We start from the raw sequence: 144,179 nt of genomic DNA on the forward strand, positions 1-144,179 counted from the left end.
GACATTCTGACAAGACAGGCCCTGTTCTCTAGGTTTCTGGGAAAGGCTGACAATGCCTATCCTTTCCCCAGATGTGTACAAATCACAGAAGGTCACATACGCTTATTCTTCAATAAAAACATGTCCATGTGGCAGCGCGACTCATTCCTCCATTTCTGATGTCAATCAGAAACCGCGGCCGTGGTTGTTAACATACACAAGGAAATGTGTTCTCAATTATATGATATATTTGTATTGTCATATGCAGGCTATATAGGGTTAATTCAGTTACTGTTTGATGGACAAATAGAACAGCCAATTAGAGGTGCTGAAGTTGACAAGTTGACATGTGACAATAAAGTTTTACTTTTGGATAACAGAGTTCCACTGAAACTAAAGTGATGCCCCACGTTGTCTTATTCCTCCATTATTATATTCGGGTTAACACTGTATACACGCTATACAATCCACTTCTGCTAACATGTTATGGGCCCAGAGTTACCCAAGGTCAGCCGGAGAAAATTATCCAGCAAATTACCACAGAGGAAAAAGTCGCAACATACCGCGTGTCCGGTGAGAGTTAGCTTACTATGCTAGCACCATGAGTCGGCAAAACAACGAACCGAGTAGCCGTTGGTTCCGGCTAGTTTTTGATGGAGATGAAAAGAATTCTGAACTGTGGGAGACGAAATTTGTGGGCCATCTTTGGTTGCAAAGGCTTAAGGATACGAGACACTGCATGGAGTTGGCTGATGGCACAAGGTGCAACAGAATCGCGGAGCACAGAGGAGATGCGGAGGTGTGCTTGATTGTTTGCTTGATTGACAGCAGAGGTCAATGCCACAACACAATGCTGAGACGGGCGTTGTATGTCCCCTCATACCCGCAGGACATCTTTTGTGTAAAAGCAGCTACAGCCGCAGGAGCGACTGCAATCTTCAAACAAGGGAAAGATGTTCTACAAGACAAAGACGGTACAAAATTCCACATTCATGAGCATGACAGACTATATTACCTACAAACAGTAGATGATAATTGTGATGACCAATGTAAGGTGTGTTTTAATATGCAGACATGGCATGAGATTTTAGGGCACTGTAATTATGATGATATTCAGAAGTTACAGAGTGTTGTTGATGGTATGACATTCAAGGGTAAAACAGAGAGACCTGCCCTTCATTGCGAAGTTTGCACTTAGGGAAAGTTTGTCCAAACTAGGAACAGGGAACCTGATGCAAGAGCAACAGAAGCTCTAGAGTTGGTACACACAGATGTAGCAGGACCAATAGACCCAGAGTCGGGTATAGGTTTGCCTCATCATTCACTGATGATTATTTTAGTGCAGTGTTTGTGTACTTTCTAAAAAATAAGAGTGACACAGTAACAGCAACAGAGAAGTTCCTTGCCGATACAGCCCTGTATGGGAAGATTAAATGCATCAGGTCTGACAATGGTACAGAATTCACGGGAAAGAATTACCAGGCACTACTCAACAGAAATGGGATTAGACAGTGGTTGTCCTTCCTTCTTCTGTCCGCTCTGTTCATAATTAGCTGTCATTCTTTCCCACATGACTGTGCCATCGGCGGTCCTCTGTGTTTCTCCCACACACAACAGGACATCCGATCGAAATATTGCTCATATTCAGTTTATTTCAATTCAGTTTATTTTGTATAGCCCAATATTAACCTTTGCTTTTTGAAAATGGTGCGGCCAGGACAGATCTGATGGGGTGGGGGGTGTCTCTTAACACACCTCACACCGCGGGACTATCTGGCTAGAAATCTTTAGAAACGCCCTGAATATGCGGGCTCTGCTGACCCTTGTCGGTAAGAGTAGGGGAACCCTGAACGTACGCCATTAGGCCAGGATCACGCTGCAAAACTGCCTCTGCAAAGCATGTTGGGCTAAACAGTGCGGCCGGGGGCTGAGTATGCAACGCAACCGTGCGATCAAATTTGATTAATGATGAGAAAAATGCATTTAAGCCGACAATAAGATCTATCCGGAGCTGTGCTGTGGAATAGTTTATCAGAATGAAACCCGCCGCCAATATCAACCTGTCCAACTGTTCCCACCACATCCGGCATCAAAACAGGAGTGGTGTATTTTACATTTGACCTAAGCGTGTCTCGGTGTGATTGAGGGCGCATGGGATATGTTGAGTTGTAGTGGATTTTATATACACTTGCACATGTAGATAAGAGAGGTTATGTTTTAAATGAATACATAAAGAAAGTTATGATAATTAATTTGGGATATTGAGGAATATTCTGAGGAATGTATTATAAAGCATAAGAGAGGATCACTGTTTTATTATTCTGTTTGTTGATGACAAATGTAATGATTAATTGTATGATGCATGAGAATGAATGATGTTTTATTGTTTAGACAATAGTTAAAAGGGATGTCGATTGAAACCTGAGATGTTGCTTTTATTCTGAAGGCAGGATAATAGGTTTTATTCTGAAGGGGAACTTCCTGTCCTTGACCGGAAGTGTGAACTTTGACCCCGCTAACTTATCGATTGGAGGCATTCTTTGAAGTGGCCAATGGAACTAACCCTCAGGTGTGAACCTTATGTCTTATTCGCTGGTCAGTGTAGCATGCTGTGTCTCTGAAAGGTATTTGCATGAATACCTCCACTAACCAATGGGAGCTTAGCTCAGCGAATGTACTGCGAATAAAACTAATTGTAAGACGCGAATTCGGTCTCCTACGGGATGACGCCAGACAGAAACTGCTGGCTAAGTCAGGAGACTGTGGAAGTGAAATCACTTGAGCGCGTCCGGGCCGGGACTGTATGTATACAGATGACCAGGCCCGTAGAGATCACCCCCGCAGCCCCCGCACTGCGGGGGGGCCTCGCAGTGACAGGGGGCCTCACATGGCAATTTTTTTTTTAATCCAACACTAGCCAGCGCACTCGGCCGTATTGCGGCTAAGTGTCGGCTGACTCGGCTGTGTTCCGGCTCGATGCGGCCAAATGTGAGACACCTTTGACACATTTCACTGTTGCCATGTCTGGCCCAGATGTAGCTGTTACGGACATGGGCAGATTCTGTCTGAGACATGGCAATCGGTTTATCGGCTGCCGAATCTGGGCCGAATAATGTAATAAATAAATAATATTACATTACGTAATAACATTAAGATATCCCTCAAAGTTGTCTCTCTCATATAAAGCTACACAATAAAAAAAAGTATTTTAAACTGGCTTTATAAGTTTTAAATAATAGTTGTAAAGGCAATCGTAACAGGCAACCACTAGGGCCTCCTGCTACACGGACTGGTGTTATTGTTGGGCCGCGGTGTATTCTGGGAGAACTACGAGGACATTTCTCTTGAGGAAAAATGAAACGCACATTTAAAAGTGGTGCCCAAAAGCGGCAATCAAAACAGAACATTTCTGAATTAAATGCCAAACTTCGCAAAATTACAAGTCTTTTTCGACCAGCTGGTGAAGGATGCACTCATCTGCCAGAAGAGACAGGTATTGTACTGTTTGCTATAGCTAACATTACCACGTAGCTAACGTTATACTTTGACAGCTGTACTGCTCTGTCTATGTGTTGTGCTTGAAAATACATTAACCTTATTAAACCTATGCTCTCACTATACCCCCTGCGCCCATTATCGGACACGTTTCCTTAATTATCTCCACAACCACATTGTTGTTTAACTTCATTTCACGTTGTCCAACACTGCAACCCTTTTGAGAAGACAACGGCTCTGTACAAAATAATAAAAGTAACCGTTAAGTAAGAAAGGTCATTTTCCAAGCTAAAACTCAGAAGCTCCATGTCACAAGAGAGGCTGTCAGGTCTGGCCATCCTTAGCATAGAGAATAAACGTGCGCGCAGTTTAGATGTAAAGAGCGTGGTTAAAGACTTTGCACAGATTTGCTAAAAGACGCGCACATGTATATTCAAATGCAAACCTGTAGAAAGTAGCCTACCGGTGTATCGACTATGTGTAGGCATATTTGTTATGTTGTTATAACACATGTTCTATTTGAGCTGTTTGATAGGCCCTAGCATATGTTTTGTTTCTGTTGGAATACATTTGTTCTCTCTTTGAGCTGTTTTTTCTGATTGAATAAATTTCCCTCAAAAGAAAAGCTTGGGTCCTGTTCGTTTATCTTTGGATAATGACCGCCGGACAATACATTATCCCTTACATATGGGGGGGGGGGGGGGGGGGGGGGGCTCTCAGGTATTCTGCAGGGGGGCCTCATGTGTTTCCGTTACGGCACTGCAGATGACTCTTGTTTTTTATGATTAAATAATGATTATTATATATCTCTGGCTTCGGAGCTTCTTCTTCCAAGCACCAGGCAGCTCGAGATTCTCTGAACTTTTACAGATATGACGTCTGAATCAAAGTGGCATGACAACTTTTCATTGTGGAACCTCTCGATTCCTAAGTCTGCTGGTGGAGAGCCACCAAACGGACAGACGTGACGGAAGCCCGAAGATGAGCTGCACAGTGCATTAAAAAGTGTTTCTGAACATATTTGAGGTGAGAAATAACCTCAATAGCATGCACTAACAGAATATTGATCTATTTTCCTACCCACACTAAATCTCCAGGCCTCCACTCTGTGCGAGACTCCATCACTACAGGCTAGAGGCTCTCATACAGAAAGCCCCTGACATGACAGAGGAAGAAACACTCACAGCAGGCAGCAAGGGGAGGAGGAGGAGGACAAGACTGACTCACCCGAGAGGTCTCAGATGACCGCACCGCGCTGCACGCGCCGCCTCTGCGCCAGAGAACGGGGAATACCCGGTTTTAGTGAGCGAGAAGTTGACCCACAAGCCGGGGGGGGGGGGTTCCACAGACTTCTGCTGAAATTCCATAGCAACTTCAGGTCCGAGAGGAAGAGCTCCTGGGAGGCTGCGGGCCCTTTGTGTGAACCCGCGCCGCTGTTAGCTCGTGAGGCTCGGTCCAGGTCTTTGAAACCAGGTGAGTCCGCTTCATGTGTCACAGCCTGCAGCAGGAAACGTGCCTCACTGAACGCACACGTTTACACTTCGGAATTCAGACGCCTGAATATCCCACTGCAGCGCGTGACTTCCGTAGCAATAAATCTAGACTTATCCAACATTCAACCAACCAAAACTGTTCTTTTTTTACTGAGCAGAATATTAAAAGCAATGTGCTAATGAAAAGGGGATTGCAGCAATGGCATCTCAACATGGGGTATTATTTTCACAAATAATGGATCATACTTAAATCAATAATAGTAAACCAATGAAGAAAGAAAATAAAATAATGTTTTTTCATTTGGTAGAGAAAAAACAACGAATATAAAAAATACATATTTGTCATTTCATCTGTTTTTTATGAATCTAGATTGTTTTGGTGTGAGTTGCCAAGTGTTAAAGGGATCTACTTCTAGCATAACAAAATAAAATCATTGAACACGTTTTTTCTTATCAGTAACAATGACGTTGTTGTTGAAGATCATTGTTGTGAGCAGTTTTATGTGGGAAGTGTGGTTGAAAGAAAATAGTTCCCACGTGAAACTGTACTCCGGATCCAGTTCCATTATATCGGAGCGAAGGCCGACACCTCTACGGCTGATATCACCAAAACAATGTGGATTGATAAATGCCACTAGGTTAAAGGATCAAGATGATTTTTTTATTTGGTATTTTGGGGTGTACTGTCCCTTTAAGGGCCCCGCTCTTAATTCCCGGCTGCTGCCCTGACATACGGGCGATTTACGAGCAGTCTGGAGATTAATTGATTGTCTTTCAAAAAAACTAATAAAAAAACGCTGATGACTTCGCTGCACTGCTGGTCTCACGCGAGCGGTACATCGTCTCAAGTACACAGAGCACTTGTCGGCTTATGGTCAGCATTTGGGCCAACAGTTTAGGGGTAATCTCGTTTGACTGATCCTGGAGCATTAACCCGGCCTGACTGGGACAGGTTAAACCTGGTGCACCAGGTTAGTGAACGAGAGAACCAAGGTGGGGGGATAGGATGGGTTTTATCCTCATTGTGGTGCACATACACAATCCGTTTTATAGAAGCAAGGGTTAATCTGCTGTTTGTAGAACCGTGACTCCTGTGAAGCATCTGTTTTACATTCATGAAGCACATTTATTTTGAGAGATGTTTTTGTGTTTGAAGTCAGAAACATTGAGAGGCTGTATTTTCTAGAATATACAGAAATATTACAAACATGATCAGACTTTTCAGCAATTTAGAGTACTTTAAGACATTTGAAAGTATTTCTTTAAGAACATTTCAAATAATGTTTCAATTTATATTCCCTTTTGACAAAAGAATTGAGGGTCACACGCGATTTGTACAAAGTATGCAGTACATTGTGTCTTTTTAGATGATTGACATTTTTTGGCCCATTAGATACACACTTTGTTTAAAACTTTTATATATATATAGTATAACAATAACAGCACATCAGGTCTATTGTTGTGTAAGGCACCCGTGGCTGCAGGTATCAGGCCTTACCTGGTGGTCAAAAATGGAAGCAAGTAATTCATTGTTTCGTGGGAATTTTCTTGGGCCTTTTGTGTACCTTCAGTACACAAGTACACTCTTGCTGCAAGAAAATGTTGTAGTAATGGGTTGTGCCACTAAGCGGTGTTGTGTCAGCTGTTTGAGGACAAGGACATAAAACTGCTGTCCTGCTTTGCTCACTTTGGCAGGCACCAGACAGAATTCCCTTGAGAACCAACAACATTTGTTCTACTAAAACGTGAACAAAAGACAAGATACCATTGCAATAAGTACGGTAGAATAAAACAACACAGGTCTCACTGTTTTTTTAAACTATCCTGGCACTAACGTATTATCTCCAGCTCCCTACACCACCTCAGCTTGTCAGACAGACTGGATTTAAGCGGGCAAAGTGGATGAACTGAGTGTGGAAACAAACATGTACTTACAAAGGCAATCAGTATAAAAAGTACATTTGAGGCCATAATAAAGTTTAAAGTGTCTAGTTTGGGATTCTGGATTTAAATGCCTTTATCCCTAATGTCCTGGGATTGTGACTGTTTTATACTGAACTGCAGCTATTCTCGACCTCAGAGGGCCTCAGGGTGTCATCTAGTGGGCTGCAGAGGTACTGCCAAATGGTTAGATTGAATTAAAACCTTTTTCTTTGATAATTTACAAAGTGCATAATAATAAAATGCATAATTCCACCACGCCAATCACAACACATTGTTAGGTAAAGACTTCTTTTTTCAGCTTTAGCCTGTTTGCTAGCTAACGTTCCCTTCCCAACCCAATTTTTTTATTGAAAAAGTGACGTGAAAGACAACAATAACTAGTAAAAGTTACAGAGTGTGTGTTGAGTACATTCAATTTGGATTTGTAATGGCTGGAAGTGATGGCTGAGGGTAAGCAGCATATGATATATACTGATCTAAAATCAGTTTGTAGATATAAACAGCTCACTCTAAAAAAAACGTCGACAATTCTTACGTGATATTATTTTATTATAAAAGAAGAAAACATTCATTAATAATATATTATATTTCTGCAATTAGGGGCCCCCTAAATGCTACACACTGGTTCTTTGAATAATACAAATGTTGCATATTACATTTGTGGGAAGTTTCAAAACAGTTAGAAAGGGAGTCAAAGGTGTTTAAAATCTAGCTAGGGTAGGGGTTATAAACTGTGGCCTTTATTGAATGAAGCGTAAGTGTGTGAGAGGCAAGAGAGTGACGGGGGTGGAAGAGAAACCACTGCATGGTCAATGCAGGGGCTCAGCAAGCTTGCGTATAGCAAACCTCTGCAATTCATTAGGGCCCGCTGCACACATGTAGACATCTGAAACTGTGTGGTCAGCCTGCAGCTCTTTGCTGAAGACTTGCTAGTCTGCGGTAGATAATCACTTCCTCTTCTGCCTCCCTCCACAGCACACCAGCAATCGCTAAGCTCTTGTATTATTATGATAAGAATGAGAAAGGAACGTAAAAAATGAGTGCGCGTGCAATGCGGTCTTGTTGTGAGCTGCTGCAGTCCGCTACAGTTTCAGAGAGTAACTTCACTCTCAACTCAACCAATACTGGTTAATGGTTTGTGCCCCTCTGCACTATCAACTGTCTCCAAGGTAAACCCACCTGGAGTTCATAGCAACTGATGTAGAATGAGGAGCGAGAATCCACACACACTTGAGGTGAATGGGTCAAACAAACACAGGACTTGCTTTTGACACTTGCCGCTTGACACTCACTATTCACGTTAGTAGTTAGTCACTCGCTAATCACGTGAGTAGTTAGTCACTCACTATTCACGTTAGTAGTTAGACATTCGCTGTTAGTCGTTAGTCACTCACTAGTCATGTGAGTAGTTAGTCACTCGCTAATCACGTTGGTAGTTAGACACTCACTATTCACGTTAGTAGTTAGTCACTCGCTAGTCATGTTAGTAGTTAGTCACTCACTATGTGAGTAGTTAGTCACTCGCTATTCACGTTAGTCACTCACTATTCATGTGAGTAGTTAGTCACTCGCTATATACGTTAGTAGTTAGTCACTCACTATTCATGTGAGTAGTTAGTCACTCGCTATTCACGTCAGTCGTTGGACACTTGCGAGTCTTGTGAGTTTTATGAATAATGGGATGGCAGCCCAGTCCAACATCATCAGGCAACATGTTGCGTTAGCTAGCCTCAGGGTGCTATCTTCTGGATAATATGAGTAAGGTGGAGAGAGGAAGGGAGGACGAGGGAGGTTGGTCAGGAACAGCTGTTGCTGCGCTCCTTAACAAAGGCTGCAGTTAACAGATTAGAGGCTTTACGTCTACATTTAGAATCAGAGCTGTGTGCTGCTGAACGCACAGAATCAATACTGATCAGGATTGTGTCTTAAATTGTAAGATTTTGGTTCTCTTTCCATTGATTGATTCTTTTTATTTTTAACTCTGAAGTTACAATTTAACCTTCAGACACTGAGAAATCACCCTTCTTGTTTGGTCACTTCAGCCAGATTGTAAGAGGCATCGCATGAAAAAAAGAACAAGAAAATTTTGCCAGAATCCTTTGTCTACAGTACTTTTTTCCATCTGTAAATAAAAGACTTAAAAAAATGGACAACCAGAAGAGTTTTCACCTGCACTTACGTCTCAGGGCTTCTGTAGAGCCATGGACCTGCCAAATGAAGCCGATGCGGAAGTGTCTTAAAACTGGCATTCTCTAAACTGACCACCTCTTCCAGTTCCAAAAAAATGTCTGGTTGTATAGAAGTCTATGAGAAAATGACTCTACTTCTCTTGATTTAATCCCTCAGTAAACATTGTCAGCATGTGTTTATGGTCTCAATAAAGCATGATTTTCATTTAGTAAATGATGGTCTATTTAGAGTCAAATAAACTATAAAGCAGGGTATGCTTTAGGGCGGGGCTACTGTGATTGACTGGTTGCTGCCACTACAGCAGCTATTTACAGTGTCTCTACGTCACTCCTCTGCATTCCAAATATGGTAACTTCTATACATTGGTTGCAAAAAACTAATTTGACAACGGCCTTATGCCAAAATGGCAATGGCGAAATCTCCGAACTCAAGGCTTCAAAGCGGCAGTCCACAAACCAATGGGTGATGTCACGATGACTACGTCCACTTCTAATATACAGTCTGTGCTCGGAACTAGGGTTGTATACAAGGTATAGAGTTTTGGGAAATTCTCACCAAAGTCTAGTCCGGTTTCTAGGAAACATTCGGGCCAAATGAAATGATTGGACGAGTTTATTACAGTCACAGCCACAGATACCAGATTATTTTTTGTTTCATTTAAAAAAAAAAAAAAGAAGGCATACCAAGTTCCAGTTGGAACAAGTCGCTTTGTTACTTCAAGTGACGCCGGAGAGGGATCTCCAAAGAGCTCAGAACTGCTCAGATTATTCTCATGTCTATTGATGCCTTGTGGTCACTAAAACAACCGTCAGCTTTAAATGAAGCCAAAGCTTTGATGTTTAATCTCCCACACTGCTCTCAGGATATCTGAGCCTTCAAATCCTTGAGTTGAAGTTGGTGAGGAAATTACAAAAAAAGGAAGGACCTCATCACTGTTACAAGTTTTGTTGTTCTGTCGACTTCAAGTGATTGAACACTTTAATGTTAATTCATAATGTTGAAAACCCTCACATGAAAAATACATATATGGATACTTTTAGAACCACGCTTGGCATCAAGTCCAGGCAATGGACGCTCAACTGTCAGAGACAGAAGGGATACGTTTGTACTTCATGCCCCGTCCATTTCATTATTCTCCGAAACGCTAGAGGCCGTACAAACAAAATGAACTGAAGAATCCAAAAGGCAACGGGTGTAACCCAGAGATATGCCCATAGACTGTAGGTGTAACCTTGGCCCGGTTGATGCGGCACGGCCATGGACCCTGCTGATGCACCCCGCCCCCCCTCCTCTCTCCCTCCTTCTGTTTCATGGATTGTGAAGGTCCATTCATACATTGTCATATTCATTTAAATGTGTTTATGTAACTCTGTAATGCTGTTCATTCTGTACACATTATATATATTGCATCTGTCCATCCAGGGAGAGGGATCCTCCTCTGTTGCTCTCCTGAAGGTTTCTTCCCTTTTTTCCCTGTGAAAGGTTATTTTTGGGGAGTTTTTCCTGATCCGATGTGAGGTCCTGGGACAGGGATGTCGTATGTGTACAGATTGTAAAGCCCTCTGAGGCAAATTTGTAATTTGTAATATTGGGCTATACAAAATAAACTGAATTGAATTGAATAACCAGCAAAAAGCCATTAACCCACCTCCACAATGCTGAGGAGGGATTGTAATACAGATAAGATAGTTACTGTTCTGTGGATTGTAATTATCTGGAATCCAGATAATTACAATCCCCTTTTCTGCACTATTGAGGTTAGTTTATCTCGTATTCATGGACTACTTTATTGTCTTTAAATAGTAATAATAATACATTGGTTTGATAAGGCGCCTTTCAAGGCACTCAAGGTCGCCGTACAACATATTTAAAAATGGGACACAATTTAAAAAGCAGCAGAGTTAAAAGCAGAACAGTCTGCAGCAGAGCAACCCAGAGGGGAACACGTCAGGCATAGGCCTGCCTGAAAAGGTGGGTTTTGAGGTGGGTTTTGAATAAAATGATAGAGTCAATATTTCTGATGTCAGGGGGGAGGGAGTTCCAGAGGCGAGGGGCAGAGCGGCTGAAGGCTCTTGACCCCATGGTGGACAGACGAGCTGGGGGGACAGTCAGGTTGATGGAGGAGGCAGACCTGAGAGACCGGGTGGGGATGTTGATTTGGAGGAGGTGAGACAGATATGGAGGGGCGAGGTTGTGGATGGCCTTGAATGCATGGAGGAGGATCTTAAAGTCAATGCGGTGTTTGATGGGGAGCCAGTGGAGTTGTCGTAGAACAGGGATGATGTGAGAGATGGAAGGGGTCTTGGTGATGATGCGGGCAGCAGCGTTCTGGACCAGTTGGAGTTTATGGAGGAGTTTGTGGGGGAGACCAAAGAGGAGGGAATTACAATAATCCAAGCGGGAGGTGACAAGAGAGTGGACCAGGATTGCTGCGCTGTTGGGTGTGAGTGAAGGGCGGAGGCAGTCTTTGTACAAGCCCTGTGAAGAAACAAGTTAAATATTAAATTAATTATAAGGAAACGAAGGTTGACTATCCAGCAATTTGATTTGACCGCAAAATAATTAGTCAAATGATTTTTAAGACCTCCTGTTTCTAAAGCATCTAAAAGCACATTGGCCTGCTCTGAATGATCGTGAGGCATGTAAATAGTGCTTTTATCAGTGAGCTATTTGCCACAGTCTTGGCAAGTTACACAAATTCTGAAAAACATGAAGCCAATGTTTAAGTGTCTCAAATCTGCATTCTATCTCCTGGCCATCAGGGACCGACTCCCCTGCTTGAAAGAATAAGTCAGATTGTATAGAATTCTATGAGAAAAGGACCCTAGAACTTGATTTATTAACTCGGTAAATGTTGTAAACATGAGTTAATGAAAGTTAATAGTAGGATTTTGGTCGCCATAAAGTGTCTTCATTCAAGGTTCGGTTGTAGCTCCACCCTCTTGTGGGAAGAGCTCCTAATATACTGATAACAAAAACATGATTTTAAACCAAAAAAAGTTAGAATCTTATAGGAAGAAAGTTATTTAGAAGCCATTTAATTATATAGTAAAATGCATTACCCGGGATCGTGCGTGAATACATCCTGCCTATGCAGACCCCCTATATAGCATAAACAGAGCTGAATTGACATAGTTCAACATGGTGTTGAATGAATAGCACTCGCAGGCTCCCGGTCTGTGAGCAGCAGTGACATGTTTTGACAGCTGCAGCAGTGTGAGGATACTGAGCAGCAGCAGCAGCAGCAGCGACCTGCAGAGCTCCACTGCACTCGCCGACTCTGCAGGGAGCAAAACACTCGACTCAGGGGGACAAATCATGGCGCACACAGATTTGTATTTGTATCACAGCGGAGAGCCTTACAGCTTTCTTTAAACCCACAGTGTTGAGGCTCACATGTGACTTTTTGGCTTGTTAGCGTGCCCCGCCGGTTCGCTCTGTGCGGCCCTAATACGCCGTCAACAGCTGATAACGCTGTGCCCAATTGATGCTGTTTGCTCTGGCTTCTAGCCGTCGCCATGTTGAGAGCCGTGTAGAGTCAATGAGATATGCGGTGGACTTCATAATGAGCATGCACCTTCAACAATGTGTTGCATTTTAAAAACTTATATATGTTGTTTAGCATATCAAATCTATATCTGTAGAGTAACAAGTAACTATGCTATGAATTACAATGATTGTGCAATTATTTCTTAATTTGTTTTACAGAAATATACTCACAGACGGATGCCCAACACCTCCCCTTTAATACAATGCAAATTAATTTTGAGAACATGTTGTGTGCATTGTATACACAAATCAGGTTATTGGCTATATATGAAAGGAATTTTTTTTTTTTTGCATCACTCTCAAGGTGCTTACACATATTACTCTGACATGATAGACATACTACATCCACTTGTTATCTTCCCAACATCTACAGCTTTTGTCTAATTTAATGACTATGAATTTGGGGTTTAACCCCACACCAATATGCACACTTACATGCATAGAGTTACATTACTGTGTAAAACAAATAAAATGGAAGCTTGTGTTGTACATATTTATTAAAACGCAATTACTCGTCAGGCCTCTACGTCCCAGCAGACATTTTGATTACATTATAGCTGTTTATTGGGCCACGTGAGCCAGAACTGAATGTAACATTCAGACCGCCAGAGGTGATGATCAAGAACCAGATGCCATGGCCACATCAGGTATAGCGGGTTTCTTTTTTTATAAATGGGAAACATTTCATTCACTGGCAGTTTTACAGGTTGACATCAGATTGAGCAAATTCAGCTCATTTGTCAAGAGTAGGCAAACCATACAGGAAATACGATGGCTGTACCTTCAAAATAAAAGTACAATCTTGTGCTGCGATGACATTTAAGCTTTCCTCCAACTCAGTGCCGCTAGGTATTTAGCGTCCTCCACCAGAATTGTTAAAACAACAGGAGCATCTACCATTGAATTGAATACATTAAAATGTGCTAGTTTGTGATTTTTTTTTCGGGATTGTTGTTTTGTTGGAGGTAAAATTACATACACAACCATACAATTGACCATACAAAACCTCTACGTTCTATGGCACGTAGAGGTTTTGTATGGTTCTTTTGTACCACTGTATACAGTTGTTTGTGGCTCATTGGGAGACACACATTGAAGTCCTTGAGTATAATTGAGACGAATATTGTCTTTGTGCGTTTTAATGGATGTTTCTTGTGGATTGTTTATGCTGAGTGTCCGAAAATTGTATTTTATTCTGAAAGGCGGCCGGAACCGCCACACACACACACACATACACACACACGTATACACGCACTCTTTCTCCCTGTCCACAGTGCGCGCGTGTGTGTGCGTGCGTGTATGTGTGTCGGCCGTCAGCCGAATAACAGAGTTTGCTCCTCGCCTCGGCCGGGACCAAAGCAGCGCTCAGCATCCTAAAGACTGACCCGGGATCCGCTCCGAAGGGATCCATGGCCTGACCTGTACCCGGCGGCGGAGCAGCTGCAGCCGAAAGCCAGCTTCGAGATGCTCCGAGCTCTCTTCTGCAGCCGCACAATAACACCGACAGCGGGCCGGGGACACGATGCTTTTCAGACGGAGAGCCAGGTAACGTGAAGCTAAAGCTAGCAGGAGCCGTCGGGTGGGGTGGGGGGAGAGAAGGAGTCGGGTAATGTTCCGGCGGGCTGGGACGCAGAGAATGTGGGGGATAAAAAAAAGGTGGCGCTACGCTGCGATCCTGCAGAGTAAGGGGGGGCGGTGTGGGTGAATGAGGGATGGGGGGGGGGAGGTCCGCTTCAAAGGCCTTTCTCTTCACGTTGGGTTTTTTCTCAAATCTTCTGCGAGATTTATTCGTGTCTATTACAGCGCGCGCCTTTACGCATTGTGTGTGTGTGTGCGCGCGCACAGACAGATGCGGTGGGAATGGAGGCTGGGATGCCCACTGAAGGCTTCTTTGTGCTATGCTGGAGACTTTGTGGCCACTGCTGATTCTGTGTGCAGCACCGCTCTGGTTGTTTCTTCTGCTGAGACTGTGGAAGAATTTTCTTTTATTATTTCTATACCTCTGCCCTCCATATGTGTATAGCATATGTTTAATATTGTCTGGTGTCTGTTTGTGATCACAACCATCCGGCCACAGCGAAGACACGTGATAGTCCAAGTGGTTTCTGTTATGAGACGTCTCCATCGCACACACCACCTTGTGTCTCAAGTTACCACAGAAAAGTTATTCCCTATTTTGTGCACAAACATTACCCTTTGCAACACATTTGCTTTATTATTAAGTAACATGTCTCCATGACCAGTTTAATTATGAAAGCGATAAACAATTTGAATTGTGGATTCATCTGTTGAAAAATTGTTCAGAATAAAGTGGAAAAAAGTCAATAAATAATTTATCGATGTAACGATTAATCACCTAATTGTTTGAGGGATATTAATACAAACTTGTATAGTTTGTGACTAAAACTAATGATTAATTACCATTATTATTGTTGTAATTTTTTTGCTATTTCAATGAAATGTGACTCAATCAATCAATTATGACATACCAACATTTAAATAAAAATAGTATCACCTAAAGATAAAACTGAGCAAGGACAAAGAAGAACCAGAAAGTGATTTTTTGTATTCATTATAAATTGTGAGTTTCACCTGCTGTTCTCTCAAATTACATATTTTTAATAGAAAAATTCAAATGGGGGGTGGGTGGTACTTTTGATGCACAAACCATGTCACAGTTTTAGACTTCCTTGGCAGATACAAGCTGAGACCTTTAGTTTAGGTTTAGCTATAATGTCGTACCTAAAGGTCAGTGAAGTTCATTTACAAGCTTGGAAGCCTCAAAATGTCATACATTGAAGCTGGGGTAGGCAGGTTTTCTTCTGGTGTCCTTGGGCAACAACTCCAAGATAACCTTTCAGTGTATTGTTATTCAAGTGGTCAGAAAACCAGATGCCTGCACCTCCTCTTTCAGGCTTCCGGAAATCTAACCCGTGAGACTCCCATGTCATTTCAGCAAATGCAGATGCGCGTGCACGTACCTTTGTCGGAAACAATATTCTGCAGGAATAGTTGCTATTCCAGCCTCGGCAACAACTGAGACTGTGTCTGTCCCACAGCCACTTAAATTAATTAAATCAAAAGTAACCAGAAGAGGAGTCATACAAAATAACCTCATACAGATTAACATCACTACTGCAACAGTGCAACAAAACAGGATAATTAAATGTGGACTCCTAAATATTAGATCTCTGTCATCTAAAGCTGTATTAGTAAATGATTTAATATCAGACAATCACATTGATTTATTGTGTCTTACTGAAACCTGGCTGAGCAATGAAGAATATGTCAGCCTAAATGAATCAACTCCTCCAAGTCATATTAATACTCACATTCCTCGAGGCACCGGCCGAGGAGGTGGAGTAGCAGCCATCTTTGACTCAAGCCTATTAATGAATCCTAAACCTAAATTAAACTACAACTCATTTGAAAGCCTTGTTCTTAGTCTTTCACATCCAACCTGGAAAACATTACAGCCAATCCTATTTGTTATACTGTACCGGCCACTAGGTCCATATTCAGAATTTATATATGAATTTTCAGAGTTTTTATCAAGTTTAGTCCTTAAAACTGATAAGGTTATTATTGTAGGATATTTTAATATTCATGTGGATATTGATAATGATTGCCTTAGTACTGCATTTATCTCATTGTTGGACTCGATTGGCTTCTGTCAGAGAGTACAGAAACCCACTCACTGCTTTGGCCACACCCTCGACCTTGTTCTTGCATATGGCATTGACATTGAGCATTTGGAGGTCTTCCCACAGAACCCTCTTCTGTCAGACCATTACTTCATAACTTTTGAGTTTATACTCCCGGAGTATACACCGTTAGTCAAAAGTTTCTACACCAGATGTCTAACTGACAGTGCTGTAGCTAAATTTAAACAAGCGATTCCTTCTGCATTTGATTCAATACCACGTCTCAATGTGACGGAGGACTCCTGTGCTAACTTTAGTCCGTCCCAGATTGATCATATTGTCGATAGTGCTACAGGCTCACTGAGAATGACACTAGACTCGATAGCCCCACTGAAGAAAAAGACAGTGAGGCAAAGGAGGTTTGCTCCCTGGTATAACCCTCAGACCCGCGACCTAAAGCAAACTTCACGAAAGCTCGAAAGCATATGGCGTTCCACCAATCTGGAAGAATCACGCTTAGTTTGGCGAGACAGCCTTAAAACATATAAAAAGGCTCTCCGTAATGCCAGAGCAGCCTATTACTCATCAGTAATAGAGATAAATAAGAACAACCCCAGGGTTCTCTTTAGCACTGTAGCCAGGCTGACAGAGAGTCACAGCTCTGTGGAGCCGTGTATTCCTATAGACCTCAGTAGTAATGACTTCATGAACTTCTTCAATGAAAAGATTTTAACTATTAGCGGCAAGATTGATGATCTCTTGCCCTCAACTACTGCCGATCTGTCATCAAGAGGAGTGGCCTTGGAAACGGCTGTATGCCCTGGTGTATATTTGGATAGCTTTTCTCCAATTAACCTAGACCAATTGTCCTCAACGGTTTCTACTTCTAAACCGTCTACCTGTCTCTTAGACCCCATCCCAACGAGGCTGCTTAAAGACGTGTTGCCTTTAATTGGCACCTCTCTGTTGGATATTGTTAATGTATCTTTGCTAACAGGCCATGTACCACATTCCTTCAAAGTAGCTGTAATTAAACCTCTCCTGAAAAAGCCCACTCTTAATCCAGAGGTGTTGGCTAACTACAGACCGATCTCTAACCTTCCCTTCCTCTCTAAGATCCTTGAGAAAGTAGTCGCAAATCAGTTGTGTGACTTTCTACATCAGAATAGTTTATTTGAGGAGTTTCAGTCAGGATTTAGAAAACACCACAGCACAGAGACAGCACTAGTGAAAATTACAAATGACCTCCTAATTGCATCAGATAAAGGACTCATCTCCGTACTGGCATTATTAGTGCTGCGTTCGACACCATTGATCATGACATCCTATTACAGAGACTGGATCAGTCGATTGGCATTTCAGGTACCGCACTAAGTTGGTTTAAATCCTATTTATCAGATCGATCTCAATTTGTATTTGTAAACAATGAATCCTCAATGACCACCAACGTTAATCACGGAGTTCCACAAGGTTCTGTGCTTGGACCAATTTTATTTACCTTTTATATATGCTTCCTTTGGGCAATATTACCAGGAAACACTGCATAAACTTTCATTGCTATGCAGACGATACTCAAGTATATCTATCGATCAAACCAGAGGAGACCAACCAGCTCGCTAAAATTCAAGAATGTCTTGAAGACATAAAAACATGGATGACCTGCAACTTCCTGATGTTAAACTCAGACAAAACTGAAGTTATTTTACTAGGCCCTGAACACCTCAGAGATCAATTATCTGGTGATGTGGTTTCTGTAGATGGCATTGACCTGGCATCCAACACCACTGTAAAGAATCTCGGCGTTATCTTTGACCAAGGATTGCATTTTTTCATCTAGGTAACATTTCAAAAATCAGGCACATCTTGTCTCAAAAAGATGCAGAAAAGCTGGTTCACGCGTTTGTTACTTCCAGACTAGATTACTGCAACTCCTTATTATCAGGCTACTCTAATAAGTCTCTTAAATCCCTCCAGTTGATCCAGAATGCTGCAGCTCGTGTACTCACAAAAACTAAGAAAAGAGATCACATTACTCCTGTATTAGCTGCTCTGCACTGGCTCCCTGTAAAATCAAGAATCACATTTAAAATTCTTCTCCTCACCTACAAAGCCTTGATTGGTGATGCGCCATCATATCTTAAGGAGCTTGTAGTACCATATTGCCCCCACTAGAGAGCTGCGCTCACTAAATGCGGGGCTACTTGTGGTTCCTAGAGTCCTAAAAAGTAGGATGGGAGCAAGAGCCTTCAGTTATCAAGCTCCTCTTTTATGGAACCAGCTTCAGTCCGGGAGGCAGACACAGTCACCTCATTCAAGAATAGACTTAAGACTTTCCTGTTTGATAGTGCTTATGGTTAGGGCTGAATCAGGTTTGCCCTGGTCGAGCCCCTTGATATGCTGCTATAGGCTTATAGGCTGCTGGGGGATGTTTTAGGATACACTGAGCACCTATATCCTCTTCTCTCTCTCCTTATGGATGAATTTACATCTCTCCATTGCACCTTATTAACTCTGCTTCCTCCCCGGAGTCGTTGTGACTTCACGTCTCATAGGGTCCATTGGACCTGGAGGTGTCTGATGCCTGGTGAACCGGCCTCCCACGTTGGCCCTGCTGATGCGCCCCGCCCCCCCTTTTCTCTACCTCCTTCTGTTTCATGGATTGGAGTTCCATTCATACATTGTCATATTCATGTAATGTGTTTATGTAACTTTGTAAATGCTGTTCATTCTGTACACATGACATCTATTGCATCTGTCCATCTGGGGAGAGGGATCCTCCTCTGTTGCTCTCCTGAAGGTTTCTTCCCTTTTTTCCCTGTGAAAGGATATTTTTGGGGAGTTTTTCCTGATCAGATGTGAGGTCCTGGCACAAGGATGTCGTATGTGTACAGCTTGTAAAGCCCTCTGACGCAAATTTGTAATATTGGGCTATACAAAATAAACTGAATTGAACTGCCTGCACTGCGAAGCAACCCAAGAAAGGAAGAGGGACTGATCAAAAAGAGAGTCTGACAATATCAGGGAAGTGTTTCAGAGATGGAGAGAAATCATTACTAGTAGTTCACCCTTTTGCTCACAGCTAAGGCGAGCTCACGGCTAACGTTTGCAGAAAGATAACCTAACATTTTCTCATCATCTTTCTGAAAGTTGAGCCTCCTGCTAACTAGCCGCAGCTGACTAAGACCCCATCCACACCTATTTTTAGTAACTTTGTTGACCCGTTTGACTTCTCAACAATGGAGTTTTAGGTCACTAAAACAGATTTTGAGCTTTTTTACATTGGAACTTAACCATGCGGCACCCCTTCCCTGACAAACGGAGGCGTCTCAAGACCCTCATGTTATTTGGTCAACCTCAAGACTACCGTTTCAAAATCAAATACTGTAGTACATTTATTTCACAGCATTGGTGAAGTCTTGCACAGTTTTAGGGAATCGAAGCACTTGAAACGTAGGTCCACGAGACGTAAAAAATATTCAAATTTGTCAGAAATATCTAGGTTATTTATTTGTTTTTCTACGGCGTAAATAAAGCTTAATGGTCGATATTGACTTATTCATCAGGTGTTTTGCATGAGGAAACTCTTTCATAACCTTTTCAACAATGTCTTGCAAGATGCTGTTGCTGAAGGGCCACTGAGTGTCACGGGGTGTGGTGAGGCAAGAGCTCAGGTGCAGAGGAATTAGGCAGGAGTCCAGGTACGGGGAAACAAAAAACTCTTTTTACTAAGAAAAAGGAAAAACATGGAAAACTCAGGCTGGAAAGTGAAGTCACACAGAAGACTAACAGACAACTGGGAATCTACAACACGACGAAACACATGACAATCTGTCAGAGGACAAGGGAAAGCATGGGAATATATATAAGGGGGATAACCACAGGTCAACGTGGCGCTAAGCAGCAACGCCGTCCGTACATCCACGCATGAGTTGCGTGAGTCAAGCCACGCATTGCACCAACTATATAATGTGAACAAATAAAGTAATAGTTATTGCTATTGTTCACTATTTGTTTACACCGAGAAAGGACAATAAGTTCAGAATCTCCTTCTCTGGTCACTGAGTTTCTACGTTCTAGTGCGGATGGTGATATTTTGTTACAAGAAGGCTGTGTGGACACAATTTTAGACGGATAGGAAAAAAAACGCACAGGCTAAACTTTTAGCAACTGTTCTTTTGATCTCGGTAATAGCTTAGCCACAGCTGACAGTTAAGTCTTCTGCGCTCAACTTTTCCTCTCCATCTCTCTAGAAGATAAGCCTTCTGCGTTACAGTTAGCAGAGGTCTAAACTATTAGCAACATTTCCCCTCCATCTTTGAAACCCTTGCCAGTATTGTAGCTAGCTAGGACCGTAAATCACCGTATGTCGTCCCAAATGGCTTCTCAGGAAACCAAACAGGCCGGTGATTCTCAAAGTGTTGCCGCTATGTAACGCTATCAGGATCATAATCGTGTATCTGTGTGATGGTTGAAATATACAATATGCTGGAAGTTTTATTGTGGATTTTGTGCCCAATGATTCCAAAAATAAACTACCTCCCCCAGCGTAATGTTTTGGCCCAACAGTTTAAATGTATAATTAATTAGTTTGTTTGTGGTTGTCCTTGTGGCAATGAAATGAGGTGTGGTTGGTCGTTCCAGTTGCACCATGTTCGTTTAACTGCCTAATGTTCTTATTGTGTAACAAAGGCATGAGCGTGCCAGAACAGACCACTCTGCTATTGACTGCGTTTGATGGGACTGTAAGTTTACACTGTGGTATGCAAATACACAGAAGTGGTCTCCCACTCACAGATTAAGCTGCGCACCACTGAGTGCAGAAATGCAGTTGTTCAGCTTTACATTACGTTTGTGTGCAGACTCCCTCGCCCGTGTCCGGGCTTTGACATGACAGACGTAGTTTTATCTGCTGACGTTCATCGCGGTCCTGTGAATTGTGTACTATCGTTCATTGATTCACAGTGAACAGGGCACAGCGGCCTATACCCTTGTTCATGCACAGACAGCCTCTTTCTCGTCCCTCTCTCCAGCCCGAGGCATGTTCGTGGCGGGCACGTCACTTACATACTCGACTCTGATTGGACAGTTATTTTCTCCCTTTGCGAGTTATTTGAAATGGCGTGGCAAAGTTGTGTGTTTTATTATAATAATACATTTATTTATATAGCACCTTTTTAAAAACAGGGTTAACAAAGTGCTCTACATAGAAGCAAGGTAAAAACATAACATCAATACAAATAAACATTTCAGAAAATACATGAGGCAAAGGAGACAATGCCATATAGGCAATGAACACAATAGAGGAATAGAACATTACAAATACAAAATAAAGCAGAAAAGACAAACTAAAATAGGGGAACCAAAGAACTGCATAAAAGGACGACATCTTGGAGTCTACCAGTCCGGTTTTGGGGAGTGGAGTCAGCAGGAAGAGTAGAGGGTGGTGGGGGAGCTGTAACAGTTCCTAATTTCGTTGCCACCAGAGGGAGGGGATGGAAAGCGTGGAGCGATCAGGCCAGGAGCAAACAAACCCTCCGCGGGAGGCTCTGTGGAGTCCGAGCGCCCCGATGGCCGAGACGAACAGAGGAGCAGAGAAGCTGTTGAGCCCAAGGAACTGCGAGGTGGAACACTGCAGAACCATGCCAGCCGGGGAGGATGCAATCGCCAACCACGGACCGGACCACCGGAGCACCAGGACCGCTGAGAGGCGACCAGCCTCAGAGCAACAGCACGGAGCAGGGAGTCGGCCGGCTCGCCCGCAGCCGCCGGCCAGCAAGAGACCGTCGGCCAGCCAGCAACAGACTGTCGGCTAGCCAGCCAACGCCAGTTGTCCAGGATTATCCAGGCGGCAGCGGTGGAGAGCATCCAGCAGGGAGTCGGCTGGCTCGTTGGTAGCCGCCGGCCAGCAAGAGACTGTCGGCTAGTCAGCCAACGCCAGTTGACCAGATCGCAGTGGTGGATAGCAAGAGCCAACGGCAATCACAAAATAAAAAATAATCCAAGATTTGCAGAATAATTAAGTCAGAAGAATGGCTACACTGTTAAATAACATTTTAAATAATTTAAATGAATGTTAAATTGTTGCCAGGACTACAAATGCCTGCAGGGTCAAAATATACGCTGCAAGGAACAAATCATCGAAACTATCAGCGGAGATTTTGATCAGAAAATGAAATACTAAACAATCAGTGTTGATGTAATGCATCTTTGTCTCTGGATGCTTTCAGGCTGCTTTCCACCCCGTGATGATGACGGCGAGGATGATGCCTTAGTCATGTTAACTTTATGACTCATCCAAATCTCTTCCTCTCTATCCCTTCTTTTTTGCCTCTCCACTCTCCTCCCTCCCGCACTCTACCCATCCCTTCATCCCCTCTCTGTTTTCATATGATATCATGTCCCCTGGTCCCCCTCCTCGACCTCATAACATCATCTCTCCTTTCCCCATCCATCCATCCATCACTTTCTTCCTCCATCCCTTCCGCTCTCATTTCCCTCCCTCCCTCTCTCTCCATCCTCCACTCTCTAACCATTTCTTTGACCCATCATTACGGTGATTTACGGTCCTAGCACACTTTTACCGTTTGACCTCTTCCGTGTCCTCTTCTTTACTCCCACCCCTCCATTCTTACCTTTGCCCCTCTAACCCTCCTCCCAGGATGTTGCGGTGGCTGGTTCGTGGTCGGGTGGGTCCAGTCTGGATGTGGAAAGCGCTGCTGCTCTTCGTTGCCATTGGCTTCGCTGGCCAGCTGTTGGGGGTCATCTTCAACAAGAGGTATCTTATTGCATTTACTCATTTTACTTTTATTTTAGCTTTCGCTGTAGTTTCAGTTTGGGCGTGACAGTTGTTTGTCGTAGAACCTGTCAAAGGCCAAATACCTGCATCGACATCATTGATAGAGTTGCTCTCATCAAGTGTTTAGAGTTCAATGCAGTGTGTGTGTTTGTCCGTTTCCTTTATTGTGTGATTAAGGCACAAACCGTGAATGTGCACAGCTATTAAGTACAGAGTTTGCACACCATGTGACACCGCATGGACCACACTGAGGAACTGAGGAGAACGATGTAAAGGGCTAAATGTCCCAGTGTTGAACTTAGTCACGGGACACCTCTTTGCCAAACATTGAAAGAAGTTATTGTGCCGACAGGCGGGCTCGGGGTGATGTCAGCTCCAGGATTTGGATCAGTTAGTGAAGTGCATCATTGGCCCTTTATTTGGATAGTCCGCCTGCAAATACTTTTGTGGAACAGAATATCTATAGAGACAATTCATGAACATACCTACAAGTGTGTCCTATTCCTCACCATGCCATGCTACTGTTTTGAGTTTGTGTTGATTAGAACAGCAACTTGTCATTTTTTTACATCGTCATGTTATCGGTTAATAATTTCTTTCCCATGACGGGTCAATCAAAGGGGACATCTTGAAATGTCCAAACAGTCCAAACCCCATAAATATTCATTTTAAAACTCCAAATCACAGGGATGCCAATTCAAATGGGACTAATGTTAGCTCATGACTTGTTTGTGGAAGTTTTAACTTGGAAAAATTACAGACATGGCATAAAGATCACAGAAATATGAAAAATTCCTCAAGGTCCCTAGATGAAACTAGTGCCATGCAAATAGGGCTCAACTGAGGGGCTGAGTTAATGCCTTTTGTTTTTGGTTATCTGACACCTCGGAGTTCGATGAGGATCATCGCAGTGATCTAAAGCCCTGGGAATGGACCGTGGTGCTAAACATACACACCCATGTGGGCCTGGAAGGTTTCATGCTTTTTGAGTATGAGTTCAGTTTGCACTCAAATCCACTGAGATTGAGCCTGTGTTGGCTGGAGAAATGAACTCTGAGCTACATGAGATATGAAATATTTATGTATGTCGTCGTCAAATTGAAACAAGCTGTGTTGTTCTGCTGCAGCTGCTTTTTGTTCAGGTAACGTACACTGATATACTTTTAAGAAGTGTGGAATTTTATTTTAACAGTAAAAAAAAATTCTCAAAGGATGATTTGACCAGATATATGCTTTTGGTATTAATGTAAGCGACGTGGGTGTATGAGCAGGAATAAATCAGTCCAAGACGTTCTGGGTTTTACTCATGACTTAAGTCCAACTCCACATTCCCATTGTATCGTGTAAGTTTCCTTCTTCTCTCCTTCTCTCCTTACCCTCACACCTCCAGACACCTGAACAGCGCCGACTAGTGGTCATAACTAGGGCTGCAACTAACGATTATTTTAATAATCGCTTAATCTGTCGATTATTTGTTCGATTAATTTTAAAAAGCATTAATTTCCAACCCTTTATTCAGAAAATGCACAGGTAACAGGTACCGTAAATTCCGGACTATAGAGCGCACCTATCTATAGGCCGCACCTGCACATTTTTAAAAGAAAAAAGAAATTGTACATAATAAGACGCACTTGTCTATAAACCGCAGGGAAAGGGGGCGTGGCGGAATAAATAACCACTAGTTCTGCTTTATACTTGTTGTGCACATCCCATAAACGTCGGAACATCTAACGCCCTGGTGTCTGGGTTCATAACATCACCCGTAGGCTCACACAGCTCGGGGAATTTCACCGACTCCGTCTCGATAACTTCCGCTTCCAACGCTGCCGGAGCAGCAGCATGCAGGCGGGCAGGAAGGGGGGGGGGGGGCGTGGCTTGTCTCCGTAAAAACAGCCGTCCACCATCTCCGCGTCTTATTGGGCGGCGTAATAATCGCGCGACACAACGAATCGATAATGCAATTCATTGCCAACTATTTTAATAATCGATTTCATCGATTCGTTCTTGCAGCCCTAGTCATAACTAATACATGTAATTACGTTTACATCATACAGTTTCACTCTTACATATCTCCACCCCTTACAAAATAGCTGAATGTATACTTGGCACACATACCAACCTATAAAATAAATACCAATACAAACAGGTCATAGCAATAAACAGGAGTAACAGTGAGGGCTATAACAAGTAGTAGAACAGCATACTTTCCCCATTCATATTAACATGCTCGTTAATCCACCAGCAAGAACAAGCGACGGTTCAGACAACAGTTCCATAACATACTGGGGTACGCACACAGCGGCCGGACTTGATCCTTATTCCATCGAAAGCCAATACTACAGGAGACAGTCCACTGGCAGATCCGGTGGCAGTACTCTGTCCCACAGGTGTTATGGTATTGGCAGCCCCTTGAGTTGGAGGACAACCATTAGTCCGGGCCCTATCTGGAGGCACAGAGCATCTTGGGGTGGCTGGGCTCCCGTAAACATACGGTCTGGAGCCTGAGAGTGCAGTAGGCAGTGAGGGACCTGGGCTGTTTGTTGCTGCAGCTCCTCCTACAGGTAAAGGTGGATATTTTCCAGTTGACCAGGCAGAGCGATAAGGTTTCAGGCGGTTGTCATGAATGACCTTAGGCTTCGCTCTCGGATCCCGCTGGTCTAACAGTTCATAGTCCACTCCGATGTCACCCCCGTCTGAGCCTAACCTTTGCAGTATTTTGAACGGGCCCGACCACTTTGGTGACAACTTTTGTCTAGCAAGAGCTGGAAGGTCAACCCACACCAAGTCACCTGGCTCATAGGCTGTGTGTTTCATCCGACGATCATAGTAGTGCTTTTGTTGAGCACCTGCTGCCTCAATGTTTTGTGCAACAGAGTGAAACGCAGCACACAATCTCCTCAATACAGAATTGGCATATTCACTCGGCGTACCTCGAGTGGCATTTGAAACTGCTGTGGAGTCTCCAAGCAGGACATCAGCAGGTAGACGGCTTCTCTACCATGTGCCAGGGAGAACGGTGAGTGTTTGGTGGACAAGTGAACACTTGCGTTATATGCAAATTCAACCTGTCTCAGGTGGTCGTCCCATTCACCTCCTCTGGTGTATAGGTATTTTGCCAACTGGTCCTTGATAGTCCTGTTTGCCCGTTCCTCCATGCCATCTGACATAGCATGATAGGGGGATGTCCGTGTTTTGTGTATTCCCAAGCGGGAACACAGGTCTTTGACAAGATCTGAGTCAAACTGACGGCCTTGGTCAGTATGCAAACTTTGAGGGACACCATGGTGGCTAATGTAGTCTTCAAATAAACATTTAGCCACAGTGGTTGCTCGTTGATCAGAAAGTGCATACAAGTTGAGGTACTTCGTAAAATAGTCCATTACAACAAGTACATAGTGATGACCACAGCGAGTAAGTGGCAACTCTGTCAAGTCTGCTGCAATCTTCTCAAAAGGCCTGGATGTGATTATGCTTTGCATAGGGGCCCGTTGGTGTGGTGTTTGTGGTCGCTGTGCTTCACAGGCTGTACATTCAAGACACCATTGAGTTATGTCATGTGTTACAGTATGTGAGGCCAATAGCATCTGGCGTGTGCCCCTTGCAATGTCTTCTGCGCACTGTAGTGTCCAGAGAGTGAATGACCATGTAATGTTTGGAATACCTCTTTCTGCACACTACTGGGGACTACAGTCTGTAAAACCAGGTCACCATGGAAGAGCAGCTTATTGAGAAGATTCAGTTTATTTTGTTTTTGTAAAAGAAAAGATAAAAGACGGTTGCTAACGGACAGCAATAAAGACAGTTTGTTAATAACGTATGTCCGTTATATTGATGTGAAAGATTTGTTTGATTTTCTTGCACACTAATTAGGTTTGAAAAACAATGTTCCTTTTTCATCAAAGGAGGGCTTGACATAAAAGGTCTGGGAACTATTGGTCTAGCCGTGGTCTCACGAACTCTTGGCATTCTCAGAGGTTGCCCTTTCACAAATGTAGCAGCACACAGCAGAAGGTTTGTGTTAGGGCTACAAATACCCCGCTTGGTTTAGGCAAGGGTAAGCCTGGCTAGAGCGTCAGGTGGCAAAAAAACATGGCGGTTATGTTGCCGGTGTGTAATTTGGTCATGAACAACCAGTCTCTTGCTGTTTCTTGAACTCGTCTGACCATTTTGATGTTGGCTCTCAACAAAAGGAGTCTTGAAGTCTCTCCAGTTGGCTTCTTCGTGTAGTCCAAAGATCTAAAGTGGCGCTTTTGTGTGATTTTTTTTTTTTTGGGGGGGGGGGGGGGGAACTCTCCAGATCTGTCTAATCAATTCGAGCTGCTGCATGCTGCTGGAAACCTAGTTATTAAGAGCTTACTAGAAACCGAGGCAGTGCGGGCGCTAGCAGATATTTGATCTTTTGTTGATTAGTGCTCAACTGCAGGATTTTCAATGCACACAATTTAAAATCTTTACCTGTCCTCCAGCAGTGTCCAGACAGCTGGTCGCTCTATCTTCACATCCCCTGATGCCCAGGGGCCCTCTCTGGGCTCCTGTCAGCCCCACACCCACATCATGTTCCTCAAGACCCACAAGACGGCCAGCAGCACCGTGCTGAACATGCTGTCCCGCTTTGGGGAGGAGCGAGACCTCCACTTCGCCTTGCCACTGGGCTACCAGCTGGGCTACCCGCTCCCCTTCAACGCCCACAGGGTCAAAGGTTACCGAGGTCCCAGGGCCGTGGAGTTCCACATCATGGGCAATCACATGAGATTTAACAAGCCCGAGGTGAGTTATTGAGAAGAGTAGGGGACGATGATTATTCTGTGGGGATGTGGATACACTAAACTATAAAGGGGTCTAAATTGACTGTTTTTAGCTTTTTTTTAATCAACATGTTGTTTCTATCCACAACTTTAATGTGTCTATGTAGGTTATGGACTACATGTTCCTTTCAAGAAAATAAGAAAGAATAAAATTCTCTTCTTTAATTATAAGCCAAATTGAACAAATACTACTTCATAACATCTTCTCTGTATCTTAACTGTGACTCAGGAAACTCACCACCTCTATGGATTCGGTTCGTTAAGTGGCTACAAGTCCTCCTTTTCTGTTTTCGCAGGTGGAGAAGGTGATGCCTGCAGACACGTTCTATTTCTCCATCATCAGGAACCCGGTCGCTCTGGCTGAGTCCTCCTTCGCCTATTATAAAGAGGTAGCGCCTGCCTTTCGGAAAGCCAAGACCTTGGGCGACTTTGCTGACGACCCTAAGAAGTACTACGACCCTCGTCTCCGCAACAACCACTACGCCCGCAACCTGTTGCTGTTTGACTTTGGCATGGACCACAATGCCAATTTCTCGGCGACGCTGGCTCAGCGCGCCGAGGAAATGATCCGCCAGACCTTCAGGTTGATTCTGGTGTCCGAGTACTTTGACCAGTCCATGATCCTGCTGAGACACGGCCTCTGCTGGCCGCTGGACGCCGTTGTCTCGTTCAGCCTCAATGCCCGGCAGCAGAAGCTCAGCGGCATCGGGGGGATGAACGGTGGCTGGGTGGGCAAAGTGGCGACGGCGGCCGGTGTCGGTGGAAAAGGGGGACGCTCACAAGCCAAGACACTGACCAATGTAACGGAGGAGCAGCGGGAGAAGCTGCGGCAGTGGAACGCCCTGGACTGGCATTTATACAAATCTTTCAACCGGACCTTCTGGGAAGAAATAAACCGGTTCGGTCTCGCCCAGATGGAGGAGGAAGTAGCTCTTCTCAGGATGCGGCGGGAAGAGTTGGCCCAGGTTTGTCTCAGGGACGGCGGAAAGCCTGTGGAGGCGCATCGGATCCGAGACAGAAACATCCGCCCGTACCAGAGTGGGTTGGTGAAGATTCTCGGCTACGAGCTCCAGCCAGGGCTGGACAACGCCACAAGGACGGCCTGCCTGAGGATGATCCGGCCCGAGATACAGTACAAAGACGTGCTGGATGCAAAGCAGTTCCCGCGGCCTGTGGCGGCCCAAGCCCAGCCTGAGGCCCAGAACCAGGTTCTGGCGGTCGCAGCCGGCGGCTCTCTTTTAAGACAAGACTCGTCCAGGACAGGAGAGAGGCCGGTGGGTGGGGGGGCTGCGGGGAGAACTGTGGAGGAGGGGGAGAGAGACTGGGACGGAAACCGCTTAATGAGGAGGAACCAGACTTTGATAGGGGGGCAAGATAAAGGACGATTGAGTTGAGGTTTGAGGCGAGTCTGGTTCCTGAATTCAGTACCGTTGGTCTCTGAACAGACGGACTAATGAAACTGAGCCGATTGCGATTTACACAAGACGACAAAAGCACTCCTCCTTTGCACTTCCACTTTTTCAGTTGTTTGTTTGTCTCTTCTTTTAGTCGGTGTAATTCTCGTGGACTACTTGACCCTTTGGATGAAAGGACCACTTTTGTTTTTATATAAGAAAAGGCGCTTTTTCGTGCTGCCAGTAGCTTCTGCTTTGTTAGTTATTTATCGACGCATGGAAGCCTTTTTTATTCCCTGTTCATTGTAACACTTTTAAGAGTGATGATTTTCACGTTGTCCTCGGCGCACATGCTGGAAACTTCTGGACGTAAAGGTCCACGCAGCCCCAGTCTTTGCCTCTCATGCAGTGCCACTACAAACATAAATACCTGGCAATCTTTGAAAAACATTCCAAAGTTGTGACTGCATTTGTGAATCAACCGCAGCTGTAAATGTCAGCTCAATGTACAAAATTCTTTCATATTTATTGCCAGTCATGCTTGTCGAAATGGATTTTTCCTTTCAATTAGTTTATCTTTCAATGCAAAATAATGTACAAAAACAAGCAATAACATTTGTTATTTCTCTCCATCCGAATAAGGAAACAGTTGCAACTTGGGACTATCGATAAAAACATCTCTGTTCTTTTCGTAATTAGTTTCCATTCAGAGTGACGATACTAAATATCGTTAAACCACCTTTTGGGTTGTTCCAAAGATTGCATGCTTTGCTCTGTGACTCTGATAACACATGAGAGGCACAAACTGGGGTCAGAGTAGGGTCCAAGATCAATATCCCTTTGTGAAGTCACTATAGGCTGCTACTTGTTCATGGACAAAACAGAATTAGGATACGCGTTCTATTGCTCTGACGCAAACTCTTGCTCGGCTCGTCTTCGGAGTCGACACCGGGTCACTGGCTCTGGACGGGGCTCGGTGTCGACCGGCTTCTTAAATATCTCTTAATAATACAGGAAGGGGAAAAGGATCCGAGGCCTGGGTTCCTGTTCAGCGGTGCCTGATACTAGCCGGCCTGCAGGAGTCGGTTTAATATTAGCAGTTTGGGAACATTCCTTCCTTCCACGGTGTGCGGAGGTAGCCGCGCGACACATGCTGGGGCGTTACCATGGAGACCCATTGCAAGAGGAAATTAATATCGTCGTGAGCCAAAATAAATCTTGAGGCTGCTGCATGATAAAGTTGATGCTTTATAATGACTTCAGCTCCCCAGAATGCCTTTCCAGATTCACTCTGAGCAGCAAGTCGGCAGGTATTCTGGGAATGTTAGCTTGCTGTGTGGTCAGACAGGCCACGAAGACACACTCCAGCTCCCACACGAAGCCAAGCCACGGAAAATAACATTCAAATCCATCAACTAAACAACGAAAGCCAATCATAAGCAATGCATCGAGAAACAAGACCTAAAAAATAGGCAATACATCAGAATTTAGAATCTTTTATTGGCCAAGTACTTGCACATACAAGTATGTCAAACATACAACTCGCATCTAAGAAATAAAACATTATATTAAGGCCATTTTAGGTGTAAAGGAACTATAGAGACTGGGGAAGAGGCTGCCATTATAAATAAATAAAGAAGAAAACAACGAAATTAAAGTGGTAAATTACCGAGAGAGAAACCCACAGATTTACAAGACAAACTCGTACCGTCAAAGAACCACATCGCTTCCCTCTGCGTTAACGCTGACCACCGCATGCAAAACTGCGCTGTCACCAGCCGCCTCAAGTAGGTGGTCGGTGGGATGGCACATATGGTCTCTGAGGCGCTCTGTGCAAATGCACTTCATCAGACCCGACTGCCATGATTAGGTTGATGCAACATTGTGAAGCAAAAATACATTTTTCAGAGTTTTATTTTCTTCTGAAATGTATTATCTTTATAATCTGAGATTATAATCTTAAACATTATTAGCGCAATGGTGCTAAAAAGATTTTCTTATGTGGTGGGCAGAAAGCAGACTATATATAACTAACGTAACAATAAATATATAACGATAATATATATATTATCGTTAAATGAGCTGTGGTAGCTTTCCGTATCAAATGACCACCAGCCTTGAGTGAGAAGCTGTAGATCTTCATGACCCTGAAGGCTCGTCCTGGTCCTGCGTTGTTCTGCTGAGAGTCTGCAGACCATTGCTACCTCTCAGAGACCAGCTCTCACTCCAGTCCTCCGTGTAGCTGCAGTCCAGCAGAACGGACAGAGAAATGTTTTCTTTTCGACGTTTTGATGAAAATGGATACTGTGGTTCATTGTGATAATTCAGCACTTCGGATCAGAGCACGCATCCCTGCAAGGAGTGGGACTCCATGTTTACACTGCTGGGAGAGGTGGGGACAAGAGGAAGTGTTGTGTGCAAAAATATATACAAACAGGGGAAATCTGTTAAAAATGAAGACCTGGTTCTGGACAACCATGTTGAAATGTCATTCTTTAATTTAACGTTTTAAAGTTGCTAATTTTCCTTCACATGTTGTGTTTAAAAAGTGTCGGGGAGAAAAAAGGTGAAGATTTGTTTGACTTTAGATCTGTGACGAGACAAAAGCGTTTGAGAACGTTGTGGGGAGAAGCGGCAGCGCTGGGAACTGGCCCATCTCAGCTCAACTGAGACCCGCCCTACTCTGCCTCCGATAGGGTAAGAATACCGCGCTCAGACAATCTCGAACCAATCTCACTGCTCATGCTGCTCAAACCTCAACCAACAAATGCTGTGACTGGGATATGGCCGGCCGAAGGCGTCGCCTGCGACGCAGCCTGTCAGTGGCCGGTTTTAGAATGCAGGGCGGGTCACTTGTTTCAACAGCCAACCAGCTTGTAGCCAAGTCAGTTACAGACTGTCTGCTGTTCCATCCGTGTCCTTTCTCTCTGCCAAGACTGCCGCCTTTGACAGGTTTCACACTCTTTCTTATAACTTTATCTCGGCCAGAGGTCGTCTGGAGGTCCTTTTTCCCGTCTGAGAGCTAATTGAACCAAATTAACAAAACACCTCCGGCAGCTACTCATAGACCAAGTTGTACATCGCCAATAGCAGACATGACTTACTGTAATGGTCCTTTGATAACTTCTCAAGTTCCATAGAGAGCAAGTAAAGCTGCCGTTTCTGTGCGATTGCTTCCTGAAGGTAATCGATGCAAAACACAAATGGAAACATATTTTTTGTGTAGTTCAGTGTGTGGGGGCGGCCTTTCTCCAGGACCGGCAGTCGCTGAGCTGGCTGTGGGACTGGATGGCGGACTGGTCTGTGTGTGAGCAGTCAGAGCGAGTCGCCCGTCTGCTGCCATTTGACTCTTCCATTCTGTTTGAGATGGATATTCAGAGAGTAATATTCTGCAGGTACAGAGGCCCGTGGCTGTTTGCATGATCACAATATTCAGTATTGTTTCCTCATATTTTAGCACTCTTAATAGTGACTTATTGCATTGAAAGACACCTGACAGACAGTTAGGACGAGCTGCAGCAGATAAAATGAGGACTAAATTAGCGCGCCGATAACTGAACATGATACACATGCTCCGACCAATCAGAACTGAGCATTCTCTCTCTCTCTCTCTCTATATATATATATCTATATATATATGTATATAGATATACATATATATATATTGTTGCGGTGTAGTCAGCTTGCAGTTTGTTGGCGCTCCAGTTGGACATTTGAGTGATCGATGCTAATAGTCCCAAACAAAGAGTGTTCCACAGAACGGCCGAGCGTGTGAATGGTGTCACCTTACAGCAGAGGGGGGAACTGGGTGCACTGCATTGTGTGGTCATGGCTGCCTCCTCTGTTTCCTCCCGTGAATGGGAGGTTTGTTGTTCAGCTTCCTTTGGAGACTGAGGAAATTAATGAATTCAGTAGGACTGCAGATGGACGTACCTGTGTTTGTCTGTGTTCCCTCCGTCCCGGCTAACATTGGTTTATCTTTAATCCACTACAATCGAAAGCTCAACTTCAGTTCTATAATCCATCGTTACAGTGGCCTTTATGTGGAATAGGGAGCCTCACACTGTGTCACCGTGCGGCACGGCTGCCTCCCGCAACACCGTTTCTGTCGCTAATAAAATGTGATGTGGGGCAAATGGCTCGGGCCCAGTGAGGTCTCTTCTATTAAAGTCAAGACAAACCGCGGCAAATGAAAAATGCAGCTGGGTTTCTTTCTCTCTCACCTCACAGACCAAAGTGCTGTTAAGCAGTGTGTTCAGTGCTGCCACTGGTGACAGGAAGCTGTATTACACCACTACAATTGAATTTAATGGAGGGAACCTTTTTCATTTTAGTCAGTGTTTGTCTTATTTTTCCCCCAGCTCATAAATTGATGAGAATATTTGATACCACATGCGGGGTTCTTCCATTCTTCCCATTTTAATTTTTTTTTAAAAAGAGCTGACAGATGCCCTCACCGAAATTAATATGTATTAGTTAAAAAAAAGAAATTACTTAAAAGGTACAGTTCAGCCCAAAATCAAAAATACATATTTTCCCTCTGACCTGTAGTGCTATTTATCAAACTAGATTGCTGAGTGTTGTCCGTCTTCGCACCGATGTAATGGAACTAGATGGAACTCTGCTTGTGGTGCTCAAAGTGGCATACAAAAACATTTGAAGAACTCAACGGCAAACGTCTCTTTCCAGAGATCATGACCCGGTTACTTGAGTCGATCCGCGCTCCTTGCCGTGAACAGCTCCACGTAGGAACTATTTTCTTTCTGCCGAACCGCATCGCCGCGCCAGGCGTCTGCTCTCGATACCCCTCGCTCGCCAAGCACCGCTGCGCTAGCTAACGTTACAGCTGTGCCTGTGAACTTAACATGAACATTAGATAATTGTTACTATTATTCTCAACTGAGGGGAGGGATATTAGTTGTTTCACCTTCTAGCAGGGGCAACCACTGTTGAATGAACGCCAACGCACAGAACAGAACCGCGACATGCTTTGTTTCACGCCTTAGGATGCAGTCGTATTACGGGGCTGGGCTTTAAACCAACCTCCTTCTGTATTTATTATTCTAATTGCCATTTTGTACATAGTGTATTTATGAGGGTTAAGAGGTGATGGGATGTCACAGTGTGACGGAATCTGTTACTGATGTTTTTATGCACACACTCCCCCATATGCCACTCAGAAATTATGTTTGGCTCATAATTCAGTGGGATCATTTATTGTTTTTGCCTGATGATTAGCGCGATCATAAAGGGGTCGTATCATGCTATTGTTTTACACAATGTAATCGTCCACATTTGGAATTTCAGCAGAGGGTAATTAGAAATAAAAATGCATCACACTGAACAGGCTAATACAGATGTGATTTCTTTTCTCTTCTCAAAATCAACATCATCAAGTCTGTATTATGCATATCGTCTAATTCATATATGAGAAGGATCTTGAAATGATTTTCTCTGAATTATTATTATTAATATTAATTCACAAATCTTGATTCTTCTACTCTTTTCTAATTGGTGAGAACTGCATGTTTCCTGTTCACACTGCACACACATCCCTCCCAGCTTACACCCCCAGTCACACAGGCTGCAGAGAGGCAAATGAAGACTGTGATCCACATACAGTTAGTTCAGTTTTGTTTTTATTCTTCCAGGAGAAATGGGATTCTAACGTTTTAGTTTTTTTTTTTTTACTGTGACTTATTTTCTTGCTATTTACTAGTATTACAGTTTTCACACGTGAACACGTTGCATGTTACATTGAGTGTCTGAGTAAAAGGTACGTCAGTCTCAGACAGCAGAGGTCTGGTGCACAGCGGGATCCGTTTCCTACCACTTCATCGAAGCAGCTTGCACCGCTGTGCTGCGATTCCAGAAACAATGTTTTTTTAATTTGTTTTTTTAAATTGCTGACAGGAAACACTTCATTGCTCTAATATTGTCTCAAGCTGTTACAAATTTCACTCCACTGGACATTCAGAAAGCAACGGTGTACTTTGGCTGGGATCTTACTTGAAAATGTTTAGTTTTTTTCGTTTTGTTTTTGGGGGGGATGAAACGTGCTAGATTTGTGTGCATCGTTTTTTTTTCTCTTTTTCTTGTACTGAATAAAAGCAACATGTATTTGACTGCACTAACACTTCTGCTTGATTTTGTCTGGGCCTTTTATTCCTTTATTTATTCTCAGAAAAATGTTAATAGTTTTTACCCTACTACACTGTTCATGAATCAACTTCAAATAGCTAGCGTGCTACGCTAAGTCAGATCAAGGAAAAGTAGAAAAGCACATCATAATATGCTTCATAATACCAAGCAACTTTAGACATTGACAGTTAAGAAAAACAGTTTCAAATATTATTTGAAATATGTAATTATGGTTGTACAATGTAAGGTAATTATGTGTCCCAAATAACACAAGGAATTACAAAAAAAAAACTCCCAGTATAGCTGAATTTAGTCGATTATAATATTTTACAATTATATATTTTGAATTCTGGACTTTAACTTTTTTTAATTTGTATGCATTGCAATATTAATACTTTTGAGTCCTAATTCCACCCCTGGTCATATCACAATAATACTAAGGCCGCTCTGACTTATTTGCGGGCTTTTTCATCTGTGCCGTTTTATCTAATCGGTGTACTTTTGAATTTATGTTTTCGTCGTGTTGTACATGCACTGTCCTTCTCCATCTGCACTTTGCTCAGTTATTTTGTTGGTTAAAGTCGCGGCTCGGCTGTGTGTTCTGTCGTCTGGTGATTGATTAGTGTGGTCTTGAAAAAGATCGGGTTTCGATTAGCCACCCTGTTTGTGTTGTATACGGAAACTCAGCGCCGAAGATGTATATCGATGTCCTGGGGATTACTTTAAGGCTAATCCGGTTGTTTGTGGTAGTACAATTATTCGACTGTTTTAGTTAGATAGTGGCACACGGTGTTTTTCACAATACATGAACAGACCGCGGCACTTAAGCCTCGCGCTGTTTACACCACAGCAGATGGTGAACCGTTTAGTAACTGTACAGTTACAGTGATGGAATCACAATGCGAGTACTCAATGTATTTCCCCGCCGCTCCGATATCTAGTCTGTCCGACCCCGCGGACTACGCGTCTCTTCCGCGGCGGAACCACGTCTACCTCGGGGAGGTCGTCCAGTTCCTGCTGGTCCTACGCTCCCGGAACACGGCGGGGAGGAGGGACGACAGCGCCGGCGTTTTGCCCTGGAAGGAGCTGGCTGGCTCTCTGTCCGCTCTGGCAAGCGCGTGCGTCGCCGAGAGCCGCGAGCGGAGACCCGGCGGCGAGTACCAGCCGGACATCCAGAGCACCAGCAGCGGGGAAGAGGAGTCCGGAGAGAGGGAGTCTGGGGTCGAAATACCGGAGAGCAGCCGGACTTTCAGTCAGTGCAGCCTGAGTCTCATTCGCAACAGCTCGGCCGCTGGTGGGCGACAGTCTGGGAGGGAACCGGTGAAGGTATGACGGAAATGTACGAGTGGTTACGATCTCAGGTTAGGTGCGCCTCACTGTATTTACCATCTACATTCTGTATGAAAGGCGAACAACCACGTGTACATGTGGGACATTTTGGATAACCTTTAAACTCACTGCCATCACCTCACCTCTCAAGGGACTGACCTCCCTTCAGTGTAACCAGAAGTGGCTTTATTTACTTCCTGAGGTGAGGGGGAAACCAAACCACAGACATTCATACACTTTTCTTTCTCCACTGAACTGCTTTATTCTGATTGATTTGAGCAGCCTCCGCTCTGCCTGATCTGTGCAGTGGTTTTATGCTCCAGATGTGTCAAGACTTGCCGGTGCGGTCAGGACCTCAGGGGCTTTAAACCAGTTTCAGTCTCCACCTTCTAGCTTGTCAGGCTGCAGACAAGGAGGAGGCCTCCAGGCCGTGGAGACGACTCAGACGCACCAACAGTACATGGCCGGGTGCAGAACCTCACATTGTGTCTGTTGATCTGAGTATTTTCAAACTTTCCAGTACCAAACGTTGGCACAGACTGCTCGGTCACTACCTCCCAACTATGATATTTAGATATGAAATATAATTATTAAAATGTTATACTACTTTTGAGTCCTAATTCCACCCCATGTCATATCACAATACCACTTTAAGGACCGCTCTGACTTATTTGCGGGCTTTTTCATGTGTTCCGTTTTATCTAATCGGTGTACTTTTGAATTTATGTTTTCGTCGTGTTGTACATGCACTGTCCTTCTCCATCTGCACTTTGCTCAGTTATTTTGTTGGTGAAAGTCATACTTCAAAAAGCGCTCTTGACTAAGATGCTAAATAGTAATTATACAAATTTATGGTAGAGCTGAACTATTTGTTGACCAACAGAAAGTTAATTTGTAAGAATGAGACTAGATATTGTCTTAGATTTTGTAATATGGTATTAATGTTGCCTTTTCCTGGTTTTAAAGGCTACATTTTTGGTAAAGGGATGTTATTTTCTTAACTTACCACAATGTTCTAATAAATGTTGTTGATATGTTGATCTTGAGCAGGCGGCAACTTTCGGTTCTGCCGAGTGAAGCAGATGCCGAATTGTCTTAAAACCTGCATTCCTTCCAATGACCATCAGGGGGCGACTTTTCTGGTTGTATAGAAGCCTCTATAAAATGACTCTACTTCTCTCTTGATTTATTCCCTCAGTAAACATTGTAAACATGAGTTTATGGTCTCAATCTCTAGTTGTGAGCCTTCTTAAATACAGCATGATGTTCACTGGTTGCAAAAAGCCAAGATGGCGACGATTATAATATAAGACGGCAACGGACAGATCACCAAACTCAAGGCTTCAAAACCACAGTCCACAAACCAATGGGTGACGTCACGATGACCATGTCAACTTCTTCTCTACACTCCATGATATTGATATATATGTATATATTATTCAAAATATTTGATATTCTCCATAACGCCCAGCTTCAATTCAGGTCAAACAATCTATGGTTTCAATTTCTCCAATGTGAGGATTTGCTGCTTTTCTGTCAAAATATCAAAACAAAAACATCCCATGGACTGTTTTATAGACAAAACAAGACATTTGAAGATGTCACCTTTCACTGGAGAACTGGAATTGGCTTTTGACACAGTTTTCAGTCATCTTCTAGATAGGTTCGAGTCCTGTTGGACTTGTCCGTCAACGATCTGAATGCTAATTTAATCCAAATATTATCATCAAAACAAACTCTAACTTTCATCCCTCACCATCCTGTCCTCTGCTTGTCCTCCTGCAGTCTGCTCTGGTGCTGGAGGACCAGGTCATTTTTAGTCTCACCGTCTCTTTGGACAAGCTGCCGGTCAACACACAAAAAGCCAAGGTCAGACACGTCTGCATGTACACACAGAGTTGGATCGCATTGTGTTCGGCTGTCGGGGTGGGGGGTTGCACGTCAGACCGGTTTGAAACCTTCCACGTCAGACTAACTTATCAGGAAGACCAAATGAAGGTGGACAGCAGACATGTCGGCTAAACCTTCTGCCTCTCTCTGCTGTCAGATCATAGTGACCATGTGGAGGCAGGACGGGGAGGTGGAGGTGAGGGAACACGGCTACCTGACTCTTCTGCAGCTCCGGAGTCCGATGCACACCTTCAGGCAGGACCTCAGCACGTTAAAGGCGCAGGGTACACGCACTCCGTTTCTCTCAACGCTATACATGAGACCCGGCGAGCAGCGGCGCCTGTGGTGTGACGAGTTGATTCAACCGTGCAAAGTGTTCCTTGACACACAAAAAACTTTAATTTTTTTCTCAGAACTTTATAATCCCAAAGAATATTAAATTTTTGTTTCTCATAGATTTGGGAATTTCTACTATAGCCATGTTTTTTTTAATCATAAATTTACCGCTTTAATCTAAGAATATTACATTTTTTCTATTCTCAGAAATATACCGTTTTAATCTGAAAATATCCACGTTTTTTTCTCATCAATTTATCACTTTAATCTGAGAATATCCATGTTTTTTCTCATGAATTTACCACTTTAAACTAAGAATATCTATGTTTTGTTCTCATCAATTAACCTCCTGAATCTTATAAATCTTAACTTTTTCCTCTGATTACTGAACACAGTTGTGTCCTGTTTCCATCCCTAGTCAGCACCATCCTGAATGTTCTTCCACCTCCCAGTGTCCAATGTCAGTACATGGCTGTCTCTGGGAAACACCTGACTGTCCTTAAAGGTAGTCCATCATCTCACACACACACACGCACGCACACACACACACACACACACACTCCTTGAGTTTTGCCAACCCCCCCCCCCCTGTCTCTCCTCAGTGTTAAACTGCAGCTCTCAGGATGAGCTGTGTATCAGAGATGTAAAGATCCTTCCTAACTATAACTCCTCCTACCTCCCCATGATGCCAGACGGCTCAGTTCTCATCGTCGACAATGTCTGGTAAGCTCTGGCTGTATACTCTCCAATAACAACATCTGTCCAAAAGCAGCGAGTTTTTCCTCATCTGAATCAAGGGATCGAAGTATAATGTACAGATTGCTGCACAGGCCCCTTGGGACAAGCGTGGACCAGCCATATTGGGCTATCTAACTGTAAAACAGGGAATCTTTGTATGCAAGTGTGTCCTTTGCATACCTCGACACCCGTTCCTCCAATCCGCTTCACACTCGGTGGCCATATTGCTGCAGACCAACAGATGTGCAGCGTGGAAGTCTGCCCAATTTGAACGTGTCGTACAATATCCAAACAAGCGAGCAGTGCTCAGAGGTCATTGATCTGCTGCTGGATGCTTCTTGGGTTTCAAGCAATCGGCATACCAAACATTGTCTTCGACTCGACTGTTTTGTTGCTCAGGTTCCCAGCAGCTGAGAAGGGCTGGTAACCCTGAGCAATGGCAAAACACACATTCACGAATGGTTTCAAAACATCTTTAGGAACTTCCCAAATCTCGGCTACTGCACAAACCACTTCCCCCACTGTGTTATGGCGCTGAACTTCCTCCTCCAGCATATTTAGTTGTTCATCTATTTTAAGTCGAGAGAGGCTGGTGGGCGACCCAGCCTGCTTTTCACTGGAGGCTCCACCTTCTGTGCGGTCATTAGGTGAAGATTGATGTGACTAGAAGCGCTGAGCTGGACAATCTTTTTTTCTTTTCTTTTTTTACAACCTTTTTTTCTCCAAAGCCGTTGACATTGGTTGTATTTGTTGTCATTGTGGCTGGTTGAGCAAAACATAAATTCTGCAGTAAATTCCTTAAATTCATCAGCCTCAGCTGTGTTTAGAGCGAGCGAGTAAATGACAGCATAGCCGTACTGGCGAGCATTGTTGTGCTGAGCATGTTATTAGTACAGCAGCCGCCTCCAGTCATGATGACGCACACATTTATATGGAGGGTTGTTGTCTCATCCGGTCATAATTCACTGTGCTGGTATGTGGGTCAAATCAAGAAGCGGGTTTGGTCTCCGAAACAAACGCTTCCTTTGTTTCCATTTCCTTTAAAGCCACCAATCGGCTGAGGTCACCGTGGCATCGTTCTATCGGATGGATGGCGAGTCGTCGCGCTTACCCAGCACGCTCAGCGCCCTGGAGGAGCAGAACTTCCTGTTCCAGCTGCAGCTACAAGACAAAGCGGAGGAGGACTCCAGCGCGGTGAGAAGACACGGCGGAGGCAGCTTCCCCCAGTTTACCCATCACTTGACCCATCATAGGCCATCATACAAGCTCTCGTAGATTTGTATTTTATGGCAAAAGTCAGAATTTTTCTTTTCCTATGTAGAATAACAAGATTTCTTTTGTTAAGTTAACAACAGATTGCCGTGTTACGTGGTTTATTACTACAGTTTGCAGTGTTGCTGCTCAAATACAATAATATTGACCGTATTCATTACTGCAAGCACGGAACAAAGTAGATACAAATACATTGGTTTTGATTCATAATGAAAAAAGAACAGCCATTTCTTTTGTGTATTTCTCCCCAATTCAACCCAACTCCTATTTAGGATTATTTTACTCTGAACTGAGAGTTCAAACATGTTATCAAACTAGAATACCTTATTCCTATGTTTTAAGGAGAAGAGATTATTGTCGACAAATCCCATGAACAGACCAAAACCAACAGTTTGTTAGTCTGTCTGCGGCTCTCTGCCCTGATTTGTCAGCTCTTTAAAAACAGCTGATCAACATTTATTTTTATTTTTTATAAAAGCTGTCATTTCCTAAAAACAAGGCTGATTATCTAACTTTCTCAGTCCACATTTTGCTGCTTCAGTGTGTGTTTTTGTGTCAGCAGGACGGTGGATGTGGGAGTGAGTCAGAGTAAACCTCAGCGTGTGTGTTCATGTCAGAAATGAACATGTCACCCACTGCAACAGGTTTTAAATAGTTTTAATTCATCGTGTGTGTATGTGTATGTGTAGGGTTTGGAAGTCCAGTTGGTGGCTGTGTTACAGTGGTACACTCCGACGCTGCCTTTGACAAGGTAACTGCTCCTCTTCTGTTCGATTCAATTCAGTTTATTTTGTATAGCCCAATATCACAAATTACAAATTTGCCTCAGAGGGCTTTACAATCTGTACACATACGACATCCCTGTCCCAGAACCTCACATCGGATCAGGAAAAACTCCCCAAAAATAACCTTTCACAAGGAAAAAAGGGAAGAAACCTTCAGGAGAGCAACAGAGGAGGATCCCTCTCCCCGGATGGACAGATGCAATAGATGTCATGTGTACAGAATGAACAGCATTTACAAAGTTACATAAACACATTTAAATGAATATGACAATGTATGAATGGACCTCCACAATCCATGAAACAGAAGGAGGTAGAAAGGAGGGGGGGCGCATCAGCAGGGTCCATGGCCATGCCGCATCAGCCGGGCCAAGGCAGGAGGCATCAGACACCGCCAGGTCCAATGGACCCTATGAGACGTGAAGTCACAAAGACTCTGGGGAGGAAGCAGAGTTAGTAAGGTGCAATGGAGAGATGTAAATTCATCCATAAGTAAAGAATCCTTTACTTTAGAATCCTAAAAAAACATCCTCTAGCAGCCTATAAGCCTATAGCAGCATATATGGCTGGACCAGGGCAAACCTGATTCAGCCCTAACTATAAGCACTGTCTGCAGTGAAACGGTAAAACACTTGTTGGCTCTCCCTCCAGATACATCTCCAGTTGTTACTCGTTGCCCAGTATCCGCTTGGCCCGTCCTCTGCTGGTGATGACCGCTTCCTGTCCCCGCACAGTCCGTCCTCTGGAGCATTTCTGGGTGAAATACACCCTGCTCAACAACTTGCAGGACTTCCTGGCCGTCTGGCTGATCTGGAATTCGGACGGTGAGTTGCAGACTTCATCGTCGCACGGTCCCATTGCTATTTCTTTCTTTCTTTTTTTTATTACAGTGCAGAAACAATTCGGCTCGTTCCGTTTCTTGGTATTGAGTGATTTTGTGTCACAACGACACTCTAAACTAAAGCCCCTTCGCGACTTTATTTATTTCTCTTGAGGAGGTGGGATGATTTCATCTTTTACCTTTTGCTTTCATTTTTAACCACGTCCGGAGTGCAAATGTCAATTATGCAGGAAGCCAACAACATGTTTGCTTATCCGATGACCAACACATGGCCATATTTGGAAACCAATATAATGTCGCTACATAAAGAAATTTACACTTGTATTGATCCCAGTGGGTAAATTCTTCTCTGCATTGACCCATCCTTAGTTATTAAGGAGCAGTGGGCTGCAGTGAAGCGCCCGGGGAGCAACAGGGGGTTCAGTGTATTGCTCAAGGACACTTCAACATGAACTATGGGGAGAGCGGGGATCGAACCAGGTACCTTGTGGTTACAGGACGACCACAAATCCCCATTAGATACAGATCAATCCCTCAAACATAAAACATATCTGAAGACTAATCTTAGATCAACATCAGGCAGCTTGGATGAGTTAGTCAGTTCACTCCTATCGTCGTCATTCTGTTGTCACCGGAGGTTGCTGCTTGATATAGATTTGGCAGCACTCCAAGCTTCACTACAATGTTATAATATATATTGTTTCATACTTTGCAAAAGGAACCAAAACTAGTAATCAAAATCTGACTGACTCAAAACAGCCTCTTGAGTAGAGTGATTCCTCCCTCGGGTCATCCCTTTAGTGGGACTGCAGATGAGCGTTGAGAATATTTCACTCATAGTGTAATAATCCAAGAAACCATTATAACTGGGGAGGGACACGCTGTCTGCATTGGTGGGAGTCGGGCCACCCGGTCCGGCTTTGATTCCGACCGGTTTGATGTCCAGCACCCTTGAACACATGTTGGTGTGTGTGTCATGGTGAGCTGCATTGATGAAATCCATCAGTCTAGTGAAGCACAGAAAGCTGCAGTGTTCAAACAGGTCTGATATATGTGTGTGGTGGGGGGGGGGGGGGGGGGGGGGGGGGGGGGGGGCACTGGATCCATGTCTCAACACAAGGCAGACTCCTTTTTGGTGCCCTAGTAGAGATTTGAGCTGGTCCCCTTTGCAAACAATCATTGTGTTTTTTTGTTAAATTTAGATTTTTTTTTATTCCGCCCTTATGGAAGAATGCCCCTAGCACATCGCCTACACCAACGGTCCTCAGCCTTTTTCGCACCACCGACCGGTTTCGTATAAGACAATATTTTCACGTAAAAATACAACTCTCCATAATGCCGAGTTAGAGGGAGCCCTAAGCTTGTTTCTCTGCAACATGCTGGTCCCATCTCGGGGTAATGGGAGAATGACACCCAAAGTGTGTTCCTTATGTCCAGTCTACTCCATAACTGTCACTGCAGAAAACCTGCTTCACAAAGACAGGATGTTGGAAATGGAAGCAGGTTTCACACTTTGCTTGTGACTCCTGGACTAAAAATAAAATAAGGCCCTGTGGTGGTCCAGCGGAAGGGGCGGGGCTTTTCCTTTTTATAGTGTGGCATAAACGGACTGCCAATTAGTGTAGCAAGCGTTCTCAAGGAAATCCTAATCTACTTCCACCTTCTTTCTCCCTCCTCTCCCCCACTACCTGTTCCCTACCTAACTAACTAACTACCGCCACCCATCCATTCATCAGCTGAGAGAGGAGGCCGGCAGGATCCCAGGGCCCACCCGGCAGTGGTGTGCCAGTCTCCCCTTAACAACCTGGGACAGTGTAGGAAGGGCGCTACCCTCTCCTTCACCGTGGCCTTCCAGATCCTCAGGACTGGACTCTTTGAGGTACGGCCTGGTTCTTCCGATGCATTCAAACAGTAATCGGTTAACTGACAAAAATAAACACAGTGACAACCCCGTCTGGCCTATCTCCCACCACCGTAGTTGAGCCAGCACATGAAACTGAAGCTCCAGTTCACAGCCTCGGTGTCCACTCACCCCGTGGAGCCTTGGTCACCGTTGTCATCATCATCATCATCATCATCGGGCCCTGCAGCCAGAGAGTTGCTGGAGAGACACAACGCGGGTCGGTCACAGAGCTTCTCCCTCCAGCAGCCGTCCAGGTCAAACCACGTCAGGTACGGTGGGTTTATTCCAGCTGCAGTTGTATAAATGATGTTAAGACACAGACATTATGCAGACATTTACTGCTCATTACTGTCTTACCATCTGCTGGCTACAGGACTGGCAGCATGATGGTGCGCCGGGCCGCCACTCCTACCGTAGGACCTGCGATTGGCAGACCGCTGCCACCGACCCCCAACCACGCCCTCATCTCACTGGGAAAAATAGCAAAGAGAGAGTGTAAAGTGTTGGTGCTGGGACCAATGCAAGAAGCTCACGGCAGGTAAGAAAGCAGCTTCAACACTTTTAAATCCTATTACAAGCTCTCCGTTGCATATGTAAAATAAATGGGCGTTCTTTACATTTAGTGAGAGAAATGCGTAGAAATTGGTTACGCTCATCTAAAACCAAGTCTAACCATAAGGACTAACATAATTATGCCAATTAAAAAACACATGGGGCCGTCTTCAACTGTCTTGTTGTCCAACCAACTTTATTTATTACAAAGCTGCCCTCGAGCAAAGATACACAGGCCTGTTTGCATTGGTCAGATTTGTGTGACATAGAATGAACAAGTAGTTCTCCCTTGTGGTGTGTGAGGGGGCGGCTGTGAGTGTACAAGCCTTTTTACAATAGCTGCACATACTCATACATGTAAGAGACTCAGTGATGCTGGTAATGCTGTGTGTGAAATGGGCTTTTGTTCAGTTGAACTGACACTTGTACAACTGAAAGCTCTTCTTTTTCTCCTCAGATGACCTGGAAAAGAAGGTTTGGACTGAAGACACACAGTGTTTGCTCCCTGGCTCTGGGGTCTTCTCCTCTGCCTGAAGACGACAAGATGGCGGATGGAGAGATGGAGGAGCAGAGAGGAATCCTGATGGAGCCACAACCATTCTTCATTTCAGTGGTTCATCATTTCAATTCTTGTTTTTACACGTCCTTTTAGCCTACATTTCATTTTACTCAGCGGGTTATTGTCATTGCCGTTCATTGCTCTGTGATTTTGTTTATTTATAGTTACTAGTATATTTAAAAGTTATATGTAGGGTATAATCAGGAAACCCCAGCTTGCCTGCTTGTGCCTGGTCTGGGAGCACAGAGAAAGCTGGGTGGAACCAGTAGTTTGTATTTCCTTAGATCCATTTTGTGAAGTACTTGTTTGCCATCAGACCATCAGTAAGTTTAGAGGAAACTGCTAGCCATAGCTGCATCTGAAGAGGGAGCATAGCAAACGCTAACGTAACAGCTAATCCTCATCCCACCTCGCTTAATTCACTTTAACTGTAATATTTATTGTGATGCTAATTTAGGCTGGCTAAAAACATGTCAATAACTAAATGTACTAATTAACCAACTCCTTCAGGTGTCTTTTAGGTCGACCAAGCGCTCAACAAACCCGAGGTAGCGACGTGTCAATCACATGGTAGCCCCGCCCTAAATGGACCATGCTGGTGCTGTATTGAAGAAGACTTGAAACTAGAGATTGAGACCATAAACTCATATTTACAATGTTTACTGAGGGAATAAATCAAGAGAGAAGTAGAGTCATTTTATATAGACTTCTATACAACCAGAGGAGTCACCCCCTGCTGGCCATTAGAGAGAATGCAACTTTAGGGCACTTCTCCTTTGGTTTCACTTTCCACCAAAGTTGCCCCTTTGCTTGTGACCCGCCATTGTTGGTCAGCTTTTTGTTCCAATAAGAACCACTACAGATATTCAATAAACCTGATTCATCATGTCTCTACAACAGAGCGAGGCTTGCAGTTTCCTCCATTCTTCCAGTGTTTTTTGCAAAGCTAAGCTAAACATGTTTTAAAACTATATCTGTGCTTTAACGTACAGATGTAAAATGGATATTGATCTACAAAATCTGATTCTGAGTATGATGGCAAACAGGAAGTTCCCCCAATATCGCATTGCTCCTTTTGAATAAGAATGAGACAGAAGTTTCATTCTGGTCGATTTTGACGACCTCTTTATTCAAATCTGTTAATCCAGAACAGTTCGGACTTCTGCTTATTTGCTCATGAGGGAAATGTGAATATTGATAGCTTAAAGGTTACAAAATGGGTCTATTTTAAAGAGAGGATCACATTTGAATGAGCGTGATCAGCACAATTCACTGGACGATTTATTTGATGTACTCGTTTCAATGATGTCTATTTATTGTTAATGTTCAGGTTTTAAATTGGTGTTTACTTCTTTTATTTGACTACTCGTATACACGCCATTGTCCGACAACCCTTCACAGCCTCATCTGTAGAGAGCTTATTATTGGAGTAATGTGCTGCTTGGAGCCGGCACTTGTGTGTTTACATTCTCTTTCTTTGACATTTCTGACATCCACATTTAAAGCATTTCATTGAGCAGCCATTAAAGCTTTTAAATAAGACTATATATAACATATTTAGTTTCTTAGGGTTTTTCCCAGATAGAACTGTGTAAAAAAAATAAAGATTCTTTGATTGTTTATTTATTTGTTCATTTCCAGTACACATTTGTGGATTATTGGAAATTTGAACTGTCTTACCGTTGACAAATGTCCTACTTTTATTTGTCTTGGATCAAAGTGTTGGCTAGGGGGGGGACTTTGAGATGGAGGTGGCAACGGGTCAATAAAGTCATAGGGTCGTCTTCTTAAAGCAAATTTGACATATCGGCCAAACGGTGGATTTACAACTTCCAGGTCACGTGACATTTCCCATTGGCTTACATTGTCTTTTGTTTTAGGTGACTGTCGTAGGGTGCCATCATAGTGTTAAAGCAGCTACACATTACAGACCTACTGACCTCTCTGTGTGTGTGTGTGGCAACACGGTTCACACTGAACATCAACATCTTGAATTTGAGGCCGTAGAATGTGGAGAAAATGTGTGGAATTTTACAAGTGAGGTTTTGTTTGTGTGCTGGAGTTGTGATTGTCCTGCTGAACACAGCTGCTGCTGCTGGTCTTGGTCTGAATGTGTCTTCTATTCCTGGAACCTCCTCCGGCATCAAGCCGTCGGTGTGTGACGAAGCTCAGGTTCTGTCACATGTTTGGAAACTCCTGGTTTTCTGCCCACTTTGAGGGCAAATAAAGTTTATATTTGGATTTGGTATTCTGTTGGCTGTTGAGTTTATTACAGAACATCTTTCATCATTTGGACACATATTAACATGAAGGAAAAGCCCAAGAGTAGAGCAGAGTTTGGCGTTTATAAAGAACATACGTTCAATCAGTGGTGAAAGTATGCATTTAAATACAATTTTGAGTATTTGTATTTTCTGTTGCTTTATACTTTTACTCCACTACATCTTCAACTTTTGACTGCATCACATTTATTTGATACATTTTGGTACAAATTCATATTATTATTAATACAAAATAATTATCGACAGATAAATTAAGCTGTTGCCAGCTGCAATATTAAAGTGACGCATATATTAATCTGTACTGCACGGTGGTGCACTGTCTCCGAGAGGGGCTTGGGTTCAGTTCCCGGTCTGGTTCAGCACCCTGAATAGGAGAAGCGGTTTGGATAATGGAATGGAACATGTATTAATCTATCAATGAGTATAATGCAATAATATAATTTACATTATTACCAAATGTACCATTCTGTGCAATGAGTACTTTTACATTCGTTACTTTAAGTATATTTTGACATTAAGACTTATACTTAAGTGAGATTTGATGCACCTTAATGTCTCAGTACGTATTACTGGCCCTTTAACCCTGGTGCTATAGGGACATCTTCGGTCTTTTTAATTTCAATGTTTTGATTATTGTGGCATTATTGTATATGGCATACATTTTGGCAAGGATGTGAGGTTTGGACAGTTAACCTCAGCTCCAATAATGAGTCTATAATAAACGCTCAGACCCTTAAGGACAAACTGGTCCCATTAAAACCACAATGTTTGATCCCACAGCTGTAATTTAATTCAGTTTATTTTGTATAGCCCAATATCACAAATTTGCCTCAGAGGGTTTTACAATCTGTACACATACGACATCCCTGTCCCAGGACCTCACATCGGATCAGGAAAAACTCCCCAAAAATAACCTTTCACAGGGAAAAAAGGGAAGAAACCTTCAGGAGAGCAACAGAGGAGGATCCCTCTCCCTGAATGGACAGACACAATAGATGTCATGTGTACAAAATGAACAGCATTACAGAGTTACATAAACACATTTAAATGAAGATGACAATGTATGAATGGACCTCGACACTCCATGAAACAGAAGGAGGTAGAGAGGAGGGGGGCGGGGCGCATCAGCAGGGGCCATGGCGCATCAGCAGGGCCAAGGTAGGAGGCCGGCTCACCAGGCAGGAGACATCAGACACAGCAAGGTCCAATGGACCCTATGAGACGTGAAGTCACAAAGACTCCGGGGAGGAAGCAGAGTTAGTAAGGTGCAAAGGAGAGATGTAAATTCATCCATAAGTAAAGAGAGAAGAGGAGATAGGTGCTCAGTGTATCCTAAAAACATCCCCCAGCAGCCTATAAGCCTATCGCAGCATATCAAGGGGCTGGACTAGGGTAAACCTGATTCAGCCCTAACTATAAGCACTATTAGAGGAAAGTCTTAAGTCTATTATTGAATGAGGTGACTGTGTCTGCCTCCCGGACTAAAAGTGGAAGCTGGTTCCATAAAAGAGGAGCTTGATAACTGAAGGCTCTGGCTGCCATCCTAATAATAAAGACTCTAGGAACCATAAGTAGTCCCGCATTTAGTGAGCGCAGCTCTCTAGTGGGGCAATATGGTACTACAAGCTCCTTAAGATATGATGGTGCATCACCAATCAAGGCTTTGTAGGTGAGGAGAAGAATTTTAAATGTGATTCTTGATTTTACAGGGAGCCAGTGCAGAGCAGCTAATACAGGAGTCATGTGATCTCTTTTCTTAGTTTTTGTGAGTACGCGAGCTGCAGCATTCTGGATTAACTGGAGGGATTTAAGAGACTTATTAGAGCAGCCTGATAATAAGGAATTGCAGTAATCTAGTCTGGAATTAACAAACGCGTGAACCAGCTTTTCTGCATCTTTTTGAGACAAGATGTGCCTGATTTTTGAAATGTTATGCAGTCCTTGAGAGTTGCTTTACGTGGGATAAAGCAGTGGTCCCCAACCTTTTTTGAGCCACGGACCGGTTTCGTGTCAGAAAATATTTTCCAGGACCGGCCTTCAGTGTGGGCGATAAATATGATGTAATAAAATGACGTAATAAAATGATACGATCGGCATTAAGTGCATACAAATATAACTCACCATGACGCCGAGAACCCTGAGCTTGTTTATCTGCAACGAGCCGGTGCCATCTCGGGGTGAAGGGAGACAACGACACCCAAAGTGTGTTTGTTATGTCCGGTCTGCTCCGTAACTTAGTTTTCGTCGCTGTCATTGCAGAAAATCCGCTTCACAAAGAAGCTCTCCAAAGCAATTTGTTTTTTTTTACTCATTTTCTCTCGCTTGTGGGTTTGTGCGATAGCACAAACTACTCAAGAGGTTACTTATACGTAATACGTGACCGCTTGAGATGTGTGACGTATTTCGTGACCTTGCGAGAGGCTCAGATGCACAGAAGGATGTATCAGGTCCTTTTTCAAAATAAAATATTTTTTTACAACTTTTATAAAAAAAATTAAAAAATCATTCACTCTTTCAGTGCGACCCGGTACAAACCGACCTGGGGGTGGGGACCGCTGAGTTAAAGATACAAGTCCCGATCAAAGATAACGCCGAGGTTCTTTACAGTGGTGTTGGATGAAGCATACATGCAATGCTGTTGCTCAGAAAGGTATACAAATCGCCAATTAACTTTTAGTATATGAAAAATATTACATTTTTGTATTTTGTTTGAATAATAAACAACAGTAGCACTATGTAAACAAAAACACATTGGTTAACATTTTGAAAATTAATCAGAAGTCAGTAAAAGTGTCAAACTAAATGTCTGTATAGTATTTTTATAGCACTTTGAGGGGACAACAAATACATATTAAATATGAGACTGCACAAAAAAATTGAAATCCATCAAAATAAGCATTTAGTATAATTATTTTTCTTAATAAACTTTTGAACAAAGACAAACACACATTTTCTCTTTTTGCAACCATCTCATTTCATAAATACACAGAGATTTCCACATTTATGTGAATTAAAAGTGCACATCGGACTAAAATTACATCTTCAAAAGCACAAGTTAAGAAAGCAAAACACGCGCATATGAACAATATCCAAAATATGAAGAACTCTCTTCATTTCTTTTCAGTTTTGGGTTGTATTCTTCTCAGGAGGCCTGCTGAAGAAGTCATGTTGCATTCAGGTGACATCACATCGGCGTCACTTTGTCCTTTCTGTCGTCCTCTATGTTTGAATATGGAACCGCTGTCAGAGAAAGATATGAATGATCATCAGGAACAATTGGATCAATGAATCTGTCTGCAGACATTACGATTATTTGGAGGCGATTAAGTTAAAGTTACGCAGATGCTTGAAGTTTCCTTTTTAACACAAAACATACACAGAATACATTTTTGGTCGACAGTTTTTCCAATATGGCTATGAAAGAGTGAACTGGAGCCGTGTATTAACAACGTTTGACTGTCAAGGATAATGCTGAAAATTAAATCAATACAAAAATTCCATTTCAATGAAATTGAATTAGGAGGCAAAGGGATCAATGCCGCCTTTATTGCTAATATTAATTTATGTAGCGCATGATATCAAACTGAAAATATGTGGCTCCGCCTCTAATGCTATTACTATTAACTCAAACTATTATTATGGGGTCCATTTTTTATTATATTTACTTTTAAAGGGTATTTTTCTAAATATTGGTCTAAGAGACTATTGGGAACAAAAAAAGCATTATGGAAACAATAAAAAACAGAGAAATACAAAATGTTCCTTTCTTTTGCTGTCCCCAGTATTCACTTAGACATGCCAATGTGGGAAAATAGGTAGAAATATACCTAAAACACTGATATAATTTAATCTTATTCGGATTAAAAAAATTACAAAAAGTAAACAAATACTGGCAGTGAAAAAATAAATATATTTATTGTGAAGCTGGTTACTCTAACAACTTTATAAACTGGGACCGGGTTCACACTCAAATGTCGTGGTCTGTTTTTAAATGGTTTGTTTGAGTCTTATTCCCGTCTCGTGAACGTAATCTTTATTCTCCGTGAGGATTAATAAACATTCTTACTTGTTGATTTCATGCTGAGCTTTTTCTCGTCCGACTTGTGTTTCCTGCGGACAGAAAGAAGCGAGGTGAGCGACCTCCGGGTGATGGACAGGACATGTGAGGAGGTTTGAGAGTGAAGGACAGTCAGCGAATCACACACTAACCCTTCCCAGTGCTAATACTGCATGCGCAAGAAAAAAAAGGTGATGACGCTGTAATTTTCTCTCACCCATTGTGATATGACTGCTGCTTCTGAATTACATAAACGTGTGACCTGCAATGAAAATGCTGGATAATTATCTGGGCCTTGATGAGAGTGGATTTATTTTGTGTTTAGTAGAGGACACACACACACACACACACACACACAGAATTGTGACTTGAAATTGACATACAAATCAGAAATCTGACTCAGAATTCTTACTTCAAACTCAGAATTTCTATTTTATTCTCAGAATTCTGACTTGAAAAATCTGAATTGTGAGATTAATGTCAAATTAATGTAATATAAATAATATTCTGACATTAAACTCAAAATATGAACGTCACAGCTCAAATGTGTTTTCCCATGTGGCCCTAATCCTCTTCCACACAGAATGCTTTGATATTTGCAAAGAACCGAACCAGCTGGTACTCACTTGGCCTTTTGTCGGCAGGCGCACGCAACGGCGGTCACGATGGCGATGGCGACGACTGCGGCCAACACCGCTATCAGGATGATCCACTTGGTTTCTGTAACAACACTTATATGTTCACTCTGCCTTTCCTTTTTTTAATCACGAAAAGACAAAAGTCAAAGAAATCTACATAGGAAGTTACAATCTTTGGATAGTACATCACTACATTTTACGTTTATTTTTATTTGTGTTTTTTACAGCGCACGCAGCAGAAGTCCGATACAGATGTTCAACTGTCGCGTGAACATCGTAGTTCGATCATGACGAGTGAAGCAGACGTACCCAGACCTCCGCTTTGTGTGCTCTCCACCTCGCAGTTGGTGCCCTCGAAGCCCTCCGCACACCGACAGGTGTGCGTGTTGTTGCCGACCTCATTGCAGCTCCCTCCGTTCAGACAGGGGTAGCTGAGGCAGGGGCTCGCTGAACACAGAGAAACCATTACGCTTGGTCACAGTGGGGTCCGGTGTGTTTCTCTCACAATGATTCATCAGGCTAAATAATTGATACTTCACCCTGAAACATTTGCTAACGTGTTCATTTGCTTTGGTTGTTCATGAGTACGCTTGCATGGTGGCTAAATACGGGATGACATTGAGTCTCAAACACACACCTCTGTAGCAGTCCCGTTTAAAGTCGAAGATGGTGCAGACGAAACCGCCCTGGCAGGTCTTGGATTGGCACACGGCGCCGGTGCTAGTGCACTCACAAGCCTGGGAACAGTCCTCAGTCACGAACCTCTCCTTCAGCTGCGGGAAACGGAGGGTTAAAAGAGATCATCACGCACACACACACACACACACACACACACACACACACACACACACACACACACACACACAGCTGTGACTCCAGAAGGCCTCTTACGGTGTAGTATCTGTTGAGGAAGGTGCAGCCGCACTGCGTGTATGGCACGCAGACGCCCTCGCTCATGACGAAGCCTGCTGCACACTGGCAGCCCTCCACGCAGGAAGTGGTGTCGCACTCGGAGGGGGCAGCCAGGTCGGCGCAGGAGGAGGGGCAAGGTGTCATGCAGGTGGAGTAGGCACTGTTGGCATCACAGGACAGGACTGGGGGAGAGAGAGAGTGAGAGTGTGTCACAACCATCCGGCAACCTCTGGTTCTGCTGAGCGAAGCCTATGCGGAAGTGTCTTAAATCTTGCATTCTCTCTACTGACCACCAGGGGGTGATTCCTCTGGTTGTATAGAAGTCTATGCTTCATGTGTTAAAGCTGCATTCTCTCCACTGACCACCAGGGGGCGACTCCTCTGGTTGTATAGAAGTCTATGCTTCATGTGTTAAAGCTGCATTCTCTCTCCTGACCACCAGGGGGCGACTCCTCTGGTTGTATAGAAGTCTATATAAAAAGACTCTACTTCTCTCTTGATTTATTCCCTCAGTAAACATGAGTTTATGGTCTCAATCTTCTTCAATACAGCATGATGTTTATTTAGTAAATTATGGTCTATTTAGAGTCAAAAGACCATAAAGAGGAGAACGCTTTCGGGCACTTTCTTCTTACTACTCGTTTTAGTTGTTGCAGTTCTGGAGACGGATCACTTAAATGGCTAACATCATTAAAATAATGACGTTTGCATTTGAATAATTTTAATGAAGTGCCCTGTGGGCCTCCATCGTCCTCCTTCTAACAATGCACTAAGAATCCCGCCACATGACGTGAAAGCCTTGAAACTCGGCTCAGCATCTTACCACAGTCCAGCTGCTTCCGCCAGGATCCCAGTTTCACTCCGGCCTCCTGACAGGCGACAGTGTACGCTTCATAACTGGCGCAACGCAGTGCCGCAGCGCCACCCTCAGCACACAGGTCAAACACACAGTCACTGAGAGACAAACACGCACAACAGTCATTGTTAAAGGAGTCTAGTACTGAGGCGTTTTTCCCTCGGATTGATCTGACTGACGCGCTCTTGTTCAGCCTCCACCTCTGCGTCCTTTTCGCTTCGCTGACATCACCCACGGACACATTTGATTATGTATAAATATATTGTGTTTATTCTCTTTGCCGAGGTATGCCAAGATATCGGTGGAGACAGCTAACACTGACTATAAAGGCAAGCACAGGACCACAGAACAGCGCCACCCAGTGTACATATATAGTTACATTTCCATTACCACATTTGGCTCTTACAGTCATATATACATTGGAAGTAAGGATGTAAGGTCTAAAATGTGTTATGCACCAATTTAAACTGCACTGTGACTCTCTTGGACAGTTTCAACACATGCACACGCACACACACACACACACACACACACACACACACACACACACACACACACAGACTACTCACTCCTGGTAGGTCTGAGGCGGCAGGGTAGCATGGCAGGCAGCCATCGGGCCCTTGGGGTCAGACAGCACTCCACACTGAGCCACGCTGTTGTAGTCATTGAGCTGAGACTGAGAGCAGTCCGACGTCTCAAACCCTGAATCTGGATCGGTCTTCACCTCCCGCCTGGAGACAGACAGGATGGAAGGAAAGAGGAAATAGAAATGATTAAAGCTGCTATACGTCTCAACATTCTCAATAACTGCATACCAGATTACCACAACATTTGCTTAGAAAATCCAAGGTGGAGAGATTAGGATTGCTAGAGATTGTGGGAATCTTCTGTTCTCTTCTGCCCCTATCTGGTGGAAATATCCATTTTACCTGCATTTTTGGTCCATGACAAGGTATTTCTAACATTAATATAACACTTAATATTACTGTGGATATTCAGGCACTGAACATAAAGACCCTCACCTGTGGTAAAATATTAAAAAACAAAGTTCTGCTTTAAAAATATTTTTAAATACTTTTCTCTATTTATATTTTCCTTCTTTTTTTAATCTCTTTATTCGTATTTATTTATTATTATTATTCTTATTATTCTTAATAAAACAAAAAAAAAGAAAACTACTAAATATTTACTAAATCACCACTACTACCTCTCCATTACTTTATGTATAGAGGTATTTACCTATGCATATTTACCTGTCTGAAAATGGGCATTGAAATTTAGCAAACCAAAATACTAATATTTCTACCTTTGCTCTGAAAAGTATTATCATATATAATATATAATCATATGATCACTTATCATATGACCAACGTGTTTCCAAGGTCAGGAATGAATCTCTATGCACATATACATCCATACTGATATGTCCAACATCTATAGAACAGGTATACAGTGGACCTACCTGTGAGTGTGCACAGTGTGAGGAAGGTTGAAGATCTTCAGTCCATCCGCCTGTCGGTCACTGACCCTCCAGCTTTCTCCAAACGTGTTCAGGGCCCTGACCACTGTTCCATCCGGCTTCATGTACTCATTTCTGGTGATGCCGTCATAGTTTCCACATAGCCCCCTGACAGAGTTCTTATAGGTGCTGGGCAGTATGATCTCTGATAAACAAACATAAAGATGGATTCACGAGCGAGCCAACGTCAGTCAGGGAATGCCGAGGTTTCTTCTTCTCTTACCTCCGCGACTGTTGCCATCGAAGCGTACAGTGAGTCCAAAGTCGGTGGTGAGCTGGACCTGCCTGGAGTTCATCGTGATGGTCAAACCCTCAGCGGGACTGAGAGGCGGTACTACACGCTCCCCGTTCAGCTAGAAGGGATACAATATCATTTCACTATGTGCTTTTTGATGCAAGCAAACACAAAACTTTAATAAGACAAAAAGAAAACTACTGACCAGGATGTTCTTCTTCTGCAGGAACCGGACATTGAAGCCGTAAACGTCAATGTAGATCTGATCCAGGAACGACACCCTCCGGTTCCCCCCGCGTCTGATGTTCTTCCCCCTCACCACAAGGGACGACAGGGAGTTCTGCAGGTTGTGGCTCTGAGTCAGGACGTAGGTGTAGGGGCCCTGGAAGTGATGGGTGAAACCATCGAATGTTCGGTGGTGAGGATCCCCAGAGATGCTGCACTTGTCGAACTCTACATGACGATGTCAATGAAACCGTCAAAAAGAGTTATGATTTCAACAATACTTTTTAGTTTTAAAGTTTTCAAAACGTCCACTGCCTAGCTACAACATGGTGGGATATCCCAGTTGGAGCCAATCAGAGTGACTCACTGGTAGGTTCGCAGTTGACTTCTCCATAGTTGTCCAAGGCACACACTGAGTTGGAGTTACAGCTGTGGTCCTTACACGTGATTTTGCCACCGAGGTTGCAGGTACATAAATCTGCACATTTATCCGTCAGCCACGAGTCTCCCACCTACACACACAAACACAGAACAGATTTGTTTACGTTTAGAAACACAAAGATATATATTGCTTCGTGTAACAATCTTTCCTTTAAATTCCCAAGCATGGATGGATTACTGAATGGTATCGGGGGCCACCATGGCCTTCTGTTCAAAATGACCACAAAGAAACATAAACTAATTGCAAAAAGACACAGGAAGGCTATAAAGAGACCAAAACAACTACAAAGAGATGCAACACAGCTGCAAAGAGATGCAACACAGCTGCAAAGAGACACAAAACAACTACAAAGAGATGCAAAGAGACTCACAACTTTGAAAAGGGGCAAAGCAATAACAAAGAGAAACAAAATAACTACAAAGAGACTCAAAGCAACTTAAAAGAAACACAAAACTACTGCAACAGGCACACAACATCCACAGACAACAACAGAAAACTACGCAAAAGGTTTTAACGACAGAAATAAGCGACAACAAGTATGTCTTGCATCTATGTAGGAGAGCTGGTGGGGCTTATGTCATGTTCCTAAGAACATGACATAAGTCACATTTATTATGTTTATTGTGACTTATTGTGTCCCTGCTGCAGGACAAGCTCTCCCAGCTGCACGTGCCCGAGTCCACCTGCAGGTGGATCACAGACTTCCTGACCGACAGGAAGCAGCACGTGAGGCTGGGGAAACACGTCTCAGGTTCCCGGACCACCAGCACAGGTTCCCCCAAGGCTGTGTTCTTTCCCCTCTGCTTTTCTCCCTTCATACCAACAGCTGCACCTCCAGTCACCAGTCCGTCAAGCTCCTGAAGTTCGCGGATGACACCACCCTCATTGGACTCATCTCTGGTGGGGACGAGACCGCCTACATGTGGGAGACTGACCACCTGGTGACCTGGTGCAGCCAGAACAACCTGGAGCTCAACGCTCTGAAGACAGTGGAGATGGTTGTGGATTACAGGAAGAATGCAGCCCCACCCGCCCCTCATCCTGTGTGACTCCCCCGTCGACGATGTGGAGTCCTTTCGCTTCCTGGGCTCCATCATTACCCAGGACCTCAAGTGGGAGCTGAACATCAGCTCCATCACCAAGAAGGCCCAGCAGAGGATGTTCTTCCTGAGGCAGCTGAGAAAATTTAACATGCCAGGGAAAATGATGGTGCACTTCTACACTGCCATCGTTGAGTCCATCATCTGCTCCTCCATCACCGTCTGGCACCCTGCAGCCACGGCCAAAGACAAGTGCAGGCTGCAGCGCATCATTCGCTCGGCCGAGAGGGTTATTGGCTGCAATCTGCCATCCCTCCAGGTCCTGTTCACTTCTAGGTCACTGAAGCGGGCCAGAAAGATTGTCACTGACCCCTCCCACCCTGGACACAACCTGTTCGAGTCCCTCCCCTCTGGTAGGAGGCTGCGGTCCATCAGGACAAAGACCTCCCGCCACACCAAAAGTTTTTTCCTCGGGCTCATCAATGGAGCCCGGGTCCCCCACTGACTGACTCTGTCACCCCCAGGACTACCTCCTCTTCTTCCTCCTTCATCTCTCCTCCTTCTTCTTCCCCCTCCTTCCTCCTCCTCCTCCTCCTTCTTCTTCTTCTTCCTCTCTCCTCCTCCACACACATGTCACTTTAACATGCACTTTAACTTAAACACACGTCACATGTAACATACACTTTAACTTAAACACACATGTCACTTGAAACACACACCTAAACACTTTAACGTTATTTGTTGTCTGAGCACTTTATCTTTATCTTTATCTTATACTTAATACATTGCACTGTTGCTGTCGCGTTGATTGTTGTTTGTCATGTCTAATGTTGCACCTTCCGCCAAAAAAAATTCCTCGTTTGTGTCCTGGCAATAAACGGTTTCTGATTCTGATTCTGATTCTGATTCTGATTTATGGAACATTTACGGAGTTGCCTTCTCTCCAAGGACTCCAAAGCCTTCCAAAATAAGAAATAAATGAGATAAAAATAGAAAACTCCTGAAATAGACCCTACTGTTTAATTGGGTATCTAAAAAGAGCTGCTAAGAAAAGTTCAGTATAACCAGCATGTGTCTCTGATGTTCTATGATGCCACTTCCTGTCTAGGCCCATCAGCCAGCGGCCGGACGCACTGCGCTCCACTCACATCATGGTACTCCCCGTCTGAGTCCAGACAGCCACATTTGTCCAGAGGAACACACTTGTTGTCGCTGAGGACGTAGCCGGCGTCACATTGGCAGCCCGCCACGCAGGTGGTTGGTGGGAGGTGGCAGAAGAAGGGGAAGAGGTCGGAGCAGGTGGGGGGGCACGGGGCGGTGCAGTCCGAGTAGTGGCTGTTGGGAGGGCAGGGCACGGCTGCAGGGAAAGGGAAAAGCAATTATGAATTATGAAAAGAGGACTCGACTGGAATCTCTCGCGTAACCTTTTAATGGGCGTGTCCGGAACTCACGACAGAAGGTGTTGTTCCTCCAGCTGATGGTAACACCTGCGCTCTGGCAGGCCTGAGCGTACGCCTCCACGTTGTCGCAGAGCGTCGCCTGCATGCCGTCGTACTCGCACATGTCGTAGATGCAGTTACCCAGGAAGGCCTCGGCGGGCAGCAGTGGGTGGCAGGGCTTGAAATGGTCGGAGAGGATGACCTCGGCACACTGAGCCTCGTACAGCTTCTCTTCCTCGGCCGTGCAGTTGGGGTGCACGTCTGGACGGGTGTCCGGCTGGCAGCTGGAGGGGAGGACGTAAAAAGTATGAAAAAACAACATGCATAGATTTGATCATAAGCTAGCTCAGACTATCCACATGATCACAGTAAGCCAGAGACTGTGAGCCACTGACCCAGAATCACTGTCCCCATCTGATTTCCAGCTGTTGCCCAGTTCAATCACATTCTTGGCTGGTTTCTTGTTGGGCATCAGGTTGTCATCCGAGGAGTTGTGGTTGTAGTTTCCACACATGCCACATAGCTGGAGATGAGGGAGGTGGAGCAGGGTTATTGGGAGCTCTTTGTTTGTCTGACTTGACCAAATGTGGGGGAGGGACAATAAGACAATAAGTATGTCTTCATACCTTGTTGAAGTATTCTCCAGGAACCGTGATCTCCAGGTGATGGACGCCGTCAAACTTCACCTGCAGTCCAAAGTTTGTGTCCAGCAGACTGTAGGATCCACTGGTTATCACCTTGGCTCCGTCCAAGTCGATGGAAACTGGGGTTCGCACCCGCCGTCCATTCAGCTAAGACCAGACCGAGAGACACCAGTTAGCCGCTGGCCATTTCATTATGCTGTTTACCATTAGTGTTTCCTATGAAACCCAATCCCCGCCCGAGTCCTTGAGCAAGACACTTAACCCTGAATTGCTCCCTGTAGCTGTGTCTACGGTGTATGAATGTAACATGATTGTAAGTTACTTTGAATAAAAGCGTCAGCTGAATGTAATGTAATGTAATGAAAACAACAACATTCTGGTGATTCTTGTGAGTTTTAATATCTCTGGGCACTTTAAACATAAGGCAAATATAATGTGTGTTAGCATGAAACACACAATATATTATAATATGTAAATAAAAATTCACCTGGAAGAAAATCATTATTTGTATAGTCCTTTTTAGAAAATGGGGTAGTGGTACACTTCAGCCTCTTGTGGCCAAATGAAGAATGACAACAACAAACAAAAAAACATAATTTCTATCAGCAAAAACTTAAAAAAAAAAACTTGTTCCTAAGTCATAAACAGGACAGACAATTATGTATTGATTAAACTGAGAAAATGGATCACCAGAATGTTTTTTTCTTTCTTTCCTCTCAGGGCTCCCACAGTTCTCTATGGCCAATACATATCTAAAAAAAAGAATAGTGTTCCTTACCAGAACTCTGCGGCTCTTCTGCAGTTCCACCACAGTTCCGTGGGGCAGGTAGACTTTGACCGAGCGCACATAGGAGGCCTCTGGTTGACCGCGCTCCTCGTTTTTAGCCACGACCTTGAAGGGAGTTACCTTGGTGGTGTTACACACCTATGGGACCCAGAAAAAAATGATTTCAAACAACATGCTTTCCCATTGTTTCAGAACAGACGTTTAGCAAATAGAAATGTAAAGGTGAAATTCACCCCGTACCTCCACCAGGGTGTAAGTGCAGGTACCCATGTACGTGTGCATCACACCATCAAAAGTGTAGTAGTGAGGATCTCCAGCCACGTGACACACCCCTTTGCCTGAGAAAGGGAAAAGGTGAAAAACACATCTGACGAATCATTGACAGAACTACAAATATTTTCAAAATGTATTTTTTTCCAGTCCGTCTTACCTGTGGAGTGGCAGTCCAGCACTCCCTCCACAACTTTACACTCCTGTGCAGGGCTGCACTGCCAGGGCTCACAGGTGATGTTGCGGTTGCCGTTGCACTTACAGCGCTCTGAGCAGTCCGCCTCCGGGAACCAAGAGTCTCCCACCTACACACACGGTGCACATCGAGAGTTCGACAAGCACTAAAACCTATTTTATTGCACAAAAAACCCTCCACTTACCGGCCTGTAGTGTCCCTCTCCGTCGGTGCATCCACACTCGCTGAGCGGGACGCACTTGTCTCCGCTGAGGACGAGGCCAGGGTTACAGACACATCCCTCCACGCAGGGATGGTTGCAGGAGCCGCCGGCGACCGCGGGGTCCTGGCAGCTGGGCTGGGCACAGGCAGGGCCGCACGGGTTGTAATGGCTGCCTGGGGGGCACTTCAGAGCTGGAGGGGCGATGGGGGTGAAGAGGCTGTTTTTTCTTCTTCTCCAAATGTAAAGTGAAAGTTTTCTCGCACAGGCAACTCTAAAATGATGCCACCGAGTTCATGAGGCGTGACATCCAGACAGTATATGTAGCATACGTCAAACTCAAAATATTGCTGTTGATGCCTCTGAGTGAGGCCGTGGTCCTGAAACATGTTCCATCTTTTCCAGCTCCATATTCTAATTAGTGCTGGGCAAAGATGAACACATTTTATCGATTAATTGCATGATTTTTTTGTGATTAACTGCGATTAATCGCATTATGCGCAAAATTCAATAATGAATTAAAAACTAGTGCATTGCGCGCTTTTATTTTAAAGTAATGTTATCAGAACAATATAACAGTCTGACGAAGTTTCGCTCCACTGGTTGTTTCAATGCTGTGTAACGCCTTTAAGACGTACTTCATGCTCGTAGTACTCCGGTGATGAGATAACTCCAGTTTGAGTGGTTACAAATAACTTTGCTTTTATCAACTACGCCATCTAGTAGAGATTTAAAATGAAAATGTCCATTTTAAAAGTACCTTTCTCCATGTTCTTGGTCAATGTGTGCAGTAGTGTGACCAAAAAGAAAATGCCATTAACGCATGATGAAATTATTTTCGGCGTTAATGGATTGCTGCGTTAACGCATTAATAACACGTTAACGTGCCCAGCCCTCATTTTAATGTATTTTTCCCTACAATGCCCCTCATATGCAGCAGACTTACGACAGAAGGTGTTGTTCCTCCACGCGATGGGGACTCCTGCGGCAGCACACATGTCAGCGTAGCTCTCCACGGCCTGGCACAGAGCCACGGTCTGACCTCCAGTGGCACACATGTCGTACACGCAGTTTTCAAAGTACGCCCCTGGGGGCACGACGGAGTGGCAGGGCTTAAAGAGACCTGAGGACAGGACGCACAAGAGACACACTCAGTTTACTCAATGCCCACTGTCTCCGTGGCAACTGGCTACTTGTACGTGCGCCTGTCATACCGTTGGGATCCGTGATCATGCCGCAGCTGGTGGGCTTCTTGGCCTCCTCCTCCACCTCTTTATCACAGTCCTCCTGTCCCCCACCGTTGTTGCAGCTGGAGAAGAGGCGGAGGATTTATTAGAATAGAATAAAGTGATGATTGTTGTAGTGAAATACATATTTTTGTTCTGCGTGATGTGACTCACTCTGGCCGAGGGTCAGGAACCTGCCAGCTGTTTCCCAGTTCGTTTGTGTTGGCAGCTGGTCTGTTGTCTGGCTTCAAGTTGTCATCTTTGGCATTTCCATTGAAATTTCCTGCCGGGGAAACAAACATTATGGGCTGCCTTTGTAATAGTGTTTTGGTTGGCCTGGTAGTTAGTGTTCAGAAGTAGCTGCCATGATTAATGGACAAAACCTGGATTGGAATCTATTGTGGTTCAACAAGACTCCTGGTGGAAAAAGTCTGAGTTTAAGAATTTCACAAGTATGATGTTTATTGTGGTATTAATAGTCTGCAATGGGACAAAAGTGGTTCTTACCACACATGCCGCAGAGCAGGCCGTTGTAGGAGGTTGGCACGGAGACATCGGCGTGGTGGTTGCCGTCAAAACGCACCCTCAGGCCGAAGGATGTCTCCAGGACGACAAACTTGCCGCTCAGGTAGATCTTGACCCCGCCGATGGAGGTGACGGGCGGGACGACCGCCGTCCCATTGACCTGGAGGACACAGAGACGTTTATTCTGACGGTGGGCAGAGAGTGTCTGTATGTGGAGTCGGTCCAACCCCCAAGATGATTTCTCCAAAGATGTTCACAATTATAGAAGACTGAGAAACCGGTAAATAGGCACATTGAATAAGGGCATTTTGGGCATCAATGCTATAAACTCCAAAAGCAATAACTTCACCAGCAGGCAGAGCTGAAGCTGGCGTTGTGGAAGAAGCAGCGTCTCCGTCCTTTAACGTACCTGAACAGTGCGGCCCTTGCCGAGGACGACGGTCACCCTGTTCACGTTGACCACCACAGCCCTGACGTAGGAGACCTTCTTATTGCTCCCTCTGTGCTCGTTCTGCGTGTCCACGGTGAAGTACGGCAAGCCGGAGGAGACGTTGCAGGGTTTGGACAGTGTGTAGGAGCAGGCCCCCATATAATGGTGGGTGCGCTTGTCAAAGGTGGTGTAGTGTGGGTCGCCGGATACTGAGCAGATGCCATTTCCTAAACGAGAGAGTATTACTTTATTTTTATATATTATATATCGGTATATTGACATACTAGTAGCAGTATTATTTGGCAAAATACCATATCTCTTTTTCGCACAAATCGAGGGTATTTTATCAACTTTAGCCGTTTCCATTACAGCTTTTCGAATGCGATTCTTCAAAATCTGCATAATAATATGTGAATGGTGCTTATATAGTTCTGTGCTGTGTGTGTGTGTGTGTGTGTCACATACCCAAAGGACGACATTCGTAATCTCCATCCTGCAGCTGGCAGCTCTCTGTGGTTGGTTTACAGCTGCTGTTATGACATTGGATCAAACCTCCACTGTGACACACACACTTCTGTTCGCAGCCCTCCAAGTACCAGTTATCATCCACCTGACAAACACACGCACACGCACACACACACACACACACACACACACACACACACACACACACACACAAATATGCACATTATACACGTGTCAGATCCAATCCTCTCACAACATTCTTCAGATCCTTTAGAATGTGGTAAACTGAAACATTGATCATGCTTTAACAGTGAATACCAGGAATGTTTCATTTCAATGCTTTGACTCCAGGCTCTGTGTGATTGAGTTCACATGGCCACTCACAGGGTGATAATTCCCGCTGGTGTCCACACAGCCACAGTCCTTCAGCGACACACACTTGTCGTTGCTGAGGATGAAGCCCGGGTTACACTCGCAACCCTCCACGCACACGTCCTCGCAGCCAGGGGGCCCAACCACGCCCAGACACGTCTCGGGACAGGAACTGGCACACAGAGTGTAGGAGCTCTTGGGAGGGCAGGCCAGGGCTGCATGGGGTGGAGATGGATGGAAAGATGGTAAAGACAAGGAGGAAAAGATGTGAGGATGTTTTCCGGTCCTACAGCACCGACAAACGGCCAACATGTACTTTACTGTTAGGGTGCTGGCACAATGAGTGTTTGTCGGTTGCGGTTTGTAAAGACAACATTCAAAGGTGGCTCCTCCTTCCTGACCTCGGATTCATTCGTTTTTGAACAAGCTTGGTCCGCTAGACATTTCTCTTCGCAATACCTGTTGTTTCTTCGATTTGGGGCGCATGCCAACGATCTGACACCTGGTAGCTACGTTGTTATAGGTCGATGCCCAGAAACACATTAAAATAAGAAAACCGTTGGATAAATAGTCAGGGTTGCACTGGACTAACAATATGGGCAACGCTTTTGATCATATTTTGGAGGTTTTTAAAGTTTTTATGGGGAATAAACAAGCACAATGTATTTCAAATGAGTTAATAGAGAGAATAATCATTGGATGAATCGGTCATCTTGTTGGATGCTTTGCACTCGTCATGACGCAAGTGTAAGAAATGGTCCCGATGTTGAATCCTGGCAGAAGTCTATCTGACATGGAAAGTCAGGTACAAAATAATTACCAAAGGGGAACATACGTAGATGTCTTAATCAAATTGGATGTGGATCCATCGAACAGCTGTCGAGATGTTTCACTCAAACGAGAAGACAAATGATGAAGACTTACGACAGAAGCTCGGAGTCCTCCACTGGTGGACTTTGGCCCCGGCGCTCTGGCAGGCATCGGTGTAGGCCTGCAGCTGGTCGCACAGGACGCGCTGCTGGCCGCTGAACTGACACATGTCATACACGCAGCTCTGGAAGAACGGCGTGGGATCCACCACACTGATACAATCCCTGCAAACCGAGGGGAAAAACACTCAGATGGTCTAGCAAAGCTCCACCGATGACATGCTGACGATTTCACTTGTGGCATCATCTTCCACACATTCCTTCCTCAGGAGAAGCCAGGTTTATAGTTTTGCATTGAAGGGAAACAATAAAATAACAATAAAAAATAGAATATATAGGCGCGTGTGCTCTGGGTTCAGAGTCCAATGCTGTCCATGTGATGTTCCAAGAACGAGTTATAACTCTTCTCTGAAAGAGCTAAATGAGATAGACAATCGTTGTAAAGATACCACAATCCGTAACCGCTGGTCACCCCCTGTCAAAATATAACACCCACGCTCTGTGTCGTTGTAAAGTGGGCACCAAATTGAACCAATAATCTGCAGTCACACACTAACTACACTTTGTCCCCACACCAGATAAATAAGTGCTGTTCATTTAAGGTGAACAGCTGAGGTTGATGCAGAAAGTCGGAACAGAAAGTCTCTCTCTCACCTGAAGGGTCCAGCAGGGTCTTTGATTTTACCACATTTGTCCGGTTTCACCACCTCAGCCTCAAGCTTGGGGTCACAGTCCGGGTTGGGCTTGGTTCCTGGCCTGCACCTGATCAATGCACGCACAACTACAGGATTACATTTCATTTGGCTCAGGAATAATCATTCTTCTATAAAATGCAATGTTCATGCAGCTGTGTTCAACTGAATGCACATCTTGTCACATGTAGTTTAGTCACATGCTGGGACTACATGTGACTCTCCAGGAAATCCCTAAATTGTCGGCCCCTGACACTGAAACGGTTTGGAGTAAACTCACGAGTCATCCTCGTCCTCCTCCGTTTGCCAGCTGTTCCCGAAGTCGTTGACATTTCCCACCAGAGTGCCGTCTGGTTTGGTGAAGTCGTTGCCCGGCTTGCCGTCGTAGTCGCCGCACAGGCCGCACATCTGGTCGTAGTAGGAGCTGAGGGGTCGGAGTCGAGGAGAAGACGGGATTAAGAGATGAGGAGGGATGTCTTAAGAAGACTTAAAAGGTCAAACAGTGTTGGAATCCGAGGAACAAAGAGATACAAATGCAGAAATCTCTTTATCTGATACTATTAGTCGGGGCATCATCAATGTATTATGTATAAGCAAAGTATTAAGAATGTTGGAGGATTTATTAGAAATAGCAGATCAGAGCTGAGTTCTTACGCAGTTTTCATGACGTACACTGAGATTAAACTGACCATCTGCAGTTTATAGCATTGTATACTATTTAGCTGCACACAGCCCATATCGATCTGTCTTTCAGGATGTTTTGACTGCTTCACAAGCTTCTCGAGGTTGTGTACATCATTTCAGCAGCAGAAACGTGGATTGAGAATGGATCCACGGCTACATGAAATATAAAATGATGCATCAGAAGCACAATTGTTTTTCATATGTTTCCTCATTGTGTGTGATTCCACCCGTTAGTGTCTGAATGAGCTTTTAACGAACTCCAATGTAAAACCTTCTGCGTCATTATGAGACGCCAAGAGCAACTTACGGAGGAGAACGAGTGAGAAAGCCCACATGCGGCAGGCGGGTGGAACGGTCAAACAAACACATAACCTTCACTCAGGAGACTGCTGTTTGTGTCCCGTGTGAAACCAGAAGTACATTTGGATGTATTTTACCTTAGCTTTGCTACGTAACTTCTATAAATTACCACCAGTTACATAACAAATTAAATTATTTTAGGATATATTACACTTATTTCAACCCAGATTTTCAATTTGGTTTCAATCTTTTCCTAAACATAACCAAGTAACTCAGTTAATCTACGACAGAAGTTTGTTTTGAAATGCATGTAAGACAGAAATCACAGAAGTTTTGGTTGGTTTATTTCTATTGATCATATTTCTGTCTAGTGTTCTAGCAGCGTTCTCTTTTCATTGTGGCCACATTGCACACATTGGTAAACTTGTGTGTCCAACCTGGGGACTGAGATCTGGGCGTAATGGTTTCCATCCCAGCGCACCCGGAGGCCGAAGGTCGTTTGCAGGGTGATGTATTGACCGGCGAGACTGAGAGACATGAGCGGAGAGGGGGAGTGCGGGAGGGCCACTCGCAGTCCATTGACCTGTCGGAGGGGGAGGCAGAAGAGACAACAGGTACACTTCATATTCAAGTTTGACATGTGTTTTAAAAAAAAAAAAAGAACCAGCACACAGGGATTTAGATCTCTGTGAAAAAGCTTTCTGGGATTATGGCATTAAAGAGATAAAAGTCAGGGATGAGATCAAATAAAAAGGCGAGGAGAACAAAGGCTTGCAATTTCACTGAACCAGAAGATTAAGATACGGAGAGAGTGATACAGCTGGTGTGTGTGGTGCACATGTCATGCACACATGTTGTGCACACATGTCGTGCACACATCCATCCTACTCCTGTGATTCCGACGAGTTGTAAAAGTACATTTAAAGACACAGAATCCATTGCGTGCTGCTGTAACTGTTGTCACTGACCAGAGTTCTCCTGGCCTTCATCAGGGTCACGGTGATGCCGTTCACGGTGACATAGAGCTTCCTCAGGTAGGACACCCCGGTCACGCCTCTCTCCTCGTTCTTCCCCTCCACTGAGAACCAAGGAGCTGCACATGGAGCGTACAAACACTTTATCGTCTACTCCATTTCTTAAACCCCATCTGAATTCATCCCGCTAAATGTCTACTAATGTTTATTTTGTTATACTGTTGAAGGATGAACTGTGCAAACAGCGCGATGAGTCAGACTAATGAGTGCCACGTTATTTAGATGTATGATGTGGCTGCAGTGCCACCTCCTGGTGTTTTTTACAGGACCCCTTGAAGTGGATACATGCGTCTCAAGGTGGTCGGACAATGTGTTTTAGGAGCTGCGGCAGGTCCAACAATCAGCAACAAGTATAGACAAAACATTTTTAATAAATGACAAAAGAAATTATCTGGAAATTAAATAGTTATAAATGTCTGAACCTACCAATGCTGTTGCCGCAGGTTCTGGCCAGTGTGTAGGTGCACGTTCCCATGAAGCTGTAGAACTTCTTGTCAAACGTGTTGTAGTGAGGATCTCCGGACACCACGCAGTCCTTAGAGCCTGAGAGAGAGGGACAAGAATAGCAACTCATCATTTTAGGAAGAGGATCGGGGAGATGTTGCTCCGCGTGTCACCAAATAAACAGACCAGTATGTATCGTTACGTACTGGTGAGCACACATAATTACAGGCCTTACCAGTGTTCAATAGGTCTTACTAGCTCAGTCCATTTGGATGGTGGTGCTGTGGGTGTAAACTTACTGGTGGGGTAGCAGCCCAGCTCTCCGTCCTGGCTTTTACACTGGTGCATTGGGGGGCATTCAGTGGGCATGCAGGTAATGAAGGGAGCATCACACCTGCACTTCAGCTTACAGTCCTCCACATAGAACTCGTCTCCAGGCTGACACACACACACACACACACACACACACACACACACACACATTAGAGCTGCGTTAGCAGATGAGGAAGCTTAAATTGGAGACCATGATACCCTCACAATGCCCACATCTCCCACACACACCATTCCCTGCTGGCTTCTCAAACCCAGTGTACCTCATAATACTGTCCGCTGGTGTGTGTGCAGCCACACGAGTTCTTCTTGACGCACTTGCCGGCGCTCAGGACGTAGCCCGGATCACACACACAGGACTCGGTGCAGGGCCCGCCGCAGGAGGGAGGTTTCCCGGTGCACGTGTCCTGACAGGGGTCTACACAGAGCTCATAGTGGCTGTTGGGGGGGCAGCTCAGAGCTACAGTCAGGGGGGAGGACAAGTCAGAGATAGTGAAGATATAGTGAGAGGTTTACTCTTGTATTTACATGCAAAAATGTGATGTCAAAATGAATTCAAACTATTAAGTAATAGTACAAAACGCCATTTATTGAGCAGATTGTAACTAAACACTTGACCTAAAACATGTATGTAGCCTTTATGTGTATGTAAATTAAAACGGTTAAGTGATGTGAAATTATCCTTTTGCTGAGAAAGGAGTAATTTCCTGCTGAAGTTGATAACACGTCTGAGAACCTTTGGTCAGTTGGGATTGATTTCCTATTATGGTATGCTTGACAAATCTTGCCCTCCCTCCATCCCTCCATCCACCTATCATGTCTTCCATCTGTTCTTTCATCCAACACTCACGGCAGAAGGTTTCATTCCTCCAGGGTTTGATGTTCACCCCGCGGTCCTGGCATTCGTTGACATAGGCCTCTATGGCTTCGCACAGGATTGGTCTGGCTCCATCCAGCTCACACAGGTCAAAGAGACAGTCCCTGAAGTAATTCTGAACACACACACACACACACACACACACACACACACACACACACACACACACATGGCATTAGTTGAGGTATAATGCCTTATATGCCTCTCCTCATTTTCCAACGGAAATTGTCATTTCTTTTTTTAAGCAAAATTCAACATCAAAAGTGGGAACTGATTCTTATTAGTGCGTACTATATAGGCCTGTGTGTGTGTGTGTGTGTGTGTGTGCGTGTGTGAGTTAGTGAAATGTTACATTTGGGTTGATTTTGGGGTGGCACACAGCGAAGGGACCCTTTTTGTCCAGCAGGATGCCACAGTATCCAGAGCTCTCATACAGTTCCTCGTCCCCCTCATCACACTCGGGGATGGTGGTGTTGGGTTTCTTGTGACACCTGTCAACACAGACAGTTGGTTAGAGAATCTCTTGGTTAGTTTTTGTACCCTAGTAATTCTAACGAAGGGGTGATTGGTCTGTGTCCATTTGTTTTGCATGGACACTTTACACATTCAATATTAAATGTCTCAAAACGGCATTAAAAAATATACTGTAATGCAACTCACTCTGGATCGGTGTTCCAGCTGTGTCCAAAGTCATTGGCATTGCTGGTCAATGATCCATTTGGTTTACGGAAGTCGTCTTTGGAATCTCCGTCGTAATCTCCACACAGTCCACACAGCGTGTTCTCATAGCTGCAAGAAAATCTGCTTGTTAGTGATTTGTGGAGGTGAAAAAGCAACAATTCAGTCCAAGAGTTTGTGACTTGTCTTCATTGCAACCAAGTACTCGTGTTATCACTGACGTTCAGACTTTATTGTCAGCATCACTCTCCATCAAAAATAGGTTATCTGTGGGGTCGGGGTAAGAATGTGAAGTTCAGTCTTTGCTCACTCTTTGATCACTTTGATGTCCATGAAGTGGTTTCCATCATAACGAACAGTCACACCAAAGTTCATGGACACAGTGTAGTGCTTTCCTGACTTGAACACAGAGACACCAGGGGCCGGAGTCACAGGAAGGTTTACTTTGGTCCCGTTCACCTGTGCGGGGAAAAGCAAGTGCAAATAAGATAATGAGTGTATTTTCTGGACATTAGCTCTCATAAATATGTCGTAGATTTTACATTTGTTCGATTGTTGTTACCCTGCAACCCTCTCTCCTTCAAAAGTTGAGGAGACCAGGCTGCACCCTGCCACACTGTCCCTCATTTATTACCTGCACTGTGCCACCTTTCAGGATGGATATCTTCACAGTGTGTACATATACATGCACTGCCTTCACATAGGAGATGGTGGGGCTGTTAAAACGATGTTCATTGTCCGTGTGGACCTCAAAGTGTGGCAGAGTTGTTTCATTGCAGGGTCGGGACATCAAGTAGCTGCAGTTGCCCATGAAGTTGTACTTGCGTTTGTCAAAGGTGGTGTAGTGGGGATCACCACTCGCTACGCAAGTGGATGTACCTAAGGTATGAGAAACTCTATGTTAGCAGTTATTTAGTTAATACGAAACAATTATTTAACAGTAGCACAAGTAGAGAAGAGTCAGAAAGTCTGCAAGATGACTCAGCAATGTCAGTTACACCGTTTTCTAACATTAGCTAAACAAATTAATTGACGATGAAGCTGGAATTCTTTAAATTTTTTGACTGACTGTCTGCTCTTGTGTGTGGCCGATGGGAACACTTTGAAACACTTTTGCCTTCAGATGTGATTAGACTGCAAGACCCAGTTCCCGTTGCAACTCCTAGACAATTTACCAGATATTATTACCTTTAGGATAGCAGCCTGCAACACCATTAACATTGCGGCACTCTTCAGTGGGGTCACACAAGTTGTCAACACATTCCAGAGTGTAGTTCCCTGCACAGCGACACAGCTTTGAGCAGCCATCTCCAAATATAATCTCGCCAGGCTAAAACAGAATTGAACAAAGGATCAATATTGGAGTCGCTAGAACTACATAGTACAAGCTTCTTGTCATTTGCTAATTACCATTATATGTGTTAACTAAACAGGAACGTATGCATATGGGTATCCTAACAAGAATATCTGACCTCATAATAATTATTCTGGTCATCCAGACAGCCACATTTCTCCAATGGGACACAGCGGCGGCCCTTGAAGACAAACCCTGGTTTGCAGAAGCAACCACTGATGCAGGAGCCAGAACAGTTGGTGGAAGGTTCCATACAGGTCGGGATACAAGCTGGACCACATTCTATATACTCTGCATCAGGAGGGCATGGGTCTGTGAAGCAGAAAGACAAAGTTGATAGATGAGTGAAATAAATATAAAGTATTAAAAATATCAAAAACTTTGATAAGGTCATACTTGGTGGCTTTGGTGTAGTTGGTCCAAGAGTTGTTGGTTTTGGTGTACTTGGTCCAAGAGTTGTTGGTTTGGGTGTAGATGGACCAGGAGGTGTTGGTTTAGGTGTAGTCGGGCCAGGAGTTGATGGTTTAGGTGTTGATGGACCGGGTGTTGTTGGTTTAGGTGTAGTCGGGCCTGGAGTTGATGGTTTAGGTGTTGATGGACCTGGTGTTGTTGGTTTAGGTGTAGTCGGGCCTGGACTTGATGGTTTAGGTGTTGATGGACCAGGAGTTGTTGGTTTAGTCGGTCCTGGAGTAAATGGTTTAGGTGTTGATGGACCGGGTGTTGTTGGTTTAGGTGTAGTCGGGCCTGGAGTTGATGGTTTAGGTGTTGATGGACCGGGTGTTGTTGGTTTAGGTGTAGTCGGGCCTGGAGTTGATGGTTTAGGTGTTGATGGACCAGGAGTTGTTGGTTTAGTCGGTCCTGCAGTTGATGGTTTAGGTGTTGATGGACCGGGTGTTGTTGGTTTAGGTGTAGTCGGGCCTGGAGTTGATGGTTTAGGTGTTGATGGACCAGGAGTTGTTGGTTTAGTCGGTCCTGCAGTTGATGGTTTAGGTGTTGATGGACCGGGTGTTGTTGGTTTAGGTGTAGTCGGGCCTGGAGTTGATGGTTTAGGTGTTGATGAACCGGGAGTTGTTGGTTTAGTCGGTCCTGGAGTTGATGGTTTAGGAGTTGATGGATCGGGTGTTGTTGGTTTAGTCGGTCCTGGAGTTGATGGTTTGGGTGTTGATGGACCGGGTGTTGTTGGTTTAGTCGGTCCTGGAGTTGATGGTTTAGGTGTTGATGGACCGGGTGTTGTTGGTTTAGTCGGTCCTGGAGTTGATGGTTTAGGTGTGGATGGACCGGGTGTTGTTGGTTTAGTCGGTCCTGGAGTTGATGGTTTAGGTGTTGATGGACCGGGTGTTGTTGGTTTAGTCGGTCCGGGAGTTGATGGTTTAGGTGTGGATGGACCGGGTGTTGTTGGTTTAGTCGGTCCTGGAGTTGATGGTTTAGGTGTTGATGGACCTGGAGTTGTTGGTTTGGGCGTAGTCAGACCAGGGGTTGGCGTTGGTGTGGTTAGTCCTGGAGTTGTTACCGGTGGGGGAGTTGTTGGCTGAGCTATAAATGAAAAATATGTTCTTATGTTTCTCATGAAAACAGCTGTATATATCATACATATTGTTGATGGTGCAGAGGGTAAGTTGAATTCCCGCTAGTCAGTTTCTCACCTTTGCAGGCCATGACACAAACAGCATCAACAGCAATATCGGTTTGAGAAGTTTCTCCAAAGGTACCCACAATCACAAACTGAAATACATACAAATGTGACAAGAAAGTTAATGTGAACCTATGCATATACATACATACTAGAGTTCAAGTATTTACCTGAATGCCAGCAGCTCCCAAGTACCGGATCTCTGCAGGCTTCCAGCCCTGACCCTGGTTACCCCTTACAGTATAGAGAGCAGGTCCAAGGCTTCCACCTGGTAAACAGAACAATACATTGAAATGAAAGAAATGGGTTAATGCTGTCTGTGTTCCTGTCTGTATGGTCATTACGATATTTGCAATATTTTACCTGTGGTGATGGTGTGGACACTTATCTCCATGGTGGTGCTGGTGCCGTACAAGTAGTAGTGGAAGGAGAGGTCCAGACACCCAGAGGAGGGGGTTATTAGAGGACTTCTGATGTGAGACTTGAGTCCAGGGATAGCCTCGAAAGAATCCATCAACATGTATGAGCCCACTATGTATGGAAGGATCAAAAATAACAATTGTCTATTTGGTAAGAATACATTTAAATCAAATCAAAAGAAATATATGGCAAAAATCATACAAAATCAATAAAAAGCTTTGTTGATGTGTGTTCAAATTGTTGGATGTCGAGCAAAAAAAGAAGAACCACGTACATCCAGGTTTGGAGAAGTCATCATCAGGCCCGGTGCCTTCAGTTTCAGTTGGCCCGTTCCACAGATTAAAGCCAAATATATCAGGACTCTCAGTTTGACTCGTCCACCCACACAGCCCATCAGGACCGTCAAAATCACAGCCAGACGCACAAACTGTGAAAAAAACATTTAGATAATCAGGGATAGAGCAATCTGTGTGTGCGTGTGTGTGTGAGTGTGTGTGTGTGTGTGTGTGTGTGTGTGTGTGTGTGCGTGACCTCACCGGGACACGCTCCTTCAGTGATGACGATGTTGTCTAGAGCTGTGTCACAGGAAGAACTGATGCCTCTCTGAGCCTCAAACACAATCTATAAACACACAACATACATTATCACCCTACATGATAACAAAAGGCAGCAATTGTACTTTGCTTGTGATTAGTAGATTCATTTTAATTTTGTAATCTGGTGAGATTGGATCAATTATTGTGGCATTAACTCTGTAAGTAAATTGTAGCTCATTTAGCGCAACAGTATGTTTTTTCTTTCACAATACAGGAAGTGAGTTTCCATCCAATGTTTTCTTTTTTAATTGTAACAATGTGTTGGTGCCCTGGGCGACGCCTGTCAAACGCATCCAATTTAGCAGATGCAGCTTTAATAGATGGAGCAATTTATTGAGTTCATGTTTTTCATGGGTCATGGGTTTGTCAAGGCATCCAGACTTAATTAGAGGGAAACCCACAAAGTGTATTTGTAAAAAAGATTGTCAGGATAAATTGATCAAGATTTTATATTTGCATGTTTTTTTTGTGCAAGTACATAATAATGACTTCTGGACCAAAAAATAAAATTCCTTTATGACCAAATTGCCACGGCTGGATCCGAGTTGCTATATTGCTGCTCTACGCTAAAGGTCCCCATTTTGCTGGTTAAAGCAACATCTACTGTAAAGTGACCTGTTTACACTCACATTGATGCTCTGACTGCTGCGTTTGGACACAGTGACAGAGCCCTTCAGCCAGGATGGACTCTGGATACCCATCTTCTTCCAGACCTTCTCCTCGCCGGTGGACCTCTTGGCCAGAACCCTCAACACATTCTGACTGTCTGAGCCGTACATGTAGTATCGGAACTGGACACAGATCTGAGAGGCCGACGATGAGAGGGCAGGGCTCAGCAGACGCACTTTCTGCCCATTAGCCACATTGTCACATTCATGGTAGATAAAGTAGCCCACTGGAGACAGATTGAGACAGAAGAAGGCATGTATTGAGTCATAATTCAGTGTTTATATCTTAAGACTCTCGATCAACCTCAATCAAAGGGCTGGTCAATACTATTGGTTCCACTAATTGTAGAAGAATTAGATATTTTAGATAAACCATCCATTCAGAACTGACCTCCATCAGGGTAGTCTCCATTGGGGCCAGTGCCAGGTGTCGGGGTTACACCTTTGTTTCGGGTCCAGTCCCCGTTGTCTGAGTTGTCCTGCCTGAACCTGCAGAATGGTTCACTGTCCTGGTTAAAGTCACAGGAAGCCAGCGCTACTGCTGGAGAAACACAAACACAAGCAGATAGACAAATGGATATGAAAGAGTCAATAAAAGCAATTTATATAATTTACCACCAAAACAATATGGGGTCATTGTGATGAATTATGTAATGAAGCTATTAGCAAGATCTTGCTTTCTTGAATTCTGGGCCAGTACATGATGAGTGTTTCTAAAAAGTTGGATGGATGAGAATAGGTTTGTTTTCAGAAGAATCCCACTGAATTTGTGGTATATTTTAAGGAGACATCTGTAAATCAGTGAATAATTGCCTTTTTAGTTGAATCAACATCCCACTACTAAGCCCTTATTTAAAACATGATGTCCCAAGAGTAGTAACATCCCTAATATGTACATACGACCTCTTCTCACTCAGAAGGCGGCACAGGTTCTGGTCCAGGCTCTGGTCATCTCACGGCTAGACTATTGCAACTCCCTCCTGGCAGGTCTACCTGCTAATGTCATTCGACCGCTACAGCTCATCCAGAATGCAGCTGCTCGACTGGTCTTTAACCTCCCGAAATTTACCCACACTACTCCGCTCCTCTGCGACCTTCACTGGTTACCGGTGGCCGCCTGCATCCGCTTCAAAACATTGGTACTTGCGTACCGTGCTGCGAACAGATCGGGTCCGGTCTACATCCAGGACATGGTCAAACCGTACACCCAACCTCGTTCACTTCGCTCGGCTTCTGCCAATCGGCTTGTAGCTCCGTCACTACGAGCTAAACACTCAACAAAATCAAGACTTTTTGCTGTGCTGGCTCCTCATTGGTGGAACGAGCTCCCCATTGACAGCAGAAAGTCTCTACATCTTCTGTCGCAAACCAAAAACACATATTTTTCGACTATACCTTGAATAGGGAAGGTAGCGCCGTAGTAGCACTTTAGCAGCACTTAAATGTCTCTTACTGATAGCACTTTGTAGTTTAACACTTTAGGAGCACTTAAATGGCTCTTACTGATAGCACTTTGTAGTTTAACTTTATTGAAGAAATTGTACTTGCTTGATTCTTGTTGTTCTGAGTTTGGACTCATGGTTTAATGCACTTATTGTAAGTCGCTTTAGATAAAAGCGTCAGCTAAATGACATGTAATGTAATGTAATGTACATTGCAGAATAGATGCAGAGGACCTGGGTAGTATAGAGGTCTAGCCATTTGGGCTTCAATGCACTTTCAATGCCCCTTCTCCAAAGCGGTATCCAGTTATCTTTGTTAATCCATCACCTCAACAACCTCCATCAATCCATCTGTAAGCTTATTGCTGTGATGACAACACAAAGACATAAACTTTGAAAAATATTTACTCTGATCTGGCAGTGTGCTCAAGTTTGGAAATCTAATGCCAGCATATATGTAACATAATGAAAAATAGTTACATTTAGAATGGATGTCGAGCCACCCATGAGAGCACTATGTAGGGCCCTTACGATTCTTCACTTGCCGTGCTATCGCTGTGTTAGAAGTGAGAGGCCTTAAAGAACAATTCAACATAGCATTCTTCTATTTATATTTTACTTTATTTAGGGTGCAGACATTTTTGATCTGGGTTTAAACATACCTCTGTGTTGTGTTTCCTCATTTACCCGATTATTGTTCATGACCCCTCCTTACAAATCTAGATACTGGTACAGTGTGCACTTACCTCCCAGCATTACACTGGCATAGCCCCACATTTCTTAGAGGGAATGATTGTTACAGTGCCTACAAAGCTCTGAGTGAGGACTGATATCTCCTTTAGTGTTCTGTGTCGGTTGTTAACACATCTGCACAGTGTAAAAGTGTTTGTTGGTTATGGATCGTGAAGCTGAAGAGCTGTAAAGAGGTAAAGTCACGTGCCGTGCTAATGTCTCAACACTGTGTGAGCGGACCATCAAACTTATACCAATCATCACATTTAGATACAATACACAGGATTTATTGTATGATGAAAACCAACCTACCATCTCTCTGTGTTTTCTGCAGGCTGTAAAAGAGAGAGAGACATGAACAGATTCAGGTTTGTTGATTCAAAGCACCTTGTTTCCCTTTATCGATATCCAAAACATCCCCTCTTTGGTTGTATGAGGTATCCATGCCTATCCATAAGGATATATATACTGTACGCCTGTGTAAAGTGTAGATGTATCTAAAGTTAACAAAAGTAAGGTCTTATTTCATCAAATTAGCAACATGCGAGCTGCAATCAGCAAACATGAGACGTTTCCCTTTCTCATTAATAACAACAGGTTTCATTCATCAAAACAAATAATAATAATTGTGACCCAGCATGAGCGTGCGAAAGCCCTGCCGGACTGAGATACGAGGCACTGCTCCCATTTGTGAGCCGAATATATATAAAGTTTAATACTGGATCAGATAAAAATATCAATTCTAATTTAATACAATTCTAGTCCAAACACACCTAACTCTTCTGATTGAAAGGTGTAATGATACGTGCAGAGATCTGAATAATTAGCATTGTATTTTGATTAGTCTATTGACAGAAAAGGAATTATTGACCCTTTTTTCTTTGACTTGAAACATTCAGAAATGTGTTACTTTTATATAATCATTAATTGCCGACCAATTTTCGATATGTTGGTCTGCCAAAATCCTAAATTGTGTAACAAGAGTGCTCTGTCATGTTGGATGTGATATTTTTGGGGACTCACCTGTGCTCAGCCTGCCCTCCACACATCCACAACAGCAGAATTAGAAACTTGAATGTATCCATGGCTAACTGTTAGTTAGCAGGCGAGGAAGACAGAGGGACGGAGTGCAGGACTTTATATAGAGGTCTAAGATGTTTAGGGGGTGGGGGCAGGTTGGATGTGTTGGGTGGGTGGATGGTGTGGATGCTAAATCTTGCATTACTTGATGTCGCAAAATGCGTAAATGAGTAACCGTTAGTGATAGGGACAGGGTGTGTTCTCGTTGTGTGTGATTTTGTAGGTGTGTATCTGGGCTTGTGACTGCGTATTTGTGCCTTTTGACCTCTCAGCAGCTCACAGGGTGGGCAGGGATGACACTATATTACAAATAACCAACTTGTACTGTGAGACATTGTAGAGCTCATTCTGTAATATACCGAACACTTTGATCACATGGACACTTCTTTTCATAATGTACTGTATAGTGACGTGTGTGAAAAAAAGGCGTGCCTCTTTCTGCATTCTTTGTGTGAAACGGAAATACAGTAACATTGAATTGATTTGAACACTTGAAACTTGACTTGGACTTAAACACCAATGAATTGTGACTTCACATGGACTTGACTATACTTGTTACCTTCCCCGAGGCCCAAATATTAAAATGTTTATTTTAAAAGTGTGGCGCGCAGTAATTCATTTCCCGGGATTTCTGAATCACAAAAAAAAAGACAAAATCATTTCATTCTTTTTATGCAAAATACAGTCACACTTTTTAACAAATAAATACAAGTTAAAAAAAATATAATGGCATGTAAAATGGCATTAAATTTGATGAAGATCGCATTATGACTTGCTGAGAACCCGAAACTCAAAGTTTACTTGACTTGGGAATTGTCAGTGTTGAGATTTGACTTGGGTCTTGACTTCAAACATGCCTTGTGACATGACTTGGGACATAACTTGGGTCTTGACTTCAAACATGCCTTGTGACATGACTATGGACATAACTTGGGATATGACTTGTGACATGACTTGGGACAAGCCTTGCGAGATTACTATGGAAATAACTTGGGACATGACTTGGGACATGACTATGGAAATAATTTGTGACATAACTTGTGACATGACTGTGGACATAATTTGGGACATGACTATGGACATTACTATGGACATGACTTGGGACCCCACTTTTTGGCTTTTGATCAATTTATCCAAGCAATGTTATGATGTTAATATTATTATTCAAGCGCGGGCAAAAGATATAGAATGTTTAGTTGTTACTTGAGGGTTCGGACTTCATGGTGTTGAACTGATGAGGACTTCATCTGTCTGGGTCTTGCTTTATCTGGGTCCTCTTACATTTCCAGCATCATTGCTTTTGTTACACCGCGTTCCTTAGTCACCGATCAAATTGTTGTTGAACGTTGTTTTCCATAGCAACCAGACTTACTTAACTTTCCATGTGTACTTTGATCTCGGGCTCGCTCCATCACCAGTGACGCTCACAATGCTGAGGGTTATCTGTGAAAGTGAGATCTAATCGCTGCCGTAAATGCCCACTCTGCTGGTTTTGCAAGGGTTTGCCCATTTACTTGAAATCAACTACGTCCTGTAGAAGGTTCTAGACTGGCTCTGACTCTGGTGGTTTCAGTACACTCCATCTGATAATTAATATTTGATTAAGGAATTTGATTGATGGCATGTTTGTACTTCTATGCTTGGGTTGACACTCACTCACACAATGCATTCCTTCACCATGACAGGAATACATATTCAGAAGGGTTTAGAAAAATCTCAAAAATCTTGATTATTTACAGCCACCATGTTCATCTGGTCAAGGAGGAAGGAGACACTTGTAGTCCGTTCAAATCTTTTCAACTTGAGCTTCGCTGAACATCTCTCTCAGGTGATGAGTTCTAATCTGTGACGAAAAAAACACAGAGAGACAATCACAGAGCTGCAAAGTAAGTAATGATGAGTCGTGAGTAGTTTTCTGATATATTAGACTGGTCAAATTCCACCAGCAGGGAAACTGCCCCAGGGCAATGTTTGAGGAGAGACGTTTTCATTGTAAACTCAGCGTGCCAACTCTATAAACACAAAAGGGGCCAACATGAAGATAAATAAAATGGCCGCAAAGCAGCTGTTCTGGGACCATGAGGTTCTGAGATTCTGAGGTTCTGGGCCAGTGCAGCCTGTATAATGTGTGTATGGAGAGACGGTTCTTTCTTTTTCTGTTCTGCTCTTTACAGCTTTTCTCATCACATTGGTGTAACGAATGGCAAGCTGTCACACTGTGTCCTCTCTTGTGTTTGAACAAGTATGAGTGCAAAACTCATTTGACAAATGCTGGAATGTTTCTAGCTTACAGTGACACTTTTGTTTATATGGATTGACTGACTCAAAATGTTATACAACACTGTGCATCATTTCAAAATGAGGAAAACCATGTGAATAATAAATAAGCGGTCCTTTTTTTTTACTTGTCAGAGCAACATGTAAAAATTAAACAATTAATTAACAATTAATCCAAGCTGTTCTGTGGGTGGAAATTAGACCAAAAGAACATTAACATGAGTCAGTCTTCTGCGTGCGTGTGTGGACGTCCCAGTGTGATAAAGATACTGGGACGGGGGGAAACTCCTCGAAGGGAGGGGAGCGCATTTGTTTTTGGTATTCAAGTAAAATCTGTGTACTTTCTGAGGGTTGTCCTTGCAATCTGCTATATTTTAGTTTACTTCTAATGGGTATATCGTGTAGCAGAAAATACATTTTGGGGCCCTACAAAGTTAGAGGAATTATGTGTGTTGTATTTTGCCACTTGTTTCATCACTTCACGTGGTTGCTCTGCACTTGGACTCTACTATGTTAGGTGACCAGCGGGGGGAACTGATGATTGAAACACACAGGTGCCTCTTCTCAAGTATTTTAAATCATGTGAATCAATGGCAAGAAATATCCCAATGGCAAGAAATATCCCATGTCAGTAAAAGCCAAACTTCTTGAATTGTCCTGAACCCTGAGTCCATCAGTGCTGGAGTGTCTAATACATGTTCAGCATCAGGATTTGACTCTTCAAGCAGTTTAACGATATTGATACTCAACCTACGTGTGTGTGATGAAATATCCAAATAATGCAAGGCCTATTAATCACTTTGAATAGAATATAATTTAATTTTGATCTATTCATTTATGCATTAAATCTTCTGGAGTACACTTGAATGTAAGATTCAGAAATACTTTATACTTACTTAATTATACTTCATACTAAAATACATTCATAGTTTGAAAAAACATAAATGTAGTCTACCTTATGATCCGAATGAGCTCAGTCGACCCCAATATAGATTCTGTATACATAATATAGATATACATTCTAAATATAGAGAAAACATGATCAGCCCATGATAGACATCTATGGAAACACTGAGGGAGTGCTGATCAGCTGATAAATCACTGATCTTTGTACCAACATACAGCACACTTCTCCTACACATCAACTTACCAACAAACTGGGTGTGGCTCAGAGATGTCCATGAGTATTTAAGCAAAGTGGATGTGAAAATGCATATCATTTGAATTGCCGTGGACAGATATTTCCTAAAAATCAATCAAATTCTCGAGAAGAAGAGTTGGGATAACTTTTAAATGTGTGTGTTCATGTATGAGACTACTTAACCCACACGGAGAGTGGGTCATCATTCTTGCATGTCATGGCAATTATTCATTGCCAGCAATTAAGGGCCAGTGTGTCGATCCTAGCAAATGGAGTTTGGAAAGTAAGGTATTATGGCTCCTTCAATATGCTTGGCTGTGTCTCTAATAAAGCCCATATCGTGGTATGAATTCACACATTGTTTTTGTTTTGCATCAAAGGAAATGTTTAGATATACTGTTATTCATCGTGTGAGGTCTCTCTGATGTACATTGGGTTTATCATGGTTTTGAATTTCCAAGAAAATTATTTTTATATTGGGATGGGGAGTGTTTTGGGTCTTTAGTTTGAGGTTCTTTTAACTTATCTATATAATGTTGGATAGTTTCATCGACAGCAATGCATCACATTCTATAAGATCATTATGTTTTCATCCTGTGAGATTCACATACTCTGAAAAGTAAACTGTTTAGAATTGGCGTTTAAAAGGGATTAAGCTGTCCATTCAAATCATATTCTTACAGTTTTTTTGTTGCCCTTGAACATCCTTGGGTGAGACACTCTGGACTCGTTTGTCTACATACCATAAAATACAAATTGAAAAAGAAATCGAATGTTTTCTTATACTCACTGGCTGCGATGGCCGAGTGGTTAAGGCGTTGGACTTGAAATCCAATGGGATCTTCCCGCGCAGGTTCGAACCCTGCTCGCAGCGATTTTTCTCACCATTTTGCTTGAACACGGTATTTACAGTTTTTCTAGTAGCTGTATTAATCCTGGAATTGAGTGAATACAAAACACAAGCGACACATAACCTCCCAGGGTGTACAAAAGGCACCGCTGGGATTCGAACCCAGGATCTCCTGTTTACTAGACAGGCGCTTTAACCAACTAAGCCACGGCGCCGCCTATTCCGCGTCTGCGTGCCAATAAGACATATATGTGCCCTAGATGTATACGTGGTGCTTTTGTTGTATTTTCGTTGTTATATATTCATGAGCGCGCACCCATTTCAGAGCCTCGGTTTGCTTATCAGTGGTGGTTGTGTAGTAACTATATGATACCACGGAGAGGCGCTGAGAAACCATAACATTAACATTTGAGTGCTTTGCAGAGTAATGCCATCAATATAACCCGATTGATGAGCAAAGCCTTGGCAACAGTATGTGTGACTGAAGTCAAACCTCCTAATGAAGACCATGATAACATCTTGAAAGTTTAGCTGGATTATGAGATTCATTCGTCGCACATACTTTTGTGACTTATGTGTCCATGTGTTCGTTCACATTCCCACTCCACCTATAGATGTTGTTTTCCTAATAATTTATTTTAATCAATTTTCTTTTTATCAAACACAGATTATTGTTACAGACAGCAAGCACTGCCTGTCGCTGCCAGGTCGTTTAAAAAAAAAAAAGTGTTATTAATCGCTGAGTTGCATAATATCAAAAATCCCACCCTTACACAATCCACAATAACTCCAGGAAAGTGAGATCAAACCGTCACTGACTACATTAAATCCTTATGAGTGGTCCAAATATTCTAAATTCGTGACATTCTTTATTAATAGAACACACATATTTTCTCCTGTGTGTAACTTTCATTATCCATGAGTTACTTCCTGTTACTAATCACCCCCAAACCACCAGGCCACTCATCTTCCTCCTCTCTAACCACATGGAATTTGGAACATTCCCTGTTTGGAACGCACACTGTCGAATAAGCCTCATAGTGTGAAATATACATCTGTATTTAAACTGCACATGTTGTTTAATATACACTGCTTGCTCTGTGATTGTTATCATCCATCAGCATGCAATAATATGATGTTCTGGCGGCTTCCGTCAGAAATCCCATTACACTCAGTAAAGCTGCTGTTGATGTCAAACTGAAAACCCACAAACCTTTATGTTTTATTTCATTTTATTTATCTAATTTCCTGTTTTTTTTGGCATTATAAAGTCCTGGACTCCGTAAGTGCAGAGTCGGGTCATACTTTATAATCGCATACCTCGGGTCAGAGTCTTTACTTAATAATACAAAAAATGTAAAAAAATTAAATAATGAAATGATACAATAATGAAATAATAAAATCAGAATAGTGAGAAAAAAAAAGAAAAAAAAAAAAATTCCAATGCTGCTCCCCCATCCCCCAGTAGACTACGGAGAAGTACAGAGCACTGGTCCAACAGACTGGTAGAACATCTCTAACATCTTGCTGCATACATCGAAGGATCCAAGTTTCCCCAAGAAAAAGAGTCGACTCCTCCCCTTCTTGTACACAGCGTTGATGTTGGCCTACCAGTTCAGTCTGTTGTCGATGGAGACACCCAGGAACTTGTACTCCTCCACCATGTCCACCTACTCCATCTCCATGTCCACATCCTCCTCCACCATGTCCACATCCTCTCCCAGAACTCTCAGCGGTTGTGGAGCCGTCATCTTCCTCCTGAACTCCACCACCATCTCTCTGGTCTTGACCACATTCAGAAGCAGGTGATTTCTACCGGCCCACTCCACAAAGTCATCCACTACTGCCCTGTACTCCACTTCCCGTCCATCCCTAATACACCCGACCACTGCAGAGTCATCAGAGAACTTCGGCAGATGTTGCATGACCCTGAGTTGTACTGGAAGTCAGTGGTGTACAGGGGGAACAGGAAGGGATGTGGGGCTCCAACATCACTGACCACCGTCCCAGACAGCACACGTCCCAGTTTGACTTACTGTGGTCTGCCTGTGAGTGTAGTCAGTGATCCAGGAGACAGTGGACGCGTTGACCCCCACCACCCGCAGCTTCTCACTATGTGTACATGGAAGAACCCTCCCTGCAGCTAGGTGATGCCACCAGGTCCAGTTCATCTGACGAAGAGGACTTCTTCCCTGCTCTACAGTCGTCTCAAGCACAAGACAGCACCAAACAACTGGATGGATACTTGGCCTGTTCAGCAGATCACATGAACTTGCTGAAATCCTTCCAAGCTGCATGCAAGCTGTCTGTGAAGCTGAATACACCTCTACCTGTGAGCGGCCTGTGAAAAACTATTTAGCATCGCAGGACTAATCTTCAGCCCAAGAAGAACAACTTCTTTTGAAGATGAACAGTTCATTTGTCAGTTTCAAGTAATGACTGGGTTGTTACTTTCGGTGCTGCTTGAGTATTGATCATGTTTTGATATTTTAATCATTATGTGGATGATCAGATCGAGTTGTGATGGTAGCAGTTGCCCAATTGCAGATTCAGCTTGAGCAAAACCTTTGCCTATTGTGTTCCTTTCTAAAAACACTGACCTGATGCATCAAGTTGCTGAACACAATATTATGCATTTTCCCTCTATATCCTCTAGTCGGAATGAGCATACTTATAAACGCACTGTTACAACTCCTTCATAGTGTCATATTGCTTTTCGGAGAATTATATAGTTATAAGTTCTTAGTAGATGCAAAAGTATACGTACGTACAATATATTATGTGAAACATTGTTGCTCCTGGATGGATCACAGCCAACCCAATTATTTTCAACATAACTCCTTGTCCTTGGTCATGGTGGCCACAGCACTTAAAAGAATAAACTTCATAATTCTCAAAATTCTGACCCTTTGCTTTTTTATTAACAGCATTTACTTTTACTTTTTTTTCAGAAAATTACTTTTGATACTTAAGTACAGTAAATATCAGATACTTTAAGACTTTTACTCAAGTAGTATTCTCATAAGTGACTTTCACTTTTACTGGAGTCATTTTCCAGTACGGTATCTTTACTTTTACTCAAGTATTGCTTTTAGGTACTTTATACACCACTGAGTATGTGTAATATGGAACTGGGACACAGCTCCACAGAAACACACGTGCGCACACACACATACACACACACACACACACACACACACACACACACACACGCACACAGCTGGATTTGATTTATGGTGCTTCACATACTTCTTTCCGCCCACATCTCTTCCTTCTCTTTTTCTGTCCGTGTGTTGCTCATATAGATTGTCAAGGGAGCAGGAAGTGGTTATAAGGTCAGTACGTTGGTCACAGAGGGATCCTCCTCAAGAAAAGCCCTGCACGGGAAAAAACAAGTACGATTTTAAAAATAGCTTGAGCTCCACACAGTTGTTCCATGTCAGACCTTTTGGGGAACAAGCATGCCCGGTTGCGTGACTGTGCTAACACATATCCCACAACCAGTAGCAGCCAAATCTGTTCCCCGTTTGTTCGGAGCCGCTCTCCGTTGCTCTTTTCTATTATTGTAGTAAAGCCCTACCTTTACTTTGTGCAGCGTTTTTGTCGAGCCAAACTGTGAATGGAGCCAGTGGAAGAATGTGCTCAGGGTCGAGCTTCAACATGCACTGACAAATCTGAAGGGGTTGAACCTTCAGCGGTGCGCAGGGGGAGCTGGGAAACCCATCGGGGGAAAGCTGACTGAGGGTGAAGGGGCATGTTTGTCATGGTCTTGTGAGGAGTGAGTCACTGCCTAGTGTGCAAGTCTGCGGCGTATTTGCTTTTAGTATTTGAAAAAACAAGGAAAGATGTAATTCAAAGTTAGGCTGTAGGGTACAGTTGGAATATTTAATAATATTGTCTTTGGTGCCTCCTAAAAAGTGTATTTTCCACATTGTTCCTCTATGCGACGACACAAAAGTAGTTTTTTCTCCTCTGCGATGGTAAATGAGATGGACCTGTAATTGTGTAGCGCTTTTATAGTCTTCCGACCACTAAAAGCAATTAGGAGCAATTATGGGGTGTAAGTGTATTGCTTATGGGGCTAGCAGAGCCATGGATCGAACCACCGATCCTCTGACGGCCACGCTCACCACTAAGCCACAGTTGCCCAAGACAATAATGGTGGAAAAATAATAATAATTAGCATCAAAATCACCGCTGCCAGGAGATTATGTGTGCGCGTGTGTGTGTGTGTGTGTAGCTCCGTTAGCTAACAGCTAACAGCTAACGGAGCTAACAGCTAACGGAAATACAAGAAGTTCAACGAAGTATTTCTTAAAACCTATTTATGCAGTGTCAAGATATTCGTATATCTTTGAATAAAATAAGGTTAACAGGTTTCCAGAGAAATACAGCCGACATAACATCTGTGTATTTGACAGCTCAAGCCTGTACTATTGAGCCTAGCTGAGTCCAATGTCTAATCAGGTCCATTTATGTAATACTGTTACAAGTCACCGGGAAACACCACAGTAGCAGCTGTGCTGTGGTGGAGCTCGAAGGTGGAGTCACTGACGAAAAAGTAAATAAGCCAAATGAGGGAATATCTTTTGGGAGAATGTTGCTCTTCCAATTCAATTCAATTCAGTTTATTTTGTATAGCCCAATATCACAAATTACAAATTTGCCTCAGAGGGCTTTACAATCTGTACACATACGACATCCCTGTCCCAGGACCTCACATCGGATCAGGAAAAACTCCCCAAAAATAACCTTTCACAGGGAAAAAAGGGAAGAAACCTTCAGGAGAGCAACAGAGGAGGATCCCTCTCCCCGGATGGACAGAAGCAATAGATGTCATGTGTACAGAATGAACAGCATTTACAAAGTTACATAAACACATTACATGAATCTACACATTACATGAATATTCCAAAGACTTTGTCGGACTTCCAGTGTGCATTCGTGTGCACACAAACATATATACAGACATATTGTTTGACTCCACATCTCCTGATTCCTTTGTGTGAGAGGGGAGGTGATGGATATCAATAAATAAATAAATATGAATCTGACATCTTCAGAAATTGTTAGAAATTGGTTCTCTGTGGAAAGAAAAAAAGAAAATGTCCCATTTCAGAGGGCACTTTTGCTATAAAACATGTGTTTGATAAAATAACATCTCTGAGCAATGACCACAAATTAGCCAACACCTTCAGATTAAAATATAGATAAATGGACCTGTACTTGATACGAGCTATGAGCCAACATGACCAACATTACAAACACACTTCAGACTTTGTCTTTTGATTTGTCATCTGTCTGTATTTTGTATCTCCAACCACAAACACATCCACTCCATGACCAAGCTCTTTAGCACTTCCCATTAAATCATTAACTGCACTTTTTTATGTGGTTAGTTCATTTAAATGATGCCCTTAATTCCAAACTGAGACCATTTAATAAAGTGCCCCTTTCCCCGGTGTGGTTAGGGTTAGATGTGTCATTAGGTGAGGAATAGGGTTGGGTTAGGGGTGGATGAACAAGCCTCTTCAGAGGAAAGTTCTCTTACGTAATACTAATGTATTTGTATGTTTTTTTTGCGAGTGCACACAAATACACACCTCAAGCCCACTGGGTCAAAGAGCACTAGGCTATTTGTTTTGTCTCTTTACAAGACACTGTTATCAACGTTACGGGAGATGACGGTGCAGGGCTGAAAACCGACTAATGGGTGGTGCAAATGTGGTGAAAACAGACGGTGAGTCACTCTTTTATGCAGGTAGGAAGGAAGAGGTGTGGGTGGAGGTAAGTCAGGAAACGGTGTGCAATACATTGATTTATATTGAAAGCATTTCTCCTTCTAGGAAGAGCCAATGGTAAGGAGAGAAAAGACCAAACAGAGACCTCCTCAACAGAACGTTTGGTCTTTGGTTCAAGATCTTAAATCTTGAATTTAATTGACAAACAACCCCTGGTGGTCATGCAAGTATTGCCTGTAGGATGATGTATCGTGATGCTTTTATAGCAATACGAGCCTGTAACTTCGACACCTCCACTCCTCCAAAATGTTATGCACTGACTGAAACATAACCGTTGTCATCGTGGGCCAGGAAGTCAGGCGACGTAGTATGAAGAGCAACAAAATCCATGTTGGGAGGGAGTCGAGGTGGATGGTCAAGGTCAAACAAACACAGGACTTTCACCCAGGAGACCGTATCAAACAAGACACATAAAAAACACACACACCATCTTTTCCTTAACCTGCCTAAACTGGTCGCTCTTATTGTTGGACATTAGGAGGAGAATTCACGAATAAAAAGAGATGATTCTTTGTAAGATATCATACGAACAAATGAGGATACGTTGCTTTGACACCAACGACTGCTATGGTGCTTTCTCCAACCAAGTCAATTTGAACACCATCTGTCTTTTTTCGCAATTTGTCATTCGTAACAGATTTGGAGGACCCTGAACAGCAATGTGATCTTACAGAAATAGGTGAAAACACTTAACAGTACATTGCGTGCTGGTGGTCACCACGGAAAAACAATTAACCTCAGGCTGAGGCAACTACTTGCCGAGGTTTAGGGGGAAAAAGTATCATGGTTTAGGTCAAAAGACCTACGTTTGTATGTTTGTATGTTAAAATAACTCAACGCTGACTTTTGGTTTCATGGGACACAAACACAGGCCTCCCGGACTTGGTCTCTGTGTCCAAACTACCCAACCCAAGAAATAAAACTTTCTTTAGCACATTTATGTTTGCATTCTCCATCACCCACAGAAGCTCAAATGATTCCTTGAAATGTTTTTGCTGTTTGTTTTGTGCATACAACATGGCAATCTAAGGAAACGCCGGTTGGATCTATAGGCCAAGTCGAGATCGGGGCCAAGATGCCAAGAGTCCAGTGTGTGTTATCTGTGAAATCACTGCAGGCCTTATCTAGATTTATGCTTGTTGCAGGGTAGGTAAGGGAGGCATTCCAAACTCTTTGTGTTTTGTCTGGTTTTATAGGGAGAACTGGCCAGGTTATGTAACTGTGGATGTCTCGGTTAATGCAAGTGTGTTCACGAATGCAACGTGTTCTGTCTGTACTTTTGGTCTGGTTCACCCTAACCTCACCCACTTACTCACTCTATCCACATGCAGGTTAACACAGGCCAAACAGTAGAGTTTCCATTCTTTTTTCCTTTCAACTCCTACTTTGTGGATCACCATCAGAGATCGTTCTGTACATTCTGTTGCTTACACACGGACGTCCAGCATGGTTCTGCTCAGAGCAATGGAAAGAATATGTAATAAAGTTAGGAATTCTGAAGGATGAAGTGCTCCTTTTATTACTCGAATTATCCAACGTCTCAAGCTAAATAAACTAAAAAGCCTCTTTGATCAGCTGGAAAATGCATCACCGCAAAGCCAAAAGCAGAAACATCATATATAATAATAAAACACTGACAGGGAAAGATAGAAGTTGTACTTTAGCTGATAACAATTAGAATATTTCAGAGCATATCAATTGCTTCCAACACTGCTCCCAAGACTGGGACGGCTGGGACGGCTGAGCCGGCGGCTTGAAGCTAGCCGTGCTAACAGGTGCAAAGAATGTTAACAGTGCTGATGGGGCTGGTGGATGAAGCGGTGAGTGGGGGCTACGCTTTCCTGACGAAAATGTATTTGTAATGTGTGGTATTAGTACTTTTACTAATGTAAAGGATCACAATACTTCTTAACTGGATCAACATTTCAGCAGCACTTACTTTTCATGTTGAAATGGCCGCTCACGTCGCACCTGCATGATAAAATATCAGTTACATTAAGTGTGAACAAAACAGGGTGCACAATCTGAAGATGAAAACTCTGCCTCCTAATAATAATAAGAGTTCAGAAAGACATTCAACAGGTGGAGAATCCTGTCATGGATGTAGGATTTAGCAGGGGGGTCAAAGGAAAACTTGTCTATTGCCAGACAGAAAGTGTGAGTGTGAAAGAGAGGAGGAAGGAATATTTTGGAACATATGCCCAATCTAGTTTTGTCTGTTACAGAAATGTTTGTAGGACATTATAAAAAATACAATAGAGTATGATATATTTTGTAGAGCTGGTCAGCTGTAAATATATATAAATTAGTTTTCCTTAGTTGGTGCATGAAGACAATTTGTGTATGCAGTTTGATACTTTAATGCATAGTTATTACTGAGTGTTACTATAATTTTATAATAATATAATAATTTATCAATCAAAAAGCCATGTGCTTTGAGAATGTCGAGAAATGTTCATGCAAGTTGTTTTTAGGGATCATGTGGTAATGTGTTGCTGTGCTTTTGTCATTTATTATTTCAAATTTGTTGTTTGTTTAAGCCCATTTGAATCATTTAAGTTAATAACTTTCTTTTTATTTGGATATAATATCAGTTTTGTTTTGTTTATGAGAAAAATATGTTGATTTGATTCCATTTCAGTTTACAAATGAAATGTTTTGGTAGTTTCCTTTTATGGAAACTCTTGCCACACAGTGGGTTGTATGGGTGAACTCAGCAGCATGAATAATGCTCCGGTGTGCTCGAGTCATTCTTTGTCATGGAAGGCGGCTGTTGCTGTTATCAAGAAAAAATGTGTCATTTGAACCAATTATTTGAGTGTGAGATGATGCATTTACCGGTCACAGCAGCAGCTTTCCCCCTCACGTCTGTGTTGTTATCAACAACACACAGCCCACTTGAACTTCCCTTTCTTCTTTATATAGGAACGCTGTTGAGGATGACTTCCTTTGGAGATACCAGAAGAACTAGAGTAAAAAAAGTTTTGAAAATTGGAGATACATGATCACTGATTGGTCTGTTAGTCCGTACCCTTTAACCTTTTACACCCCACAGCCACCAAACAAGGGTACGAATTAGGAGACTCTGCGTTTTCAGGTAAAGCCATAAAAATAATGATCAAATAATATCATGATGTTTCACATCAAATTAAACAGCAGAACGTAAGCTACCATAATTAGTAAGCTGTTTTCAAATGCTCCAAACACAACTCACACAATAGTAAAAATAAGAACTCAAGTATCATATTCATAATTTGCCTTAAATCAGCTTACAGTCCAGTTTTCCGGGCATAGCGACCCATAGCTACGTCCTAGCAGAAAGAGCTAATGATCCTCTACACCCAACCCCCAGATACAAGCAAAAGAACACAGCAACACAAATCGCTTCATCACATTACAGTGTGCAAATTTAAAAAAACAAATTTTTCTAATTAATAATTACTATTACAATTTTTTGTAATTAGTAATATAGTAATATAAAAGTGAGATATATAGTCTGGTACATGAGGAAACTCAAATGGCACAGATGGTGCCAAATGTGCCCAAATGCCCATTTTGAAAATCTCGCCAAAACTGTCTTTACTAACAAGGCTCTAATTCTTTTCTGCTTCACTTTCTCAAATTCGACCTTTGCAGAAATTACTAGCTGCATCTTTCCAAAGAGATAACCATAATAAGGCAAACCTGTAATTTAATTTAATTTGTGCTGTGTGCCATTTAATCTTAACCAGTAACATATAGGCTGATATTTACACATCTGAAGTATTCTCACAGGTGTTTACTTTATTATAACACCAACATTATTCAAATAGCCCTTGTGGTAGAGGAGATACGCCCTTTTTTAGTTTGGGTATGTTTTTCAAGCAGAATCCTACAAAAATAGGCTGGGGTGTAAAAGGTTAAGTGATACCAATACCAATGGGGTACTTCATTCATTACCCATCATCATTGTGTTCCACTGATGCAGTCGTCGCGAAACCGCATGCCCCCATGTTTGAAAAAGAAAACACAACAAACGGTGCTCTCTTGGATGCGCTATGGAAGAAGTGGAGCTAGAACCAGTGGAATAAATGCAATGCAATACGTCATAGGCTGCCCTACCTGGAAGAAAACCTTCTACGTACTGGCGCCCCACCAGATGCAACTGGTGCCCGTTGGTTTTTACATGCGCTTCACCTACTACCTCAATACCATTCCTTTCAATGTGTTTTCCAACATTCCACAGTCCAAAGAATGTCCAAAACAAATAAGATAACCTTCATTCTCAGTCTCTGCTGGGATGTCAGGAAGTGACTATCTTGGCCCCTTGATTCACTTCCTGTTTTTACTCCTATGAGGCATGTGCTGTCGTCTGATGTGACATGTCAAAACCTGACCAAACCAGGGCTGAGTTGTGTTTGTTCCTCTCTTCACAGTTTTGGTAAACGTCTGCTTCTTAAGGCTAAAATGTTAAGCTAAAGATGCGTTGACTCATTTAACCACCTTTATGTGGACGCACTCTAAGGTTACATTTACAGTATAACATTTGGTGAAAGTGACCAAATGTCCCATGCTGTAATACCTCAGCAATTATTGGATGGATCGACACTACATTGTGCACTAATTCATATTCCTCAGAGGATGAATCCTAATGACTTTGGTGATCCTCTAGCTCCAGGAGCAGTGTTTTACCTTACTGCTGCTGGAGGCCCAGGCCATTTTGTTTGGAAGAGAGTCCGAACCAGGACCATGCCGGTCAGACTGCCAGACCCTGTTGCAGTAAACTGGGAGGTTTTCTAAAGGGCTTCTGGTGCTCAGAAACACTACTGCTTTCGTCCACAGGGACCCTCAAAATCAACACAAAAGCTATTTCTAAAGAAGTTATAGAATTGTCATTCCATATGCGGGTGTAACATTTGGTCTGACTATATTATCGATAAATAATCAAAAACATTATTATTTTCAAAGGCTCTAAAAAAATGTGTTATCATTACATGTATTAATATATTTTTCAGGGTTGCACGGTGGTCTAGTGGCTAGCAGCACTGTCATCTCACAAGAAGGGCGAGGGTTTGATTCCTAATCCCGGGCAGTCCTTCTGGTTGGAGTTTGCACGTTCTCCCTTGCATGGTTTGCAAGACTAACTTCATGGTTTGCAAGACTAACTTCAGCAATACAATATCTTATTGCTGAGATAAATCAGAACTCACAAGTTTAGACTGGTCTGATGACACACTTGTCACATGTTGTCTTTTTAATTTTTTTCAGGTGCATCCTGATGGTTGGAGAATTCAGAAGCAAACACAAACATGTTATTTTGTTCAGTGCCAGAAGGTATGACCTTAAGTTTAAAAGGTCAGGTAGGGAAACAGGGGATTCCCTCTCCTCTTAGTCACATCATGTGCTCACTGCCCTTTCCTTATTTCTTCACATGTTTCCTCTACAACATACGTGGGTAGCTGTCTTTTTACAGTAAAGAACAACAACAAAAGAAAAATACTGTAAAACCACAGTCGCTTCATGAGAGCTTTCCCTATAATAACTTTTACTTTGGTGGGTACAGCTTCTATGACTACTGTGAACTGTGGTTACATGGGCCAAATGTTTTCTCTTCCTGCAATCAGTCCACAAAAATGTTAACATGAGAGTTAAATATAGTGAGTGGCTACATCCCGGTGGCCAGGAAAAAATATTTGGCATTGTACATTTCTGCAAACTATGGATGTGTTGAATGTGGTTGTTTTTGAGTGAGATATTACAAGGAGCGACGCGTAGAGCAAGTGATGTAACATGTGGAGCAACCGTTATGGAAAGTTCTGTGCTATCGAACTGGTCAATATTATAAAATATGACTTTTACCCAGGGGATCGTTGTTTGAGTCGTTAAGTGTTGATGGTACTTTTTCCCAAGTCGTTTTGTTATCTACAGCTAACCAACACACAAGGTGTGGCATAGTGCGTTTCAGCAAGTGTGATTTGAGGCGGATAGGAAACATATTTATGAAACATATTTTTGGTTCAGAAACATCCCCATTCAACATATTCTGTGGTTTATAGAAACATACAATCCCAAAAATGTTCTGAAGACTGTGTTACTGGATTCGGTGCCCTGCTTCAATTCGCGTATGCACAATAGTCAATAAGGCATTCCAGCAATGGCAAAAAAAAATGAAAAGTCAAGTCGAGATGCAATTCGAGCCAGATATACCCTGGTGTCCCAAATGGTGTCCACAGCATTAATATCTACCTGCTATAATAAATTATATTATAATACATTATAGCGTAGCATACAAAAAAAATGCATATGTGAAGGTAGTTCTTATTTATCATTGATTGCCCACATATATTTTACTAGTCAAGTAACAACTAGTTTTACCCTTTGGGACTTAATGACTACCAAGTGGGTGTGATGTTGTGTGTTGTCTTGGCAACAGTTCATTCCCATGTTCCTGAAGCCCCCACAGAGAACTGGGTGAGTTGCACACGGCAGATTTCCATTCACAGCCGTATATGGAATGAACCACATCCTCAGGGGTTACGGGGGTTATACCAAGTTAAAGTACAGAGATGTGCTGATGCATTCTGTGTATTTTTGGCAACACTGTCTAAACAAACAGCGGCATGACATGTGCAGAAACAACAGAGGGGAAACAAAAGTCTCCTTGAATGACTCATAAGGCCATATCGGCACGTCGCTCACAGCTATTATGCTCTCATTTGGGTGGTTGTGTTTGCTCGCGCGCTCACATTTTCTCAAAATGATTTAGTGGTAACTGCAGCTCTTTAGGTACGATAGTAAATTAGCTATAAACTGTGATTTAACAAGGCAATTAAAGTGCAACAGCCCCAAGACACAAAACGAACAGAGAACAAGAAAGTGTAAATGGGCCCATAAATGTCCCTCACATACATAGCTGTCTTGGCATAAAGAAAGATAAAAGGCAGATGACAATGACATCAAGACAGACTAGTTCCTAAACCTTGTCATCTCAGTTTATAGTCTGGGTCTGTCCTTTTCTTTGGTGACATTTGTAGACATTCGGGGCTCGGCCCAAACCTTGAGGGGGTCTGGGAGATTTATTTGACCCCATTTCAGCAGTCACATGCACTATATTTCAATCCGTTTGAGATATAAAAAGCCTACAAATCTGCACTTTTACTTGGGAAGAACATGATATTTGCCTCTAATTGTTCTCCAATTCTCTCCATTATTCCAGAAACCATCACACAGCAGTCTCCTGGGTGGAAGTACTTTATTTGTTGGACCCATCCATCCATCACAACCTCCTTTACCACGTCACCTGACTTCCTGTATGTGCTGGCTCGCGATATCAAGGGTCATATGAATTACATTGCATTACTTTTATTAGGTATGAGTACAAACAGTGAATGACAACAGTGTGATATCTTACAATGCTCCATTCAACCCAGAATCTACAGAAATTGTCCATATTGACCGATTCCGCACATGAAAACATATGTTTATTGCCAACGTTCAGTGCGGATGTAAGAAGTATTATATGAGAAGGGTGTGGAGGCTCCCTCTTATTCTGACAATGTTTGCTTTTCAAAAAAAACATAACTACCATATTTCCCTTGCTCTACATTAACCATAACTGACCAAACACAGATGTTGCAGAAATAAATCCCTGAGACAGATGGCTCAAAATACGAATCCGGACAAATAAAAGCCCAAAACTGTTTGCATCGTTAGAGGCTGTACCACTAGAGAAAAGTGAGAAAACATGTCCGCTTGTAATGTGTTTGTACCTGCCCCTTATGGTTTAGTATTTGCCATGCCGAAACACCTTATGGATACATTAGTTTGCCCTTTTTTCACTGAAGGACAAAAAGTTAGACATCAAGCACTCGGTAGCATCAAAGTTGTGTCAGACACAGAGAGCTTTGCTTTTCAGCTTCTACAAGAAAAAAAGTTTTTTCTCTCATTCCAGATAAATTTGGAAACATTGTGTTGATTACCGTTCTCTGTATGTCTACCAGATGCTTGGTGACTAGCGGGATGAGGAATGCTGAAAGCCACGACCAAATTTGGTGTTCTGATGTTTCACACCCCCCCTAAAGTGAGAGTTGAGAGAGTGACTGCGTGGACTAATGTTAAAGCCCCGGGGGGTACAGATTGAAGCATCCGTGTTGGGTAATAAATCTTCAGTAAAAATTTTTTTTAAAAATCGGATGAGACTGTGCTGAGTATCCTGAAACCTCAAAATAACTTTTGAATAATTTATCTTAATATCAATCCGTGATGATGAATTCCATCCATGACATGATGCCTGAGTAGTTGTAACCCCCAACCGGTACCACTGGATACTGGGACGTAGTACCCACTGAGGACTTGCACAAGTTAGCTGAGCACAGCTGGTTTGAATCTGCAAAACCGAATCTGCAAAAACTGAAGTTGCTTTAAATGTGAACATTATCATTACAGTCCAGATGTCAACATTTTAATACCAATAGCAAATTAATACTTTGTTTGTTGGCTTACTTTTTTCTTCAAATGCCGTTTTTTACAAGTGAACATTGTCAAATGTTGTTGTCTAAAAACACACAGCCATGCAACAACTTTAACAAATAACATTGTCTAATAATATAATTCTGATCTAATTCAGGAACAATCTGGACATGTTTGGCATCCTATATACACTAATAATGCAGAACAATGTGAAGGTACCTATATAATGCAGAACAATGTGAATACACTAATAATGCAGTATAATGTGAAGGTACCTATATACACTAATAATGTAGAACAATGTGAAGGTACCTACAGTATATACACTAATAATGCAGTATAATGTGAAGGTACCTATATACACTAATAATGTAGAACAATGTGAAGGTACCTATATACACTAATAATGCAGTATAATGTGAAGGTACCTATATTACATTACATTACATGTCATTTAGCTGACGCTTTTATCCAAAGCGACTTACAATAAGTATATACACCTATATACACTAATAATGCAGTATAATGTGAAGGTACCTATATACACTAATAATGCAGATTAATGTGAAGGTAGGAGCAATTTACTCTTAAAAAAAAAGTTTATTCTTGAAATTTTCCAACAATAATATAAATTACTAACTTAACATAAAGAACATATCTTCATTGTTGTTTTGCATTTTTTTCTAAACTGATTAGCGTCTTTTCATTTAAATAAGCATCAAAAGTGTAAAACCTTTTAACACGATTTTTTTAAAACCTTTTTTTTTTTTCACTGGCGTGTTGTAACTGGCCAGTACATTTTTGGACAAAGTGTTAAAAGAAACTTTAGGCAAATTGGAATCCCAACTAATGATCAAGATGGCAAAAATACTTCTATTCACAATAAAACATAACATCCATCGCCTCCACTGGCTGATCTTCTGCAGGTGAAACATGCCAAAGTGGTGTGTGTGCGTGTGTGTGTGTGTGTGTGTGTGTGTGTGTGTGTGTGTGTGTGTGTGTGTGTGTGTGTGTGTGTTTGTGTTTGACTGAGACAGTGAAAACAGCCAAGTGACTTTCCATATGCTCTGTCATGCTTTGGGGCAACAGAGACAGGCAGACGGGGAGGGGGATGCGTGTGCTCGTGAAAAGGAAGCCTGTCCAGACAGCGTCAGATGACATCATCCTCTCTAATGACTTCTGTGTGTGGTGGAGGCGGGGAGGGGGGGGACGCTTCACACCATGCAGCTCCACTATATAAAGACAGCGAAAGTCCTTCAGTCATTCACTGGAGCAGCAGACAGACGCTGAAACAACGCAGACCTGCTGACCTACATTTGAAACTTTTCAACCAAAAGGTAAGAAGAACTACAACTGGACTAAACATTTAGAGCTTTTGAAGTTAGATATATAAAGCTAATACTAAAAAATGTAAAATCATTATTATTATTATTACTACAAACTATTTTATTACATTGGGGAGCTTAACATAATCACACACACATCTCAAGGAATACTGTCATCACTGAATTTCAGGCAGTCTTCCACTCCTATTTGATGAATGTGTTGCTTTCTGTGACAGTAATATGGCATTAAAAAATTTCAATTATTTATATTTATTTAATTCCAGATTTAATTCTTCTTCCATGTCTTCTTTCAGTGTAAAATACGCATTTAATTGTTTATTTTACTACTTTGTCTATATGCGTCTGTATATTTCTCCTAAATTCGTAACATTTCAGAAAACTAGATCATTTCTTCACCCTATTCCCCCGTAGTTTCTTTAAAATGTAAAATATCCACTTCAGGAGTATTTACATACACCAAACTTTCCCATTTCATTCCTATCTACATTCTGAATGTTTTTACTGATGAGTTGTTCATATATCATTCATAGCCTGACATTTATATTTCTAAAAACATGGTGGGAATAGATGTGTATGGCTGTTGGCTGTCTGATTTATGGAGTGATACAAAGAGATTCCCTCTGTAAAAGCCTTCGATTCTAATATGTCAACAACCATTTTCAGAAGGCTTAGTGTAAGAAATCAACAGGGGAAGTTCCATGGTGAAATCTATTAGTTCAAATATTTATCCTATTCACCTGGGAAGTTGGAAGTGACGTCCTGTGCAAACAGAGGCCGACCTCTGACCTCAGCGGCCACACTATGTAAAAGTACGCTGTACTCACAGTATGCACTATTGATGTCTGCAGTGGAAAGCCAAGGTTACTGACACACACAGACTTTCCAGTTGACACACTGATGTGAATGCCCATCCAGCATGAGTCACACATACACACACACACACACACACACACACACACACACACACAGATCTTAGCATAAATAGCTGCAGGGTTGACAACCACATTTTTAGATATGTTTTATTGTAGGAATAAAATAAAAAATAAAACAAAGATTTCTCAAGCTCCTGATGTGGAATCATTGCCCAGAAGTTTGATTGAAAACATCTGCCAGCTGTTTAGAGTCTCTCTGCAGGTGTTGAGCAATCCAACGGTTCCTCCTTAAAAAGACTCACAAACTAATGTGGCGCGCATTGTTTCCCAACAGTACCTTTAGAGAACACATTGGGCAACATTTAATGTGCATCAATACAGCACAAGTTGTTTGACAAAGAGCTGTTTAGAAATATTAAGAAAACAAAAGAAGGGTCCACTGTCAACTTACAACTTACTCACATTTGGAAATTTAAACTCACACCTGTACTTTCTCTCCCAGGATGCTTTGCGTGCACATCTCCCTGTTGCTGACTCTGAGCGGAGCGGCAATGTGCTCTCTGCTGGACAAACAGACCGACTTTGGCCTGAAGGTCTTCTCGCAGCTGGCCCGGGACTCTGTGGACCAGAACGTGGCCTTGTCCCCGTACGGCGTGTCCTCTGTCCTGGCCATGGCTCAGCTCGGCGCATCTGGAAACACCCGCAGGGCCTTAACTGCTGCCATGGGCTTTTCTCTGCATGGTGGGTGGTGCATACATTCAAACATTCAGGGTTCTGTCAGGAAAAAGGGATTAATGCAACAGAAGAAAGCAATTAGTATATATAATGATGTATCGTTGTAGTAACCATCCATTTTCTCCTCCAGAGCGAGGGATGTCTCGCCAGCAGCGCCTCTTGCAGCGAGACCTGTCCAGTGAGGACGGGGTGGAGACAGCCAGCGGGGTCATGGTGGAGAGGAAGATGAGCCTGGAGAAGGGGTACCGCCGGGCCCTGGCCAAGGCCTTCCAGACCCATCCCAACCAGGTGGACTTCACCAAGCCAGACCAGGCAGTCAGCATCATAAACTCGTGGGTCTCAGACCACACTGCAGGTACAAGCTGCTTAACATCTGCAGGATCCCTCTGCAATTTCAATCAAGTGGCCTACTTTCTTTGCTCGATACATGTTTTGAATCCGTCGTGACCTCCTCTTTGGTGACTTTTCGCCCGCAGGTGCCATCCCTGAGTTCTTTGCATCCGGATCTCTGACCGATGAGACCCGCCTGGTCATCCTCAATGCCCTGCACTTCCAGGGCCTCTGGAAGGTGCCCTTTGACCCCAAAATGACCCAGGAGAGGATGTTCCACTGCGCCAATGGCAGCAAGGTGCCCGTGCACATGATGAGACTCGCCAACCGCTACAACTACGGTAGGTCAAACACACTGACCCAGGATCTGAACTTGGATGATGACAAACTGTGCGCTGCTTAGAAACTCACATTGACTTCCCTCACCTTAATGTCAACAGGCGAGTTTGTGACTGCCAATGGGGTGGACTACGATGTCATTGAGGTACCGTACAAGGGTGACTCACTGAGCATGCTCCTAGTGTCGCCATTTGAGCCCGAGGTTCAACTAAGCACGCTCAGTTCCGATTTGAGCAGCCAGAGGATTAAGCAGTGGAGAACGGAGCTGAGGAATGTCAAGCGGCAGCTGGCCATGCCCAGGTGAGAAAGAGTCAGACATATGGATTGTTACATGAACTGATTTTAAAAGTACTTTTCTAATGAACTATAAGCAACCAGGCAACCAGGATGAAAACTGAGGGTCTGTGTGTGTTTTTCGCAGGTTTATCCTGAACTCTGAGGTGAATTTGAAGACTGCTCTGCTTAACATGGGTCTGGGAGACATGTTCAACCTGGCTACTGCTGACTTCACACGCATCACCAGTAAGTTAACCTCCTATTTCAGTGGGAAGACCATAGTTAGTCGGGGACTAACAGCGGGTATTTTGACTTCAGATGAAATGTGTATCCAACCTGTGTGTGTTTCTGCCCTCCAGCTGACGAGAGGCTGTGCGTGTCGAAGGTTCTGCAGAGAGTGAAGATCGAGGTGAATGAGCAGGGAACCAAGGGAGCAGCAGCAACAGGTAATACTAAGTCTTTCTCTCTCACACACACACACACACACACACACAATGAGGAGTTTTAGAGTTCTATGAGTAGTGCGGAGAGAATGGATATTTTCTCTAGCACGCATTAGGGCTCCTATTAAGGATTTAAAAAAGTGTTATGCTTAATAGAAGCCCTATTTTTGGGAAAGTGAAACCAATTCAGGAGTTCCTTAAAGTTGCATTCTTTCTAATAATCCTCAGGAGTCGACTCCTCTGGTTGTATAGAAGTCTATATAAAATGACTCTACTTCTCTCTTGATGTATTCCCTCAGTAAATTTTGTAAACATGAGTTTATGGTCTCAATCTCTAGTTTACAAGTCTTCTTCAATACAGCATGATCGTAAATGATGGTCTATTCAGAGTCAAATAGACCAGAACACAGGGTATGCTTTAGGACGGGGATACAAGGTGATTGACAGGTTACTACCACGGCCTTGTCCGATCTGTAATCTAATGCTTGGTGCAAAAGGGTCTGAGAACATACACAGTAATATGAAATGATAATAAACTTAAGGTGGTGATAACTGCCCTGTCTTGTAAAGTGCAATCCATACAAATATTATGACTTTTATTATTTCAGATAATATTATGTCCATATATTACAAAATATTTTGTGTTTAATCAAGTTATAACAAACTGACTTTTCATTCCTCCCCTCCCTCCGTTAGTCGCCGTGATGTTTTCTCGCATGGCGGTGGAGGAGATTACTCTGGACCGGCCCTTCCTCTTCCTCATCCAGCACAAACAAACAGGTAACACTCCTGGTCCGTTTTATTTTTAAATCCCATTTTGGAACGCCAACTGGGCAGTCCGGGGCAGAGTGGGTGGTGTGTCTAATGTTCTACTTCCTGTGCCTAGGTGCTGTTCTGTTCATGGGTCACTTCAACCAGCCTCAATAACAGTAAAAGGGCTCCGTTCCACTGTGTCTGACTACTGCTGCTCATGCTCCACATGATGACCACACACATGTTGACCACACACATGATGACCACACACATGATGACCACAATAGACCCGCTGTACAGGGTACTTCTTTTGACTGGACCGACTGATTCACTAACAGCTTTATTTAAGACATGCTTAACAGAATTTACCACGACTGACAATAGAAACATGATTTGACTGAGAGTTTGCCAATAATTTATGTCTCTGAATGTTTGTGGTTGACAAGACAGATAGACATAGGGAAGGAAAGTTAAATAATTAAGTCTGATACAACAGACACCAATGCACTGCATAAGTACCCCCCCTCCCCCACCCCCATGCCCCAAAGATGTATTTTTATCTATTTTGTTCTATGTTATTTCTAATATCTATTTTTGTTATTGCCTATTTTGTTGCTGAGTTACATTTGTATTTTTCCTTATTTATATTTATTAAAATACTATGTTTTTACAAAGCTGTCGTGTTATTTCTGTGGCGTTGAGATGTGCGGGAGGTTCACGCTGACCTCTTGTGTTCAAAAATCCAAAAGTCAGGACTTAACCAGGCCTTCATTAGTACGATGTAAGCTTTCAGTACAATCTATATTCTGAGAAGGTAAATAAAGCTCATTATTTGTTCAAAAAGGTGAACATCTATCAGAGTATTTAACCCTAATTTCACTATTTTAAAGAGAGTATGGGTCCACACCAGTAACTCCAGTCTTATTTAGACACTATACAGTAATAAACATACTATACTGACTCTGAACTAACAAGTCTTAGCTTTTTTTCAACATAAGTGTTCGTTAGAGATGAACACCTTCACAAGTTCACTCAAATTCAATCCAAACATTCAAATTATATTGCTCTATTAAGATTAATAGGCCTACGTGTTCAGTTTTAGTAACTTGACTGTTTCACCATCATATTAAGGAAAAACATTATGTAACTAATATGTTATCACTTTGTTGAACATTTTTCTGCATGTTCTTCTGCACAATTTTGAAGAACCACCGACAAATAAAATGTAATATATATTTTTCAAAATACATTGCCTAAATTGTCAGGCTAAACTACTAAATCGAGATTAACAAATGTCGGAAAATATGAAAGTCCTCTTGGCATCAAGCCGAGTTGTTACCTGAGAAGCGATACTCAGGGCATAAGGACACAAAGCAGACTGCGCATGCTCACCAGAAGCGGAACTGCTCAGTGTAGCAGGGAATGGGTCCAGCCCTACTTACCTATAGTACGGTACTCGGCAGAGACATGTACTGTCAACGTTAGCTGCGGTGTATTCGCTTCCGTGGACCAGAAGGGTAGACGTACTATAGTCTGTTCCGTTCGAGTAGTTTGTTAAAGTAAAAAATAAATGCTAAATTGCTGCTTCTCCTTCGCTTGAAAGAGAGGGCAAGAGCGTCGGTACTAAGCTAATGCTAGCAAGGTGTACGGTTTCAGGAAGTGTCCACCTGCGTTACCTTCACCTGGCTCCCGTCATCGTAGCCTGCGAGCTAACAGGCCGGAGAACAGCATAAGGTGGGAAATGGTCTTTACTTTCTCACACTTAAGGGTTTTAATTGACGCGTGGCCCGTGTAATGTTGGCAGCGTTTTAATGGCATTCAGCAATGTAGAAGTTGAGCATGATGATTGACTGAATTTAAAGATGTGCCGTCTTCTGAGTGAGAAGAGGTCGTATTCTTGACTTGTCGTATGAGTTGACTGTCGAGTGTCAGACCGAGGTTCCTGGCAGTCGGAGTCGGGGCCAACACTGAGTTGTTGAAGGTAATAGTCAGGTCGTGGGTGGGAGAGCCTTTCCCTACATTATATGCTGGAATTCTAACTCTTGTCAATTGTTAAACATTGTTTTACAAAGTTGCAGGTTTATGGTTCATTATTTTTATAATAAATAACAATTCAGTCAAATTTATTCATGTATTTATTTTGTTCATTTTGTTTTACAAAGTTAGGAAAGCAGGTCTGATGTTGCCTTACACATACAATAATAACCTCAATCTTCTATACAGTGATGCACACACAGCTAATTAGTTAAACACTGAGATCGGTACTTGATATCGTCCGATAAACTGTGTATGTCATTTAAATGGACCTGTACAGCGCTTTTCTAGTCGTCCAACCACTCAAAGCACCTTAACACTACATGATGTCTTTCAACCATACACACCCATGTATACACTGATGGGAGAGGCTAAGGTTCCACCTGTACATCAGCAGTAACTAACATTCACACACAGAGCAATTTTTGGGTTAAGTGTCTTGCCCAAGGACATATCGATATGGGCTAGCGGAGCCAGGGATCGAACCGCCGATCCTCTGATTGAAGGATGACCCTGCCCACCACTGAGCCAAGGTCGCCCCCTAATTACACCGGGCTATACATGTTATTCAGAGAACATATAGCACTACATGTCATTTTCTATGGATTCTGTCTTCCCGTCCAAAAAGACTAAGGTTCGGCAGCAGGCAGTTTAGTGGCCTAGCGTTGTCAAAAGCAGATCCCTTTTTAAATGTCTGAATCTGGACCTCCAGGATCCAGCTAGGGTGCCGAGCTGTCAACTTGTTTGAGTCATAAGTCGGATGTAAAAACGTTGCCATAGTTTGTCATTATGGCCACACGTGGTCAACTGTGGTGCTGTAAATACAGTATACACACTCTTTGTGTTTTCTTTGCACTGAACCAACAGACGAGTTTTAAGAAGGCTCGTCAAACACTATTTAACTACGCTGCGGCCGTAAAGCAAACAGGATGAACACCTCCCACACCGTGTCTTCGTCACATAGACCATACAGAGGACTGGTGGCAGGCGGATGTAAGTACAGATGACTCGTATGAGCTCCAGTAGATTTGTGTTAGGGCTGCGTGAGCTTTACTGTAGTGTGTGTTGATATTCATGGTATTTGCCTGTGAATGCAAATTGCACCTGTTTAGTAATCGATCTGTTTATGTGCATTTACCGTACGCTCTCTGTAGCCGCAGTACATGTTTGTGAGTGTGTCGGGAGCATATCGCACCAAACTGTGTGGAGGTCTTATCATTTAAGAGGCATTAATCAAAATGTCAATTTAAACCATGAGCTTGTGTCATGTTTGTGATTATTTTATTTTAATGTCGGCCCAGTGCCGTGGAGGTCGTTGTGGTCCGTTCAGATTCAACGTAGGACCAGGACTACGTATTGACTCGTACTCCAAATCCTAGTTGACACCGATGGGAGATGAAAAAACAGTTGTGAGAGTTTGGTGTGATATTGTCTGTTTTCTATTCGGAGACTTGATGGACTGAATAATTTGCCTTCAAAAGTTAAGGTGATTTTGGAAGATGTGGATAAAGAAATTCTCTTGAAATGATGAATGTAATTTAATTTGCATTAGTGGTCACTATTGATATACTTTTATTTTACTTAATTTTTCTGCTTTCGGGTTATTCTGCTAAGGGATTATTCCCTTTAAGCTGCTGCAAGGCTTTTCATGTAAAACTTTTTCTTCTGTAGAGTCAAAGTAATTGGAAATAATAAGTGAAAGAAAACATTAGTATATTATCTTTTTTACAGTTCTCCATCTCACATACAGTATAAGGCCTTTACAGTTGAGATAAAGGCTCAAAGTAGTGTTTGAGAATGTGTGAGAATAGTTTTTAAGCAGAATGATATACTATTCCAATATGACCGTAAACTAGCCCATTTATTTATAACTCTGCCTGCAAAGGTCCAATACAGCCACAGATATTAAATGAAAATACCATAACACAACCACTGTGGCAAAATCTCAAATAGATGGATCATTAAAACCCCAAACCTTAACTCTGGCTTAATGTGCTTCTATATTATTCATCATCAACTCTCAACCAGGTCTGCACTTTGGGATAATCAGCACTGAAAAAAAGAAAATCCTTTTGTCTTTAATGCTTTAATTGTTTCTGTTCTTTCCCTCCGTCTGTGTGCAGATGCGCTTCATGCTGCTCTTCAGCCGGCAGGGGAAGCTGCGACTGCAGAAGTGGTACACGGCCACGGCTGAGCGCGACAAGAAGAAGATGGTGAGGGAGCTGATGCAGATCGTGCTCGCCCGCAAACCAAAGATGTGCAGCTTCCTGGAGTGGAGGGACCTCAAGATTGTCTATAAAAGGTATGAAGGTGACGCTACAATCATAAACTGTCTTGATAAAGGAGCTTCAAGACCTTTTTCCCATCATTGGCTGGTAATATAAAAGAGTTTTTTGATGTTTGGCCAGCTTTATTCATGTCAATCCTCATTATTAAAAAGTGCTCATTATTAAATAGCAAATCAAATATTGGTGCACTCTAGTGTTTATTTAACACAGCAGGCTCTTTGAATATCAGTTATATCAAAGCCCTAAGATATGCATATAACGCATGAATTTGAATCTGTAAAATACAACAAAAGTAATTTTTAATCATTGGATTATTTTTATTCACCATTGAGCTTTTAAGTATCAAAACAATTCCCAAATAATGAAACACTTAATAAATTACACTGATGACAAAGAACAGTGAAACTACATGTATATGTATTTTGCCAAAATACATGTAATAATATGAAAATAAGACAGGAAGAGAGGACGATAGTGAATGTTGATTAATGTTGATTATTTAATGGCTAATAATTCATTACTAGGGGTGAAGCTTTTCTATTTTCATTTTGTTTTCTTGATTCATCGTTTTGTTCAGGAAAAAGTAAAGTAGAGATATACATCTCTCAGAGCCCAAGTTGGCATATTTTAATTTGTTCACTCTTCAAAACCCACAGATTGATAGATCGACTTACTCTCAAATATGACAAAAATATTTAAGAGTCGTGCCAGAGTTGACTGAACCAAGACGGCAAACACTTTATTGCTTCATGTTCATGGCCGGTGGTGGAGAATGTACAGCTTCTCTCTCTCTCTCGGTTACCTTCTCACAATAAAAGCCCTCGACAAATACACTGTCGCTGCTTACTAGTGGTAACTTAAATATCGTCTGAGCATTTGGCTCAGAGGGAGTACAGCTTACAGTCCTGCTCGTATTCATCTCTGCAGGGATTTCACCTGTTTTGAGCAGCAATGTGACAAATGAAGGTGAGCTGATCTGAATTAGGAGTTTCTCCAGTCCTGGTTGGATATTAAAATGTATGAACCAGGCAAAAACCACCGGTTCTGCTGAGCGAAGCTGATGCGGAAGTTTCTTAAATAAAAACTTGCATTCTCTCTGCTGGCTACCAGGGGGCGACTCCTCTGGTTGTATAGAAGTCTATGCTTCATGTGTTAAAGCTGTATTCTCTCTACTGACCACTTGGGGGTGACTCCTCTGGTTGTATAGAAGTCTAAGTAAATGAACCATAAAGCATGGTATGCTTAAGGACGATCTTACTGTGATTGACAGGTGGCTGCCACTATCCGTACTTGTGGCTACGTCACTCCTCCGCATTCCAAATATGGATCGGTGTCATCGATTGCAAAAAAGCCAAGATGGCGTCGGCCGTATACCAAGATGATGGCGGCCAAATTGCCGCCTTTCACCAATAATGTCATTACTTTTCCTGATGTTTTAGGTTGTCATGGTGCTGTTACAATATTGGTATTTTTATATTGAGGCAAGACAAACATTTTGTGTACATACCTTTTAATTTGGGTTTGATTTTAGCACCGATTTGACATCAGTGATGAATAATGTCTGTGTCACAGTAAAAACAATAGAATTTGACTTCAGGAAAGCAGCAGATTGTCTGGTCTACTCTTTACTTAAGATCGCCTCCCACAGACCAATACAAGTTCATGTCTGTTTGTATGTGGGCTGAGCATCATTAGATTTTAGGTGGGTAGAAAGGGTGAAACCCAGCCTTCCACTCATTTATACACACACACACACACACACTCTGATCAGTGTGTGTCAGGGCTCATTACTGCCAGCAGAATGCAGAGGTGGACTAACAAAAGCAAGCTGTGTGTGTATGGGCGGGTGCGTGGGCGATGAGTTTAGCATAGAGGGATTTCCTGCAGTGGGGAAAGACTGAGGGAACACTGCAGCTCTGCTGCTCACAATCCTCCTGTTAACCCTTTTTGGGTTTTGCCTGGCATTTCTTCAAATAAAATATTTCATATCTGGAGAGTATAGCTGCAACAGTTAGTCCACTAATCGATCAACAGAAGTATAATCGGCAGCTATTTTGATAATGACTTAAATTGCTTTTTTCCCTCAAATGAGAAAATATACTTATTAGTCTTCTATTGTAGTAAATTTAGTATTATTGGGTTGTAGAAACAAGCCGTGTGATGATGTCACCACGGGCTCTAAGAAATTGGTATGTTTTATAGACAATTGTTCGAGAATGTCGTGGGCAGTACAGAAACCTAACAATAAAGGGTTGTAAACTGTGATGGGAAAACAAAACAGAAGTTCCCCGAATCAGTTGGAAGTAATTAGTGTAAACATGATGGTGAGTTAGTAGAAGTCAACGTAAGCTCGTTAATCATGCTCTTGGTTCCCAAACATCTAGGAAAACCTAACAAACAGTCATGGGAAGGGTTATGTTGGTCTGGAATTCAAGGTTGTCCTGTTTTCCTTTAGCTGAGAATGAACTACTAGTCTATCAATCAGAGCTCCCCAAAACGTTTGGCTCATATTACCATTCAACTATATACGAGTGAAGTCACCCATTGGTTTTTGGTATGCAGTTTTGCATTTTGGCCGTCACCATCTTGGTTTAGCACTCGGCAGGGCGGAGCTAATTACAACCAAATGCTGAAGAAGACATTTACAGATGTCACCATTTACTTTCATGAACTGAAAACACAATGAAAGGGTTAAAGCTGTCAGATGGAAACATTGAAATCTATTGTAAAATGTAAAAACAAATTTTGTGTATTCATACAGGTATGCCAGCCTGTATTTCTGTTGTGCAATTGAAGAGCAGGACAACGAGCTGATCACACTTGAAGTCATCCACCGCTTCGTAGAGCTTCTGGATAAATACTTTGGCAGTGTAAGTTCACACAGCTACACTAAAGGAGAAGAAGAATCCCCCTGCTTTAGAAAACATTATTGACTTGTGTTTGTTTGTGCAGGTGTGTGAGCTGGACATCATCTTTAACTTTGAGAAGGCCTACTTCATTCTAGATGAGTTCCTGATGGGAGGAGAGATACAGGATACGTCTAAGAAGAGCGTCCTCAAAGCCATCGAACAAGCCGACCTGCTGCAGGAGGTAACCTTGGCTTCCCCCACCGGGGGGAGGGGTCAGTTCTATTTTATATATCAGTTAGCTGGTCATCACTAAAATGTAAGAATCCTCTCAAACATGAGTCAAACACAAACCGTACCTGCTTTACCATTTAGTGCTGGAAGTATCGTTAAGACGAGGAATAGACATGTCTTTTATACGCCAACGACTTATCGGAAGATATATGGACATCACTTTGATCATTTTACAGTTATCAACTTATTTTACAATATATAAAAATGACCCCGATCAGTTTTACGTCATTGACTTATCATACGATATATAAACGGGGCCCCGATCATTTTTATGTTATCAACTTATTGTACGATAAATGGACGTGACCACAATAATTTTTACAATATCGACTTATTCTACGAAATATGGACGGGACTTCTAGCATTTTGACTTTAACGACTTATCGTACGATGTGAGCCTGACCTCAAATTATTAGTTCCTGGAACTATTTGGTCATAATGGAGGGTTAAAAAAAATGAGAAAATATATGAAAAACTTGCAACCTTTATATTTCTATACAAAAACATCAGTTATGAATCTGAACAGACCTTTCAGTGCGTGACTGTTTTGTCAGTGAACGTTTCAGGGTGGCTTCATGGCATAATGCAACTTGTAGTGACATGTATGGTAACCCTGTCTATAATGCATTACAATCATATTATAATCTGTTTATAGCACTTTATTGTATTTATAATACTCGTAAATATTCAGAATGCTTAAAGTGGGAAATATAATGAAATCCTAATAATCTGCTTTATGGATTATGACTGTTATAAAGCATTATGAATATTTACGAGGGCTTGCAACTTTAATTATACAATGCTATAAGCAGATTATGATAGTTTATAATGCGTAATAGAAAATGTTACTGTCTGGACCTCTATGGCAGCCCCATGAAATATTGATGTGTATTTTTGTCCTTTGGTTTTTTTTAAGTGAGTCCTCCCTTCTACTGTCTCTTTGCTTCCCTTTACAGGAGGACGAGTCCCCCAGGAGTGTGCTGGAGGAAATGGGCTTGGCGTAGTCCACCACAGGCTCTTAAGAGACTTTAGATACTAAAGCGGGGGCGGGCAGAATCTGGGACTGATGTACAGCGTTTAACAGTGGGGGAGACTCAGTTAACGGAGGATAGTTGACAGGCTCTCTCTCTCTCTCGTGTGTGTGTGCGTGTGTGCGTGTGTGTGTGTGTGGGGTCAGGTTTTTAAAGGGGTGAGATGGAGTCCACCTTTTGGCTTTTCAGATGGTTGAATCAGTGGATGCTGATGTTGGAGTCAGACTGATGCTTTAATGCAAAGAGGTGCGTGAACAGTCACAACCTCGTTTTGAAGGTACTGAATGTGGACTGAGACCACGTCTGGGATTTGATGTTCCTTTTATATTTTTTGTTGGTCTCATGAAAAGACCAAAACTACCAATGTGACACTCATTTCCAAACCCATTGGTTCCTACTGAAGACATTCATGTTTAAAAACGTGTGTGTGTGTGCTTTTGAAAGTCATGTTGATGTGTTGTAATAACGGAGCTCTCTCTCTCTCTGCCAGTGGAAGACGATGCATCAAGCTTTGTTACACAAATGCACAATGCCTGATAGTGGGATACGTTGATTGTTGGTTTAGGTCTGCACATGAGATTTGGTGACAAGAAAACTATAGAATATCACCTTTTTAAAAAATATATAAATTCAGTTTTAAATTATCCTGTTTTTATAGCGTTTGCCATCATGTGCGTGAAAACAAAAAACGAGACGGGGAAAAACACAAAGCGAGTGTTGGTCTCGCACAACGCCTCTTGTTTGTGTGGAGGGTCACTTTGGTTAATGACACACTATTTTTGTAGTTTTGTCCGTCGTAACGACCACAGTAAGAACACCGAATGGTCCTTTTGTTCTTCGGCTCAGTTATTTGATCTACACTTGATGATTTTAAAACATGAAGGCAGCGTGTTGCTGCTCGGAGGTCGGAAGTCACTCCTGTGTCTGCCATCTTACCCAACGCGCTGGGTCCAGGGTGAAGGAAAACCAAAGACACTCAAATAACTCCTTTACATACGAGCCATGCGTCGTGTACCAGACAAGATGGACACATCATGTCTTATGCAACTCAGAATATTCACACTCCGCTTAGTTCCCTCCAGACGGCTGGAAGCAACTGCAGAGACGGAATGAAAGGACGTTTGAGTGAGTGTTTGTTACTGCTATTTATAGTTGAGTAATGGCCGTCCATGAAGGAACCGAGTAGGATCACATTTAAGTGCTCGTCCTTTAAGTTTATTCAACGGACGTTTTATTGAAGCAAAGTGCATTTGTTAAACGCTCCAGACTCATCTACTGTAGTAGATGAGAGGTGCCGGTGTAGCGGCACCTCATACTTTTAAACCCCATTTCCAACAATCCAAACTCTCCCTTTAACTCCCCATAGACTGTTGATCTGGTACCTAAAGAAAAAATTATGAATTATCATTTTCCGCAGAAAATATCTTCTTAAAAGCTATAGCTCAACATTAATTTGTTTTCTTTTGGTGTTTGTTACATTTGTCAATCCTTGTTTTTAATTCCTCAAAATGTATGCATGTTTTTCATAATGCAGGGATCTAATTTATATAATGTCCTCTCAGGACCTCGCTCATGTTCTGATGGGGCATTCGTGCTCTTTTGCGTGGATGGAGAACTCCGTAAATGTTGAACTGAAACACTAAGTTCTGGAGGAAGTACCACATCCTCAAATGACCTCCATGTGTACCTCGTGGAAGACGATAAGAAAGGGCAGAGGTCAATGGTTGCGACAGGCTGCAGGACATTCAGTGTGAAGAAGCAGGCCTTTGCTTCACTGTGCTGAACTCTGAATGTTTAAGGGCTCACCATGTGATCTGGATGCTTTACCGTGTCAGCATGTAGTGGAACAAATGGAAGAGAACATGGAGATGTGTGTGGAGCAGCCTCATGGGTCAACTGGTTGACTTCTGAGAAGTGTCGCCCTTTTTTTTTGTTTCTCACACTTTTAATTTGAATCTCAGAATAAACATGTATCCTCATTCCTGTGGCCCCTAAAGTTCTTGTACACTGTTGGTTTGAACATGTTCCTCTGAGTTCTGCTGTCAGTGATATCCCTGATCTCTCTGACAGTTCACTTTCTGAAGAGTATTTTTGAACTTCCTGTTCCCGGGTCTTGAAGTCAATGGGTTTTTGGTTCGGTCCCTGAAGATCTGGTTAACACGAGCTGAAGAGATTTTTGTTCACCGAAGATATACGACCGTAAACATCCCTCCGGTGAATTTAAAAATGTTTACGTGTCTTAAAGGCGGTTGGCAGCTTAATGAGACTACAAAACGTCGTCACTGGACGTCAGCCTTCCGGATGTGAAGTCATGTCACGGTGTAGTCTGTTTATAGCCTAACGTCAGCTTTTGACTTCAAACATGAAGATCTTCTTGCTGGACAAAACTTGAAAATGTTTGTTTGCCACAGAGTTTATCATCTGCAATAATCCGAAGAATCCCGATGTCTTTTTTTGTCGAGGGAACCAGTGTGAACACGCCGAGTGTCTTTGTGATGCAATAACAGCTGTGAAGGCACTCTGTGGTACACAAAGTGGGATTGTTTCCATGGACAGAGCCTTCAGAAAGTGGGTTCCTGATGTTCAGATATTCTTCTGTACATTTTACATACTGAGGTTCCATCGTAACTCTGACCTCTGCTACCCTTCAAAGAGACTCTCTTTGTGTGTTGAATAATGATGAGGTTCTATTTAATGGCCAGTTTTAACTTTGTCTTTCGGTCAATGGGCTCATCGTGTGCATTGACTTTATCAATTTGCTGATTTGATCCAATAATGTGTTCACGTGAAAGAGAGACGATTTAGATTGAAATCTATGGTTGAAAGTTGTTTGGTTCCTTGGAGGAATAGAATAAGAAGATCGGTGAATGTGATACGGCAAAAGGCTAAAGGGACTCTGTGTGTGTGTGTGTGTGTGTGAGAATGTAATTTTATAAAGAATAAACTGTTTTAAGCTAAACTAAACGGTGTGTCTGGATGTTGTGTAACCGCCTGTGTTTCTGCCAACGTGTGTATTCAGCAGGAAGTCATGATAATTAAAACATGTTGCAAAACTACAGTTCTTTCCAAAAACAATCCCCACTGATAGTTTTAGTGCAGTAAAGAATGGGTGCCACATGGATGAGAAGAGAGGAAGACTCCAAATGGACATTAATATTCATGTTTAACTAACAATCATGACGAGTGTCTGTTAGGTACAGAAGAGGAAGTTATTGACGTGTCAACAAAGCTGTTCATTTCCTGTTTGGGTCCATTTTGGTTTCTTTCAGCCCTGATCTCCTCACCAGTGGACGTACATTCATATTTGTATTTTGACAAAGTGCTAATGGTAATTATTATAATAATAATTAAACCAGCACGTATACCTGGTAGTATACTTTGTAGGATGAGGCTTAAAGTGTCACATCTTTGTTGTGCTGAATCTGGCGAGGTGACTCTGACCAGCAGGGGGTGCTGCAGCCGCAAATGTTGACAAAATAATTTCACTAATCACATCATAACTTTGTTGCACTCTATATGCATGCACCGTTGATATATTAAATATGTTTTGTCGTGGAAGAGAAAGCAACAAATTCAAGTTCCTCATCGGTCGTGTGCATAACCATTATATGTTATATGATTATCCCTCTTTGACAGGAGTTCTTGTTCTGGTGCTCCCAGCACTGATGGTATAAAATGTAATTAAAACATATATAATATAATATAAATGAATTAAGATAGTAATATATATTACATTGCGGTGGACTGATGTGCAATATGGATACAATTAATAAACTAGTATAGGCAAGATATATGTTCAGGTATAAACATGTTAACGGGTAAAAGCATCAAGAAGAAGTTGTATAGCTGCAAAGTGAGGAACATTGAATGAGAATCAAAGATAAAAGAGGGATGGAAAGGAAAGATCAAATGGAAAAGAGTAAAAAGAAGAACACAAGCACACATACACATGTGTCATGACCGAACAAAGACTAGAACCCATACGCAGACTCAATGCAAAGTAACAACAAAAAATTTAATTAATTAACTGGAACAAACAAACAGAAAATCTACATGAACAAAGTAACAAAATATTAATATATAAATACCTGGTGAATTTCATGGAAATGGCTGGTTCTCTGGCACAAAAGACAAGACGAACTGGCACAGGACAAAGGAAGACGCAGACAATATATACACAGGGTGAGGGCACAGGTGGAAACAATCAGGAGCGAGGCAGACAATCAGACCAGAGGAAAAACACTGAGGGGAAGGAACAAGTTGCCTGAAACAAGAGGAGAGTTGACTTTCAAAATAAAACAGGAAATCACGAGACAACATGGACACAAGACACAAAACTAATTAACCAAACCTGACAGTTTCCTGGACATGACAATATATATATATATATATATATATATATATATATATATATATATATATATATATATATATATATATGTGATGTTTCCACCTAGAATAGTTATTTACCACATTAACAATATATAGAGTGTATTTCTCATTAATTTAATGTTTTCTTCATTGAAAAAAACAGTGCTTTTCTTTCGAAAAATAAGGACATTTCTAAGTGACGCCAAACTTTTGAACGGTAGTGTATGTATATATATGCATGTATATATATATATATATGTATGTGTATATATATGTATATATATGTATGTATATATATATATGTATATACATATGTGTATATATATGTATATATATGTGTATATATATGTGTATGTGTATATATATATGTATGTGTGTGTATATATATATATATATGTATGTGTGTATATACAGTATATATATGTATGTGTATATATATGTATATATATATATGTGTGTATATATATGTATATATATATATATATGTGTGTGTATATATATATGTGTATGTATATGTGTATATATATATATATATATATATATATATATATATATATATATATGTATACAATTTATGGAAAATACGGCTTCGGAATGTGATTTTATTAATGCTGTCTGATAAGACAATTCTGATACATCTGATATATACAATTTCCTCAAACCTTTTCCCCTTTTGGGACAACATCTGAAGTACCCCCTCGAACTCTACAAAGGCCCCCTCGGGCCCTCGATTAGAGACCGCTGAATGTTGATCGGGGGTGAATTCATGAAGGGAAACAATCCGTCATGGGGCAATCATATTTAACAAATAGCATTCCCATCTGTGCTGGGTTTTTTTTCTTTTCACGCAGCTCATTGTTGACATGCTGCTTGGAATCACGCACGTGTCCTGGTCCCCAAAGAGGCCGTGTCCGGCCCTGCAGGCAGAGAGACGGAGGGCCATAAACTGCGAATTCATTCAGCAGCTTCTGTTCATTCAGCAGCGCAAGCACTGCAGCTAATTGGTTCGATCGAAAAAGGGGCGGGGGGGAGGGGGGGGCGCAAAAAATCTTATGAATGAAATCCAGTCTAGTGACGTCAATGGGGACCGTTTGACGCACGTATCACGTGGGCCGGGGAGGACCGGAGGTATAAGAGCACCGCAGCCGCTGTCCGTGGTCCTGAAATCAGACGGAGCCAGAGAAGCGGAATCCCGGGAGAGAACTCGTACAATAGGTGACAACAACAACAACCGTGGCGACACTTAACGTCAGACAACAACTCGCGCACAACAACGACACGCGCACTGTGCAGGCAGCGGGCAGTGTGCATGACAGCCGGGACTTCTTGCAGCGTTGAGTGTGACGTGACGCGGAGGGGAGACTGGAATCCCCGCTGCTCCCACTGAGCTGCAAGTAAGTTCCAGCATTACTTTACTTTCTCTTCTAAGGAAACCTGTTGGGTTGGCTGTTTGATCATCACAACTGAGAATTGTTATTATATTTTATATATTATAATATTGTGGGGGTGGGAATGGTGATGTTTTCACTGTGCTGAGTGCCGATCAGCCCAAAGGAAGAAAAAAAAGGTGTTGAAAAGAGAGTGGTTTCTGTTGTTCGTTGGGTTCAAGTTGTCTGTTAATTGAGTCAGAAAACCATAAAAAAAAAAAAAAAAAAAAATTAATTGAACAATCCAATAACACATTTTCTTTTTAGTTCATAGACATAAGAACGCTTTTTAATTTGACGCTTTGCATTGTGTGGGAGATGAATGTATTGTCACTCCATATTCCTTTGCTTCTGGTCAACATAGAGGTGGCTGTGTGATCCCCCTCCTCCTCACCATCATCATCATCATCATCATCATCAATTATCGTCATCTCCAGCCATCATCATCATGACTTGCTTTGCCAAAATAACCAGAATGAAAATGAAGTAGAACGAAGCTGCCTTGTGTGCATCAAGGTGACGGTTTAAGAAAGAAAGAAAGGTTATGATCCAGAGTGACCGCCCTTTTGTCGTGTCTAAAATGTCTGCATAACACTGACGTCCGTGATTGCTGTTTTTTGTATTTTTTTGGAGCTTTACAGTGTGTAGGCTGCTGTCAGGTTACTCATGTTGCCACAAGACTGGAGGTGGCTCCATTTCTCACAGTTTTTTTTTTTGTTGTTCTTGATTAATGGCTCGCAGAGGCGGATTATTAATCCGCTTTGTTGGCATCAACATGGTGACCTGCTCGGTCCATGAAGCCTAAAGCTCCTGCAATCTGTTTGCTTATAATACATCATTTTGCCTATAATACATAATGTTTCTTATAATACAGCTGTTTGCTGCACGGAGGATGAGATAAAGCCATTCAATCACGCGCTGCGTGTTTGCACATAACGCATCACACATCACGCATCCGCTGCAATCAGCCACCTCCCCTGCAGAACGTGCCCTGTGGTCTGTTATTGGTTATTGTTAAATGGAAGATTTTTCAATCACAAATCAACTTGTTTCCGACATGTTTGATGGTGTCTTGCATCATCTCTCCACCAGCATTAAACATGAATATATATATATATATATATATATATATATATATATATATATATATATATATATATATATATAACGAGAGAGAGAGAGAGAGAGAGAGAGAGAGAGAGAGAGAGAGAGAGAGAAAAAAAAGGCGCTGTTGCTACACTTAGCGATAGGCAGTGTGTCGCTGGTCCACGCAAAAGAAGAGCTGGTTGCCGAGCGGAATTCATGATGTTCCTGCATCATGTGGTGCAGCGGTCCCGCTCCTGGAGAGCCACGTACGTGCTTCCATGTCCCTTCAAGAGGTGGCTCTTCATTGGCTGAACTGTGGGGGGGTTTCAAAAAAAGAAGCGGATTCTATTTTTCAAATGTGAAATAGGAATAAGAGGTTAACTTAAAGGGGAACTAGGCCCATTTTCAAAATCAATACATGTTATTTATATTTATATTTATACAAACATGAGTGTGGAGCTGCTCCATTGACAATCAGTTGGGAAATATGTTCTAGATGACATTGAGAGCACACGTTTGAGATTTAAGACTTTCACACAACTGGGAGCATTTCTTTCCTGAACTGCTGTTTTTGTCATGACATTGTGCTGCAGGTCAAGCTTTTTTTAATGAGTTATTTAAACTGAAGATGTGGCTCTGTGCTTTTTTCTCTCCTCCAGGCATTTCTGATCCCCTTCGCTGCTTACAGCAGACCCTCTTCTGAGAGACCATGATTGGGTACCACGATGCCTCAAGTGCCCTTACCCTCCTAGTCCTCCTGACAGGGGCTTCCTTCTTACATCTGTCCACCGCCAAGCCGATAAACACCCCTGGAGATGTCGACAACCCGGACAGAGATGCTCCTCCGCCTGGAAGAGACGAGGAGACAGGATCGATGCAGAAAGAAGATGCAGAGGAAGAGGAAGAGCTCTTCAAAGATGTGGATCCCAAAACACTAGCGGCAGTTTTACTGGAGGCCCTGAATCACTCACAAGTAGAACAAAGGCGGGAGGGAGGGGAGCGCGATGGGATGGAAGGAGAAATGAAGGCTGAGATGGGGGAGGTTAAAGATGATGAAGCGGGCAGAGAAGTGAGAACAATGGAGGGGGCCGACAGAGACCGAGATGGACGACAGGAGTTGGAGCTGCTGATGGCTTCGCAGCAGAAGAAGCGAGAAAGAGAGGAGGAAGAGGAGAGGCTGAAAGCTCGAGAAGAAGAAGAGAAGATGACAGAAAAGGTGACCAGTCGCACCACAAGTCATGCAATCCAGGTCCAAGCAGAACGGCAGCCCCCTAGTTTGGATGGAAGGAAGGAGAACGGGCAGGCCGCTGCCCCCGAGCAGGGGCCAGACAGCCACGAACAAGGCAGCAACGAGGAGGAGGAGGAGCAACTCAGCCCCGAGGAGCTCAAGAACCTCGAGACAATGATGAAGGAGTTTCCTCGTTTGAACACGGCCACTAAGAGGGAGGGAGACTCGGAGGAAAACCAGAGAGAGAGCAGAGGTTACAGCAGCTACAACGACATCACACCAATCAACAAAGGTAACGACCTCAGCATGTCTAAGAAGAAACTGAAATGGCAGGAGGAGACGCAGAAAGGCCTGAACTTCCCAACGTTCAGGGGAGGCAATTTCATGGATGACTTCGAGGACAATAACTACGCTGGCGGTAATGCGGCACAGTCGCAGCAACCGGCAGAGCAGCAGGTGATGGAAGAAGATGAACCACATGATGAGGAGGAAGAGGAAGATGAGGAGGTGTTGAGTCCCGAGGAGGAAGAGGCTCGGGCCAAAGCAGAGCAGGAGGAGATGAGGAGGCAGGCGGCCGAGGCACAGAAAGCCAAGATGGAGGAGGAGAAGCTGGCCGACATCGCCTCGGACATGCTGCTGCGCTACATGGTCAAACAGAACAACGGGAACAAGAAGTACAGCTCGTCCCTGTCCAACGCCGTGGAGGACAAGAGGTCCGACGAGGAGCAGGAGGTGATGGAGGAGGACGATATCGATCCCCAGACCATCGACAAGCTTATCGAGATCTCCAACAAGCTCCACCTCCCTGCCGACGACGTGGTGGACATCATCAGCGATGTGGAAAAGAAAAAGAAGAAAGACGTGCCGCCCGAGATGGCATCTCGTTGGCAACGACCTCCAACTCCACTCTCTTCCCAGTTCTCGTCATCCAATGGTTTCTCAGCATCGCAGATTCCAACCAGTCAGAATAGCTTCCCCATCTCTAAGCAACCCTCCCCAGTTGTCAATCTCCTCAAAACATGGTTACAGGAGAAATCGCCAACCAAGTCGCAGGATCTCTGGAGCAAACCTGCCAAGCCTCTGTTAGCCAATCAGAATCGTTGGCCCAAACCTCAGAAGCCTCTGTCAATCAAACAGGACCTCTGGCACAAATCACCCAAGTCAGTTTGGACTGGCTACCCTTTGTACCCCTACACATACCCTTCCTACTACCAGAGGAAGCAGTACCCAGACTACTACCCTATATATTTCCCTCCTCCCCCCAGACCCAAACCCCGTTACTATGTCCCCAAACCTGCTCTCACCCTCAACAACTTCCTTGGGAATTCCGTGGACGACACCTACTCTTTCCCTCTCAAACGCCGTTACCACAGCTGGGTCCAACCCCGGATGAGGACCCCTCATGCAGTCCTCCGGCAGAGGCCTTACTACACCGGCTACCGGTATCAGCCGGTACACATCCCTAAACTTCGCTCCCCTCTCCGAGTGCCTGTGATTCCGCCTCAGCAGAAATATTATTACTCAACCCCGGCGGCACCGGCAACAACGAGAAATGAAGATTATTACGTGGATAGAAAGCAGCAAGAGAGCAGCAACCGTGACGATCTGGAGAAATACATCCAGCAGATACTCATGAAGAGGCCACTGTTGGCCTGAAAGGGGGATGAGGGAGCAAGAGTACGGGGAAAGACGAGAGATGGGCAGAAAAGTATTTCTTCGTGATCTTATTTTGCTCATGTTCGGTTTTGTTTTATATATGTAACAAGTTCCTTTCTCCTGCTTAGTTTTGATTTGGACAAGGACATTAAAGAGGACTTTATTTTCACTTTGATAGGATAGGACGGGAAAGATACACATCTACACTCCTGCTCTGTGGGGACACGGGACGTATGTGGTCAGTTAGAAACATTCTCCATTTGGACATTTCACAATGCCAACAAAGGAGGACATGAATATGTTACCTCGACCGACAACAACAAATCTGTTCCAGAGTCAGATCGTAAGCGGCACCAAATGCTGGTAAACGTTTGGAGGCTTATGGAGTTCTACTGTCTGAACTCAAAAGAGAATATGTGTGATTACTTGAGGCAGGGGAATTTGAACAATATTTCATAAACATATTATTTCTGGAATGACCACCTTTTGTCCATATAGTGCACAACCGACTCACCTTTCATGCATATTCTCAAAATGGCCTCGTACGGAAGACATTCGCTATCTAATAAAAAAAAAAAAAAGAATACATTTTTATACAAATGTATCATTTTTTTTTGTATTTGTATGAAGATGCAGAAAAATCATTTGAGCAGAACAGCACATTGTCATTATGTATACTCACACAAGCTCTTCATCATAAAATATAACGCAGCAAAAAGCATATTTCATACAAAGGACTGTGGAAGCCACTAACACCACTATAATAGCTCGGATGACTCATCCTTGTGCATAACTTCAATTACCTTGTTGCTATGGCGCCAAACCCTGACCAAACTCTATATGGCATTCTTTTGACGCCTTCAGAAAAGGACGCAGTGGTGGAGGCACATACTGCTCTTTTACTAAACGCGTAATGCTGGTGTTGTTCAATATCTTATTCTATATCACTAAATGGGTTTTATACTTCCGGAACCCGTCTGTAGCACAATCACCAGCTTTATAAAAAGATGCCCTCGATGGCTTTGTCATCGCGCATCAAAGTGCGCCTAAATCCCTAAAAAGTTTCCTTCAGCACAATGAAGTCCAATTAGTGCGATTTTATTATTATTCATTTATTTTTCATTCATCATTACAGGGCTCAAAAATAAAGATTGCTAGCCTGCCCAGGGAAAGTAAAATGCCACAATGGGCTAGTCTAGCAACTCAACTGTGCTGATTGATAAAACAATTTGTATAGAGGCAAGTAAAAAAATTTAATATTGAATTTTCTGAATGCCATCAATCACACATTTAATGCATTCGTAGATCATAATTCTGAGCTCAAACTGGCTGCCTTACATGTCACTCTGACATTCCGAAAATTGCGCTTCATGTTTTCTTTTGTACCACTTTATATTATTCACGAGCTGTAATCACTTTTGTAATGGAAGCAGATGGGACAAATAAATGATTCTCTGGAACTGATTCCACTGGAGATCGGATCCGTACGCTCATATTCAGGTTTTAGTCACAATCTTTGAAAAACATGATGAACGGATGTTTTCATTTGCTTGGATTGGATGGCAGTGTTATAAATATGATTTTTTTTTAAAAAGAAGATTTTTTTAACGTGCAGAAAAACCTGCTGAGAGTTCCTTTCTTTACTTACATGGGTTACTGATAATCAGTAATCAATAAACACTTGTTTTTTTCTCCCCGTTTACCTCTTTTTCAAATGCGTCACTGGGAACGAGAGCAGATGTTGTTCTTTGGTTCGTCCGTATCGTTGACCTTTGTGGTCATCTGTTGCTAAGGGATGAGCACATCTCAACGTCTTTGTTGTCAAGCCAAAACAGAATCGTGGCATCGACAATCTCACATGGAAAAATAATGTAAACATGAGGCCATTAGTAAAAAAAAAGAAAAAAAAGAGAGGGAGCTGAGATGGAAATAAAAAAGAAGCTTTTTAAAAAATGGTATTGGTTGTTGTTTTTTCAAGACTGAAGTCCCAGATTGAGAAAGAGAAGGGGAGAAAAGAAAAGATTCCAGATATGAAGCGACAGACCAGAGGCGAGGGTACAGTGTCTGCACGTTTATGTATACTTGCATCTAAAAATTGCTTCTTTGAAGACGTACAAGCATCAATTAAAAAAGTATTAAAAAAATCTAAAGATGACAGAAACAGTGACGTCGGTGTACCTTAAAAGCATTGTTTGAGCCGTGTATTCGGTGAGTGTTCATGGTCTTTCTAGATGTACCTTGTTGTAACCATCATAATAAACATGCGTTGCTGGATGTAAATATGCGCATGTCAATGACTACTTTTGCTACACATAAAGAAACAATAAAGTTAAACTATTTTTATTACAAAAGTGCTTCATTGTCATCAGAGATCATTTTTATGTGAGTGTGTGAGGAGACCATCTCATTGAACTAGGATATTCCAGTCGCTAAGGAGTTTATATTTTCATATTCATCACACCCAAGCGACTGAAACTCCCAGGTACCGTGACATAGTTATACTGGACGGATGATGGTCAATTGTGTGTGGGTTAGGTGGATGGATGGATGGATGGATATTGGATGGATGATGGATGGATGGATATATATTGGATGGATGATATTGGGTGGATATTGGATGGATGGATAGATATTGGATGGCTGGATGGATGGATATTGGATGGTTGGGTGGATGGATGGATCGATATTGAATGGATGGATGGATATTGGATGGATATTGGATTGATGATGAATGAATGAATGGATGGGTGGATAGATATTGGATGGATGGATGGATATTGGATGGATGATGAATGGATGGATGGATATTGGATGGATGATGGATGGATGGATAGATAGATAGATAGATAGATAGATAGATAGATAGATAGATAGATAGATAGATAGATAGATAGATAGATAGATAGATAGATAGATAGATAGATAGATAGATAGATATATTGGATGGCTGGATGGTTGGGTGGATGAATAGTCGATGGGTGATGGATGGATGTATAGATATTGGATGGATGGATATTAGATGGGTCGTTGGGTGGAATGATGGATGGATGAATGGATGGATGGAAGGTTTGCAGTCCTTGTAGTATTGACCAATCATATATGAGCAGGCTCAGGTTGCGTCCAGATAAAACATGTAATTTGCAAAAGCTGTCAGTAGCATGAGCCCAATTCCATTCAGCTCCATTGTATTGGCATGGCGGCAGCAGGGCACGTGAGTTACCCGGTAATTGATCAACTGTCAATATCACAGTCATCAGAATGAGGCCAACAACTGCCTCAGCCACGGTCTGGTGCATTCTGAAAACTACATTCTCCTCCTTATGAATAAACCATGAACACATCTAGGCTTAAGAATGATAATCCCCTGTGTAGCCCCTCAGGCCGATTACAGCACAGACAGTAATTAAAGGTGGGAGAAGGCAAAAGACAGGATTCGGCATGCTTTCGAGGTGGGGGTGTTCAGCAGGGTGATGAGAGGCTAGAGCAGGAGGTGGTGGTGGGCTGCAGGGATGTGCTAACACCCACACAGGAACTACAGAGATGACTTCCACAGGCTGTCCAGTGAGGTTTTCAACCTCAGAACAACATGGACCGATGTGTGAGCTGACTGGTGTGTGTGTGTGTGTGTGTGTGTGTGTGTGTGTGTGTGTGTGTGTGTGTGTGTGTGTGTGTGTGTGTGTGTGTGTGTGCGTGTGCGTGTGCGTGTGCGTGTGCGTGTGCGTGTGCGTGTGCGTGTGTGTGACAGCAATGCACAGGAATAAAAGGCATGGGATGGGACATGCGTTAGTCAATAGACAAAGGCTGCTGGTGAGAATTAAGAGGAGGGAGAGTGGGGGAACCGAAAAGAGGAGAGAGAGAGAATGTGCCAGCCAGATGACGGGGTGAGGAAAAAGTAACACGGGGCTGGGCAAAGGGAGGGAGGAGGAGGAGGGAGGGAGCGAGGGTTGAGATAAGGGAGGGAGTACAGCGGGTTGATGGTTGCAGCCCATGGAGAGGTGTGGTGATTCATGAAGTCACGTGGTGAAGACTGGGTGACTCATCCACCAACATCATCATGCAGCCACTGCAGAGCACCCAAACACACACACACACACACGTGTCGTGGTCATTATTTCCAAAAAACAGTTGCAAGAACTGAATTAAACAGTGTGTTTGCTTTATTCTGCCCTTTATTAGATTTGGGGAAGTATGCACTCCACAACCACACCCAAAACTATTTTATCTCATTGCATGTATTAGCCGGAAAGTGTTTGCAGGATATGTTTTAAAATGAGTAAGCCAGACAAGCTAGAAAAGAGTATAGCACGTGTTGATCCACACGAACCATACATTTATTTATGTAATATATGTTCACTCGTATTCAACCATATCCTTAACTAATTTATTTGTTATGATGTCAAACTCACGACACCACAGGTAGCGTGGCCGAGCGGTCTAAGGCGCTGGATTAAGGCTCCAGTCTCCTCGGAGGCGTGGGTTCGAATCCCACCGCTGCCATTATTTTATTTTGTTAAATTATAATTAAATACTTTTACGAGTAATTCTTGTATTCTCAGAAAGTACAACGATGTCAAAACGCTTTTGGTACCTATTAATTAATCACAGTTAAATACTGATGTTTTTTGGTGTTTCTGTTTCTGGGCGATCTGGCAGGCAGCGCTAACCTTAATCTTCCATAACATTACATTACAAACTCAGAACATCAAGAATCAAGAAACTACCATTTCTTAAAGAAAGTGCTACACGTCTTTTTATTTTTATTCAAGGTATAGTCGGAATAACGATAGTGTAGGTAGGGAAAAGTGCACCGCCTGTAAACAATACCTGGGAGAAAAGGATCAGGGCGAAAAATTTCTCTTTTAGTTTTGAGCAGCCCGGAAGCAGTTAGACCTCTGGCCTTCAACTTAAAGTGAGAAAGTATCACATCGAGTGACAGTTCGGTTTTTTACACGTTATACATATTTAAAAATAGGGGGAATGATAGAAGGTGTGTGTGTTGCTCTGTATTGAGATCACTATCCAGAAATCATGGAACCTATATAGCGTTTACAGTTTTCAATGCTATAGGTTGATTAGTTTTAGGAGAAATATTGAATTTGCAAATTCAAATTTTGAGTCGAATCCGTAGAGAGTTGGCTTTTACTCTGAAAATATCGCACCGGAAAACGTATTGATGTCGTCGTATCCGAACACAGGCAGGCTTCTCGCAGTGTAGGTCTAAGTCTGCGAGACCGCACACGTTTCACACTGACGTTGACGCTAAAAGGAACGTGTGTTTCTCGTGAGGGACGGACTCAACTCACCAGAGCTGCACGTGTCGTTGCAGTTGAGTTGAAATGAAGCCGCCTGCTCGTAAACGAACTAAACCAGATCGCAACCTGAACCATGACCCGCCACAGTCTCCGTGTACAGGGACCGGTCAGTGGAGGCTCGTGGAGCAGAAGAACCTCCTGAAAGCCCTGAAAACATTTTACAGAGTCACTGGAGCGAACGGAGACATCGACTACGCCTACCTGAAGGAATACGTCCCGAATCGGTCCATTTCCGAGGTACGCAAACCCTTCGTGTCAGTTTAAAGCTGTCCGAACCCCCGTTTAGGGTCGCTGTGTGTCCCTCTGTGCCTCAATGCCCTCCCTCCCTGTAGATCCAGTCTGTGGTGGAATATCTGAAGGACAATGTGCTCTCCTTGGCGAGCTTAACGCTGAAGAAGAGGAGATGGGAGGAGAAGATGGTCCGAAAGCCTATCGAGTTGTGGACCAGCATGGCTTCTACTGTTGCAGGGACGGACGAGGAACCCATTTCCGCAGCTTTCTCTCAGGTAGGCCTACTGCAAGCCAAGCCAATATTATCAATACATGGTATCCATGTTGGTTGTTAGCTCGGTCCTCTTATCTGGTTTCTGGATTTCCTTTACATCATGAAAGTGGAGTGATACAACTTGGAATGACACTCAATCATCTTTTGTGTCGTTCTGATCCTTCCGCCATCGTCCTCCTCTCCCCGTGTTTCTCAGATGCTGATGGTGTCGTCCACAGAGCCTCGCACCCTCAGGTACTGTGACCCCCCTCAGGTCCACAGACCACCCACAGACAAGCTTGTTGGTCGCACCGTCCCATTTAGACCGATGCCTCGGGTGCAAGTCAAAGGTATGGACCTCCAGTTCCTCTGTGTTATCAAATGTGTTCAAATATTTCTGATCACTATGTATTGATATACGATTTGCATCTCTTTGTGGTTGTTTATGTCGGTTTGTAGTTGTTTTGAGTCTCTTTGTAGTTGTTTTGAGTCTCTTCGTAGATGTATTGCGCATCTTTGTCGTTGTTTGCTTGACTTTGCAAAAAGAACCATCGCCTCAAACAGTCTCTCTGACCCGTGCTCAGATGTGTTTCTACTTTCCGCCACGTGACTGTGATGAAGGAGCATATTACAGCTTTTACAGTGTAAGATTTCCTCCGTCTTAGTTGAGTGTCCTGACACCAACGCAGCTCGTCCTGTCGTGGTACTCAAGAGTCCAGGACCAGCCATGGGTCCGGCACCGTTCCAAGTGGTTAGAGTGATGAGCAGCAAAATTCCTCCACCCGAGAAACAGCTTTCTACTACAGCTGGATGCTCACCTGCTAGCACCCCCACCTCTCAGTCTGCTGCCATCTCCTGCCAACCGGGTGCAGTAGCAAAAATACTTGCAGCACCTGCTCCATCGCCACAACCCGCCTCACAGACTGCGACCCCAGTTACAGGACACAGCACACCCGGTTCTGGCTCTGCAGCAGTGGTAAAGACTCTGATCCGAACTCCCCAGCAAAGCCCCACCACCATCTCCACCGGCTTTACATCCAAGTACAATTCATCCGGTCCTCACGCGTCCCTCTCCTTCTCTGCCACTGGCCAAACTCCGGTCACCAGCAGGACTGACCCCCCTGTGCCCCCCAAGCCCCCGCTCTCCAGCCCTGCCGCGGCATTCCACGCCACGTTTGGTCGCACCAGCAAGTACGCCACTAAAGACAGTCCCAGGATGTTCGGCGTCAAGAGCGTGGTGGACTTCGAGAGGATCTATCGCTACCTGAGCGGCATCCACCAGCCCAATGATGACTTGTGTCATCTCACCCCCATGGGTGAGTCAGATCTTCTTATCTTCTTTCATAAAATAGAATAAACTGTGTCCCCTACAATACAATCCCATCCCCATCTCACATACAGTGACTGTCCATCGTAACGGTCCATGTTTCCGTACTTATTTCTGTTGTTTCCCATAATGCTGCATTGAAATTAACCTGTTTTCTAATGCCCTCCAGAGAGTGCCATAGTGTTGGACCTGTTGATGTCTCTTCCAGAGGAGCTCCCCCTGCTGGACTGCAACAAAATTCACAAACATCTGATCCAGGTACAGTAAAGTGAGTGCAGAGAGTGACCTATTGTGATGGTGCGCCGCAGAGAGACAATGGGACCAGTAGCGTTAGCTTTCTGCTCCATTCTGCCGCCCTCAAGTGGGGCTCTTTATATTTCTAGATATGGAAGTTATTGTGAATGGAAGTCTATGATAGTGCCACTTCTTCCATTATGGTCTGTCCCACGACTACACTGAAGCCCTATTCTAGTCTCTGCGTCGCCTTTAAATGACATGTAACTAAAATGCTGTGGTTTGCAAAGAAGACCATACAGGTTTGAGTTTTACAGACAAGACACTTGTGGAAATACAACATGGCCCTATCAGACCTGATTTAGATTAAATGCATATTTAAAATAGTTTTATCTGGAAAGCCCCAAAGTCCAGGTCACAGTACAGACTGTAGAGAAAGTGTTGAGTCTAGCATGATCAACAGGAGCTGGTATCCCCAGCATGTGAATTAAAGGGTCCATTTAAAAAAAAAAATATATATATATATATATATATCCAAAACACAACTGGGAAGCTACAGAAACGTTGATGCATATATAGATATTTCCTTCTCCATAATCCATGGTCTACTACAGTAAATGGAGTTTGGAGAAACAGGCAGGCAAAACAGACGGGAGCAAAGCATTGTGCTGTTGTGGACACCAAAGTCACACAATAACAAACAAACTGACCAATGGAGGCCTGTGAGGTTAAATTACTATTTTTGTCAGTAGAGGCTTGTGGCTTTGAAGATATCAGCTCCCAGATATAGTGCTCTCAGGTAAAGCAGTGAAACTATTCTTAAATATCGCGTACACTTGAACTGCTAATGATTTAAAGGTGTCTAAAATGTGTTTTCCTGCTGCTCCCGTCCAGCCGCTTTAACGTGCTGATGGGGTAGAGGACGGAAGTATACATACAACCACACTTTAAATATCCAAACTACACTTTAGTAAGTACAAGTATTTACATTTGGCTACTTGCTGATACCGATTTTTGACAATGACTTTGAAAACATTCTTCTTTTTCAGAAGTTTCTCATTTACTGACTCTCACATTCAATTAAATTCAGTTTATTTTGCATAGCCCACAATCACAAATTATCCTCAGAGGGCTTTACAACCTGTACACACACGACATCGGAAATTACATATCTTCAATTCAATTCAATTCAGTTTATTTTGTATAGCCCAATATCACAAATTACAAATTTGCCTCAGAGGGCTTTACAATCTGTACACATACGACCCCTGTCCCAGGACCTCACTTATATAACATTGTTACTTTGTGTTTCACTGATACAAACGGCACAGTTTGCAGTCGGGATGGAACCATGCTACCAGTAAAACGGTTAACAGGAATATAAAATAAAAAAAAAAAATAAAAAAAAATTATATATATATATATATATATATATATATATATATATATATATATACATATACACAAAAACTGTATCGGCATATACTGCGGCTAACTTTGACTTGGCTAGTGCTCGCGTTCACCTTATTTATTGATTAGCCTGTCGTGCCAATGAGTGGCCCTTTGAGTACAGTGCGTACCAACGGCAGACCCAGTTTGTACCCAACATAGAAAGGTGTTTGTACAAGAATGGGTTTGTTCACTTTTGTACGTTGCATTGTCTTCAGGTGTACCAATTTCTCTCATCCAACGCTGACTCCAAGAAGGCGGGAGCATTGTTGAAGGAGCTGAAGGATGGACTCCGCGCTCGAGACGGCAAAAGAACAAACCGCCAGCAGAGCGCTGCTCGGACTGCTGACAGCAGTGATGTCACGGCCAGCGGAGTGAAGAAACTGCAGCCCGATGGAGCTGAGAGCCAATCGTCAGGGAGCGGTGACCAATCAGGGCCGTCGGTGGACGCGGATGAGATTGGACTCTTCCCCGCCCTCAACCCTTTTATGGTGCCACTGAAACTGTTGATGCGCAGGTCAGAAAATACTAAATAAACGTGCAGCGTGCTTTAGATGTGTCTACATTCTATAATTGCACATTATCTTTCCTATTTGGTCATCGTTTGTCTCTGAGGTTGAATATCGAAACAGAATTTGGAGTATTGAAACTTGGCAAAGAATGTCTGGTTCATCGTCTTGTTTACTTGCTCGTTTTTCACATAGTTTATTTCAGTTTGGTTTCTTGTACAGCTACTTTTGTTGATTGACATTAAACACTGATGCATTGAGAAGTTTGGCTTATTTTGTTACAGGTCCTTTTTTGTTGAAAGTGAGATTCTTGACCGGCTTTTTCTTGACCGGTCTTAAAGAAATGAGCATTTCAGACAGAATGAAAATATTAAAGCACATACACATGTTCTTGAAACCCCAAATCCACTTCAACTTGAATATTTGATTTAAATGAAAGAAATGTTTTTTGGGATGCAGCTAATAATAATTACATTTACTGTTTATTCCTCTGTAGGTAATTTTATTTGTTTGGTTTATTAAATGTCCCAAAAAATGAAAGTAGCATGTCAATTTCTCAGCACAATGTTCAAAAGATCTACAATTGACTATTTACGACCCAAATGCAGACACAGACTAGGGAGTGATGAAGTGCTAAAGGTTTATTTCCAGGAGGAGAAATGTAGTGGCGCAGCGGGGGACCAAGGCCGAGAGTGGGGGACCGGGCAGAACAAAGGGTAGGGTGAGAGCGTGGCAGGGAGATGGCAGGAGACAGGCTGGTGGCAGGGAGACAGGCTGGGGAGCCAGAGGGGATGATCCAAACTGCGGCCACAGGAAGACGAAAACAGTTGGATTAACTCAGAATCTACAATACCGAGCAGCCAAGAACAACAAGAGATAACAGCGATCTGGCCACGATAAACTGTATATAAATATATACGTATATATCAACTGTTGACTGGATGAGTGGATTGAAGGCAGCTAGGTGGACTGGACCGGTGGGAGGAATGAGGAGCAATCCGGACGGAGCCACACACACACAGATGCAAACACAGGGGAAAACATACCAAGCTAGGAGAATTTAACATAAAACAAGAAACTGAATTAAAAACCCAAGACCATATATGGCAACGATATTTTCAGTTTTGGCAACCAAAAGCTGGGGTCTGGTCACCGGCGAGACAGCCACTGTTAAAAGTTAGTTGGGACTCGATAAGAAAATATATATTTTTTCATGGCAACTGGCAAGAGTTCCCTGTTCGGTAAATGAGGTGTGACGCGAGGTCTGTGCATGGAAAGATCACTCTGCTGCCGAGGCGGGGCTTTAGATTATATGTGCAAAGTTTCCATGTGTTAATCATTATTTACTCGATAATTCATCAACAGTGAACGGACGACAATAAGGAAACAAGTGATCCTGAAAGATCAAGGTGCACTTGAGGAGTGGCATTGCCATACGGCACATCTTCAAATCATCTGGTCTGATGATAGAATGTTCATTATTTCCTTTGTGTTTTATACGTAATAAAAGTCAGCAAAATGGGTAGTTTAGATATTGTTTAATGTTTCCATTTTTCGGTATGTTACAATGTTATAAAGTTATAAAAAAGTTATAAAAAAGGTAAACGGTGGAAGTATTGATAGTTTTTACTCAGTAAGAGTATTACTTCAATGCAGTCCGGCATTCAAAGCACATACATATATAGAAACATTTCAGTTACATACAAATGACATTCTTTCCAGGAAAGTTATTTTAATTATAGAATAACCATATACAATAAGGGGCTGATAACACCGAGAAGAGACACCCTACCGGCGTGGTGCGCCCGTTGGGTGGGGCTGCGTGCACAATTGAAGACTTTACTTCAAAATCAGAACATTTATTGTGCAACAACACAGTAATAATAATACAAAACAATAATGCATCAATCACCAACATATCTGTTTAAAATAAAGGATCATTTTTCATGTGCCATACCACAATAATAAGCCATGATAGTTTATAGTTAGTAAAAAATAGACATACGGTGCTATTGGTTGGAATCCTGATGATGGTCTTGGTCCCATGTGATTATTGTAACTGAATTTAACTTGTCCATTTGGATGTGAAAACTATAAGATTTTCATCAAAAACAATGATCAATCAGATTACTATTCCTATCCCCCACACAGTTTGCTCATCATCAGAAATATTCATGTCATTTTAAGAACTCCTACCAAGGGGGCAGTTATGTCCGGCATCAGTGTCTAATAAAGCGAACCCTAATTTACAAAATCAAGTTTTACTCCTAATGGGTCCTTTAATAGACATCTTATTAAATCCACAGGACCCATTAGGAGTACACAATTCTTTTGTAAATGAAGCATTGGATTTACGCAACATTACAATGTGTTATCCCTGAGCTCTGATAAGCTGTCACATTGTAAGATACTAAATAAATACACCTTTGATCACTGAGGACAAGCATTCACACCAACACTTTCCTGTTACTGAATCACTACCTGCTCTTTGCAAACTATCAAAACAAATAAGGAAAGAGATCAACTAATAAGCAAATACAAGTTGTATTTGCTAGCTGCTGTATTGTTTGATCGAATTAATATGAACCACAATTGGTGTACAATGGCCTCTCTATGCTGTTGACTCTGTTTATGTGCAGATATTGTCTACTTCAATAAAAAAGAATAAATCTCCAAGGACCGAGCAATCGCTAAATAACTGTAATTACATTGCACAGGTCTGTAAATAACTTGTTTGCCAACAAGCTTTTTTCAAGATAGGAGTTGTGACATAAGTGACACAAAGCGGACACCCTTGTTTTATGAATCATTACTCGCCACCATCCTCTGCAGTGACTGTAAAGGAATATTGGGGAGTGTATATGCAATAAATGTATCGTGGACAATTGGTTTTATATCATGCTCGTTCCTCTTATCTCTGTCAGTCATGACAGTCCTCTACTCCCTGACGATGGGTGTATGCACTTAGGTGGAGTCCGTCACTCTACGAGGTGAACTTTGATAAACACGTGCGTGGCAATTTCCAATTGCCAATGTTTGGATTTGATTTTGTGTTATTCATTGCTGGCGTACGCCACTGCCCGGGCTAAAATCTGGTCATGGCGTTTTCTTCACATTTCCTGATTATCTCTGCTCTTCTCATCTGCCTATGTTCTGCTGATGGTAAGATTACTGAGAATATCCCACTTACATACTATTCATTATTGAAGAAATGGTACTAAATCAAACAAAACTATTTTGTTGGTTTTACTGTAAATTTTGAAACTTGAAATAAGGTAACTATTATTTTAGAAGGATTTTCCTTGTCTTCATGTTTCATTTTACAGCTGATTTAATATTCTGAAAAACATGATTTGGATTAAATTTATTTGCTTCCTTACTTTTTTTACTTGGTTTGTGCCTGCCTCCTGGCAGGCACAAACCAAGTAATCAGTAATCAGCTACCAAGTAATCAGCTTGCTTGATGTACAGTTGGCATCACATGTTGTAGAGATTTGGGAGGTGTTAAATGCCCATGTGACATGTGGTCAAATTATAATGTTAGTAACCATTTCTTAATAAGAACTATGAGATTTGAATATATTACATTTCATGTCATTTAGCTGACGCTTTTATCCAAAGCGACTTACAATCATGTTACATTCATACACTGTAGACACAGCTACAGCTACAATGCAGGGTTAAGTGTCTTGCTCAAGGACACATCGACTAGGGCGGGGATTGAACCGCAATCCCCCTGATTGAAAGACGGGCATGCTAACCACTGACCCACAGTCGGCCACTGTATATTGTATATTGTTTTTTATTTAACCTTACCAAATGCCTTGAGTTGCTCAAACAGACCCATAAAAACATGAATCATGCTTTAGTTGCCACAAGTTATATAATCAGACTACCGCAAGTGGTTCCTCAAGTTATTTGAGCATCAAAGGAACCTCTCCACTGTTTGGTAGTTTGAGTTTCAAGTTTTCTATGATAGCATAGCAAAAGCAGGTTCATTGAGTAAAGAATTTTTCGCATTTTACAGTAAAATACATGATAAACAAGGTATGCTTTAGGGTGGGGCTACCTTGTGATGGACAGGCTGCTACAACAGAATTGTCCAATCAGTTTTTGTCTTACAACTTTAACCCTTTCACAGTGTGCTTATTTTCATGAAAGTTAATTGTAACCAATTGGTCGACTAAAAATGTCTTGTTCAGTGTTTGGTTGTATTCAGCCCCACCCTCACCCTCGCTGTCATCATGTTGGCTGTCACTTCTGTGACAGCTAACATGATGATAGCAAAAATGCCAAATAACCAATTGGTTAATAATAATATACTTGAAAAAAATATGTGAAAATGTTATTTGTGTTTTTGTTTGGGTGGGTAAATATGGATGCGATTATTTTAACTCCAATATACTTGTTTCGTCTGTGCTCTTAAAGAGCTGTATTCTGTATCCCTAACCCTTGAGAGCAGAGACATCCCCACTACAATAATGTGTTAGGTTCAGTCCTGTTATACATTACATGTCATTTAGCTGACGCTTTTATCCAAAGCGACTTACAACCATATTAAATGTATACACTGTAGAAACAGCTACAGGGAGCAATTCAGGGTTAAGTGTCTTGCTCAAGGACACAACAACTAGGGCAAGGATTGAACCACCAACCCCGTGATTGAAACATGGACCTGCTAACCACTGACCCACAGTCGCCCCCAGTCGTATAGATCCAAACCATTAGAGGTAGCAATTGATTGACAAAGGAGAAGATGTGTGAAAAATATCAATATACATTTATTGCACTGACCTACGGAGACATTCTATAACTAACCAAATGCTCTCACTGACACAGTAACATCTGAAACTGGGGAGACGATATCGGCAGCTGACCAAACCAGTCCAACTCTCACAGTCAGCTCTGAGCCTGCTGGTACCACCTTGATATCTTTATCGACTACACAAACCAATCCGGTAACATCTGAGTCTGCGGGGATAACATCAGCGCCTGAGAAAACCAATCCCACTGACAATGTAATTACTGAACCTGGCCAGATGACTATGCCATTTAAACCTCCAGGTTCCACTGATAAAGCAACATCTCAGCCTGCTAGTACCACATTGCTATCTGAATCCAGGGGTCCACCTGATTCAATAACACCACAACCTGCAGGGACGACTTTGTCAACTGGACCTACTGGTTTTAATGATACAGGAGCGCCTGAGCGTGCCAGTACCACCTCAGTATCTCAATCAACCAGTTTAACTGATTCTGTAACAACGGTTGCATCTGCAACAACATCAATACCTGAACCGAACAATCTCACCGAAAAGGTAACGTCTGAATCTGCCGAGACAACTATGGGATCTGAACCAACTGCTAAAACTGATACACTAACATCTGAAACTGGAGAGACCACGTCAAGAACCGACCAAACCAGTCCCACTGGCACAGTCAACTCTGAGCCTGTTAGTACCACCGTGGTATCTTTAACGACTACTCAAACAGATTCAGTAACATCTGAAACTGGGGTGACCACATCAGTACCTGTGCAAACCAGTCCCACTGACACAGTCACCTCTGAACCTGGACAGACATCAATGTCACCTGAACCTACAGGTTCTATTGATACAGCAACATCTAAGCCTGTCGGTACAACCGTGGTATCTGTAACGACTACTCAAACAGATTCAGTAACATCTGAAACTGGGGTGACCACATCAGTACCTGAGCAAACCAGTCCCACTGACACAGTCACCTCTGAACCTGGACATACAACACTGTCACCTGAACCTACAGGTTCTATTGATACAGCAACATCTAAGCCTGTCGGTACCACCGTGGTATCTTTAACGACTACTCAAACAGATTCAGTAACATCTGAAACTGGGGAGACCACATCAACACCTGTGCAAACCAGTCCCACTGATACAGTAATCTCTGAACCTAGCCAGACAAGCATGTCACCTGAACCTACAGGTTCTTTTGATACAGCAACATCTAAGCCTGTCGGTAGTACTGTGGTATCTTTAACGACTACTCAAACAGATTCAGTAACATCTGAAACTGGGGAGACCACATCAGTACCTGTGCAAACCAGTCCTACTGATACAGTAACCTCTGAACCTAGCCAGACAACCATGTCACCTGAACCTACAGGTTCTTTTGATACAGCAACATCTAAGCCTGTCGGTACCACGGTGGTATCTTTAACGACTACTCAAACAGATTCAGTAACATCTGAAACTGGGGAGACCACATCAACACCTGTGCAAACCAGTCCCACTGACACAGTCACCTCTGAACCTAGCCAGACAATAATTTCACCTGAACCTACAGGTTCTATTGATACAGCAACATCTAAGCCTGTCGGTACCACCGTGGTATCTTTAACGACTACTCAAACAGATTTAGTAACATCTGAAACTGGGGAGACCACATCAACACCTGTGCAAACCAGTCCCACTGATACAGTAACCTCTGAACCTAGCCAGACAAGCATGTCACCTGAACCTACAGGTTCTATTGATACAGCAACATCTGAGCCTGTCGGTACCACTGTGGTATCTTTAACCACTACTCAAACAGATTCAGTAACATCTGAAACTGGGGAGACCACATCAGTACCTGAGCAAACCAATCCCACTGACACAGTCACCTCTGAATCTAGCCAGACAACAATGTCACCTGAACCTACAGGTTCTATTGATACAGCAACATCTGAGCCTGTCGGTACCACCTTGGTATCTTTACCGACTACTCAAACAGATTCAGTAACATCTGAAACTGGGATGACCACATCAGTATCTGAGCAAACCAGTCCCACTGACACAGTCACCTCTGAACCTGGACAGACAACAATGTCACCTGAACCTACAGGTTCTATTGATACAGCAACATCTAAGCCTGTCGGTACCACCGTGGTATCTTTAACGACTACTCAAACAGATTCAGTAACATCTGAAACTGGGGAGACCACATCAACACCTGTGCAAACCAGTCCCACTGACACAGTCACCTCTGAACCTGGACAGACAACAATATCACCTGAACCTACAGTTTCTATTGATACAGCAACATCTGAGCCTGTCGCTACCACCGTGGTATCTTTAACGACTACTCAAACAGATTCAGTAACATCTGAAACTGGGGAGACCACATCAACACCTGTTCAAACCAGTCCCACTGATACAGTAACCTCTGAACCTAGCCAGACAAGCATGTCACCTGAACCTACAGGTTCTTTTGATACAGCAACATCTAAGCCTGTCGGTACTACTGTGGTATCTTTAACGACTACTCAAACAGATTCAGTAACATCTGAAACTGGGGAGACCACATCAGTACCTGTGCAAACCAGTCCTACTGATACAGTAACCTCTGAACCTAGCCAGACAACCATGTCACCTGAACCTACAGGTTCTATTGATACAGCAACATCTAAGCCTTTCGGTACCACGGTGGTATCTTTAACGACTACTCAAACAGATTCAGTAACATCTGAAACTGGGGAGACCACATCAACACCTGTGCAAACCAGTCCCACTGACACAGTCACCTCTGAACCTAGCCAGACAATAATTTCACCTGAACCTACAGGTTCTATTGATACAGCAACATCTAAGCCTGTCGGTACCACCGTGGTATCTTTAACGACTACTCAAACAGATTCAGTAACATCTGAAACTGGGGAGACCACATCAACACCTGTGCAAACCAGTCCCACTGATACAGTAACCTCTGAACCTAGCCAGACAAGCATGTCACCTGAACCTACAGGTTCTATTGATACAGCAACATCTGAGCCTGTCGGTACCACTGTGGTATCTTTAACCACTACTCAAACAGATTCAGTAACATCTGAAACTGGGGAGACCACATCAGTACCTGAGCAAACCAATCCCACTGACACAGTCACCTCTGAATCTAGCCAGACAACAATGTCACCTGAACCTACAGGTTCTATTGATACAGCAACATCTGAGTCTGTCGGTACAACCGTGGTATCTTTACCGACTACTCAAACAGATTCAGTAACATCTGAAACTGGGGAGACCACATCAGTACCTGAGCAAACCAATCCCACTGACACAGTCACCTCTGAATCTAGCCAGACAACAATGTCACCTGAACCTACAGGTTCTATTGATACAGCAACATCTAACCCTGTCGGTACCACCGTGGTATCTTTAACGACTACTCAAACAGATTCAGTAACATCTGAAACTGGGGAGACCACATCAACACTTGTGCAAACCAGTCCCACTGATACAGTAACCTCTGAACCTAGCCAGACAAGCATGTCACCTGAACCTACAGGTTCTTTTGATACAGCAACATCTAAGCCTGTCGGTACTACTGTGGTATCTTTAACGACTACTCAAACAGATTCAGTAACATCTGAAACTGGGGAGACCACATCAGTACCTGTGCAAACCAGTCCTACTGATACAGTAACCTCTGAACCTAGCCAGACAACCATGTCACCTGAACCTACAGGTTCTATTGATACAGCAACATCTAAGCCTGTCGGTACCACCGTGGTATCTTTAACGACTACTCAAACAGATTCAGTAACATCTGAAACTGGGGAGACCACATCAACACCTTTGCAAACCAGTCCCACTGACACAGTCACCTCTGAACCTAGCCAGACAATAATTTCACCTGAACCTACAGGTTCTATTGATACAGCAACATCTAAGCCTGTCGGTACCACCGTGGTATCTTTAACGACTACTCAAACAGATTCAGTAACATCTGAAACTGGGGAGACCACATCAACACCTGTGCAAACCAGTCCCACTGATACAGTAACCTCTGAATCTAGCCAGACAAGCATGTCACCTGAACCTACAGGTTCTATTGATACAGCAACATCTGAGCCTGTCGGTACCACTGTGGTATCTTTAACCACTACTCAAACAGATTCAGTAACATCTGAAACTGGGGAGACCACATCAGTACCTGAGCAAACCAATCCCACTGACACAGTCACCTCTGAATCTAGCCAGACAACAATGTCACCTGAACCTACAGGCTCTATTGATACAGCAACATCTGAGTCTGTCGGTACCACCTTGGTATCTTTACCGACTACTCAAACAGATTCAGTAACATCTGAAACTGGGATGACCTCATCAGTACCTGAGCAAACCATTCCCACTGACACAGTCACCTCTGAACCTGGACAGACAACAATGTCACCTGAACCTACAGGTTCTATTGATACAGCAACATCTAAGCCTGTCGCTACCACCGTGGTATCTTTAACGACTACTCAAACAGATTCAGTAACATCTGAAACTGGGGTGACCACATCAGTACCTGTGCAAACCAGTCCCACTGACACAGTCACCTCTGAACCTGGACAGACAACAATGTCACCTGAACCTACAGGTTCTATTGATACAGCAACATCTAAGCCTGTCGGTACCACGGTGGTATCTTTAACGACTACTCAAACAGATTCAGTAACATCTGAAACTGGGGAGACCACATCAACACCTGTGCAAACCAGTCCCACTGACACAGTCACCTCTGAACCTAGCCAGACAATAATTTCACCTGAACCTACAGGTTCTATTGATACAGCAACATCTAAGCCTGTCGGTACCACCGTGGTATCTTTAACGACTACTCAAACAGATTCAGTAACATCTGAAACTGGGGAGACCACATCAACACCTGTGCAAACCAGTCCCACTGATACAGTAACCTCTGAACCTAGCCAGACAAGCATGTCACCTGAACCTACAGGTTCTATTGATACAGCAACATCTGAGCCTGTCGGTACCACTGTGGTATCTTTAACGACTACTCAAACAGATTCAGTAACATCTGAAACTGGGGAGACCACATCAGTACCTGTGCAAACCAGTCCTACTGATACAGTAACCTCTGAACCTAGCCAGACAACCATGTCACCTGAACCTACAGGTTCTTTTGATACAGCAACATCTAAGCCTGTCGGTACCACGGTGGTATCTTTAACGACTACTCAAACAGATTCAGTAACATCTGAAACTGGGGAGACCACATCAACACCTGTGCAAACCAGTCCCACTGACACAGTCACCTCTGAACCTAGCCAGACAATAATTTCACCTGAACCTACAGGTTCTATTGATACAGCAACATCTAAGCCTGTCGGTACCACCGTGGTATCTTTAACGACTACTCAAACAGATTCAGTAACATCTGAAACTGGGGAGACCACATCAACACCTGTGCAAACCAGTCCCACTGATACAGTAACCTCTGAACCTAGCCAGACAAGCATGTCACCTGAACCTACAGGTTCTATTGATACAGCAACATCTGAGCCTGTCGGTACCACTGTGGTATCTTTAACCACTACTCAAACAGATTCAGTAACATCTGAAACTGGGGAGACCACATCAGTACCTGAGCAAACCAATCCCACTGACACAGTCACCTCTGAATCTAGCCAGACAACAATGTCACCTGAACCTACAGGTTCTATTGATACAGCAACATCTGAGCCTGTCGGTACCACCTTGGTATCTTTACCGACTACTCAAACAGATTCAGTAACATCTGAAACTGGGATGACCACATCAGTATCTGAGCAAACCAGTCCCACTGACACAGTCACCTCTGAACCTGGACAGACAACAATGTCACCTGAACCTACAGGTTCTATTGATACAGCAACATCTAAGCCTGTCGGTACCACCGTGGTATCTTTAACGACTACTCAAACAGATTCAGTAACATCTGAAACTGGGGAGACCACATCAACACCTGTGCAAACCAGTCCCACTGACACAGTCACCTCTGAACCTGGACAGACAACAATATCACCTGAACCTACAGTTTCTATTGATACAGCAACATCTGAGCCTGTCGCTACCACCGTGGTATCTTTAACGACTACTCAAACAGATTCAGTAACATCTGAAACTGGGGAGACCACATCAACACCTGTTCAAACCAGTCCCACTGATACAGTAACCTCTGAACCTAGCCAGACAAGCATGTCACCTGAACCTACAGGTTCTTTTGATACAGCAACATCTAAGCCTGTCGGTACTACTGTGGTATCTTTAACGACTACTCAAACAGATTCAGTAACATCTGAAACTGGGGAGACCACATCAGTACCTGTGCAAACCAGTCCTACTGATACAGTAACCTCTGAACCTAGCCAGACAACCATGTCACCTGAACCTACAGGTTCTATTGATACAGCAACATCTAAGCCTTTCGGTACCACGGTGGTATCTTTAACGACTACTCAAACAGATTCAGTAACATCTGAAACTGGGGAGACCACATCAACACCTGTGCAAACCAGTCCCACTGACACAGTCACCTCTGAACCTAGCCAGACAATAATTTCACCTGAACCTACAGGTTCTATTGATACAGCAACATCTAAGCCTGTCGGTACCACCGTGGTATCTTTAACGACTACTCAAACAGATTCAGTAACATCTGAAACTGGGGAGACCACATCAACACCTGTGCAAACCAGTCCCACTGATACAGTAACCTCTGAACCTAGCCAGACAAGCATGTCACCTGAACCTACAGGTTCTATTGATACAGCAACATCTGAGCATGTCGGTACCACTGTGGTATCTTTAACCACTACTCAAACAGATTCAGTAACATCTGAAACTGGGGAGACCACATCAGTACCTGAGCAAACCAATCCCACTGACACAGTCACCTCTGAATCTAGCCAGACAACAATGTCACCTGAACCTACAGGTTCTATTGATACAGCAACATCTGAGTCTGTCGGTACAACCGTGGTATCTTTACCGACTACTCAAACAGATTCAGTAACATCTGAAACTGGGGAGACCACATCAGTACCTGAGCAAACCAATCCCACTGACACAGTCACCTCTGAATCTAGCCAGACAACAATGTCACCTGAACCTACAGGTTCTATTGATACAGCAACATCTAACCCTGTCGGTACCACCGTGGTATCTTTAACGACTACTCAAACAGATTCAGTAACATCTGAAACTGGGGAGACCACATCAACACTTGTGCAAACCAGTCCCACTGATACAGTAACCTCTGAACCTAGCCAGACAAGCATGTCACCTGAACCTACAGGTTCTTTTGATACAGCAACATCTAAGCCTGTCGGTACTACTGTGGTATCTTTAACGACTACTCAAACAGATTCAGTAACATCTGAAACTGGGGAGACCACATCAGTACCTGTGCAAACCAGTCCTACTGATACAGTAACCTCTGAACCTAGCCAGACAACCATGTCACCTGAACCTACAGGTTCTATTGATACAGCAACATCTAAGCCTGTCGGTACCACCGTGGTATCTTTAACGACTACTCAAACAGATTCAGTAACATCTGAAACTGGGGAGACCACATCAACACCTTTGCAAACCAGTCCCACTGACACAGTCACCTCTGAACCTAGCCAGACAATAATTTCACCTGAACCTACAGGTTCTATTGATACAGCAACATCTAAGCCTGTCGGTACCACCGTGGTATCTTTAACGACTACTCAAACAGATTCAGTAACATCTGAAACTGGGGAGACCACATCAACACCTGTGCAAACCAGTCCCACTGATACAGTAACCTCTGAATCTAGCCAGACAAGCATGTCACCTGAACCTACAGGTTCTATTGATACAGCAACATCTGAGCCTGTCGGTACCACTGTGGTATCTTTAACCACTACTCAAACAGATTCAGTAACATCTGAAACTGGGGAGACCACATCAGTACCTGAGCAAACCAATCCCACTGACACAGTCACCTCTGAATCTAGCCAGACAACAATGTCACCTGAACCTACAGGCTCTATTGATACAGCAACATCTGAGTCTGTCGGTACCACCTTGGTATCTTTACCGACTACTCAAACAGATTCAGTAACATCTGAAACTGGGATGACCTCATCAGTACCTGAGCAAACCATTCCCACTGACACAGTCACCTCTGAACCTGGACAGACAACAATGTCACCTGAACCTACAGGTTCTATTGATACAGCAACATCTAAGCCTGTCGCTACCACCGTGGTATCTTTAACGACTACTCAAACAGATTCAGTAACATCTGAAACTGGGGTGACCACATCAGTACCTGTGCAAACCAGTCCCACTGACACAGTCACCTCTGAACCTGGACAGACAACAATGTCACCTGAACCTACAGGTTCTATTGATACAGCAACATCTAAGCCTGTCGGTACCACGGTGGTATCTTTAACGACTACTCAAACAGATTCAGTAACATCTGAAACTGGGGAGACCACATCAACACCTGTGCAAACCAGTCCCACTGACACAGTCACCTCTGAACCTAGCCAGACAATAATTTCACCTGAACCTACAGGTTCTATTGATACAGCAACATCTAAGCCTGTCGGTACCACCGTGGTATCTTTAACGACTACTCAAACAGATTCAGTAACATCTGAAACTGGGGAGACCACATCAACACCTGTGCAAACCAGTCCCACTGATACAGTAACCTCTGAACCTAGCCAGACAAGCATGTCACCTGAACCTACAGGTTCTATTGATACAGCAACATCTGAGCCTGTCGGTACCACTGTGGTATCTTTAACCACTACTCAAACAGATTCAGTAACATCTGAAACTGGGGAGACCACATCAGTACCTGAGCAAACCAATCCCACTGACACAGTCACCTCTGAATCTAGCCAGACAACAATGTCACCTGAACCTACAGGTTCTATTGATACAGCAACATCTGAGTCTGTCGGTACCACCTTGGTATCTTTACCGACTACTCAAACAGATTCAGTAACATCTGAAACTGGGATGACCTCATCAGTACCTGAGCAAACCATTCCCACTGACACAGTCACCTCTGAACCTGGACAGACAACAATGTCACCTGAACCTACAGGTTCTATTGATACAGCAACATCTAAGCCTGTCGGTACCACCGTGGTATCTTTAACGACTACTCAAACAGATTCAGTAACATCTGAAACTGGGGTGACCACATCAGTACCTGTGCAAACCAGTCCCACTGACACAGTCACCTCTGAACCTGGACAGACAACAATGTCACCTGAACCTACAGGTTCTATTGATACAGCAACATCTAAGCCTGTCGGTACAACCGTGGTATCTGTAACGACTACTCAAACAGATTCAGTAACATCTGAAACTGGGGTGACCACATCAGTACCTGAGCAAACCAGTCCCACTGACACAGTCACCTCTGAACCTGGACATACAACAATGTCACCTGACCCTACAGGTTCTATTGATACAGCAACATCTAAGCCTGTCGGTACCACCGTGGTATCTTTAACGACTACTCAAACAGATTCAGTAACATCTGAAACTGGGGAGACCACATCAACACCTGTGCAAACCAGTCCCACTGACACAGTCACCTCTGAACCTGGACAGACAACAATATCACCTGAACCTACAGTTTCTATTGATACAGCAATATCTGAGCCTGTCGCTACCACCGTGGTATCTTTAACGACTACTCAAACAGATTCAGTAACATCTGAAACTGGGGTGACCACATCAGTACCTGAGCAAACCAGTCCCACTGACGCAGTCACCTCTGAACCTGGACAGACAACAATGTCAACTGAACCTACAGGTTCTATTGATACAGCAACATCTGAGCCTGTCGCTACCACCGTGGTATCTTTAACGACTACTCAAACAGATTCAGTAACATCTGAAACTGGGATGACCACATCAGTA

At 43.0% G+C, this 144,179-nt stretch overlaps 7 protein-coding genes, 1 long non-coding RNA gene and 3 other non-coding genes across 15 annotated transcripts; 8 read left to right on the top strand and 3 right to left on the bottom strand.

Moving 5' to 3' along the window:
• The first annotated feature begins 13,947 nt into the window (after nt 1–13,947).
• On the top strand, nt 13,948–31,839 carry gal3st4 (galactose-3-O-sulfotransferase 4). The gene is made up of 4 exons (XM_034557827.1): nt 13,948–14,195; nt 22,953–23,069; nt 27,557–27,857; nt 28,192–31,839. Exons 1-4 carry the CDS (start codon nt 14,173–14,175, stop codon nt 29,287–29,289), a joined length of 1,539 nt encoding a protein of 512 aa, XP_034413718.1. The 5' UTR covers nt 13,948–14,172; the 3' UTR covers nt 29,290–31,839.
• Nucleotides 31,840–36,071: 4,232 nt separating this feature from the next.
• Nucleotides 36,072–46,302, top strand: map11 (microtubule associated protein 1). Of its 3 annotated transcripts, none has more exons than XM_034557219.1 (12): nt 36,072–36,756; nt 38,545–38,628; nt 38,807–38,933; nt 39,404–39,490; nt 39,588–39,708; nt 40,770–40,917; nt 41,685–41,746; nt 42,429–42,601; nt 44,355–44,497; nt 44,597–44,790; nt 44,895–45,059; nt 45,531–46,302. In XM_034557219.1, the coding sequence occupies exons 1-12, from the start codon at nt 36,319–36,321 to the stop codon at nt 45,532–45,534; spliced, it is 1,746 nt and encodes a 581-aa protein (XP_034413110.1). In that variant the 5' UTR covers nt 36,072–36,318; the 3' UTR covers nt 45,535–46,302. The 3 variants fall into 3 exon arrangements, with proteins under 3 accessions (XP_034413110.1, XP_034413112.1, XP_034413111.1); XM_034557221.1 differs by having other exon boundaries at nt 39,678–39,708; XM_034557220.1 differs by lacking the exon at nt 45,531–46,302 and having other exon boundaries at nt 44,895–45,063.
• Nucleotides 46,303–51,070: 4,768 nt separating this feature from the next.
• On the bottom strand, nt 51,071–78,286 carry zanl (zonadhesin, like). The gene is made up of 54 exons (XM_034557800.1): nt 78,225–78,286; nt 77,514–77,536; nt 75,419–75,568; nt 74,989–75,254; nt 74,300–74,384; nt 74,038–74,190; nt 73,707–73,874; nt 73,514–73,611; nt 73,357–73,435; nt 73,100–73,246; nt 72,110–73,015; nt 71,832–72,025; nt 71,548–71,689; nt 70,994–71,238; nt 70,670–70,818; nt 70,342–70,470; nt 70,034–70,172; nt 69,655–69,796; nt 69,068–69,264; nt 68,774–68,912; nt 68,457–68,573; nt 67,965–68,089; nt 67,434–67,579; nt 66,293–66,436; nt 65,975–66,082; nt 65,316–65,485; nt 64,404–64,606; nt 64,020–64,164; nt 63,534–63,781; nt 63,107–63,284; nt 62,774–62,882; nt 62,588–62,682; nt 62,320–62,496; nt 61,359–61,567; nt 61,139–61,283; nt 60,949–61,046; nt 60,700–60,846; nt 59,904–60,068; nt 59,673–59,800; nt 59,290–59,561; nt 58,987–59,195; nt 56,724–56,868; nt 56,337–56,584; nt 56,120–56,249; nt 55,840–56,041; nt 54,947–55,108; nt 54,345–54,475; nt 53,501–53,703; nt 53,247–53,382; nt 52,919–53,056; nt 52,598–52,691; nt 52,189–52,233; nt 51,981–52,024; nt 51,071–51,154 (listed from the first exon to the last, which is right to left on the bottom strand). The coding sequence occupies exons 1-54, from the start codon at nt 78,284–78,286 to the stop codon at nt 51,099–51,101; spliced, it is 8,685 nt and encodes a 2,894-aa protein (XP_034413691.1). The 3' UTR covers nt 51,071–51,098.
• A 4,205-nt stretch (nt 78,287–82,491) lies between these two features.
• On the top strand, nt 82,492–82,573 carry trnas-uga. The gene has a single exon. It is a non-coding gene; the product is annotated as a tRNA-Ser (tRNA).
• A 117-nt stretch (nt 82,574–82,690) lies between these two features.
• Nucleotides 82,691–82,764, bottom strand: trnat-agu. The gene has a single exon. It is a non-coding gene; the product is annotated as a tRNA-Thr (tRNA).
• Nucleotides 82,765–90,191: 7,427 nt separating this feature from the next.
• On the bottom strand, nt 90,192–92,571 carry LOC117748183. The gene is made up of 3 exons (XR_004611528.1): nt 92,452–92,571; nt 91,189–91,317; nt 90,192–90,321 (listed from the first exon to the last, which is right to left on the bottom strand). It is a non-coding gene; the product is annotated as an uncharacterized LOC117748183 (long non-coding RNA).
• Nucleotides 92,572–98,006: 5,435 nt separating this feature from the next.
• On the top strand, nt 98,007–102,859 carry serpine1 (serpin peptidase inhibitor, clade E (nexin, plasminogen activator inhibitor type 1), member 1). Its single transcript, XM_034557515.1, has 9 exons — nt 98,007–98,135; nt 99,519–99,757; nt 99,882–100,106; nt 100,228–100,422; nt 100,522–100,720; nt 100,842–100,942; nt 101,056–101,142; nt 101,836–101,919; nt 102,026–102,859. The coding sequence occupies exons 2-9, from the start codon at nt 99,520–99,522 to the stop codon at nt 102,064–102,066; spliced, it is 1,170 nt and encodes a 389-aa protein (XP_034413406.1). The 5' UTR covers nt 98,007–98,135; nt 99,519; the 3' UTR covers nt 102,067–102,859.
• A 426-nt stretch (nt 102,860–103,285) lies between these two features.
• On the top strand, nt 103,286–112,364 carry ap1s1 (adaptor related protein complex 1 subunit sigma 1). Of its 3 annotated transcripts, XM_034557156.1 has the most exons (6): nt 103,293–103,409; nt 103,549–103,626; nt 106,050–106,228; nt 108,976–109,084; nt 109,167–109,304; nt 110,311–112,364. In XM_034557156.1, the coding sequence occupies exons 3-6, from the start codon at nt 106,050–106,052 to the stop codon at nt 110,356–110,358; spliced, it is 474 nt and encodes a 157-aa protein (XP_034413047.1). In that variant the 5' UTR covers nt 103,293–103,409; nt 103,549–103,626; the 3' UTR covers nt 110,359–112,364. The 3 variants fall into 3 exon arrangements, with proteins under 3 accessions (XP_034413046.1, XP_034413047.1, XP_034413048.1); XM_034557155.1 differs by having other exon boundaries at nt 103,286–103,626; XM_034557157.1 differs by lacking the exons at nt 103,293–103,409; nt 103,549–103,626 and adding an exon at nt 103,859–104,919.
• Nucleotides 112,365–115,912: 3,548 nt separating this feature from the next.
• Nucleotides 115,913–120,717, top strand: vgf (VGF nerve growth factor inducible). Its single transcript, XM_034557216.1, has 2 exons — nt 115,913–116,150; nt 117,929–120,717. Exon 2 carries the CDS (start codon nt 117,979–117,981, stop codon nt 120,151–120,153), a length of 2,175 nt encoding a protein of 724 aa, XP_034413107.1. The 5' UTR covers nt 115,913–116,150; nt 117,929–117,978; the 3' UTR covers nt 120,154–120,717.
• A 3,851-nt stretch (nt 120,718–124,568) lies between these two features.
• On the top strand, nt 124,569–124,650 carry trnal-aag. Its single transcript has one exon. It is a non-coding gene; the product is annotated as a tRNA-Leu (tRNA).
• Nucleotides 124,651–125,340: 690 nt separating this feature from the next.
• Nucleotides 125,341–129,731, top strand: snapc2 (small nuclear RNA activating complex, polypeptide 2). The gene is made up of 6 exons (XM_034557164.1): nt 125,341–125,702; nt 125,798–125,971; nt 126,167–126,299; nt 126,615–127,265; nt 127,446–127,534; nt 129,178–129,731. The coding sequence occupies exons 1-6, from the start codon at nt 125,490–125,492 to the stop codon at nt 129,493–129,495; spliced, it is 1,578 nt and encodes a 525-aa protein (XP_034413055.1). The 5' UTR covers nt 125,341–125,489; the 3' UTR covers nt 129,496–129,731.
• The last annotated feature ends 14,448 nt before the right edge of the window (nt 129,732–144,179 follow it).

The sequence above is a fragment of the Cyclopterus lumpus genome, chromosome 18 (genome assembly GCF_009769545.1).
Source record: "Cyclopterus lumpus isolate fCycLum1 chromosome 18, fCycLum1.pri, whole genome shotgun sequence".
Taxonomy (NCBI): Eukaryota; Metazoa; Chordata; class Actinopteri; order Perciformes; family Cyclopteridae; genus Cyclopterus; species Cyclopterus lumpus.

Bases quoted from the DNA above. Each gene is read 5' to 3' on its own strand.
- zanl (XM_034557800.1), bottom strand. From the start codon at position 78,286: ATGGATACATTCAAGTTTCTAATTCTGCTGTTGTGGATGTGTGGAGGG. The intron at 66,083-66,292 runs GTGAGTTTACTC...TGCATTGATCAG, and splicing joins GAGGAGGACGAGGATGACTC to GTGCAGGCCAGGAACCAAGC. The intron at 55,109-55,839 runs GTAGGTCCACTG...GTCTGTCTCCAG, and splicing joins CACACTGTGCACACTCACAG to GCGGGAGGTGAAGACCGATC.
- ap1s1 (XM_034557155.1), top strand. From the start codon at position 106,050: ATGCGCTTCATGCTGCTCTTCAGCCGGCAGGGGAAGCTGCGACTGCAG. The intron at 109,085-109,166 runs GTAAGTTCACAC...TTGTTTGTGCAG, and splicing joins TGGATAAATACTTTGGCAGT to GTGTGTGAGCTGGACATCAT. The intron at 109,305-110,310 runs GTAACCTTGGCT...TTCCCTTTACAG, and splicing joins AAGCCGACCTGCTGCAGGAG to GAGGACGAGTCCCCCAGGAG.
- map11 (XM_034557219.1), top strand. From the start codon at position 36,319: ATGGAATCACAATGCGAGTACTCAATGTATTTCCCCGCCGCTCCGATA. The intron at 40,918-41,684 runs GTGAGAAGACAC...GTGTATGTGTAG, and splicing joins CGGAGGAGGACTCCAGCGCG to GGTTTGGAAGTCCAGTTGGT. The intron at 44,498-44,596 runs GTACGGCCTGGT...CCACCACCGTAG, and splicing joins TCAGGACTGGACTCTTTGAG to TTGAGCCAGCACATGAAACT.
- vgf (XM_034557216.1), top strand. From the start codon at position 117,979: ATGATTGGGTACCACGATGCCTCAAGTGCCCTTACCCTCCTAGTCCTC.
- snapc2 (XM_034557164.1), top strand. From the start codon at position 125,490: ATGAAGCCGCCTGCTCGTAAACGAACTAAACCAGATCGCAACCTGAAC. The intron at 125,972-126,166 runs GTAGGCCTACTG...CGTGTTTCTCAG, and splicing joins TTTCCGCAGCTTTCTCTCAG to ATGCTGATGGTGTCGTCCAC. The intron at 126,300-126,614 runs GTATGGACCTCC...CCTCCGTCTTAG, and splicing joins GCCTCGGGTGCAAGTCAAAG to TTGAGTGTCCTGACACCAAC.
- gal3st4 (XM_034557827.1), top strand. From the start codon at position 14,173: ATGCTTTTCAGACGGAGAGCCAG. The intron at 14,196-22,952 runs GTAACGTGAAGC...CCCTCCTCCCAG, and splicing joins CTTTTCAGACGGAGAGCCAG to GATGTTGCGGTGGCTGGTTC. The intron at 27,858-28,191 runs GTGAGTTATTGA...CTGTTTTCGCAG, and splicing joins TGAGATTTAACAAGCCCGAG to GTGGAGAAGGTGATGCCTGC.
- serpine1 (XM_034557515.1), top strand. From the start codon at position 99,520: ATGCTTTGCGTGCACATCTCCCTGTTGCTGACTCTGAGCGGAGCGGCA. The intron at 100,107-100,227 runs GTACAAGCTGCT...TTTCGCCCGCAG, and splicing joins GGTCTCAGACCACACTGCAG to GTGCCATCCCTGAGTTCTTT. The intron at 100,423-100,521 runs GTAGGTCAAACA...TAATGTCAACAG, and splicing joins CGCCAACCGCTACAACTACG to GCGAGTTTGTGACTGCCAAT.